The 144,179-nt window shown below is 42.1% G+C and overlaps 1 protein-coding gene and 1 long non-coding RNA gene across 3 annotated transcripts; one reads left to right on the top strand and one right to left on the bottom strand.

Annotated features, from left to right (window-relative positions):
• Positions 1–14,569: 14,569 nt before the first annotated feature.
• Positions 14,570–17,233, top strand: LOC310835386. The gene is made up of 3 exons (XR_014559624.1): positions 14,570–15,121; positions 15,368–15,516; positions 16,235–17,233. It is a non-coding gene; the product is annotated as an uncharacterized lncRNA (long non-coding RNA).
• Positions 17,234–79,519: 62,286 nt separating this feature from the next.
• On the bottom strand, positions 79,520–140,197 carry GABRG2 (gamma-aminobutyric acid type A receptor subunit gamma2). 2 transcript variants are annotated; one of them, XM_083719401.1, is made up of 10 exons: positions 139,817–140,197; positions 115,385–115,533; positions 113,670–113,737; positions 112,274–112,494; positions 110,461–110,543; positions 109,127–109,264; positions 85,775–85,927; positions 84,567–84,772; positions 82,802–82,825; positions 79,520–81,357 (listed from the first exon to the last, which is right to left on the bottom strand). In XM_083719401.1, the coding sequence occupies exons 1-10, from the start codon at positions 139,921–139,923 to the stop codon at positions 81,082–81,084; spliced, it is 1,425 nt and encodes a 474-aa protein (XP_083575527.1). In that variant the 5' UTR covers positions 139,924–140,197; the 3' UTR covers positions 79,520–81,081. The 2 variants fall into 2 exon arrangements, with proteins under 2 accessions (XP_083575527.1, XP_083575528.1); XM_083719402.1 differs by lacking the exon at positions 82,802–82,825 and having other exon boundaries at positions 139,817–140,196.
• Between the last annotated feature and the right edge of the window lie 3,982 nt (positions 140,198–144,179).

Here is a 144,179-nt window from a genome sequence, read left to right as displayed (position 1 = left end):
TACTTTTTAAGATGCTGTCTAGGTTTGGCATCACTTTTCCCCCCAAGAAGCAGACATCTTTTAATTTCGTGACTGCTGTCACCATCTGCAGTGATCATGGAGCCCAAGAAAGTAAAATCTCTCACTGCCTCCATTTCCCCCCCTTCTATTTGTCAGGAGGTAATGGGACCAGTGGCCATGATCTCGGCTTAGGACAACATTACTCTGGGTCAAATCTGACCACAGCTTTATTGATTACAAATGTAGAGGTTTTACATAGGCATTGGGTATAACCATTGAACCAATAGCCCACCTGCTGAGGTATCCCTTTTCAGGGTCAGCCCAGGGCAAAAGGGTGCTAGGACAAGTAGGAAAGCCTTCACGGGACTGCTGCCTTGAGGAATGCTATGGCCTTCGCCCGTGCCTGGGTATCTGGACAGGAGCAGCTTTAATGGGATACTCCTGCAGTCTGGAAGGGCAAGCAGAAACTCCACCAAGGACTAAAATTTATCCAAAGCCTAAATTGCAAAAGTTGTGACAATTGCTATGAGGTAGGCAAAACCAAGGGACAAAACCAATTAGTCTGGCTATATTAGGCATTCACTATTAGATTAAATTCCTTGCTTCCAAGAAGCTCATTATGGCACTCGTGCCTCTTCCTCTCACCATGTTCTCTTTACATCAACACTCTAGTTAGGCTGAGAGACAGCGATTGACCCAGGATCTCTCTATGAGTTTCATGGCAAATTATCCTGGTCTCCTGGGTCCTAATCCACTTAAAAGCTCTCCACCTTATTGCACATTCTATAAAAAATATGTAGAAGTCAACAAGCTGGGGGAGGGGGACAATATCTTCCCATTGGTCTGGAAATTTATGTTAGCACCTTTAAATCTAACTAAGGAAGGAAGCATATGAGCAATAGTAAATAATTTCTGAAGTGCCCCATCTTCCACACAGGAGTGATTTAGAATGTGCATCTTTGCCAGCTGTTGCTCATAATTTCTGGCACAGTGCAAAAACTTATGGCAGCAGTCGCAGTTCTCTCACCACACTGGTTGCAAACTGAAAGAACTGTGTCTCTACATAAACTTATAGTGGGTGACACATGAACCAGTACAACAGCACAAACTGTTAAAAACAGCTAAACATCTGAGCACCTAAAGGCAGGACTTAAGTTCTGTCCCAGCGAACACATGGTGACTTGGTAATACAAGCCATCTTGACTATGAGTCCTGGAAGACCTGCTCACAGCCTTGAAGGCCTTTTTCTGTCTGGCTTGGAAGGACAGCAACAGAAGCTGAGGCTGCTGAAGGGGCCAGAGGCCATCTTGGCTGTCGCTTACTGCAGGTCCAGGTTGTTTAGCCTGAATTTCCATAGTCACCACCCAACACAAACCACCATTGGCAGGATTAGCAGCAGCAGATATGTTCTATGGTTTTGATAATATTTTATTTTCTTGTTAAGTTCGTTACTTGAATGCATACTTATTTGACTCCTTTCAATAATATTGTGTTCTGGATTGTTTTATTTGATGTTTTAATGTGTTGTAAACCACTTGGAGATTTTTTTTGGTAAAAATATAAAGTGGTATAGAAAGATAGATAAGATAAGATAAGATAAGATGATAAGATAAGATAGCCCTGAATGGGATTGGTGCAGCCTATTATGATCCCTGGCCTGCCATTGTCCCCATTCTTTTAGACATGGACAGGGGACAATGCCAGCCTGTTGCAGAGATTTATGCTGATTGGAATTTTGTAAAAGGGGGGGGGGATGTCATGGACATTTTTAATTACATGTTAAATGACAGGTGTTTTAAGATACACATAATTTACTATTAAAATACATTTCAATGTGCTATTTATTTATTTAAATAAATAAAATGAAGATTAACAACACCAGTTTGCATGGTTAAAGTGCCCTTTTGAATACACATACAGTCGGAGTGAAAAAAGCCCTGGCCTACTCTTGAGTAAAACTTGGTGGATACCAACCTTACAACCAGTCTAGGGGGTGAATTGGCTGTCAGCTTCCTCCTGCTCCTCAGCCTCAGCACTGCCCCTTGTAGAACTCAGCAGGGAAGAGGTAGGGAGCAAGACTAGAATTTGTTTTTTTTTTATAATATTTTTTTATTGAGTTTAAGAAATACAGAAAAAAGAATAAAGGATAGATGTAAGAAAATAGAATAGAAGAATAACAAATTTCCATGTTCTTTTTTCATCAAATCTAAAGGACTTCCCCGCATCCTCCAAACCCTGCATTCTCTGTAATATAAAACATCAGCAATTTGTTAACTTATTTCAAAGCTTATTGTATCTTCCATTTTATCATGTTCCCTGATTTCAAATATACTGTAACTCAATTCTTGTGCGTTTTATATTAAACACAATAAATTGTTTCATTATTTTACCTCTAAATTCTTGTGTCTTAATTTTCATTTCATTAACTTACATTTGCTGAAGCTAGAGTTTCCTAAAAGGTGCATTTTTTTTTTTTTTACATTCATACAGCTTATAGTGTTTTTTCAAATAGTCCTTAAACTTTTTCCAGTCCTCCTCGATTGTTTCTTCTCCCAAGTCTCGGATTCTGCCAGTCATTTCGGCCAATTCCATGTAGTCCATCAACTGCAATTGCCATTCCTCCAGCGTGGGTAGATCTTGTGTCTTCCAATGCCTTGCAATCAAGATCCTAGCTGCCGTGGTAGCATACATAAAGAAAATTCTATCTTTCTTAAGTACTCTCTGGTCTACGATGCCCAAAAGAAAGGCCTCCGGTTTCTTATGTAAGGTAAATCTAAGTACCTTTTTTAGTTCATTATGAATCATCTCCCAAAAGGCCTTCACTTTCGGGCAAGTCCACCAGAGATGAAAGAATGTCCCTTCCGCCTCTCTGCATTTCCAACATTTATTGTCAGACAGATGGTATATCTTAGCTAGCTTGACTGGGGTCATGTACCACCGGTATACCATTTTCATAATATTTTCCTTCAAGGCAGTGCATGCCGTGAATTTCAAACCGGTGTTCCATAACCTTTCCCAGTCTACAAACATAATGTTGTGCCCCACATCCTGCGCCCATTTTATCATGGCGGATTTGACTGTCTCATCCTGTGTATTCCACTTAAGCAGCAAGTTATACATTCTCGAAAGTAGTTTATTTTTTGGCTCTAACAATTCGGTCTCTAGTTTCGATTTTTCCACCTGGAATCCAACCTTTTTATCTATTTTAAAGACCTCCTGAATTTGCGCATAGTGCAACCAATCTCGCACCTTGGTTTTCAGTTTTTCCAAGCTCAGCAACCTCCAATTGTCTCCAATTTTTTCAATTATTTCCCAATATTTAGGCCAATGGGCCTCCATGTTAAGTCTCTTACGTGCCTTGGCCTCCACCGGTGAGAGCCACCTCGGAGTCTTACTCTCCAATAAGTCTTTATATTTTGTCCAGACCATCAAAATTGCTCTTCTGACAATATGGTTTTTAAACAATTTGTGCACTTTAACCTTGTCATACCACAAATATGCATGCCACCCAAACGCATTATCAAACCCTTCCAGATCTAGGACATCAGTATTCTCCAATAAAATCCAATCTTTCAACCAGCAGAAGGCTGCAGATTCATAATATAACCTCAAGTCTGGCAGGGCAAATCCCCCTCTTTCTTTCACATCAGTTAATATTTTAAACTTTATTCGGGGCTTTTTGCCCTGCCAAACAAACTTAGATATATCCTTCTGCCACTTTCCAAAACATTCCACCTTGTCCACGATCTGTAGGGCCTGAAACAAAAATAACATTTTCAGCAATACATTCATCTTTACAGCAGCTATTCGGCCTAACAAGGAAAGTTTCAATCTTGACCATGTTTCCAAATCTCTTTTGATTTCTGGCCAACATTTCTCGTAGTTATCTTTAAACAAATTCAAATTTTTGGAGGTCAGATACACCCCTAGGTATTTTACTTTTTTAACCACATTTAGTTCTGTTTCTTTAGAGAACTCATCTGTTTCTGTAACTGTCAAATTTTTTGCTAAAACTTTAGTTTTTTGCTTATTTAACTTAAACCCCGCCACCCAACCAAAGTTAGAAATTAATTCTAACACTCTTTTAGTGCTAGAGACTGGTTCCTGTAATGTTAATACCAGGTCATCTGCAAATGCTTTCAATTTATATTGTTTCACTCCGACCTCAATTCCTTGGACCAACCGGTCCTTTCTAATCATGTTTAGCAACACCTCCAGAACTGAGATGAACAATAGGGGGGATAGGGGGCACCCCTGACGTGTCCCTTTTTCAATTTTAAACTTCTCTGTCACCACATTGTTTACTATCAATTTAGCTTTTTGTTCTGAATAGATTGCTTCTATACCATTTTCAAACCCCCGCCCCACTCCCATCCCTTCCAAATTTTTCTTCATGAACATCCAAGAAATATTATCAAAGGCCTTCTCTGCATCAATAAAGATTAAGACCGCTCTAGTGTTAAGATTTGTTTGTAGAAGCTCCAAAATATCAATAATGTTTCTTGTATTGTCAAACAAATGCCTACCAGGGAGAAAGCCAGCCTGGTCCTTATGGATCACTTCATTTAATACTTTTTTAAATCTACTTGCCAGGATATCTGCAAAAATTTTGTAATCCACATTTAGGAGTGAGATGGGGCGGTAGTTCTTAAGCTGAGTCTTTTCAGTTTCTAGTTTAGGTATCAATGTGATGAAAGCTTCTTTCCACGTTTCCGGTGCCTTCCTTCCCTCCATGATCAGGTTACAAACCTCCATCAAGGGTTGTATCAAATAATCCTTTAAAACTTTGTAATATTTGGAGGTTAGACCATCAGGGCCTGGAGACTTGCCCAATTGAAGATTCTGAATGGCACTTTCAATTTAAGACTAGAATTTGTTGCCTCTGCCTGTCATTGGCTTTGGCTCCCCCTACTGTTGGGCTCCCTGTCTCCCTCCCTACTAGTTCCAATGGGCACCAACCTCCACTGGGTTTAGAGAGCATGTCCAAAATGCCAAGAGCATGATGTTTGCTGTTATTGTCCCCCTTCTTACAAACATTTCCACTCTGACAAAGTTGAGCAAACACAGAGCTTGCTTTTTATATGCCTGGGGATGTTTCGCCGTCACACTATTATTTTCTGTCTCCTCTTCATTTTGTCTGTATAAAAGATACATATTTAGGGAAGTCATTGAAAGTCTTTCCCTATTAAGTTTACCCCTCGTTGTCAGTGTTGCCAATATGCTTGGTGCCAGCCCATGTCCAAAATGATCTGCTGAGTTCAGTTTGTATTTCAGCCAGGAATGTCACATCGTGTGAAATGTGGGGGAGGAAAAGACCACAAAATGCTGGTGTCAGAAAAGTGGGGGGGGGGACTGTGAAACTCCAGAAAACTCTGAGAGGGGGGGACTTTCCTGTTCTATAAAGGGGGGGACTAGACAGTCATTATGAATACCCAAGGAAGTACCATGCAAAACTAAAATTACTCAGAGCTTTGCCTCATTATGAAAATCAGATTTTGAATAGGCATGAATAGGCCATTTTCAGTGACAGATGATGTAGAAATGAGTTTGATGGTGCAGGCACTATTTTACTCAAGTGGTACATTTGTTTGCAAAAATAATCAATAATAGTTGGATGTAGTGGAGCAAGCAAGCCAGGTGATACATAAGTAACTAATCTTTAACTCCTTGTTTTGCACAAATCTCATTGATTGCCCTTGACTAGGGAATATCTAACCAAGCAACCTTTTGTTTCAACCTTCTTCAGTTGGACCAGTTCTGCTTTAGAACAGAATCATTGCTTTTGAATGCATAACGAGTACTGCTGGATCAGACCAGAGGCTCACCCACTCTACGTCCAGCATCCCATTTTCACAGTGGCCAACCAGATGCCCATAGGAAGCCCACAAGCTGGACATGAGTGCGAAACCACTCTCCCCACTTTCATTCTCCAGAAACTGATATTCAGAGACACAGTAGTAGCTAATGCCCATTGGAACTGGTAGCATGGAAGAATGGAAGCCATTAGGAGCTGAAGGCTGAGCCAATGACAGGCAGAGACAGGCAGAGCTTCTGAAGTTAGTTCCTGAGTCTTACATAGATGTAGATAGATTTGTAGAATTTGAGGGGGAAAGGGTACCAGAATGAGTTGTGCCTAAAACATACACAGCATGAGAAAAATACATTGTGTGGTTTCTGGCCCATGCTTTGAGTAAATGGCTACAGCAGATCCAATATACCAATCATTGCTCCATATATATTGCTTGCAAAGATTTCAGTTCATAAACCCTGCAATGTTTTTGCCATAGGCAATGATGGAAGAAAGTTTATGTTCTTAATTCTTAGCCTTGAAAAGTCATTCAAGCAAAAAATAAAGTTTTTGCTGATTAGTGGGCAGGATAAACTGAAGAAATTGAATTCTAGTATCACACTAACTTGGTATCATTGCTTTTTAATTTTGTTAACTTTTGAGATCAGGCAGAATCAATATGTGCCTTTGAACCTGAAGAATGGCTAGGAACAAGAATCAAGAGTTTCAGACAATGTACCCAATTAGCTTTATCTTGGGTTTAATACATTTATGAAGGATTTGGAATGGAGTTATATCCAATGTTTCAGTGGCACTCTACCAAGCTTAGGAAAGGACTTTCCTTTAGGATCTGCTCTGCATCAGCAATAGCCCAAGTTGGAAATAGGACAAGAGAAAGGTCACATCCATACCATTCATTTAAAGCAGTATCATAGTCCCCCCCCCCCCGAATTATAGGAAGTGAAGTTTGTCAGCGGTGCTGAGAGCTGTTAGGAGACCCATATTCCCTCAAACTGAAAGTCTCTGTGAGGGTCTAGTAAAAAGAGATGGTTCAATTTCATATCATTTATTAATAAAGATGGATATTTTATCCAGCTTATGCTGAAGTATAAGCTACAGGAAAATACAGTCAAGAAGATACAGCACACCCATGCTCTTTTATTATATCTTAAATTATATTCTTCTTATATCTCTATTTATATGGTCTTCACATAATAAGAAAGCAAGGGAATTAAGATTAATATTTTTGTTTGACCCACCTTGCATTCAGCATATTGGTAATTACTATGGTATTTTCTTTTCCAAAAATCTACAAGTATTTGTTCAACCTCAATAAAATTCTGCTGTACTCATGTTCCATGTCTGCATTGGTGCTGCAGTGTGCTCCCCCACCCCTGGTATCTTATCTCTGTTTTCTCTTTCTTATTTTCCTTCTGCAATTTTTTTTTCATTTTCTTGTAATTTTAAAACTTCAATAGAAATTATATGGAAAATAAGAGTAATAGTGTTTTAAATGTATGGTGTGTATGTGGCCAAAGAGGAGTCATGTCAACTATCCCTATTTATAAGGGGCAATCTCTGTTTCATAGTGTAGTTCACCTAATCCCATCCATGCAATGAAAGAAGGAATAAATGGTTTGTACTGGCAGCCAAACTCCTCTGACATTTGTGTGTTCTGAGAGAGCAAGGAGGAGTTAAGCCTGTGTGTGCATAGAACATAGATGAAGAGGGATCCCGGCCCAATCAAATTTCTTCCTGATGTGGAAGAACTCTATGCATGTGCATTGAAACATGCATAGAACTCTACCCCATGTGCTTTGAGCAGGCAGGTGTCTGAGGATGTGGGGACTGCCCACGTTGCCTCACAACTCACTCTATACCACCTTTCAAATACTGTATGTGGAAGTGACCTTGTGTTTGGCAAATCGGTATCCTCGTTTTGCACCCAATTTCTTTCCTTTCCTTTTGGAAAGTGCTTGATTTAAAAGAAAATGTAAATGTAAGTTGCTAGAGTTGCCATTCTTGGGAGTTCAGCCCCTTTTTAGCAATTAGATCTCCGAAGACAACACAACTTGTCTTTACTGCACCTGTGAATGCACTTGCAAAACCTGTAATTTTGCACTCTAAAGCTGAGGCAGTTGATACTGATATGATAATAATGTAGTATGCTTTCTTTCCTAACAGACATTTAACCCAAAGAACACCTTCTTGGCTTTTAAATCAGTGGAGGACAGGCTTTTGGAGTAAATGAATACAAAAAACGGGTACAGTGTATCCTTCAAGAAAGCGTAGTCATGGCAGTAAGAGTTATAGGGCATTCACAGTGATTTCTAGTATGAGGTTGGAGGGCCATCTGTCATGGATGCTTTAGTTCAGATTCCTGCATTGCAGGGGGTTGGACCAGGTGATCCTTGGATCCCTTCATGGGACATGATTCCAGAAAATTGCAACACAGATCTTCTCAGCCAATTATTTCAAAAGATGTGCAGTCCATTCACATGCATACATACTGAGAAGTAAACCCAGCTGAATCCAATGGGATATACAGTATGGCCCTACTGAAATGGACGGAACTTGAAAGTGCTTAATATTTGCTTGATCCCGTCTACAAATTCTCATCCAATGCACCAACAGAAGAGCAGATCCAGTCTTTGAACACTCAGTTTGAGGGGATAGAAAACCTGTGCACAATCCGATACTGAAATGCCAAGTCTCTACTTCTCTGGCATCTCATTCATTCTCCAGGAGATTCTGAGAGCACATCAGCAAATTATTTTAGTACCACAGAATTCATTTCGGCCTCAAAGACTTTTCAGGTAGTTAGCTATTTCCTGACCAATTCCTTACCAGTCTGAACTCCAATCCCAATTCACCACCAATCACATGACATATACAAGCTGGGACACAGGCCACATCCACACCAGGCATTTAAAGCACTATTATACCATGGCTTCCCTCAAAGAAACTGCTTTAACTGTTTAGTGTGGATTTGACCACAGTTCCCTTTTCAGGAGAAGGGGCAAAAACAGGAATTAAGCAGTTCTGCCTTTCTTTGTCATACATTAAAATTTCACATTAATTACCAAACAGTGAGCCTATCATTTCCTTCCTCTTCTTTTGAACATATCTGAAAAAGATGCTTTTGTTGCTCTCAGCATGATCCTGATTAGCTTTCCTGACATGGTCCCAGAAGTCTGCGCTGCTCATCTATATTGGACTTTGGCAAGTTCTCCTTCCTTCCTTTTCTTAAGTGTGTGTGTGTTTGTAGTTCCTTGTTACGCCTGTTGTGCAGTCATACTGGCTTTTAACAATGTCTCCTATTTTTCTCTCTCCTTGGAATTGTTTGCAGTTGTGCCTTTACTAACTTTAGAATTGCCAAACTATTGCTAAGACAATAGCTACAGATACATTGTTCTTTCCATAATTGCAGGCCAATACAAGTTCATCGATTCAGGAGGACTGCAGTACAGTACACTAACTCAGCACAAAGCTTGATATCTGGCAGAAAAGAGTTTCAATTTCCACTCAGTCATTTTCAGAAATATAGTGTTTCAACAGTACAGACTGACAGCCCTTTCTGGGCTGCAGGTAATCTGTGGATTTTAACCAACAAATATGCCAGTTCCTAATTTTATCTTCCCACTGAAGACTCATCTAAGTTCACCCCATTTGATCGGCCCTCTTTGTGTGTGTCTTTAAATAATCTAATGGAGACTTTCTACACTTATCAGGAGGGTATCTGAGGAGCCTACTTTGGCCTTTGGCCTTGCCAGCCACTGTCATGTGGCCCCTGGAAGGTTACCTAGGAAACAATGTGGCCCTCAGGTTGCAAAAGTTTCCCCACTCCTATGTAAGGACTATACTTGTCTGCTTTTAGTAAGTACAGGGATTTTTTTTTATCTCATTGCATTGTTCTTGTAGTGGGTGGGGAGAAGAATGTAGAATATAAAAATTTATAGCACAAATGAATATTATTTTCAAAACAGCAACAACACTAAAACAGGATGGAGATGCAGAAGATTTTCCCCTCATGGGGTGAGCTAGCATTTCTTCCATCTTCACACCATAGTTGAAAGACATACAATAATGATTCACTCATCAGTCTTGCCATCTGGGATGACGTTTGTCCCCATATAGATACACATAAATCTCAGTGTGAATGCACATAGACACCATAACCAGCAACCTCTCTGATGCTGAGCTGGACAAATGTATACACAGAATGGAAGATGGCAGGATCCCTAAGGATGTGATTTACAGGGAGCTGGCTTCATGTACCAGGCCTGTTAGTGCACTAACTCTGTGTTATAAAGATGTCTGCAAGCATGACATGAAGATGCTGGAAGAGTTGTAGAAACATGCAAAAAGTTTCAAGGAGTCCATTTACAGTTCAAGTTCTAATCTATTTCCAAAGAGTGTAATACCAAGCTGGTATTTCTACCATATGCTATTTGTGTTAATCGTTTTTTGTTTGTAAAATTTGGTATAACTATGTGTGTTTATGTGTTTTTCTTATACTTTTCTTCTTGACTCCAGTTTTGGCTGCAAGAAAGATCTTTTTTTCAGTTTTCTCTGGTTTCAGAAGGCCATTTTCTATTTTATCAAGTGAAGCTTATGGGAACACCAATTAGAGCCAATTATAACGTCATTTACCTTTAACCCACAGTGCAGTGACCTTTGTATTTAACCCAATTGGAATGCTGCCATGCTAGAGTTAATTGTTAAATTTGCTGATCCATGGTAGGAAAGGGTCGAAGTAATGCCCATTTAGAGAACAGTGGATTGTAATTGAACACCTCCCTTCCCAAGGGGCAAAAGCCGATGATCCTTTCAAAATTTTGCAGTTCAAGCTGCCTTGTTAAAGAAAAACAAATGTGAACCTTTATCTCCAGTATATACCTTTCCCCCTTATATTTGTGCAGTTGTACATTATCACTGAAGCTTCCTTGGCAAATAGAGCATCTGCAAATTGAGTTCCTGAAAACAGTGCAATCCTATGCTCCTAGAAGTGACTTTAAGTGTGCATAGGATTGCAACCAAAGAGTCCCAACAGGCAAAGGTAGAACTGCTCATGAATGGGCAACTTTCCAGCTTTTCTTTAAATATTTCCTATTGGATTCACTAGGCTGCAGAACAAAGATACCAAGTAGAACCACTAGTGCTATATATTGGCCTCTAAACATCCATAGAGTTCATATTTCCTTACTGCTGTAAAGCTGCATGTATCAGGATATGTGGATGACTTGCACTTCCACTGCAAAGTGCAAAGTGAGAACCAACGGATATTACCCATGGAAAGATGTGTGAGCCTTAGACTACAACTAGATTTCAAACATATCCTCAATGTAGAATTTTTTTATTTCACCATTACAGAAGAAGCACTTTTGCCAGTTCTTATAACTGTTATAAATTAGACATATAACACATATGCAAGTCCTATGAGTAAAATCAGTGAAGAAATAAAATATGATATTTTTTATTTATATTCTGTGCAGTACTCATGTTGCATGTATGGTGTTCATTTACACAGATACTGCTCTGAGGCCTTTTACAATCATTCAGTGTATAAATTTTAGGAAATAACGGAAAAGTTACTGAAGTTTGAGTATATTAGCTTGTTGGTTGCTTACACTATACGGGCTGTTATGACCTTCCAATGACATTGTTAGTAGCTGGCAGGCTGCCAGTCCCTGCTGAGATAGGGCCAGTGTTGTGATTCGCTAATTGCAGCATTAAGGCAGCCTATTGCAGACAGTGTGTGTGTTTTGCCTGGGCCGGCTTAAGGTATATAAACTGCGCCAAGTGCCCGTTTGTTTTCCTTGTTCTTCTTGTTCCTGATGTTCCAATAAATCCTTTATGAGCTGAATCTTGGTCTTGGGTCATGCCTGAACTATAGCTGTCAAGTGTCCCTTATTTGAAGGGACAGTCCCTTATTCCAGTGCCATGTCCCGCTGCTGTCCCTTATTGATGGATGTCCCTTAAATGTCCCTTAAATGATGTCCCTTAAATTTCAAAGGAAGCAGCTCCTCTCCCTCCCTCCCTGCCAGCCAGGGAGGCTCCAACTGTGTTGCTTGACTGTGTTGCTCACCCAATAAGAAGTCTAAGAAAGACTGGGGGGTGGAGCTTCCATGCCTTGTGTGTGGCTAGTTAATGCAAGCAGAGGAGTTTTTTGAATGCTGGACGCCATTTTGTTGCATGTGCTGCTGCAAACTTTGTTTTTTTTTAATAGATATTTATTAAAGTTTCAAAAATTATATAAAAACAAAACAAAACAACAATACAAACAAACACAAACAAAAACAAGTATAATTTCATTCCCTTATTTTCTTATAACTTACTTCCCCGACTTCCTCATACCTCCCCTTTCTGTATTCCAATTTCTAATTATTAATTCAGCAAATCCTCTCCCTTATTTTTCATTTAGTTTTTAACCTTTCTTTTCTTTTTACTTAACCATTACAGCTAGGAACCACATAATTTCTAAACCATTCTAACATTCATTAATTTTGCAATGTTTCCTAAGATAGTCCTTGAATTTCTTCCAATCTTCTTCCGTTGTCTCTCTTCCCTGGTCTCGGATTCTGCCAGTCATTTCTGCCAGTCCCATATAGTCTATCACCTTCATCTGCCATTCTTCCAAGGTGGGTAGATCTTGTGTCTTCCAATACTTTGCGATGAGTATTCTTGCTGCTGTTGTAGCATACATAAAGAATGTTCTATCCTTCTTTGGCACCAATTGTTAATCATATAAACTTCAGGAGTTTGGTGTGGAGATCACCTTCCTGTCTTCTCTGTACACATTTCCCCATTCTCTCTGTTTACATTCCCACCCTTCCACCTTTATCTTCATCAATCTACCATGATCTCACACCCGCCCCTCCCCAAGATTCTCTCGCTTTTCCATTATAATTTGCATGGTTGCACCCCAGAAGTTTAAAATGGCTCCTGAATGGAAATGCACACAGAGTCTCTCTTTAAAATGCCTCTTGAGTATTTTTAAACATTCACTGAATTGCAGTGCACCTGCTAGATAATGATGGCACTTGCTGCATTGGTCTATTTATAAATATTGGTGGCGGCAATGAATTAAGCTACTCCTGACTATTTCCACAGGAGGACTGAGTGGCAGAAAAATTACATTGGAGAAATGTTTCCAACATTGCTACAACATTTTCTGAGCAGCCTACCATTTTAAGCAATTTTTAAGACCCTCTCTATTTATAGAGTTAAGGAGAAAACGATAGCACCCATGCCAGTTAGGCAATTAAAAGGTGTTGCGGGTAGAGCAAAATTGACACAGTTACCAAGGGAACAGGTTTTTATTGTCACATGCTTATGTCTGGATAAGCATTTGGAAAAGGGATTCCACACAAGCAGGAAGCTAGGTAGGAACTTTGCTGAGCGGGTGAACGGGAAACAATACTTAACTCAGGAAGCAGTCATAGACTCATGGAATTGTATCTCTCATATAATAATCACCCCAGTAAAAGTAAGATAGTGCTATATAAACAAGGCTTCAGATTGTGATGTTGTTGTTGTTTAGTCGTTTAGTTGGGTCCGACTCTTCATGACCCCATGGACCAGAGCTCGCCAGGCACTCCTGTCTTCCACTTCCTCCTGCAGTTTGGTCAAACTCATGCTGGTAGCTTCGAGAACACTGTCCAACCATCTCGTCCTCTGTCGTCCCCTTCTCCTTGTACCCTCACTCTTTCCCAACACCAGGACCTTTTCCAGGGAGTCTTCTCTTCTCATGAGGTGGCCAAAGTATTGGAGCCTCAGCTTCAGGATCTGTCCTTCCAGTGAGCACTCAGGGCTGATTTCCTTAAGAATGGACATGTTTGATCTTCTTGCAGTCCATGGGACTCTCAAGAGTCTCCTCCAGCACCATATGCCTGTTGTCTTTGTCCATGGAGTTTTCTTGGCAGGGATACTGGAGTGGCTTGCCGGTTCCTGCTCCAGGTGGATCACGTTTGGTCCACTATGACCTGTCCATCTTGGGTGGCCCTGCACGGCATAGCTCATAGCTTCTCTGAGTTATTCAAGCCCCTTTGCCACGGCAAGGCAGTGATCCATGAAGGGGCAGATTGTGATAGTACTAGGCTAAAACAAAACAAAACAAAAAAAGATTAGAGACCACACTTGGAAACTTATCACACATTTTCAAGTTGCAAAGCATCATATGTATGTACAAAAAATAGTTGCTGGCTTAGACTCCATCTGCACTATACACTTGAAGCAGTATTATACCACTTTAAACAGTCATGGCTTCCTGCAAAGAATCATGGGAGCAGTAGTTTGTTCTGCAAGTTGTTCTGCAAGTTGTTAAAAGACCCCCATTATCCCCACAGACCTACAATTTCCAGAGTTTCCTGGGAAGAGGGACTTATTGTTAAACCATTCTGAGAACTGCAGCTCTGTGAGGAGAATAGATGCCTTGTCTCCTCTACTCATCTCTGCAAAGAACCTGCTCCACAGAGATTGTTCCTTCCCTATTTCACTTCGTTGTTGGGGCTTGATTCAGGGAACCTAAGGCCAAAGTACATGAAGACAGTCCTCTATTTGAAAGTCTAGTTGACAGGCTGCCTGGTCTAACTAGCAGGAGCCTTAAAGTTGTCCCCCAACACTTAGCACCAGGGCAGCAGATTTCCATTGACTCTAATAACGGAAAGTAACTGCATCCTATCTGAACAACAATCATTTTGCTGGTTATAGAATAAAAGTCCAGTATGAGCAATATAAGGCCTACGTTCATTTTAACCAACAAAATATCCTTATCTCTACAAAATCACTGGCCCATATGTTCTGGATGGAATCACCAGTTTAGAATGGGAAACAGTAATACAGCGACTTGTTATTTTGTTGTAAGGTTCTGGTATCACTTGTCATCCCCGACAGCAGCAAAGGAGAAAAGATCAGAGTAATATTGGACTATATCCAGCACTGTCCTTTCACCGCTCTTTGATCCAGTGAAGGGTTTTGTGAATGCAGCAGGATGAGAGGAAAACTTCCACCAATTTCTTCCTTTCCTCTGCAACTCCTATGTGGAAACAGATGAGGGAGGAGAATAGGGTTGCTGCAGAAGGAAGGGGAACCATCACAAATCATCAAACCTCGCCTCCAAACATTGAGCATTACCAAGACGCAGAGGGATGAAGAGTGCAGAGTTCAGTGTGGTGCTGGCACAAAAGAGACAATGTACCGCTCCTTTGTCCCACTCAGCTCCCTGCACCTTGCACCTTCCCCTCTCCATAAACAGCAGTGGCAATCGCCAACAGGAAAAGAGACACACAACCCTGCCTTGCCTGTGCCACCCCATTGGCACGTCTGTTAAAGGTAAGAGCCATACAGAGGGAGAACAGGGGCCTTAAAGTTTCCTGCTAACAGCACCTGGACCGCAGACTGAACTGGCTCGCAGGTCACCAGGCTACAGCCTCTGCCAGTATGGTGAGATGCATTGTATTTCTTCTCTTTTTAAATTATAGCGGTTATTTGTAAATTTGCATCCATCTGGATAAATCAGCACATACGAGCTGTCATTCTGTGCCCTCTTTTGTTCTCTCTCTTTTTTTTTTTTGACAGCGTGCAAGTGGCCACCCTAACAACTGTTGATTAGGGACTCTGAAGTATAGTCCCCACAAATAAGCGGTGGATTTGCTGCAAAGTCACAATACAGAAACGTTTGGAAATTCTCCAATTACCTGTGGAAGACTCCTACACAAGATAAAAAAGTACGATGCTTTTTTCTTCAAACAGCTGTCATTGTTTCATAGATGTGGGTGTGAAGCCTGCAAACAAACACTGTGTAAGGAGCTGGTTTAAAGGGTTTTTTCGTTTCTTTTTAACATACAGAGCATGATTAAAAGATAAATGTTATTCCTCATTATAAGGAAGAGGTAAACTGTAAAGTCCTTCAAAAGCCTAGAAGCAACCAAAAAGCTGTTTTACATAGCACGACCCACAAAGTTAATAAACTATAACATCAATACATTTTTATGTTATGTTATGTAAGGAGAAGGATGAAACAGTTGCATGCTCATAGTGCAGGCAGATCAGGAGAAATTGGATGCTTGCTCAGTTATTAATTCCTCATTCAGGAAAGTCAGGTTGCTGGAATGCCTTAAAACTGTAGCAGCTAGTTACCAATTGCTCTCTTCCCAACCTTCCATTCCTGGAAAAGATGCTTGAACAAGCTTGTACTAACGTCAGGCACTCTAAAATACGCATCAGCTTTCTAGGCTACTGTCACTCTGGGCTCTAGCCTGAGTATGTATGTATTAATTAATTAATTAATTAATTAATGCCCAACACTTCTTTGTAAAGGAGCCCAGCAACTAACAAGTGGAAAAGCAATAAAAACAATCCCAGAGACTGTGCTTGTGGTATTTGTATGCGATTGTCAACCAGACTTCTGCAGTAAAAATAATCCCTCCTGTTTTCAATCTGCAGGGAGAGAATTGCTGTTGTAACCAAAATAGCACCGCCCATGAGCAAGAGAGAAGTATCAGCAGATTCGGGGGAATATTAAGGTCAGCTGGAATTCATAATATTATAAAAACCTCTTCCAAGTTCAGCAAGAATGCCTTCCCTATAATGGACACCTGAAATAGATACCTCACTCTGCTTCCCAAAGTGAAACTCCCCCAATTTCAATACCTGAAGTGGGACCTCAGTTTGTTGCAGGATCATGATCTAGGCCCATGGGGCAGGGCTGTGGTTATGTTCCATTCAGCCTTGGTAGAGGCATAGTGAGATACAGAGCATGTCAGGGGGAAGTGATGAAAGCAGCTTTTCTGTTTTGCACTGACAATGCTGGATTCCCATTGACCATGGATCGTTCTCTCCTGGGAACCTCAATGTTGCTGTGGGAAACACACCAGAGGGAAACAGAATGGTGGCATCTCAACAGGGCAGCAGGTGAGCATCACTTGGCTGCCCTGCATGCACAGGCCACATGGATGTGAGCTGCAGGAGGACCATGGGTAGCCAGGCTGCCTCCCTTGTCCCAGGAAGAAGGCACTTGTCCTGGACAGGCATGGGTAGAAATGTGGCTTGAGAAGATAAGTCTTGACAGATGATATGGCACACCCAACGCATTACATTGAATTGTGGATTGTCACAACATTAAGCACTCAGGCCAAGAGTAAATGAAACAAACACACAGCAACAGCAGCAACAACACCAGTCAATATGAGGTATCCTGAAGTCTACTGTAGCAATGGTGTTTCTGTGTGTGTAATTTTTTTGAATAAAATAAAAAGAAATTGAAAGTTGATTTCCTAAAAATGAAATAAAGGTCTGCCGCTTTTTGTTATCCTAACCCAGGCTTCCTCAAACTCAGCCCTCCAGATGTTTTTGGCCTACAACTCCCATGATCCCTAGCTAGCAGGACCAGTGGTCAGGGATGATGGGAATTATAGTCTCAAAACATCTGGAGGGCCGAGTCTGTGGAAGCTTCTCCTAACACAAAAAATTAAATATTGTAACCCTAAGTTAATACCTAGGTTGGGTGCCCCAGAGTCCCCTGATTTCCACACCTATGCGCAGGTGGCAAATAAATGTTAAAATAAGGAGAAAGAGAAGAAGATGAGAGCCTGTTCATGGACCCAGCCAATCATAGGCATGGTTACTTGGCTGTATGTTTCTTTGTGTGCAGCTTAGGTCTAGAGATATCATTCACTTTAACAACATAGGCACATGGGCACAGTTTGGTGTGAAACATTTTGCTGTAGGCCTCACATGTTGACTGGGAACATGCTACTGGATCTTGTGATTTCATTACCCTCCTCCTTTTCCTTTGAAATCAATAATCCTGATTATGATTAATCAGAGGAAGTTAGACACATATAGGTACTCAGGGACTACACAAGTGATTCTGTTTTTTCTTGATGAGGTGATCTGAAAAGTATAGTAAAGGGCAGTTTGTAATCATACATCTTTTTTCTGGAAGTTTTTATGTTCCTTTCTGTTCCCTTTGATCTTGAGAAAACTATCTTTTACAAATGCCTAGCAAAACTGTAAATGCATGGCAAACAAACCTAGGATCACTGCAAAAGACATAGATGCACACAAATGTGCTCACTTGTGCATTATTTAATTTCTAAAATATACTGAAGAGCAAATTGCCCAGTTGGTCCATATTATTTAGACCCCTGCTCAGTATGAATGTCACATAGTGTGTTTGTGGCACATCAGAAGAGACAAGAGAAAGAAAAATGAAAAATGAAAATATGCCTAGTGAGGTGTGAAAGTGAGGCAAAGGCCAGCTCAAACTAATGGATTAATCACAGGATTTATTAAAGTTTTGAAGAGAATAAATAAATATTCATCAGGAATGTTGATTTGCAGCATTAAAAAGGAGCAAATCAAGCCTATTATATTATTGAACTCAAAATATAAATGACATGAATGATTTGTAAGAGGAGTGCTATATCATACTTTGGTGAAGTTTGTTTGTTTGATTTTAGCACATCGGAATGCCAACAGGGTAGAGTGAAGGTGTAATAAATATCTGTGGAAAGAATGCTGCAAACCACTTGGGAGATGCAAATTCATTCTCTGCTAAATTTGTGCTTAAGCCTTCTCAGCACGGCTGATTTGTGTCAACTCTGGAGATTTTCAGGATTCCAGATTCATTTGGATCTTTCCTTCAGATCTGAGGGTCTTTTATATTTCCCCCTTTCTCATATTATGTGTAAAATCTGCACATCCAAAAAAGAGTCCCTAAATATCTCCTTGAGCATTCTACTCCTCTGAGATCAAACAAAGTCTTCTCCCTCTTCCTTGCTGCACATGGACCAGCCAAGAAGGGCCAATCTGTTCTGCGAAGGGCGTCTGTTTAGGATGGCCACATGCTGTATATCACAGATGACAGGCTTCTGATTTGAAGGGCTGTCAGTCCTCTGTCCGAATGAGTCTTCTGTTTGATGGGCTACCTAGTCTAAGTCCAGTTTGAAGAAAAAGATTCCTCAGAAAGGAGAACAGGGGCTTTAAAGCTGACAATGAACGTTATCAGACTGATCAAGCACCCAGGCTGAGCTAGTGAGATGTATTGTGGCTATATGTAAATTATAGCAATTATTTCTAAATTTGCACCTCTAGTAGATAAAAGTTACCACATGCAAATGTGTCTTTTGCCCTTTTTGTTGATGTTTAAGTAGCCACCCTACTTCAGATGCTCCTGTACACGTTTGGCAAATCCCACACATCCAAGATGCTTAGGCTTTGTAGGAAGTCCAATGGCCACATGGGATGCTCAAGTATTCAGGATGCATACACAGCAGCATCCAAGACCTTGGTGGGCTTTGCATCAATCCCTCTCCCTGTTTGTTCCCCATTCCCAATCAGCAGGGCCATTCAGAGGGTGGACATGCATAGTACTTGATGCTAGGTGGAACAAAACTAAACATCTAAGTCTTTCATCTGTAACCTGCATACAAGGAATGCCAGAATTCTTAAAAGCATCTTCACGTGGAACATTACAAGATTGATATAAGAATTCCACCTCGTGGATATTGCTAACATAAGAACTAAGTAGATTGTATCTCCTGGTCAATCTGCTAGACTCTAATTTCTTATAATATGTTTTGTTTATATGATAAGTTGGTCTACAGAACCACATATTTTTAAAAAAGAATTTAAAAGAATTCTTAAAAAAGAATTTATATAGTTACATACAGCCTGTCACATTGTTTAGTTTTGTATTTACATGACATAAAGTTTGGTAGTGTTTTGGATGGAACAAAATGACTGCAGTTCCTGCAAATCATGGATGCAGAATGAGTTTGCACAAGAACCTCTTCAACCATCAAGGGATATGCAAATCATGAAAGTTTGTCTCATTCCATGTATGGATCTCTCTTGCTGGCTCAGTATGCATTGACTTTTGTCTTACACACACAAACACACCTAATGCCACAAAAGTAGCAAATACTGTGTTGAAAGAACAAATAAGGGACAACTACATCGTGGTCATGCAATGTTTTTCTTGTTGGGAGAATAATTACCAAGGCCACAATTATGAAAATGCACCTGATAAATGCTTACATTCTATTTGGTCAAAGACCCTGTGGGTGAGCCCTCTCTTGTAAGATCTACACCCCACCCCCAACTGCCTTCCTCCACATTGCCTAGGCACTGGCCACAAAAGAAGAACAGATGTACTAGAAGGGAAAGTTGACTGTGGAGCAGCTGGCTCATCTCATGCTCAGGGTTCCACATATTTTATGACCTTAGACTCAGTTGCCACCTGTCAAATATTTTCACAGGTCTCTTTCAACTAGAGTCAGTGCTACCAATTTCTCAAAGATCAGGGCACTATCTGGACGAACATTGAGGCTACATTACTCACCATGAGTTTGATTTATATTTTGATGGCAAAACAACTATTGGCCCAATCTAGAGTAATTGATCTTTAAAGTGCATCATTTGTCATCGTCATTCCTTTGGCAAAAGTAGTGTCAAGTATAAAGAATAGTGTCGCACCCTTTGAAAGTCTGCAAGCCTATATCCATTTTCCTGGGAATAAGTCCCACTGAATATAGTGGGGCTTACTTCTGAGTTGACATGCACAGAATTGTGCTATAAATTGCACAAAATGCCTCCATGCAGGAGGCATTAAAAATAACCAAGGCCATGGTACCAAAATTAAGGGGAATAGTCATTAATTATAGAGAAATTTGGAACCTTCTATTTGGTTAGAGAGATTGGTTTTTTCTTCAGGGCATTATGCTATCATTGCTTTGCTTTGTTTTTGAGCCGAAGTCTCCAAAATGCTGTTGACTGTGACTGCTGCTAGGGAGAGTAGCAGTCATAGTCATCAATATTCTACAGACTAGTATTCTACAGAACATCAATATTCTACAGACTAGTATTTTCACATGAAAGTACTTTTATGCCATTCTGATGATTGGACTTTGATGCAAGAAGCTACTACCATAATAAATTTGTTAGTTCTTAAGGTGCTGCAAAACTGTTTCTGCCGTGAAAGCTGGGGACTCTCTACAGCAATCTGCAATATGTTGAGTAAACACATGGGGAGAAGCAGCAGTGAACATGCTAGCTCTGTCCCCCATTGTTGTTGCTTCCAACTTGTAAAGTGGGAGACTTCTGGCCCCACAGAGGCTCCCCATGTGTTTTAAAACCCAGATTGTTGCAAACTTCTAAAATTTGTGGAGAGCACCCACAATTCAGAAGGCTCCCTACTTCAGAAGTTCACCTTCCAGAATTTGGAGGGTGATTGGAACTGCAGTGGGTAGCCAAGGTGATCCTTCTGTCTTCTACTATTTGAACTTCTGACCAAAACCATTCTCTGCTGGTTGAGCTTAGTGTTGTAAGCAGTCTCTTGACTTGGGTCTCCAGGTCTTAAAGCTCTAGCTGGTTGATATTGGGGAAGCTGCTCCTCTCAGTACTTGGATTCTGAGCCATTAATATCCATCACACAAATACCAAACCCTCAGCTGGGCCTAGTAGCAGATGGGCAGCCAGTGGACAATGGATATGGCAAGGATACACTTGTGTTACGATTGGATTGTTGTTGCAAATGGCCAAGCTGTTCTGCTTTAACTAGAACAGTCCTTATTTCTTCCCTCAATATCCTGGTTTAATCCCAGCAGATGAAAGAAAAGCCTGGTTTTGTTCACAGTAAAGGTCGAACGGAAACTGAAGAGCTGGTGACAGATTTCTAGATTCTAGTCTAGTTTGGTTTTGAAAATAAAAAATGGCTCATTTTACTCTCAGGGCCAAATTAGACCAGAAGCTAGTAATTCATGGTCAGAACTCCAAAGTCTCATCCCATTGGACTTTCATTCTGAAGCAGACTCTGTATTTACCTCATTAGCACATTAGAGCCATTTAGTGTGATTGCATGAATAGCTCAATAGATCTACAGGGGAATTCCCCCGCCACACACACACATGTGGCATAAAACAGAGGCAATGAAAAACTGCTACCTTCCTCCATTGCTTCCACAGCAAAAATGGCCCCCTATTTACCATATCTCCCTCAACTCTCAAACTCAGTGGGTGGAGGCAGATAAAGATCCGACTCACTGATTAGATTCATTTCCCCACCTTTATTTCATTTGGAGAGCTGGTTCAAATACAATTAAAATATAAAAACTGAGAGCACAAGCAGGCTGAGCAGGTCATTGTCTCTTCCCCCACTATATCATAGAATCATAGAATTGGAAGGGGCCATGTGGGTCATGTAGTCCAACCACCTGCAATGCAGGGATCTTTTGATTAACATGGGGCTCGAACCCATGACCTTGATATTAAGAGTCTCATGCTCCACCAACTGAGCTATCTTGGGAGTATGTGTTAGCGTATGCAAATCAGTGCCCTCTTTCTTGGGTGATGTGTTTCCTCTATCTCGGTAATGCCTAAGTAGCCACCCTGAGTACCTGAAGAGAAACTAAATAAATAAACATCAAACAAACAAACTAACAAATAAAACCCTCCCTCCTCCTATGATCCCAAATGTATGGAAGTTGGTTGTAGTTACCCAGAGATGAATATGAAGGGGAAGCACTCTCTACATATTCAGACACTAGAGCAACAAATTGCAGAACGAACTGGCACCTGAGAATTTCATATGTCATTTTTTCAAGAAATCAGCTCTTTCTGGTGATAAGGGAATCAGCCCCTCCCAATGGTTCAGTTTAGTTATTCTGACAGCTCTCAGCAGAAATCACCTCTTCTGGCAGACACTTAAGGAGGTTCCCTGCAGAAAATGGCAATGTTGCTGGCACCCTGTATTTGCTGCTGGTTTTTCTTTTGTTTTTGAGGCATACACTGCTCAACTCACTGCTTTAATTCCCTCACATTTCTTTTTTTGAAAAAATATTTTTCTTTTCTTTTCTTTTTGATATTCTTCCTCTCCTGGGCTGGTGTCTCTTTTCTTGTCTTGCTAACAGTATAAAGTGTGCTTTGTTTTTGCAGATCAATATGTTTTTGCTTTGGATGATAAAAGTGCCATCTCATTTGATTACATTTCCTTTGTAAAATCTTCCTCCAGTCTGGGAATAATGCCCATATGCTATTTGCAAAGCAGAGCTGTGCCACAATGCTCATTTTAGGGAGAAGGCGGCAGAAATGGTGCCAGAAGAAAGCCACACTGATATGCTCAGAGTAGCCAAATGGTTGCCCATTCATCCTTGGTCTACTGTGCCCCTTCCCATGACACACAAACAGGAGGACCACTCATTGTAGTCGCAATTTGTTCAGCACTTTGAGACAAGGGATGCTGAAGCTATCCAGTGCCAGATGTGGAAAAGAGCTTCAGGAACTCATAACAGCCTGCCTTAAAGGAAAGGTGAGGATTTAATCCCCCATATTCTTCTATTCCATGGATTGAAGTTCATGTGGGAGAGAAATTGCTGGTTTCCCCGGCTGACAAATGGTTTCCATGGCCTGAGCAAAACTTTTGTCAGCCCAGGATCATGGGGCTTTGACAGCTAAAGCCACATCATTTGGGCTGCCAAAGTCCCCCAAAGCCTCTTAAAATTGGCCCTGTGGAATAGAATAGGCCTAGGTAACTCCATTACACTATACACGGCCTATTTCAAAGGATGCACGGGTGAAATTCCTTTCGATCTACTTGATAATGAAGAATCCAATCCTACCTATGTTCCTACTGTTCTCTTGCTTTTCCCCTGAGGACTATTTTCTGCATAGGAAAAAGATACTGTAGATGTTCAGTGGGAGGATAAGGCCAAAGGCTGACCCCTTGGGTTCATCCATGTCAGGGGTGGCCTTTGACGTCTACCTCCTGATTTGGTCCCTGCAGCATATTTTTCTCACCTCTGTGGACACTAATGGCTCAATCAGTTGCTATCTGGGATAGAAAAAGGATTCTGAGACTGTCATTAATTTTTTGAAACCTCTTACTAGCTTAGAAATATTCCCCAAATTCTTTCACTTTTTCAAAGAAGAGCTTAGGTAATTGCAAAGTAAGTCCAAGGAGAACTTGTGGATGCTGACCCATCTCTGTTTAAGGTTATTCATAATGATGATTCCTGCCAATATTTATCTCTCATCTACTGATGCTTTCATACTCACAGTGTCACAGTGAACACCTTTCTTTGTGTGATTCTGTTACTTATTAATGCTCTAACCTCTTGCTTTTTGTTTGCATGAAAACGATAAAAAAAAAAAAAACGAAGAACCAAACTCTATTGTATGTGGAACGCTCTGTCACAAGAGACTAGGGCCCTGCAGGACCTGACATCTTTCCGCAGGGCCTGCAAGACAGAGCTGTTCCACCAGGCCTTTGGTCAGGGCGCAGCCTGACCCCCTCCTCTGGCAATCTGCACAGAATTTTGCTTAATGGTTGCCATCAATTTGATTTTAATTAATTTTATAATGAATGTATTTAGAATGTTGGATTATTTTGATTGTTGTTAGCCGCCCTGAGAACAGCTTCGGCTGGGGAGGGCGTAATATAAATAATAATAATTATTATTATTATTATTATTATTATTATTATTATTATTATTATGTTCCATCCCTACCAGAATCAGCTTCAGTTTTTGGATGGCATGTTTTGCTGCTGAGTGAGGTTTAGCAGAAGCTGCAGCAGCATCTTGAGCATGTCTTGGAATGTGCAACAGTTCTAGTTGGGGCCAAATTATAAGGTGAATTTAAATTATAAGGTGAATTTGCTTGATTTTACACCTCCCTGATTTGAACCACACTGCCAGCAGAGCACAACTAGTTAGATCAGGACCCTCAGAAAAATCTCAGATCACTCTTTTTCTGTATTACTTTTCCATACACTATAGATCTATATATTTTTAGTGTTTCTCAAAGGCTGTTCACACATTACACTGGACATGGGTACAACTTGTGTGAACGAGTGCACACTTGTTCATCTGTGTACACAGGTACACTGACTGTACACTTCTTGACTATTACATGTGAATTTCAGTGTGGATATTTGTGTACACGAGTACAGGGAATGTACACCCACTGAATGTAATGTATGGATACCCCTTTCTCTACTCTAGTCCGTGGTATCTGCAAGAAGGACTACGCACATTGGTTTTGCTGTTGCTGTTCAAATAGAGCATGCCTTCAGAAAGGTGGAGAATAGCACCCAGGTGATCCAATCCTTGCTATATGAGCCATATTCTTAGCCAAGGTCCACACACTGAATGAAGAAGCCTTTTCCAGAGCAGAGTTGCTAAGTTTCACCAATTTCTAAATGATGCAGTTTGCACCATAATTCTGTATCAGAGAGACTGGACTTAATTATACGTTATGCTCTCAGCAGGCAGACAAGTTCCATGGGATCAGTGCCATCATTTTATGAGCTGGGGTTCACATTCTTGGATGACGCTTCACACAGCTGAGCCTAGCAAATGGTGTGTTTTCAACAAATAACTCTTTCACGAGGAATGACACACTGCTGTTTTTCTCTGCATATCAAGCCTTCACAACTTATGACCCACCCAGATCAACACAACACATTGGGCTATTGTTTTGAAGAAGAAAACGTTTTGCAAATGGCTTCTCTTCACTCTCACATGCTACTAACCAAGGTTTCTTGGCCTTGGAAATTTATGCTATGGTGGCAAATGGTGGGAGAAGATCAACGATTCTAGGAATTCAGTTATTGACAGCACTTACTTACCTAGCAACCACAGCATATGTCTAAATCCAGATCTTGTTTTCCTCTGTGATCTTTGTGTGCATATCCTGTCATTTGAGAGTCATAAATCTACTTGATTCCAAGGACATATATCTGGGTAACCTCTGACAGCTTGTCACCTAGAACAATCATGCCACTTTTTATCACAAGGCTTCAGACAAGCGACTTTGCCTGGTTGACCTTGACTTCTGTTTGCACTTAGGAAAGGTTTAGAGAAAGTGCAGCGGTTGGTTATTATATATAAAGTAGCATGAAATGGAAGAAAATCAAGCTTGGTATGAATTTTATGGCAGCATTGTCAAAGCTGTTTAAGCAAGTTATATGGTTGGCCTGTCCTGGAGCATTTTTCCTCCTCAGTTATCATCAGGCTTCTCCAAATAAATATATATTCATAGTATAAGTGTTATTAGTTCCACCAGTTTGAAAAGTAGAAAATATGAACGTTGTAGGTTATGACAGAAAATAATTCCCTAGTACCGTGATTAGGGTAATAAGAGGGAAATGGCAGAGAGGACATGAGAGCAATACTACCCAATAACCCTCAGTTCAGGGGAATTTGAAATACACACACACACACACACATGTATGTATGTATGTATGTATGTATGTATATGTATATATGTATATATTCATAAAACTAGGATACCCATTGTGGCCTAACTGGAGTGAGGGGATGGAGTGGGGAGTGAAGCCCAGAAAAAGAAAGGGAAGGGGAAATAGGCTGTAAATTTAAATATGAACACTGCTTATTAAAGTCAGAGAGAGATTATTCATTCATCTCCCTGTTAAATGTGAACTGTAAAATTCTCATTGGCTTTAGTATACTGTACTAGGCCTTTTTTATTTAAAAAAAAAATGGATAGATATTTGTTCTGGAAGAAATACTGACATGCAGTAATTAGGTTCTGTGCCAGGTTGTAATTTGACATCCAAATATTGTGGCATTTCATAGAAAGGAAAAAATCTGAAACTTTGAATTGGCAGAGAAAAAGACAATCCCACACTCCCCATTGAAGCAGTTCACTTTTTTAATTAAATTGGATGACTGATCTGAAAACAATAAGGTACATTCCAGTACAAACCATAGCAGCCAACTCCTAGTGGCTGATGTCCTTCCTGCCCCCCCCCCCCCAGGTTGATGGGCATTGCCATTCAAATGGTGTGTGTGTGCTGTGTCTTGGGCTTACCAATATTTTATTCAAGTTGGCGCCCCTGATGCAAACAAATGTCAAGCATTACACACATAGCAAAGAGAAATGAAATGCACAAGTATAAGAGGAGTGATAACTGGCAAGGCAAAAGGATGAAACTCAAAGAGTATGCGTGAGACTTTTTTCTTTCTTTCAAAAGCCCTTAATGCAAAGCTGAATTTGAGCCAGGCTTCAGAAGAGCTTAGCTCCAGCACCCATTTTCAATGCTAGTACTCAACCCCCAAAGACATGGCCTGGGATGTTAAGGCATGTATATTTTCTGATAAGCAGAATAATCTCACAACTCCTTCTAGCATCTTTTCCTTCCAGGCTTCTATTTTTAAAATGTACAAACGCCAGCAAAATTCTCCAGAGCCTGGCTTGGATGTGAACTTTGGGGGCTTGTGAAAGCCCAGCTCAAATGAGAAGTAAGCTTTTAAAGCCTCCTAAATTCTTAGTCAATGAAGATCAAAGCAATTCCTCCCCATCATCATTCATCCCTCCTAGCCTTCATTGTCCCCATCCCAGCTATTCCGGCCCAAAACATTTGCTCTCTTCCCTTCAGGTAGCTCTCAAGGGAGGTAAGTGGAAGCACAATCAGCATTTGCGTGGGAAAGGGGGAGGATTTCCCCCTATTTCTCTCCTTTTCTGGGTAGCAACATGGAACGATAAGGGGCCCTAGTTATGTACTTCTTTTGAGGGTTTCTTCACCGTGCAATTTGCATGTGATGAAAAGGGGGGAAATATATTGGGGCATGGGCTAGGAAGGTTTTGGGGGATGGGAAGGTCTGGTAGAATGTGTTTTTCTCCTAGCCCTAGACTAGCTCAGAAAAACAACAACACTGGACTTTTCTGATTTTATCAGGGGCATATCTGTGCTGATCTGAACACAGCTGTGGAAAACTCACCCATCTCTCTCTCTCTCTCTCTCTCTCTCTCTCTCTGGTCTAACCAGTGCTTTTTTTCTTAAAAAATGTTTAGGGGTACACTCATTTTGACTCAAGAATATCACCATTTTGTAGTTCAAATTGGGAAAAAGAAATACAGTAAATGGACAAAAGTACAAAGATTCACAAAATGTTTTGGAGTATGCGTATCCCTGCATACCCCCAGAAAAAAGCACTGGGTCTAATCTTGTTCCAGCTTGTGGTTTGTGAGAAGAGAACTTAATCACAAACCTTGGCTTAGGTCAACTGGGAAGAAGCAAAGTGGCTAAGAAATCCTTTCTGGCTGCTTGCACATTCTCAGAGTTTTATGAGCCAAGCCTGCATGTGGCTTCTAAAAGGCTTCAGCTCCAATACATTTTTCTTGCCCGCTTTTCCAAAACCGCATACTACATTCAAATATATTTAAGATAGCAACATCCATTTCACATGCTTTCATCTAGCTGTTAACATACCTGTAACTTCCCTACTTCAGTGCCTACTTGACAGCAGCTTTTATAGACAAAATCCAACACTAAATGTCAGTGAGCACACTGAAGATAACTGCTGGGAACAGTCTGGTAAAAGGCTATTGCCCTCCTTGTTTCTGAATCAATTGACCGTAGCAATTCAGCAGCAGTCAAGGACAGTTAGAGGTCACAATGACATAAGGCAGGCAGTTCTTCAATACTGCTAACAAAAGTTTAATTTTAACTTCTTTGAACTCTGATTGCAAAGGTGAAATTTTATTGGCATTTCACACTAAATAAAGAAGTATGACTAATCTCTCACCTACTTCCAGTGTGTCTTCCTTAATTTATACTTACTGAAACAGAAAACAGCCTTTTAAACTATAGAAAATTTGGTGACTAGAAGCATGAGGTCTGCATCATTGAAAATGGACCTACTTCTTCATCAAAAATAAATCCCATGCCTCTGCTGATGACCCAAATGTGCTCCACAAACAGGTCATTATCCTTACAAAAACAAGTTATGATTACCTTGTATTCTGAAAACATGCATTCTTTTTCCTGTCAAATAGAGATCCTTTTCAGATCAATTTGCAGAATCATTTAGGTACTAGATATAAATCCATACCAATAAGTAATGTTAGCTAATGTAGTTAGCTAATTTAGTCAACAGTAGATTTCGTTCCCCCTTCCCCACCCTTTGTTCCTCTAATGCATTAGCACCACATTTTAAAGGAAATGTATAAGAATTAAAATGTAATTATCCAATGAAAAGAACAGCATTAACAAATTATCTGAATAAACAAAGCTTGTAGCCAACTATGTTCTGTTCAGAGTTGACTCACTGAAGAAGAAGAAGAAGAAGAAGAAGAAGAGGAGGAGGAGGAGGAGGAGGAGGAGGAGGAGGAGGAGGAGTTTGGATTTGATATCCTGCTTTATCACTACCCTGAGGAGTCTCAAAGCGGCTAACATTCTCCTTTCCTTTCCTCCCCCACAACAAACACTCTGTAAGGTGAGTGAGGCTGAGAGACTTCAGAGAAGTGTGACTGGCCCAAGGTCACCCAGCAGCTGCATGTGGAGGAGCGGAGGGGCGAACCCGGTTCACCAGATTACAAGTCTACCGCTCTTAACCACTACTCTACGCTGGCTCACTATTGAAGTGAATGGTGCTAAATTAGTTGTGTCCATTCAATATGATGGGTTTGCTCTAACATTGGATACAACCAAAATGTTGGATATAGCTCCAAATCCCCAGAATGGCTACCATCTTGGACATCATAGGTTAAAGAAAAATGTGAAAGAGGAGAGAAAAAGAAAAGGAAGAAAGAAAAGGAGGAGTGGGGAGTGGGAATATGTTGCATATGAGTGAACTGGATGTGGAAATAACATGGTTGCCAAACATATTTTCCCCCTGTATATCCCTTTCTATTATAGCATTTTTTATATTAAAAAAGATGCAATTAGAACAGTTTAAAACTTGCAAAACATCACAATTTGTGTATAAGGATGACATAGAGAAATGTATCATCACATATTATCCTTGATAATGTTATAAAACACAACCCCCTTTCCCCTTTTCTCTCTCTTCTTTCCCGTGCTCCTTTCCTCCTAATTACATTTCAGCTTATGCCCTTCTAAACTGTCCATAACATTAGATTTATCATTTAAATAAAAACAGTAAAAAAATATTTGGCAAACAAATACCATCCAATGCATTTCTGTCTTCCAGTAATAAATGGCTGCCATCTTTATACAAAGTGCCATGCAGCATTAACTTTTGCAGAATGAATATCTGGCCAAAGCAGCAATATTGCTCTTCAACATTACCTTCCATAATTGGAAAGTTATTCCTTTATAGATGTTATGTTTTTAATTTTTCTGTTCCCAACAATAAGCATCTTGCACAGTACCCAATATTTGCTTAGTATCTGTGTATTTTTTTTAAAAAATGTATCTATTTCTAAGTCAAGTACATGCTCGTTCTGAGCCACTGTTTATAAAATGAGAGTCTGTGTTCCACATTCTCTAAAATAGGGAATTTTTCAAAAAGAAACATTCCTCAAATCACCCTGATTCACCTCTTTATTTGACCTCCATGCAGAGCTAATCCACACCCCTATTAAATGTTTCTGCTGGTTCTGTATTATTATTTTCAGCACAGCTCTGAGTTCCATTTAATAATACAAATACCATTATAAAAGTAAACTCCCCACCCCATGGACGATGGCATCAGCCCTTCATACATTAATTTGAAACTAATAAATGATAACCCTCTGAGCCCATCCACTAGCAGAATGGACTTCCACTCACGCAATAGGACTTCTTCCTTACCTTGCCCTGTAGCCTCCTACTTGCCCACCAAATCTGTTTTGTTAAGGTTGGGGGACTCTATGAAAGAGATCTGAAGGGTGGGACAGTGGTCTGCCGATGGAGGAGAGGAAGTGGAAATTCACTTGCAAAACATTGGCTACCATCCACTGTGTCTATCTAGGTACTCAATGGCTGCTGATATCTATCACAATGATATAAGTATAATTCTCTAGAGCAATAGCTTTTGGGAACTTGCAATCCTCTTCCAACAACAAGAGCTAATGAGGTTAGCACCAAAGACAGGTATATTTTGTCCCAAATATTCTAGCACCAAATTCACTGGCTGAAACTGGGTGTTAATGGTGAGGGTAGTTTCCTGAGGAAAGGTGCTGAAGGCTTTAGAGTTTCTCTTTCTTTCATATATTATTTGTTACGAGAGCACAGTTTTTGTCTCTCTCCCCCCCCCCCCCCCCGAGAGTGAGGCAAAATACAGCTAAGCATATTTGGAGGATAAAGGAGGATGGGCAATTTTATGAGATAAAAGGAAGGCAGAGAGAGAAAGATAGTTAATAAGAGAGGGTGAAGGAGATAAAATACAGAAAGTCACCTTACAGATAAAAGATTTGAATATATTACTCTTCTTGCTCTGAATTCAGCCATGTTTATAAGAAAGGCATCAATCCCCTGCTCCCTATGTTATTCATCACAATTCTTGAATTATATTAGAGATGTAGTTTTCTCATTGCTATATTTTAGAGGTGTACTTACAGCATTAGACGGTGGTTGAACACATAAGAATGGAGTCTAATGAAATGAATGAACTCAAACAGGGCAAAGGATAGACTATAGATTTAGGAACTATAATGTGATATCGTAAGGATTGGTTCCATAACATAAGGATGATATGGTTAACATATGCCATGTTCACATCCCACCCCTCTTTGGTAGCATTAAGACTGGGCTGATCACATGTAGCAGAATGAGGTGAGATGCAAGTGATAGAATTATGGGATGCCAAATGTACTAGACTAAAGAAGTGTGGGGTGCCACATTTAGATGATCTTTGGCATTGACCAAATAACCCACCAGCTAGGTAGATTTTTACACAAGGATAATTAAAAATGGCTTTCCTTCCACAAGAAGCAGTACAATGCCTTTTCTGTTCTCAGAATTCTTCAGCCTTATTCTGCAGACCAGGCCACCCTGAGATGACCTAGGAGGCACCTGCTTTGTTGTTCTAATGATACTTGGGGTGAGCAAGAACTGAATAACAATCTCTAAAAGTGATCTGGTGGGTTCAAGGAAGGTTCTGGAGGGGTTGTTGTGGGAGTTAGTGGTACACTAGTTCTCAGTTGCTTGGCAAGAGGAACAGGAGTCATTGAAGAGTGTCACATCTGAAGGAATGGTCTTGTGAAGGAGGAATTCAACATTTTTCTGTCTCTGCTGTTGAGTGTCCAACCTTTCTCAATCAATGGATTTAATCTGCCTTGTGACTTTAAGTTGTCATTGGTAGAATACCTGTTGTTTTCTAATTATATTTTGAGAAAATCATTATTGATATTCCCAGAGCCTGTGAACTCTGCTCATAGTGCACAGTTATAACTCTTATTCTCGGGGAGCTAATCCTATGAGGCTTGATTAACTCTCGCATAGCTTTCCTCATGGAAAGTCTTTTTGCAGCATGCAAGGGCTTAGGAGTAGAAAGCAGATTCACAATATGATAAAGGAAGGGATTTAAAAAGAAGGGTCTCTGACTTCTTTGGTTTGCTTGGCTTGTACCACTCTGTTACTCAGCATAAATGGGGGATGGCCATAGCTCAATGGTAGAGCAGTTGCTTTGCATACAGACTGTCCCAGGCTTAATTCCTGGCATCTTCAGGGAGGTCTGGAAGATTTGTCTGAAATCCTGGAGATTCAGTGTCAGTCAGTGTGGACAATATTGAATTAGGTGGACAAGTGATGGGACACAGTCTGAGGCAGCTTCTTATGTTCCCATGTACATGGATGGTAGTGGTAATAAAGCCAAACTATTTGTGTTGTTGTCTTTGATCTCTTTCTGAGCCTAGTCTTACAAATTGGGCCTAAGGGTATATTTGTTCTTTCAGCAGCTCTTGTGGAAAACATCATCAAAGTAGTTTTGTGTTTGAAGAACTTTGAAAAGAACTGTAGGGATCTTGGAATCTCTAGGGAAAGCAAAAGAAAAGAAGTGGGTTAGTGTCAAGGAGCTGTTAGGCAAGCACAGGTTATCCACAGGGCAGGAAAGACCATGAGGCAATTCACTTTTATTCACAGAAAGTAACAACACAGCAAGAGGTCCTCCAGGTTGTCCCATCTAGCTGGAGACATTGCTGAATCTGACCACTGGCCCTGCCTTTTCCCTCTAGCCTCTCACTCCCTTCCAAGCCTATCTGGGCCTGTCTGGCCCATTGCTCAGCAACGTGCAGGACTCACCTGAAGTGGGGTGTCAGGGGAAGAGAAGAGCCAGCAGGATTGGGACTGTCCTGCTGCTGGGTAGAGGGGCCACCTCTGACTCCTCTCTGTCTTAGTCTGGGCTAAGCCTCAAGGCCTGTCCTGGGTGGGTCTCCTTCTTCTGACCCCCCCCCCCCCATTGATCACTCAAACCTCCTGCTTCTAGAACCTCCCAGCTCATCCTTTCCTGAGACTGCAGTGTCACACTGCCATGATCCAGGGTCTAAATCTTCTTCTTCTGTGTCCTCCCTGGGGGGCTCTTGGGCAAGTGGTGCCCACCACTCTTCCTCATCCAGCCAGTTCCTGACAGGTGGTGACTTGACTGCTGCCAAAAATAATCCTGCAGCTCTGACGCGTTGCAGCCAGAGCATGTGAAAGTAGCAACCACAAGGAACAGCCTATTGATGTGTGGTGCTGGTATGTGAACTAACCATGCAATCCCATGGGTCTACTTGGTTGTGACTTAGGTGCATTATGGTTGTGACGCAAAACCCAGACCAAATGGAATTGGGGTTTGGTGGCAGACATATTGCCAAACTACCATAAACTGAACCTTTGATGCATCCTCCTTAACACTGATTACGCCAGCTTCCTCCCACTATTCCTCGATCTGTGCCATGAAATCAAAGCTAATAAATCCAGGGGTACTGTTTCACTAAATGCATTCATTCGGGGTGATTTCAGAATCTACACACCCAAAGCAAATCTGTTGAAACGTCCCATATTCTAATCTGTTAAAATCTCAATTAATGGCACCACTGAGGCATGTCTCTGCTCCAGAAAGCAAGTGTATAAGCCCCCGCCCCCACCATGGTATCATACTCTGTGCCTCTGTGCAGCAGGGGTTGTTGTTGTTTTTAACCTTATCAGCAAAGGAGCTCAATTGAAGCAGAATGTTTCATTTGGAAGAAAATAAATAAATAAATAAATAAATAAACAAACGTGCACCTACCTTCTTTACAGTCTAAGCAACACCTCCGTTCAATTTTCAGACTCGTTTTCAAGGTGACTATTCCCTGTATCTTTCTTTCATAGGCTACTGCTCTTTTTTTGCGTCGATGCCAAAGAATTTATTTTGTCTAGAAGACAACACTGGAATTTTAAAGCTGTAATGAGACTGCAGAGGTTTTTCTAATCGGACTCATTAACTACATTTCAAATTGAAAGGAAATTCTTTTGCTTTTGGGGGAAGGTCACTTGTACACTTATTTCACACACACACACATCAGATATCTCGTTATCCAGTGGAAAGTCTTGTGGTGAAATGCAACTGCAATTTACAACTGGGCTATTTGCACTAGGACAGTTAAAGCAGTGTTAATGTTTCATTAGCTAGCTCTTACATTCCAGACTGAGATGGGTTGTAATTTAGCTTAAGCAACATGGGAAGTAGAAATTGGTGCTCAGAGCACCATTTCCAAGGCATGAGTTTTCAGTCATTTCTTCCTTTCTTCCTTGGCTGAAATGCCGTGACTTTCTACAACAGGGGTGGAACTTTATCAAACACATTGTGTATCAAGGATAACTAACGTGGTGCCCTCTAAATGTCAGTGGGACTGCAGTTCCCTTCAGGCCCAGTCAGCATCGCCAGTGGTCCAGGATGATGGCAGTTGTAGTTTGAAAACATCTGAAGGGCACTGTATTGGCTTCTGCTGCTTTACAGCATGATTACACCATATTTTCCCACATAGTTTCCCTGCTAGACATTTTAGCAGAGCAGCTAAACCTGAAATGGTGTACTTTGGGCTAGAAGTATGATGTATGGCACACGTATTGGGCCAAACACACACAGAGCGAGAACCCAACAAGCAATGTCTCCTTGGAGCAGGAGAGTGAAAACTGTGTACACCTGTCTTTAAGTTGTCTGCCCATTCTATGGTTCATTGTTTCAAGGAACCTGCAATGAGCCTTCCAACCTGCAGAGCCACTGCTATCTTCACACTACAGTCTCCAAGTCACCAAGAGTCATCCCTTTACAGAGCTGGACTGGGGGGTTGGCAGGGACCAGCTGTTTTTTTGTTTGAATCTACAGTGGCACCTCAGGTCAAGTACTTAATTCGTTCTGGAGGTCTGTTCTTAACCTGAAACTGTTCTTAACCTGAAGCACCACTTTAGCTAATGGGGCCTCCTGATGCTGCCGCGCTGCCGGAGCACGATTTCTGTTCTCATCCTGAAGAAAAGTTCTTAACCTGAAGAAATATTTCTGGGTTAATGGAGTCTGTAACCTGAAGCATATGTAACCTGAAGCGTATGTAACCCGAGGTACCACTGCATAACTTTATTCAAACTATTGTCCCAGGTCTCAGAAAGCTCTGCCTGGGCCTGCCCCCCTGCTTCTTTCAAGATCTTGTGTTCTCCTTAAGTAAACCTTCTTGTTTCACTTCATTACTGATTTCTACTTTTTACATTTTATTTTTATAAGTAGAAAGAAAAACAATGAGAACCAACGCAGCATTAAAAAGTCTCTCTCCCACACACAAAGAGGCACATGAATTCACATTCCCTGTCAAAATGCAGAGTTGGGAACTGGGATTTACTCTAACTGGGCCACTGCATCTGAGAAAGGAAAGTCATCATCTTACCCAGTTCATTGCTAGCCTTGTTTTCCCTGAAGGAGGCATTTATTGAGCTAATGCATGTTTCCAAACATGCCTTTCCTTGGTTGCTTTCTGTTGGGACTTTTCTCCCCCCACCCACCCACTTTAGCATCTTGGCCACCAGTCTAAGTTGCCGAAACAAAATGCATGAAGCTTTGTTTTCCCTTTTCCCTCAGTTAAAGGCGTAGCTGCTTCATAGAGACCTCAGTTATCTATTTTGGGTAAGACTTTGCTCGTCTTTGGGCAGAGGGAAGAATCTCAGAAGCAAAGCTAGATACTGCTCAAGCCAATGAGGATTCCAGGTACTTTCTGTGTGAGTCTTTCCAGAAGTCAGCTCCACTTCACTGTGGGGAGGAGTTGCGGTGGACCACGTGGCCACCCACTCTCCCCCGGGGGGTGGGGGGCGAAGTCCCACATTGCTCGGCGGATCCCAGCCACGTCAGTGACTGGCCAGCCAATCCGCTGGCTGGTGAGGGCGTGGCCGGGACCATTTAAGCAGAGGTGTGAGCCAGAGGGCTTCCACTTGGCTTGCTTCCTCAATCTCCCACCCCCCGTCCCTATTTTGCAGGTTTTCTTGGTCTTGCTATGGACCGTGGTTGGTTGCCATTGAGGGGCCTGGTAGGAATTTTTCCACTTGGCAAAATTGGCACAGGCCATTTGGTTTTCGCCTACCTCATAGCAATTGTCACAACTTTGTTAGGTTGGCGGTTAGGCATTGTTTGACCTTATGAGGGGGGAGAGGAGGTGTGGCCATCACCTGCCCCTCTAAGCTTAAGGGTATTCCGTTAAAGGAATCCAGGGGTGTGGATCTTGTCCGAAGCCCGGGAAGGGGCTGGGGCCATGACACAACCCTGAGGGAAACACCTGGGGGAGCTCGAGTTGGTATGCATCGACGGGGCTCCCCCTTCTGGTGGTTTACTCTTACCGGACTCTCTGCACAACGGGCAGGAGTCAGATATAGTCGGGTCCATTCAGTGCCTAAGCCAATACCGCTCACATATTGTAATCAATAAAGCTGTGGCCAAAATTTGCCCAATAACATTAATCAAATAGCTGTGTCCTTGTGTGTGTTATTTCTTAACAAGGGGCTGGTTTCGGGGTCTCAACAAAAAACTAGTTTTCGCCAGGCTCTTCAAAGAGGCTACAAGGAAAGAATGAAACAAAGGTGCACTGGACCTTCCCATTTATTTCTTAGACCTGAGCCAAATGCCAGCAGAAAGCCCATTGCATGATGGGGTGGGGTGGGGAGGGAGAGGTGCCTTTCACTTCCTGCAACCTATATTGCATAATTTGTGTAATGCTCATTACCATGAGTACCCTAGAAAACATTTCCCATTTGATGGGAACAGTAGGAAGCTGGCTGAAAGCTAGCAATTAATTAGTGAAACACCATATGCTAATAGACATACAGCAGATGTGTGTACATGGGAGACCTCAATATAAAATTCCGCAATTGCAATTCAGGCAAGCAGAGAAACAAATTGTTGTGTCCAGAGAGTCTTTAGAAGGTAACGTGACTGCTTTTGCTCTCAGTTCTCAGGTGTGTTAAACCTTGGCGCTACATGCCAAAGTCAAACTAGATACTATGATGGCAGATTGGCAGCTGAGGGTTATATATTTGTATATTATTACTTGCAGTTCATCCATTAATAAACTGTGTTTGTTTATTTATCAGTTACACTCATATCCCACAACTCTTTCCTAAGAAGTAACGAAAAGGAAGATGTGAAACTGAAATGGGTCAAAGTACACCAAAGGAGAAGGCCTTTCTCCCCCTCCTTCTGAAGAGAAATAAGAGGGGAGAGCCCAGAAACTATAGGGTCAAGGCAACCCATGGAATGACTCCTCTGGTATGTCAAACTGTTTATGATGAACACAAACTTACCACATTCATGCTTTCCAAAACAATATGGCAACCTTCAAAAATTGCACTACTTTTAATTTTGCAGTGTAGTTTTCCAGCCATGTGGTGCTTTTCTTTTTCATAGTGGGCCAAGGAGAAGCTCCCCCCCTTTTTTTTTTACACAAGAGTTTCCTTACCAGGCTGTGGCCAATTGAGTTTCTCTCCTATTAGGTTCAGTGGATCTTAAACCCTGGGAAGCTAACACTTTTGTGGACTACAACTTCCATCACCTCTGTCTGGGGCATATGGGCAGGGAGCTGGAGCCCACAACATTTGGAAAGCAGTATGCTCACTACCTATGCCTTGCACTGATAAGAAATGAAAACCTCTAATCACATTTGCATCTTTAAAGCTGTAAGTTAACCCAAGAGTTGTATATATTATAATTAGCTGCATGTACATAAGGGGAAAAGAAGTGGAAATGTTATGAAAATGTTCATAATTCTGGATTTGATAGTGTAGTTCTTCAAAATATAATCTGTCTGTCTGTCTCTATCTCTCTGTTAATCCATAGCACATTTTGCTACAGATTTTGCCATTGGAAATGGTATTATGCTGGAAATTGCTGGGCAACCCATGTGAATTTTGGTGAATTTCCTTAAAAATAGCTTAACAACTTTTGGCAAAAAAGCTCAACCACTGGATTTTCACTTTTTGAAATATGGCAACCATAATACATTGTGCTGTGTGTTGATGACAAAATTTCCTTACCTGTGCTTTGTCAAGGCATGAATTTTATTCTTTATTTAACACATGAACATTGACTTTATAAAGCTATGGTGGGGAGTAATGGATTTGGCACAGTAATGTAGGACTGAAATTATTTATTTCTAAAATTAATACGCCATCAGTAAAGTCAATAGTATCTTCTTTTAGCAGCTTGCAAATACAGTAGAAAATAAAAAGCACACATGCAACACAAAACAAATCAAGACAACAATAAGAAAACACTAAAAAATTAAAATACTAATAATAGCCTTTTCACCAAGCTGCCTATAAAAAGTACAAACAGAACTATTTATTAAAACTATGTTTGCTGCATACCTCCTTAATAAATTACCCACATAGATTTTTAATGCACAAATTGACTGAGCATAAACTTTTGCAATTTTAAAACTGTTTATAATATATAAAAAGAACCAGCCCTCCTGCTGGAGCAATCTGTCATAGAAAGGAAAGAGAATGAACCTGTAACTGCTTGTGATATAAGATTCAGAGAAGTGCATAGTAAGTAGTGTAATACCAAGAACAAACCAGCAGAGGTCATCAAATCAGGAATAAATGAATGTAGGCAATGGGAGGAAAGAGAAAGTGGCAGGCAGGCAGACAGACCAACAGACAGAGTGGGTTAGACAGGGAGACAGAGAATTAAAAAAAAATAGCTGGGCATTCAGAAAGATGTTACTGTAAAGTCAGAGTCAAGAGAGCACCAAAGCCAATCAACAATTTGCACGCGGCCAACTCAAGTCTAGCTAAATGGGACTGCAAGTCTCCGAGAGGTCAAAAATAAAAGGCAAACAATACAAAATTACATCAGCTGCAGTGGCCAAAATCATCCATTAATAAGATCTGATTAATTGATTTGCCAGACTGGAGAACAATTCTGCTAGAACCTCCTGAAAATCAAACAACCAGACAACATCAAAGTGAGTTTTACAAATAGAGTAATGATATGGGTCAAATAAGCCCTTTCTTTGCATTAAGGAAAAGAATTGCTTACGCATTCATTATTTAATTGAGCATCTACTGGAAACTGTTCAATTAACTCTGGCTTTTATCCTAAATGGAAACATTAATGAACAAGGGGGTTTGTTTTTGTTTTTGTCTGGTAGCCAATGCAGGTTGTTCTAGGAAGACCTGATCACCCACCATTAGGCAGAGGGAGGTAGCTGCCTCAGGCAGGACATGCTGTGAGGGCAGTGGCAGCTTCCAGTGACACACCCACTCCACAAAAAGTATTTTAATGTTAAGAGGGGGATTGGCCTAATGAAGCCTTTCAGCGGAATCCCTGTATCTTCCACTCTAAATGTTGTTCAAAGTAATTTAGCACTTTCTAAAACAGAAAGTTATCCAAGTGAGCAATTAGTACCGCTTTTACCTTATTGGATCCTTAACATTTCCACTGGCATTCACAGTTCCCATCTGGGCCTTCAGCTGGGTCATAAGGTCGCCTTGTTTTCAGGGGGCATGCTTGCCATTTGCTTTAGTCTCTTTGGTACGCCGAACAATACATTTTGGAGAGGGCAATGTGAGTGGCACTCGGGTAGCTTACTGGTAGAAGCAGAGGAGCAAAGGGACCCATGTCCTCATGCTGAAGAAACGAGCTAAGTGAAGTGAAAATGGTACCTTTAGTTGTCAGGAAGTTTGGGGTTTAACTAGTGAGGGTTTTGCCATTACTTTAGATTTGTGTTTTTTAAGTGCCCTGGCATTGCCTATTTTGAACTAAGATTCCACAGGCAGTACACTGAGCCTCCAAACCAGGAAGGGGCAGACAGGAGTGCCATGTTAGCCTTTACCTCAGGCAACAAAATGTATTGAGCTGGCCCAGTGCCAGGTTTATGTATAATCTAAACAAGCTATGGGACGCGGGTGGTGCTGTGGGTTAAACCACAGAGCCTAGGACTTGCCGATCAGAAGGTCGGTGGTTCGAATCCCCGCGACGGGGTGAGCTCCCGTTGCTCGGTCCCAGCTCCTGCCAACCTAGCAGTTTGAAAGCACGTCAAAGTTCAAGTAGATAAATAGGTACCGCTCCGGCGGGAAGGTAAATGGCGTTTCCGTGTGCTGCTCTGGTTTGCCAGAAGCGGCTTAGTCATGCTGGCCACATGACCCGGAAGCATGACCCGGACCCACTCTCTTGGCGCCCCCCCCCCAATTGAAGGGGGAAAAACTGGGTGTACATTTCCAAAATGTAAGATAAAAAACAAATAAAATAAAACCTACATACCCTACATACAGCAACAGTGTTTGTGGAGGCTCCTATGATGTAAATAATGGTCTGCTATCCTGCTTCCTAAAATATCACTGGTTTGCTCATTTCTATATCTAGGGTGCCTACATTCTGCATGGACTGGTTGCATGGCAACATGTGCAAATGGCTTTAGCTATCTGTTAGGTCCATATATTACCACATAGCATATATTCAACATAAAAAAACAGCGACAATTTGTTGTTGACAAAGGACAGCTGGACATATAAAGGGCTCCATTACCTTCAGTAGCTTAGGGCCTCATCAAACCTAAATCCGCCCCTGAGCTGGCCCTATAAACACCTCTTACTGCCACATGTATGACAAGCAATAGTAGAATACAAAGCAGTTCCTTAGTCCTGAAAGGATGTGCTGTACCATCATGCACCAAAGAGGTCTGTTATTCAGTCATGCTTGGTGGGGCAGTGAAGGCAGGTTGTTTTGGGCTCCTGGCTGCCAAAGGGTCAAGCACTGCTGCTACTTACAGGGGCGGGGCACGACACAGGGAGCTCCGTGTGGTGCAAGCATAGGTGGTGGCATCAGATCAGTGCTCCTGATGTTGCAATGGTGATGCACTGCTTTGCACTCTCCCGTGCCACCACCCAGGAAGTGGTACTGCCTGTTCAGAAGCCAGGTGCACAACACCATCCCTCCTTTGCTGACCCCACAACCACTGCTGCTATTAATAATCACCAAAGTGATAATGTTATATTGGAGCTATAGCCACAGCTACTGTTGTGAAACTATCATGAGGTGGCACCCTGTTCTCTGTCAGAGAAGGAGATCTAAAAGAGGCCTTTGATTTGTATATTGGAAGTGCAGCCATGTTAACAAGAACACAAGCTTAAGCTCTTTGTTTGGTGTTGCTCATAAAAGTTTTGACAGTGTTTTACATAAATGTTTTGTCCTACTTTGCCAGAAGGCTGATGACTGAATGAGGCACTTGCCAATTAGAGAGAACCACAAGGCAGGCAGATTTTCTTGTGAAGACTTGTGCTATTCCCTTTCATTAAGGGGGGGGGGACCCCTGACAAGATGTACAAGTGAAACCTTTTTTAAAAATACCAACAGGCTGATGTGGGAGAAAGTGGTTTACTTATAAGGTTATATGAGGGATGTTTTCATACATGATACAAAGGCTTGATTTTACACATTATTATTTCCCTGAAGAAACAGGAATTACTTCCTCATTGCGTGCTGAGGTCCCCAAGACACCCCAAACCCAATAACTCAAACTTCACACATTATTTTTGTTTAAGGTTTTTGGCATAATTTTGGCCACAACTTTATTATCAATACAAATTGTGAGTGGTTGCTTAGGCATTGGTTAGACTATCTGTCCTCCCCGCCTTGGGGACAGCCCTGACTCCGTAGTCAGTGCGGAAGAGCAAGATCAGGGTCAACTGGAGCTGCGAAACAGACCCTCAGCTAATCCCCGCATGCTCCTTGGAACTTACACGGCCCGCACCCTGCACCAAGGGTTTGGACGAAGGGGATGGTAAGTTCCAGAATTCCTTTAACGGAATACCCGTGCAGCATTGGAGGGGCAGGCCCAGCCTATCCATACCCCTCCACCAACCAATTTTAACCAATGCCTAACCGCCACCCGAGCCCTTTACGCTCGCCGCCAACCACTCACAGACTAAACCACACCCTCAACTTGGACACCACTGCATCCAACCAGACATCATTCCCCAACGGGGAAAGATGCACCCCATCATCCCTGAATAATTCAGAGGCCTTGAACGAAATCAGAGGGTGAGGAATCACAAATCCGCCCAAACCAACCACCAATTTGCTTGCCGCGGAATTAATCCGCTTCCTAACTCTTTCGGTGGCCGCCGGGCAAGGGCTACCCCTCCAAATGCGGCGTTTCAGCAGCTGCGACCAAATTAGTGTGGTTGAAGGCACCAAGGCCGCCAAATCCCTCAAGTCCAGTAATATGGCAGCACGCAGCCCAAAGCAGGAAGAGGAAACCATATCATTCTCCCCCAGCTGCACCACTATCGCTGTAGGGGGGCCAGCGTGGAGGACCCGTCTGTGCATGAGAGGCAATAATTCTCTCCACTGCATCCCTCGTCTGGAAATCCAGGACACCTGCACGTGCTGCGGAAGGCCCAAGCCAGCTCCCAGACCAGATTGACGAGCTCTGACAGCGGCCCAGTGCACAATGCTGTGTCCCACTATCCAAATACGGATAGCGGCCAGACCTAGGGTTAAAACACAAAAATGTCAGTACACACACCACCATTATTTCCTCACATATACTTTGAATGCATCCGATCTCCAACGACCCAGGTCCTTTATCCTCCTTGCAGACAAACCCCAATGGGCAGCTGTCGTTGCGGCACCAATACGGAAGGAGTGAGGAGCAAATTCCGATGCTTTGCGGCCGCAGGCCACTACCACCTTGCGCATCACCTTAGTGAACTGATGCCGGACTAAAGGGTGCCCATTTTCATGAATAAACAAAGGCCCCTCGCCTGCCGGCCGCAAGGACAAGTATCTCTTAAGATCCTTTACGGGGCAAGGACCCTTCTCTCCCGTTGCCGAGAGCCGAATGACGGCTCCCCTACCCACCTGGTCGGTCTTCGAATTCCTGATATGCACCCTCAGGTCCGACTGTGACATGCTCACGTCCTGCAACAGCAAACCCCTGGAACCTCCATCCCGTTTTTGCTCCAGGACCACCTCGCCTACCCTCAGTGCCCCAAAGAATGCCAAGGAAAAGGCTGCTGAAAATAGATGGGCCTCAAACTTGGACCAACAGATGCTCCGCAGTTTACTGCGCATCTGTATCAGCAACTCAAAAGTGATGGGACTTCTGGGAACAGTCCTCGATGGGGTGAGCCGTCCCCATCCCTCCAATGCCCGGCGCACCACAAACTTCCTACATGGGTCCTTGTCAAAAGTGGCCCTGCTAAAGAAAGAAATTGCTGCCGAGTGAAGTCGCAGGGTCCTAGCCGCCCGGCGCATCTGGAACAAATGTGCCAGATACTTAAGCACCTGGGCAGTAGAATGAGGGGTGATGACCGCCCCCGCCGATTGGCCATTAAAGGACAGAAAATCAGCCCAGGCCTTCTTATAGGACCTTAGCGTGGAAGGGGCGACTGATGCTGCTACTCCCTGTGAAACTAAGTGTTGCCAAGGTTCCAGAGATGATCCGGGAAAATCTCCGGACGGTCTCGAGCCTCTGGCGCCAATGACCTGAATCGTTCCATCTGAAAACGGGACAGAGCATCAGCAATCTCGTTAGAAATACCCGGAACGAAGCGAGCAGAAAATACAATATTAAAACGCAGACAGTGCAAAACAAACACCCGAAGCAAGGCCGAAACCCTAGACGACCGGGATGACTGCTTAGCTAAAACAGTCACTACTGCCTGGTTATCGGACCAAAAACAAACCCGATGGTCCTTAAAATGCTCGACCCACAAGTGTACCGCAACAACTATGGGGAAAAACTCAAGAAATGTCAGGTCTCGAGTTATCGCTTCCCCACACCAAGCCTGGGGCCAAGGTTCAGCACACCACCTGCCGTCCCAAAACAAACCAAACCCCAGTGACCCTGCCGCGTCCGAATGCACTTGAAAATCATTGTGGAGGTTCAAAGTGTCCTGCCACAGTGATACGCCATTAAATTCTTCCAGGAATTCCAGCCACACACGGAGGTCGGCTTGCACTTGGGCGGACAAACGAACCCTATGATGCGGTGCCTGCAGCCCCGAGGTAAGTTTGGCCAGGCGAGAGCAGAACGGGCGCCCCGGCGCCACCACCCTGCAAGCAAAGTTTAAATGACCTAGCAACGACTGAAGCTGTCGCAAGGTAACCTTCCTCAATGGGAGCAGTTCTTCAATGACCTTCCTTAAAGCAACTAACTTATCTGGCGGCAAACTAGAGGTTTGGGCCACGGTATCCAACAAGATACCCAAATAGGTAAGTTGCGTAGTGGGACCCTCAGTTTTCTCTGCCGCTAATGGAACCCCCAGGTCTTCAGCCAGGGACGCAAAGGCACGCAGCAGAACCACGCAATTCCCCGTGTCCCTCGCGGAGGCCAGTAAAAAGTCATCCAAATAATGCGTAACCCCGCCCAAACCGGTTCTATCGCGCAAGGCCCATTCCAGGAATGAGCTGAAACACTCAAAAGCCGCACAAGCTACCGAGCAGCCCATGGGCATAGCCTTATCAAAATAGAATCCCCCGTCAAACTGAAAACCCAGCAGCCAGAAATCCTCAGGATGAATTGGCAACAAACGAAAAGCCGACTCAATGTCGCACTTGGCCAATAGGGCACCAGGCCCAAACTTCCTTATCATCTTGATCGCATGATCAAGAGAGGCATACTTCACCGAACAGAGCTCCGGGGGAATTACGTCGTTAACCGACGTACCATTAGGATGAGAGAGGTTATGAATTAGGCGAAACTCCCCCGGGGCCTTCTTGGGAACTATTCCCAAGGGTGAAATGTGCAAATTAGGAAAGGGGGGGTGGCGAAAGGACCAGCCATACGACGTAAAGCCAGCTCCTTTTCAATTTTCTTACGCGCCACACCAGGCATGTCCTTAACGGATTTCTGGTTCCTAGGATTCTGGGCTACAGGGGCCACGACCACTGGGATCCTAAATCCCAGCGAAAAACCATTACTCAAATACGACGCTGACTCTCTGTCTGGGTAAGATTCCAGTAACGCCAGTAACGGCTGTAGCCGAACCGGAGTATAGGCCAAAGAAAAGATATCACTTTCCTGCTCCGGGAACAGGAGGCTGGGCAGGGACCTTGGGGGGCTGCTGGGAGCCCCCTCCCCTGCGAAAGGGCCGCCTGGCCGCGGAGCAAGCAGAAGCCGAGTGGCTCCCAGAGCATTTGTCACAAAGGTGTGCGAATTTACAGGCTTGACGTTGGCAAATGCCCTTATTAAAGTCCCAGCAGAACCACTTGCGCCCAACTTTTTGGGTGGCAGGCTTGAATTTTTGCAACTCAGAAGCCTTCTTCTCAATACGTGGTGCCACATAAGTGGTCCACACATCCAAGTCCTTCCTGTCCCAGCGGGCCGTCGGTATCTTGGCCGCCCTACGCCTAAAGTTCTGGTCATATGATAATGCAGCAGTCTCGCCAGCCATCGTAAAAGCTGAACGGACAATAGACAGATAAACCCAGAGGTGCAGAGACCTCTTGGGATACGCTGCAGAAATCACACCAGCAAAAACCTGGAAACTATCCATCCAACGTTCAAAAGTCCTGTCAGCCTTTGCTACAATTGTCCGTCTTTTGGGAACGGAAAGGCCCTTGTCCAGCGGCTCCCGACCATCAAGCGGAGGAGCCAAGCTGAAAATATCCACGTAGCGGCCATCCAGAATCCTAGACCGCAATTTGGAAGACAAGTGGGCACCAGGAATAATATCCCTAGCAGAATTGGTGGAGACTCTTACGTCAGGCACCAGGACCCCTTCTCGACACTCCTGTACGGCGCCATACCTGGCCCTATGAGAATTTGCCCTACGCTCCCAAACCCACTTTGGCAGCCCCGACGACTCCCCGTAGCCCCAGTAAAGCTTAAGGGGGGGCCCCCTCATCACTGCTAGAGCTGATGGAGGAAGTACCTGAAGTGGAGGACGATGTGTCCCTCCGTCTCTTCTTAGAGTGCCTCCTGGAGCCCCTTTTTCGGCGACGATGCCCACCGGAAGAGGACCTTGGAGGAAGAGGAAGACTGTCTTCAATCGAAGAATCTGACGCTTCACCCTGTTGCACTGCACCTGGGGCTGACTGAACAGAGACAACTTGTGAATGAACTGGATTAGAATGCCCCAGCGCTGGGGGCCGTACAGGTGAGCCCCGTACAGCGCGGCCCCGGGTCGATGCGCTTCTTCTGGCGCCGACCCTGGCACGACCACGGCCCCTAGGCACTGCATCCTGCGATACAGGCAGCACCGAAGGTTGGACCTGCGGAGCATCAGGTAAGCCAACTCCGGCTAACAGTGGCTCCCCTTCTTCACTAGATGATGATGCAGGAGAGGAAACATCCACCGGGGGAGGCGGGAATGCTGATGACGTTGACGGGGTCGAGCAACGGTGTAGCAGGCCATCCATCTCCGCCTCTACCCTTGCCAGTGTCACCGGGTCGCCAGACAAACTTGAAACCATAGCCTGGATGCGTTTCAAGGACTGACCAGGCTGCGGAGATCGCAAGGCCTGGGATGGGCCTTTTATAGGCCGCTTCGAGGAGCGGGCAGGAACAGGCCTTCCTGCTGCCTTCTTAGGAGCCATTCCTACTACTGGTGAGAAAAGAAAAGAAAATAAAATTAAGTAGGAAAAAAAAAAAAAAAAAAACCAACTAAGTTCTTTAAGACGCTAGAATCTGCAAGAAAATGAAGCAGAATGAATTAAATAGTTAATTAAAACTAAGACCTAGACTATAAAATGATGCACCAGTAGACAGGAGGCAACCCCTTGCTTACAGATTATGCAACAGATCGGTAACCCAGGAGCAGCTGGGAAGAGCACCAGCCACCAAATCAGAAGCTGTCCAATACGGAAACAAACCACAACCTTGTGCTCTTTACCAGCACACACACCTACACTAGCCGTCCAGGCTGCGTGCAATTGAAGAAATTAATTGCCTGCAAACATATCAACTGCCACAAGAGGTCGCAGTAGTACCAATTATACTCAGCCTAGGATAAAGCAACCACCAGGCCCTGCAATTACTAGGCCTGAACGCTAGAGGCCGCCACGTGGCCGAGAGGAATCAAAATGGCGCTCCCGCCTAATGAGGCTGCAAAATGGAGGCCTCACAGCTCTCCGCTCAAATCAATGCACCTCTGGGGACAACCAGCGGCACCCAGCCCCCCAGCAACACCAGGCCGGCCTCCCAGGGCCTGCTACAGGGCAAGGTAAGCCACCCCTAGCCAGGCAGCCAGCCGCAGGGAAGCAAAGGCCCTGAATAGCGTTTTCGCGGGGGGGGGGAGGGGGGGAGGAAAAAAGGCCCGAAAACACAGGCCGCGGCACGTCGCGGCGCGAGCGCGCCCACCCCCCCACAAAGCGCGCACCCCCGGCTCTTGAAAGCCGCCCAGGAGGCCTACTCCGGCACCAACAGAAGCCTGTGGGGAAGGGAGAAGCAAGGACAAACTGAGAAGAAATGTTCCCTTGACTGGGGATCGACCCTGCAAGAGGGCAGGGGAATTGAGGGAAGCCCTCCCCACACGGCCCCTGGGCCCAGGCCGAGCACCCCCCCCCGACTAAATTAAAGGGAATTAAAACAAACAGGAAAATTAAATAAAGTGGGGAAGGATCTTTCAGCAACAAATTAAAGAAAGAGGAGAAAATGGAGGAAGAAAAACAAAGGGAAAAGGTATACGACCCAAACTTCTGCTGTAGTCACTCAGAGATCCGATGAGATCCGATGTCCACAGCAAAAGAGAAAGAGAAAGCTGTGGACCTTGCTTAAATAGCCACTGACCCCACCCCTAAGTTTGCAACATCAACTTTCCCCAGATAACCAGATCCTCCCATCTAAACAAGCCCTGGCTTTAACTTGCCTAGCAATCATGGGGTGCCTTGTATAGCCCCATCCGCAACCCGTGCTCTCCTTTTAGTGAGAACACGCTTTACCACTACTGTCTAACCTTGGCCCAACACTTGGAGCCTAAAAACCAAACAAACATAATAATAGGAGAAGTCGGGATACTCCTTGTGGCAGGGAAACTGTGGATTCTGTTTTCCTAAGGTCTAGGAAATACAGTCACTCCTGTAAGGTCTGTGAAATTTAAAAGTGATTATATGTAGCTTGTCAAATGTGTTTGATGCTGCATCTCTTTTCCCTTCTATTAAAGGTTATGCTATATTAATTTATTTTTTAAAAACAGCAACACCACCAACTTTGAGTTTGGCTGTGCTGCAGGAAGGATGGCACAAGGTTTTTGTTTTGTTTTTTACATTTCTCCTTCCTCTCTTTAAATTTCTGTGTTCCCTGAAAAGCAGTTCCTGGGGATTGAGAGATGTCCCAGAAAAACACACCCACATGTCCACAAATGGAAAAGCCATGGCAGGACAAGGGTCCAAAATGCATCTAATCCTCAATATAACGCATAGCACAAGCTGACAGGAAGTTTAAAGATGGAAACATGGAAACTGTATCATGTCGGTGCAAATACTGGTTTATATGGTCCTCCTTAAGCCATAACCAGTCTGCTCCAGTCTTGATTGAACATGGTGGTTGTAGATGTACCCTGTGCTATTCTTCTAGAAAAAGAGGTGCCAGAACTTAGTTCTGGTGAGTTCTGGCTTTAAAAAAGGCCTTGGACTTACCTGCTTGCTTTCCAGGTTCCTTTTTTAATAGAGGGACCTCTTGCTCTGAAGTGGTGCTTAAATTTTGTTTACTTGTTCCCAACAGTGTATTTAACTTTGTGACTATGCTGCTGGTTATGTTCTGCTTATTTAAATTGTGTTTTTAACTAATTATCAGAGATGCCTATAGGGCCAGTTTATCACCCCTTGTGGTTTTATAATTCCAAACAAATAAATAAGAAGAAGCCCTGCTGCTTCCCAGGCTGCACAGCACACATTTCAGTTGGTTGTCCCACAGCAGATGCAGCACTGCTTCAGGCCCACGGCTAAGTGCACCAATAGCAAACTACTTGGTTAATAGCAAGAAGTGGGAAGGGTACTGCGCCTCCTCCCTGTTCTTTCCCTTACTGTTTAATTTAATGCCAGCACTGGTCTCCAAACTAGTGCCAAACTGGTGTGCTGGTTTTGTGCCATTTTTTGTCACAACCCCCACTTAATCCAAAAGCACTTCTCTACCTTACTAACCCCAATGCTGAGCATTTATGGTCCAGAACTGGCACTGAAAACCAGCCACATTGTAGGTACATGTGCTCTTTAATATTACCCCTTCACTCTTGATTGCTGTGAACTTTGTGATCAACCCACCTGAACTGTGAGCCTTTGTCTATTTGGCCATTCAATTCTCTTGACTGTTTCTTGTATATACAGTCATACCTCTGCTTACATATCCCTCTGGATACATAAACTTCAGGTTGTGAACGTGGCAAACCCAGAAGTGTATACCTCTGGGTTTCGCCGCACGAACATGCACAGAAGCACGCAATCGCGCTGCGTGCGTGTGCAGAAGGGCGCCTCCAGTTATGAAGTTTTCAGGATGCGGCCGGGTCTCCGGAATGGATTCCGTTCATAACTGGATGTACCACTGTATTTTACATGAAAATTGTTACCTCTCCATAACTAAAATATTCTCTTACATATTTATGGAGATTTGAAGTTACAGATAGCTCTGTGCTATACCTAGCATTTGGAGTTGGTGCAAGGCAATTGGAACAAATCCACAGTTCCCAGGGAGCAGTGAATAATGTGCAGAGGTGCGAAACTCTGTGCTTGGGCCAACATTACAAATCTGGGGAGAACTCTCAGAAAGGTGACACAAGTGCTTGTGTTTGTGTGAAAGCTTGCTGGGAAAGCTTTCCATCAAATCACTTCCAAACCGAGTCAAGAAGGGCTGGCTCATTACGCATCTAGACAGGTGGCCTGACATCAAGATCTTACACCATGCTCTCTCCGCATGACTTCATAGACAGCTCCCTCCTGTCTATTAACTGTCGACTGTAGGTTTCGACTCCCCCTGGTGGCAAACATTCTCCATGATAGCATGATTATTTCTGCAACTTTCATTGCCAACTTGAATCACTAGAAACATGGGCTAAAGGTTTTGTTGTTTTAAGAACATTTGAATGGTTGTCACAATTTTAGATTTCGTTCTGAAGTGCATAATGTTGTTATAAAAAGGGGAAATTTGTTTTTCCTTCCTAAGTTGTGTTTCCTTTTTCCAAGTGGAACAGATTTGTTGGATACAGTTTGTTAGGCTAGGCTACTGTCATATTTGCTGGGCAGCGATGTACCCAGTTAATAGGAAGAATCAGCTGTACTAGAGAGTATAGTGAGGTAAATGAGGACCCAGGGAAAGTCATATTCCCCTTGGTGTGTGAAGCAGCATTGATGCAGTCAATTTGTGCAGCTGGCAAAGGAGATGATTGGATGTAGACAAACATTATGTAGGCTGGGGGTAACATGGTTCAAGATGACAATTGCAACAATGAACCTTTCCCTTGGTCCTTAGGTTGAAAAAATTATCCTCCACCCCTGGCTTAAATGGAGCTTCCACAGCAGCATGCCAGGGAATTCTAGTTGTCAGGGAACAGCAACAGAGCACGGGCTATTGCCTTTGAGCATGGCTTAGGGGCTTCCCAGAGGCATCTGAATGGCTACTGGATATCTTCGTGGAAGCTTGATGATGAAGCAGATGAAGCTTGCATCTATACTTCCGCTGACCCAAGTCACTGCAGGCCACAGAAGATGATACTCACATATCACATAGGGTTCTTATCAAACAATAGATTAATAAAACCTATTGGCTCCTGCTGCACTTTACTGTTTCCAGGTAGATCTGTGGTTGGCCTGACACAATGTGGGCCAGCCATAACTGTCATGCCAGATGTGTGCCTTCAGGCATTTTAAAGAGATGTCTAAAAATATCTAACATAAGCTGCAGAGTGATTATACAGGTTCAGTGTCATCGTTTGTCCACCGGCATGAATATTAATAGCTAGATTCTTGTAACCTGGTTTCACGTAAGCATGGAAACAACTCACAGTGTCCCTGATACCTGCCAATTGAGCAATAACTGTTGTTAGAGCATTGCTGCAAAACCATCAGATACTTAACTTGGAAAAGTGCTAGGAACATCTGTCTCTGAGATTGCAGCTTTAGGAAGGAGGGATTTATGAGTCCATTGACGTCCAGTCCATCCCAGTTCTGCATATGGGGCCAGGGCTAAGTCAGTCTCAGCCCATTTCCATGCTAATTTTAAAGGAAAGGTAGTTAAAAATCTGCATGGAAACATGAAGGGGGAAAAAAGGACTTGAGACGTAGTCTGAGGGCAGCAGTGCCTCTTCTGTTCATCTAAAAATACTTCATTTCGTTAAATTGTTAAAATTGGTAAAACAGGCACCAAGGCCTACATGGGGCTCCTTGAGTACTATGTAGCAGCCTCCCTCCACCCTCAGAGAAAGATAGACTTGTTGTTCTATAACTCTTGGGGAGAAATGGTACCCAGAAAACGTCACTGTCCTCATATAAAACCTGTGAATCAGGGACCATTTTTGTCATATGCTTTATGTAAGTACATCAGCAATGAGCACCACCACAAATCACTACTGTACCAGGTATTTCCACTAGATGCAGAAGAATTAATTGAATGTGCCCACGCACTCATAAAGTTCAGCAATGAGTAAATTCAAGCTGCCCAGCATATGAACTTATTGAATCTCTATAGATGATAGATAGATAGATAGATAGATATAGATAGATAGATCACATACTGTTCATATAAAGAAAGCGTACAAGAGAAAGAAAATAGTGTTCCTTTATACAGGACAGCTTAACGGTGTATATTTACATGGCAAAGAAAAGAACAACATTCAGAAGCAGAACAACCATGAAGCAAAATGAGTCAGCATTAGCCAAAGGGAGAAAGACGTAGCTCTGTTGATGAGAATAAAATTATTGATGACTCAGAAATGCCTGAGAAAAGTAAATTCTTGCTGAAAATGTTCTTTCAATAGGAAAAGGGAGCAATTAAAATAACAGTATTAATAAATAGGGGTTTGAATGCAGATCTAGATAAAGCTTAATATAATTTCATTTAGCTCAGAAGACTACAGTTTCAAAATGAATTAAAAGACTACATTTAAAACTGAAGTCTAATAATAGCTCTAATAATTAGGCTGTGAAATTCTCACTGATCAAAAATGAATGCAGGGAGGGCAGCCTATTTATATACGGAACCTTTGCAAATAGTTTGAATGTTTATCTGTATTTAGTAAATGCAGTTTGAGCATCATTTGCATGAGCATGTTAGCTGGGCTGCTTCCACAGCAATTGTATATCTCAATATATTATTTATTATTCTCAACACAAAGCATATTGGATTCCTACATTGCAGGCAGTTACTTCCGGTGGTTTAAATGAGAGATTTGATTTAACAGTGGTTCTGTAATAATAAGGTTAATTCTTTTAACATTAATTTCCACTTTGAATATGATAGTTTGATGGCCATTGGTGTTATTCAAAACTTACGTGGCACAAATGTATCACTGCCCCTTTAAGGAAGTGGGTGAAGGTTGACCCAGCTGATATAAATAGTGACCTAGGTTGAGTTTTCCCCCCTCCTCTGGTCAAGGAAGATAGAATTTTGGGCCTTTTGTGAGTACACTGCAGTTCAGTTGGAAACCAGTAAGTGTAAGTAACTTTGTTTTGATATTTTAATGTCATGTAGTATGCGATAAAGCTGGGATTATGTGTATTTTATAGGAAGTAATTTTCCTAAAAAAGATTAATCAAGTTGGAAAATTTGCAACATCCTTAAGGCTAGTAAATGTTACAATTCAAGGTTGAATCTGTTCAGAATAACACCCCACTATACACATACTCTTGAGAGTCCCATGGACTGCAAGAAGATCAAACACATCCATTCTGAAGGAAATCAGCCCTGAGTGCTCACTGGAAGGACAGATTGTGAAGCTGAGGCTCCAATACTTTGGCCACCTCATGAGAAAAGAAGACTCCCTGGAAAAGACCCTGGTGCTGGGAAAGATGGAGGGCACAAGGAGAAGAGGACGACAGAGGATAAGATCGTTGGATAGTGTTCTTGAAGCTACTAGTATGAGTTTGACTAAACTGTGGGAGGCAGTAGAAGACAGGAGTGCCTGGCATGCTCTGGTCCATGGGGTCACGAAGAGTCGGACACGACTAAACGACTAAACAACAACAACAACACACATACCAAGGAATTAGAAGTTATCAGTTATCCTGGGAACTTGAGAAAATGCCCTTTGTAGAAACAGGTGTTTTACTGGTAATCTATAATGTTTATTTATTTTTGTATGTGGGTGACATTTGAATATAATTTGGGTCTTCTATTTGTTGTGCAGACTGTATTTGTCTAGTGCACCAGATTTGAAAAAGCTTGCAGTCAGGAAGTCTTGGATATAAAATTTGCTCCACTTCTTGCCTCTGTTTGGATTTTGAATCTCAGGTTTTCAGGTTTAACGCTACCATCATGAGGGCTGGAAGCCTACTTTTGTGAGGGAGAAATACGTGTGTTTTTTAATAAGAGAAAATGGGCTAGATCCAGAAATGCATTATATTTGGAAAAACTGCTATGCAAAAATGTGGTGTATTAGGAGACTGAGGAGTTCCTTTGTTAAAAAAGGCATTTCAAACTGATGTTAAAATGTGGAGAACTGGAAAAATGAGGAACTAAATTTGACATATTATTTGGTAGCTTAACTGGCACTGGATAAACCTGTTTTTGCTACATACCTGGTAGGCCAAAATACAAATATGGGTGACAGCATTTTATTTGCCTTGGTGGACTGCAAGTGAGGAATGTCTGGCTCTGGGAATTTGTGAAACTATAACGGATGAAAAATTAAAATGGAATAGTGTTGTGATAACGATAACACCGTTTGGAGACTACAGTTTTAAAAAAATCAGAATGCACTGACAGAATTAGCATTGCTCTACTTAGCACTGAGTAAATAATATATATGTTACAGTAAGAATACTGACATGTGATGGCTGTTACCCATTCGTCCAGAATGTACTAGTCTCACTTTGTCAGGAAAAGATCCTGAATTTTGACTTTATATTTTTGAAGTTTCATCTGTAAAGTAGCAAGAATTGATAAGTGCTACATTTAATACTGTTCAATAAAGCACTGCAGTCGCTTTACAGAGACACTTAACGATAATCTCAGTATTGCACAGTGCACTGTAGGAAGAGTTTAAGGTACATTGTGGCACTTTATCCTCCAAATGGTAGATTTCTGATGAAGGTCTGTCCTCATTAATCACTGAGGACTTCAAAGAGGCAATGACTACGCAGAAAAAACTCTTCCAAATGAAACGGGTTAGATGGGAGGAAAACACAAATATGTTGACTGAGAAACTTTATCTACAAAGGAGTTTTCTAATGAATATTAAAATGGCTTTAACAGTCAGTGGAGTGACTTTTTACAATCTCCTGATGGAGTGAAACTGGGCGAGGGATCAACCAGGAATTGGAACTGCAAGCTAGCAGAGCTTTTTAGCAAAAACCAGTAGGTCAGATTTGATTAATCTGCCTTGTATATCTTCAGCTTCACAACATGCTGAACCTTTCTGCAACCTACCATAATTCCAAACAACAGCACTGCCAACCCGCCTCCCCTCTCCTGTCCCTGATCAGCTGCTGGGCTCAAAGCGATCTGGCAGCAATGGGTCTTCATGGTCATGGCTTCAACCATGCAGGGTACTGATGCACACTGTGCCAATGTATACTGCACCAGTGCAGAGGGACGGAGCTAAGCAATGGCTATTTAAGCTCACTCCACCTCCCAGGCTGACCTCTTTAGTTCTTCTTGGTGCCTGTCCACTCTACCTTGCATACAGTGCAGGGTCATCTGACCACCTCTGGGAGCCAAGAATTTGCCCATTCTTTTTGGGTGGTTGGCTTCACACACTCACACACCCTAGGCCTCCTCTGCACTGTTTCTCTCAGTGTTGATTTGACTATTTGACATTGTTAATTTGGTTTCTAGTCTGTCGGATTGGCTTTGCTTCCCAGGTTAATTTGGCCATGCTTTAAAGTGACACCTGAGGCATACCTTTTGGGTTTGTGGGTCCTGTTGTCAGAGTAAGGCTCAGCTATGGGGCTGACTTGTGGCTCAGTTGTGGAACCCCAACAGGGGGTGAGTCAGGAAGGTGATGGGACTGACAGAAGAGTGTGGAGATTGAGCCATGCCCTTTTACGTGGCAAGGTGGGTCTCGTCCGATTTGTTAACAGGTTTCCACACAGTCACACTGCAGTTAATTTACATGAATTTAAATAAACATGGCCCTATGTGTTACCTAACAAATGTGTCACACCTCTTTATTTCATGGCTGTGGTTACAAAAATTATTTATCTCCTCTGCAAAATAAAAGAGAAGCTACAGTTCTGAAAAAATTGCTTCTGGATGTATGGCGATAGTCAAGAACTTTAAAAGGGAAAAAGCCAGTGATTTTTGAATTGGTATCTCTCCACAATTACTACTTCTCCTTCAAGTTGTTTTGTTCCACACAGTTGTACTTTCTATTGCCTCTGACAATAATTAATGCTTCTCAAATGGTGGCATTTATTAGCCCTATGTTATACCAAATCCATTCTCACTACCTGGGATTGGAGATGCCTGGCTGCCTGGCACTCTGACAAATATCAATGTTCATGGATGGTTAAATAGCCAATGAACTATTTGTACATTCCATGTGGAACATACTGTATTTGTGAGTGCTTATCTAAATAAATGCATTTGCCTTTCATGTAAAACAGATTGTAGGCTGGCACAGCAACAGGGAAAGAAGAGTCTGTAGCTGTTCTCTTTGTATCCAAATTCACAAAGTCCGAATTTCTTGTGCATCCCTAAATCGGATCTCTGGAAAGAAGCAACAGGGAAGCAACTGCCTCCTCCCGCTTTGTGATAATATGTGGAAAGGGGTCAGCATTTAGCACCTCTAAGGTTGCAGGGGCACGAGCCATAGTTAAATCTGTGTTAGCACCACACTTGTCGATTCTTACTCCAGTACTGTTTTGCAAGTCAATGCAGTGGCAGTTCGAAAGCATACTTGTGAGAGTAGATAAATAGGTACCGCTGTGGCAGGAAGGCAAACAGTGTTTCCATGTGCTCTGGCACTTATCACGGTGTCCCGTTGCACCAGAAGCGGTTTAGTGATGCTGGCCACACAACCTGGAAAGCTGCCTGCAGACAAATGCCAGATCCTTTGGACTGAAGCGAGATGAGCTCCGCACCCCATTGTTGCCTTTGACTGGACTCAACCATCCAGGGCTCCTTTACCTTTACCTAGTAGTTAATTATTCCTGCTTGCCAACAAAGAAGGACTTCTTGCTTTCACTTTTCCCTCCTCACAGCTGCCTGTGCTGGCCTTTGGGGAAAGGCAAGCACGACATGCTTACACACTGTGGAAAGAGAAGGGTAGGATGCCAGCGTTGTCATGCAGGATAGGCAGCTCTGGGGATTAGCCTTGGTATTCTTCTCTCTTGTGCGATTTAACTGAAGCACAGAAGCGCCTCCCAGGAGAATGCAGGGAGAGATCACAGTGGTAACCTGTCTTAGCAGCTGGAAGCCGAAGATAGCCTGCTTCCTTCCACCAGCAAAGCTCGATTCCCTTTCAATACGCAGCGCTGGTCCCAGCCAGCAATACGTTATCTGAGCCAGCGATTTGCCTCTCTTTTCATCCTTGAATGTAGCATTCAAGAGGGAGGCCATTCTCCTGTTTTTGCTAAAAGATACCATTATGATTTTGCTACAAGGGCAGACAACTACAAGTGATCTGTCAGGGCACACGCTTCCCTCCACCTGTAGAGGAGGTTCACGCCTCTCATTCATAGCATCACTTTATATCATTTTCTTCATATGTGCACAGGTGTCCATGCACACGTGGATCCATCGCATTTTGGGGTCTGGAGCTCAGAGTCACAGTGCACAAGTTGCACTCGTACCAAGGAGAATTAGGCAGCAAACCAAAGCTAAGAATAAAATGCCTTACAAAACCAGAAAATATTATCAATGGACAAGTCGCTGTAAAAGCAAACTATTAACAATATAAGCAGTATTTAAATCAGACCAGGAGCAATGAATTAACGTCAGGAGGCCATAGACAAAAGAAGACGCTTATTCCAAATAGGTTTGAGAGGAGAGATAGAACACAAAGAGCTCTGGCAAGCAACAACATGCCTAGCTTGCTTGAGAATTAGAGAGACAGAAAGAGAAATGGAGTAGAAAAGAGGGAAACAAGAGTGTGGGTATTATACTTCCTAGAGCAATGAGGATCCATCTGATTTGGTTCAGACCGATTTGAAGTTTCTTTGATCCGATTCAGTTCAGGCCTTTGTCAAATTGCTTGCACAGCCCTAGTATATATCCATTAGGAATGAGCTGACACCCTGCTCCCAATTGGATTTGGGGGACGAATCTGACCCAGATCTGTGGCCCAAACTGTATGGAGGGACTTGCACAGTGTTTAATGAGGATTTTAAATCTTAGTTAAATATATGTTTGGAAAGGGAGAAAGGAGGAGATGTAGGCAGGTTGCCTGTGTCTCTTTCTCTCTCCTCCACTCCTTGCTAATGGACAGTCACCATCACCCCTGTCGCTTGACAGTTCTGGATAGTGCTGGGTGGACTTGATCCAACTCAGAGCTGCCTGAATTTGCTCCAGCCAAATCCTGGGTCAACCCAATGATGTTTGAGATTTGGCCTCAGCCTGGAATTGGCCTCAGTGCCCCATACCCTGAGATTCTGCAGTTCTGTTTCTCTTTGTATGCTACTTTATAGGGGGTTTGGCCAACTACTAAACAATTGGACAGGTATATTCCCAGCTCTCAGCTGAAGGGTCTGCAATGAAGGATTGTGAGCATGTTTTTAGCAGATTTGTGCTTGGTGCAGAGTTTGTAAGTGAATAAAGCTATTTCCCATTTATAGCATGCTCTCAGTGGTGGAAGAAAGCCCGGGTCTGCCTTGTGATGCTATCCAGAACCTGAGGTATGAGATCTGTTCTGGATGGCATTGTATAGTGATCAGCACAATAGCATCCGAACTGATTTGTAGCTAGGAGAGATTGCTGCCAAATAGTCACTGCTAGTTTTGCTGTGGGAAGTGCTTTGGCTTGTGTTTCACAGTAAATTGATCTCTACAGAACCATGAACTGCTGGAGCAGCAGTTTAAAATGCACCTGGGGATTATTTACTTGTGAACGCAGCCAAAAACTGGGGTGCTCCCTGCCTTAAATCTGGCATTAGTTGCCAGTGTCAACTCTTCTTCCTAACTGTTCCCCATGATTCTGGTATTATTGTGATAATTAAATAGAATATTTCTTATTCAAATGATTTATATACCACTTCACTGTAATAGTCTCTAAGCAGTTTATAAAGATACAGTTCAAAAACTAAAAAATAATAATAAAACTATAAAATCAAACTTCAATTAAAATGCCAGCTGGAATTTTTTTAAAAAAGTCTATAGTAAGTGCTGGATCGGGTTGGAATGGGACTCCACAAAATTAGGTCCACCATACTAAATGCATGGCACCTGGTGAACATAAGTCATGGGAGACCACTAATAGCAACTCCTCTGAAGTCGCAGGGCAGGGCTTTAAAGGGCAGGGCTTTAAAGGATCATAGGAGCCAACTCCTAGGGGCTGAAGGGTCTTCATTCCCCAAATAAAATATTTGAGGGGGCCACCCCAGATAATGGGCATTGCTATTCAAATGGTGTGCATGAACTCCGTAATGTGATTGATTATGTGGGAGGGGCTTTTCTGTCCTTCCCCCTCCAACAATTGTTCATGTTGGCACCCCTGCAAAGGATTTGGCAGTCCTTGAGGTACCCTTGATCCAAACTGTGAAGGACATTGTAAAGTAATACAAGAACCTTGGATGTGGCCCAGTAGCATATGAGTAGCCTGTGCAGGTTTTTGAGCGCCAGCAGGTGATAGGCTGTCCCCACCAACCACCTAGCTACAGCATTTTGAACCACCTGGAGCCTCCAGACCAGGCCCAAGTGTAGCCCCACATGGAGCTCCTTGCAATAACTTACTCTTGATGATCCCAATGCATGGATCATTGTGGGAAAGCATTTGTGTGTGTGTTAGGGGGGAGGAACTGATTAACATATGGGTCATTAACCATGGGTGCATTTTTCAAGAGATAGCCACCCTCACCAACTGATGACCAAGGAGGCACCGAGTGGAGGGACTCACAGGTGGGCCAGGGAAAGACCTCTGTGGCGCTGTGGCAATCGCAGGTGTCACATTGGAAAGCCCTGGGCCAACCCGTTCTCCTGCTCTGCTCCACACATTAGAGGCAAACACAGAACTTTGAACCCCGTGTTTGCTGATGAACATCAAATTCCTGCCTTATATGTTAAGACACTCTTCCTAAGATTAGGGCAGCTACAGTACTATTATTTTTAAATATCCCCACTTGTTGAATTATTTGCTAGTAGACAAATATACTGATGCTGCATTCCTTACCAGAGGGTAAGTCCTGCTGAACTTAGTAGACTGAATAAACATGCTTAGCCTTACACCAGCTTCCTCCTCAGGCTGCAGGATCCAGTACTTGCGCCGCTGGCAGAAGCAGGCAACAGTTTGTGGAAGCTAATGTTGTTCTAAATTAATTTTTAATGTTTCTGAGATGCTGATGTAGAGACTGTTTATGTTTTTTATTGTGTATTTTTGTACGGTTTGATGGATAGGACTGAAGCTAGTTATGTTTTATGTATACATTTTTATCTACTATAATTTTGCATTGTTTAATTTTCTTTTTGACATCGGAGATGGATTTGTAATGGTGTATGGCTAAAGTCTATTATTAACTGTCCAAGGATTCAACAACTCTGGCAAAGTCACATTTGCAATAGTAGGAACAGATTATATGGCAGAATATATTAACATATAAATTAGTATATCTTCATAATTGACTGTATCATGGCTGCGTTATATAGGAAAGAACCCTCTTTCTGCCAAGTGAGGGTATGTGTTGCACAGGAATCGCCCACCCTGTACAACATTTGCAAAATGTTTTAACCTAAAATTTCCTGTTGGATTGTGCACTGAGCTGCCTATGTACAAACAAAAGGAGGAAGCAATTTTTTTTGCCTTTTTGCCCCCCTTCCGCACTCTGCTCACAATTATCCAGAGCAGATATTCATTTGGCACAGGTAGGAGGAATCAGGAAAAAAATGAGCACTTTTTTCAGTGAGAGCATCCTGAGTAATGGGAACACTGGATCTAATCCAGTAACATATGGGAAAGTGTCCGTTATAAGGACCACTGGAGACTGGCTCCTTTAATTGGCAACTAATGTGAAGCCAGTGTAGTGTTCACAGCAATGGCAGAGTATGATTCAATCTCTGTGCCCCAACCAGGAAGTAGCAATCAGAAACCAGGCCCAGCTAAATTTCACAAGCCGTATTGAAAAGTATCAAAGACTGACCACATCAATCAATCCCATTGGTTTAGCTCAGTTGGAAGAGCTCAAGATTCTCAATCTCAGGGTTGTGAGTTTGAGCACATTGGGCAAAAGATTCCTGCATTGCAGGGAGTTGGACTAGATGACCCTTGTGGTCTCTTCCAGCTCTGTAATTTTATTATGGGCTCTGCTTTTATGATGCTTTATAAATTTAGTCTGACTTATTGCACACCTAACCTGCATTTCTTTTTATTTGTGCAAGGAACTCAAAGTAGAATAACTATGCTCTCCATTCTTGACCTCTCAACAACCCAGGTGTCTGTGTTAGGCTGAAAGATCATGACAGGCCCAAGGTCATTTATTTCAATAACAGTGGTTTCCCTGATCCTAATCTGGTAGTCTCCTACATCACACTGGCTCAGCACAAACTGGGCGGGGTATAAATAAATTATTATTATTATTATTATTAAACTGCTTAGCTGGACAATGGCAACATTGACCCCACCCCAAACACCTTTTTTCTCAAGCAGCATAGTCAGATCAAGAAGCATGTCCAGATTGCACACCTAATCCAATAGTCACATTTACTTCATAAATCACTTGTCCCAAAACAGTTGGATTCCCCACAAAACTCATTTCTGTCTTGTCTGGATTCAGCTTCAGCCTAATGATTCTCATCTATTTTAAATGAAATAATTACCTTCTATTGGCTGGACATGAATGTATTAGCAGTGCATCCTTAGCTGTTACATTTATTGTACAGTGTGGAAGTTATGTTGTGCCAAAGAGGACTTAGTCCCTGCTGAAATGTTGCTGGTGGAAACTAGAGTCCAACAGCAACTTAGGCTGGTACATGAACTGGGCATCCATTCAGTTAGCTCTTTGTAAGGCGAAGGTAGCACGAGAACATAGGAAGCCATCTTATATAGTGGGGGTGTTCCAGGGGCCAAATGTATCTCCTTGAGCTCCTCTCTCTCTCTTTCTGGTACTTGAGACTCTGTCTGGTTCACATCCCCTCTCCTGATCACAGCTCTCTACCCAGACCACATGTCTCACTGACCCCACTCCATGCCCTCAAGGGCTTATGTCTGGCTGGAACATGTCTTTGAATTGTGATAATCTCTCTTGCTTGTTTGGAAGGCTGTAGGATGGTAAAATGTTTGTGCATGTAGAAACCTCTGGTTTTTGCATAGCTGGAATGTAGTCTACTATACAAACGTAAAAGCTACATCCATTTCTCTGCCCACTTTCACTTCTGGTCCCACCCATCACTGGTATACAACCCTTGGAAGGTTTCCAAGCAGGAATGCAGCACTACAGAAGAAAAGGGTTCCTCATCCCTGTTATACAGTCAAATAACTAGTCCATCTAGCTCAGTATTATCTACCCCAGAGCATATCTTTCTTGTGTTAAGAGTTGCTGCAAGCAGAATCCCTGATCTGGACCTTGCACAGATTAGATATGAATTTGCTCCCCATCACAAGAACGAGTTTCAAAGCTTTGCAGGAAACAGTCTTAAATTAGTTACAAATAAACTACAAAAATACGAAGTTAACACATTGCTCTTAAACAAGGAAGCAATGCAGTCCTGTCTTATTTAAGTCCTTAAAATGTTTCAGTATCTTTCCTCTCTCTGATCCCAGAGAGATCCTATGAAAGCATCTTGCTTGATACTCAACATGGAGCCTAGTCTCTCCTCCAGCGTGCTGGAAGTTCTTTCTGCCAACACTCTGAGCTAGGTCTGTTCCCTGCTTAATGCAAACTTCTCTCCCTTTGTAAATGCTACCCTTTACAAAGTTTTTTTCCCCAAACTTCAGTGTGTACAAACATTACATTTTATGCATATTAAACTTATGTCTTTAACACAAGGCAGTAGGTTTGGCTTAGGAATCAAGTTATTCTCTTTGTCTGCCAGACAGAAGATGTAGTGGAATTTAGGGAACATAGCTTTTTGTTAACTCTAAATGAAGACATTAAATACAAGCGTGGGCCATACACTTTCTTTGGATTTCTGGATATAGGACAGAGGTGAAGCTAATGGCAACCAATGGGTGCAATGTGAACCTTTGCTCCTCGTGGCGGGGCGTGGGGAGACAGACAGAAGTAATGTGTAAAACAAAGAGACATGCAAGAATCCATAACTTTTTCATGTTTTCCTGTGGGTTGCTTTTTTCACATTTGTTTTCTACCAATCATCAATTCTACAATTCTGTGGCCACTGTAATGGTGGCAGTGATGCTGAAAAGATGAAGGAAGCAAATCTCCAGGTGTACTTACGGAGATCCAAGTTGAAGAAAGCTCTTAAGCTTGAACATGCAGAGACTATTCAAAAGCCTGGAAACATTAAATCCACAACTCTTGCTGAGGTACAGAGTTGTTAACTGAATGAATCTGATTTTAATTCAATAGCAAACACTGCTTCATTTGCATAATCTAGTCACAGTAAGCATGAGAGAGGTAGGGGATTTGGTGCCAACAGGCCCTGACCTGGCAGGTGGACTCACACGCTGAATAAGTTTTCATTTTACAGCTTACTGCTCGGAAAAAATAGATATTTCACAAACATTAATAAAGGGCTGAGATTGGTCAATGGCTCTTCATTTGTAATCCAATTTTGAGCTGTATAACGAGAAAGATAAAAAATGCTTTGTGATCCTGAAAAGAACCCAACCTGCACCTGAATGAAGGAACAAAACACTGCGGAATGCCTGAATGAGCATGAATAAATTACATTGAATGTAATGTCTCATATTGTTATGCACCTGGTTGAATAGGAATCAACACCCCCTCCAAAAAAACCTAAACTAAACTAAGTTGGTAGAAATTAGAAAAGGTTCTCTAAAATAAGGGTAGAACCATATGTCTGTAGCTTTTCTATGATGCCTTTTGATGCCAGGATAGCAGAAGCTCAGTGTCAATGACAATTCGTAAGCAGCTGTTCTGGAGTGGGCTGGTAATATACAATTGATAACCCTGGCCATCCACAGTACATCTGTATGGAAAACATATTACAGTGGTACCTCGTGTTAAGTACTTAATTCGTTCCAGAGGTCCGTTCTTAACCTGAAACTGTTCTTAACCTGAAGCACCACTTTAGCTAATGGGGCCTCCTGCTGCCGCCGCGCCGCCGGAGCATGATTTCTGTTCTCATCCCGAAGCAAAGTTCTTAACCCGAGATACTATTTCTGGGTTAGTGGAGTCTGTAACCTGCAGTGTATGTAACCTGAAGCGCATGTAACCCAAGGTACCACTGTATGGCTTTATTTCCCTGTGTGATAGAAGTATTTGAGGACCAATTAGACTCACAATCTCTACTGTTCACTTGAAACATTTTCATTTCATAGGGAGCAAGCTCTCAGGATGACCGTGAATACGCTACTGCCATCCTCATGGGTCATAGGTCTCCTTCAGAGGCTGGATAAAGGAGATCGGAAGAATCTTTCAGCTTTTCCATGTTGGTTAGGAGTAAGGGATGGTGGCGGCCAGCGCTGTGGATTATTAATTGGAGAATTTTTGTTCTAGAACATTCTATGGGCAGTTCCTGAATGAAGGCCATTTTGGCCACAGCCAGATGACCAAATGTGCAGTGATGTATTGCATGCAAAAAGGTGCAGGGAACAAAAAGGGGTCATGTGCATCTTTTGAGTGCGGTTTCCTAACCTTAATGTGCATTTCCCAAACTAACAGAGTCTGGATACCTAGGATGTGTGAAGAGCAGCTATATGGGGAATGCCAGTAAGATTTCTTAAAAAGATCCTCAGTATATGTTCCCCAAAGGAACATGTGAAAGTCTTAATGATGTGCAGCCCTAGCTTGTTTCTAGCATTAGGAGAGCTGGAGCGTCCCCCACCTCCACCCCCCCCAAACACCCCAAAGGCTTTTTCCACACAGCTACACACTGACAAGAGGATACACAGGCAAACTGAAACCCCAAGCGTGTATCTCTAGCTCCACACTTTCTGAAGGAATAACTGACAAGCTGGCATCACCTGCCTGAATTTCTCCTTGCCCTCTGAATGGCAATAGTCAAGGAGTATTAATTTATATTTCATTTGACACATTCTGAGATTTAGCCTGGCAGACTGTCAGAATCTGCTGAGGGGGTATGAAGAGAAAATATGACAAATATTTGATGATGGGTTTTGTTTGGTTTCGAGACGGTGTCACTTGAAGTTGCAGTCCATATGAGATTCTTCCAAGCCATTCTTCCCAAAAGCTTTGGTGAATGGCATCAAGAACGCAGCATATAGAGGGAGGTGTGAAGTTGAATTGAAAGGTGAGAAGATTCATCCCTGACCAAGAAAAGCATTCTTTACAGACGTGAATTTAGATTACTGAACATGCTGTAGGAGAGCATGACACTGAATTTTTGTGAGAATCAGACTAGGCATGTCTGTACTCCGTAGGCTGGATTTAATTTTCAAAATAGGAGGTTCCAGAATGCGAGCTGACCAAAAAGGAAGCAGGAAGTGAAAGCCATTAATGTCAAATCCATGGGCTCAATGACATTCCAGCCATGGGGAAGGTCAAATCCCAAAGTGGGTGTGGGCAGACCCATACACAATCTTATATCTCAACCTCTATTTTCTTCAACCTCTGTTTTATCTGTTCTGACTGTGGGGGGGAAAGGCGAAAAGAGCTCAGTAGTCACAGCAGAAGCACCCAGACTTAAGTCAATGCACAGCTGAAATGCAGAGCCTGCGTTACGGCTATTTAATTCTCAGACTTCAAAATGCAATTGCACCCTGAAACTTGCATGCATTTAATTGCAAAATGCATGAATTAGTTTTTGCAAATTTGCAAGGAACGCAAGCCTGCCGAGACAATTACCTTTCTGCTTTTAGCTGATTGTCTTACACAGGAAGTAGATGCAATGGATGTTTAACAAGATCAAAGCCCCTTTTCTTTCCCATGGAATAGTTGGGAAAGAATCCAGAGGGTTGCATGAAATTTGGATGTGCATCTGACTGGAAAACTGAGGTTTCTCCACCTCAGAGTTAAACCAACTATTATCTAAGATACAAGACATACGGTATTTATTCCTCTCTCACTCCAATGGCCTTTGGGGTGATTTGAGTTGGGCAACATGCCTCGTTTTGCTATTTAGAATTGTGACCCATTTTTTTGTGCATAGTCGCCTACTATTTACCAGTGCTTTCTTTTTTCCTAGAAAAAATAGGTGATGGTACTCACCGAGAAGTTGTTACAGTAAGTGTCACATTTCCCCCCTCCCCCCAAAGGTGCTGGCACTGTGTACCCTTGGGTACCCCCTGAAAAAATCACTACTATTTACAGACCTGTTTAATTGAATATTGCTATGGTAAGAGAGAGCTATGTTTTCTCACCTACTTCACCAGAAATTTCCTTTGTGGCTATGACTACAAAGTACAAATGGAAAGAGACAGAGGCATTTTTAAAAGGTAAAGGTAAAGGGACCCCTGGCCATTAGGTCCAGTTGTGACCGACTCTGGGGTTGCGGTGCTCATCTCGTTTTACTGGCTGAGGGAGCCGGTGTACAGCTTCCGGGTCATGTGGCCAGCATGACTAAGCTGCTTCTGGTGAACCAGAGCAGCGCACGGAAACGCGTTTACTTTCCCGCTGGAGTGGTACCTATTTATCTACTTGCACTTTGGCATGCTTTTGAACTGCTAGGTTGGCTGGAGCTGGGACAGAGTAACGGGAGCTCACCCCGTTTTGGGGATTCGAACCACTGACCTTCTGACTGGCAAGCCCTAGGCTCAGTGGCTTAGACCACAGCGCCACCCGCGTCCCGAGGCATTTTTAGTGGAGCGCAACTGGTTCACCCACACTGGGCACCATGTCAAGAGGGTGCCAAAACAACCATGTAGAGCAGAAGGCGAAAGGTAGGGGAGTGTCAAATTTTGGCTGGCACAGGGTGCCACTGAAATTTGAGAGCACTAAGTCTGCTACTGGAAGAGGCAGAGGCAGCTGTGAGCTACACTGGTGGTGTCCCAAAGAACCTTGCTTAGGGTTAAGGAAACTAGAGAACAACAGGTTTTGTTTTTTTACTTGAGCAGCTCAGACTTTTCCATCACACTCCTTTGCAGGCTGTGTAACACTTGACAATAACAAGTGACATCATAGCTACTATTCCATTTTTTGCCATTGAAGGGCCCTTCTACTCAGCAGATATACCTTGTGCTCGGTAAGCCAGGCTTGGCATGCATGGTTTAGCTGCAGTGACATAATATAAAGCAAGCATCCCCAAACTCGGCCCTCCAGATGTTTTGGGACTACAGTTCCCATCATCCCTGACCACTGGTCCTGTTAGCTAGGGATGATGGGAGTTGTAGTCCCGAAACATGTGGAGGGCCGAGTTTGCCTATGCCTGATATAAAGGAATCTGGCATAGAGATGGAAAGGTGTCTGTCTCCTACCCATTGAAAAGGGGAGATTGCATTGCCATTTTCATACAATAACCATTGTACAAAACTGAACCTATTCCTTCCAGACTGCTTCCCCCTCCCCTCCCCACACACTTCATTTTGGTCTTAATAGGATCATCTTCTTTTCTGAGGGTAGCAGAGTTCATTCATGGGCATCCGACAAGCTGCTTTAAATCATCCTGACACTATGAAAAAGGGCATTCTTTCAACTGAAGCCAGTCATTTGATTTATTAAGAATGTGAGGTATCTAGTGACTGTCCTTTCTCTCAGAAAGAATAGGTTCCACGTTGATATAGAAACAAAGGTCTGGTAGCAATAAAATAATGAGGCTATGTGGTAGATGCCATTACATTGAGCAAATGAACCCTCTGCTCAGCAGAGATAGATGACTAATGAGAACAAACATATTTGTGTGAAATATTTCTGGTGACTTTGCAATCTACAAGGACTGCATTTCACAACACAATTGGACATTAGCAGAGTCACAGAGTCTGCTTCAAATCGTGTATTAGATGAACCTTGGTGGCAACCTTAGGCGATGGGGAACTTCAGGCCCTGACCAGAGGCCAAATATGGTACTCAATGTCTCTCTATCTGGCCCTTTGAACTCTCCACAGATTGCCACATGCCCTCTGCCCAGGGGCACATCCCTCACTGGCCATGCTTTGCATCCAGAGTGTTTTTGCCTGACTGGAATGTGGCCTTGACATCTGACAATGCTTCTTGGTTGTGTGAATGGAAAAGAGGGTTTTGTGTCAAAACTAGCCTGCTGTACAAAGATGAAATATATGTTTAATGTTCTGCCTGCTTTTGCCTCTACCTCCCCCCCACCCCCAAAATGGCATGTGGCTCTCAGAAAGTTGCTCAGGTGGGAATAAAGACCTCAAACTGTAAAAGGTTTCTAGGTGGAGCTCTTCTCATCTTCCCAGCTTAAAAAACTTTCCAGTGGTCCCTCACTCTCCTTTTAACTTTTAGTATTGGTTCCCAGGGGCACAATCCTGTACCAATGAGCCAGGTTGGATGCACCAGAACCATCATTACCCAACCCTTCTTCCTAGGCTCCATTTATACAACTAAAGCAGTGTCATGCCTCCTGAAACCGTCATGGCTTCCCCTAAAGAATTGTGGGAACTGTAGAGTGTTTAGGAGGCTGAGAGTTAAGAGACCCCTGCTCACACCACTGATCTACAATTTCCAGAGTTCCTGTTTTTCTAAAGCAGCAATGCTGCAGCAAGCAAAGGCTCTAGCAGCTCAGTCTGCTGCTTGTGGCTGGAAAGCCAAACAGGAAGTATGTGACTATTGCCATGAAAACGAAGGGGCAGTCCATTCTCCTTATTGAGCACAGGATGTGAGCTCAGGATGTGTCATATGACCTGTACAGGATGTACGTGGGTGGAGTTTGGAGTTTCTCTCTGTTTGTTGAAGAGAGCAGACATCTTTTACTGTATGACTGCTAAAGACAGGAATAAAAGCATTTAGTTACATTTCTGTCTGTGTCTGATTCCCCTCCCTGGGGATATGCAGGGAGCAGGGAGGAGGAGAAGCAGTTGGTGTGTTTTTCTCACAGCCTGAGAAAAATCGCCGGAACGGACCTCGTATGTTTATCCTGCCGGGAGTCGCCGGAGGGAGGTCTAAGGAGTTCAGCCGGTGCCTGAACAGATAGGCACATACCTCTGACCGGGCTAGAATTCCAACAGTTCCCTCACAGAGGGAATGATTTTTAAAGCACTCTGGGAATTGTAGCTCTGAAGGGAAATAGGGGCGTCCTAATGACGCTCAGCACCCTCAACAAACGACAGGCCCCAAGATTCTTTTATGGAAGCCATGTTGGAAATGCTCTGAAAGTATAGTTCAGATGGGGCTCTAGTATATACTCTGACACAGCTAGAATTTTCATCAAGGCCAGGCTTTCTTGGGCCTCACACTGAAATATTCAGCACTTGCCACTTGTGAGTCTACTCCTATTTAGCCTTGGTATGAAGCATGGACCATAAAGCTGGACCATAAAGAAGGCTGATTGCCAAAGAATTGATGCTTTTGAATTATGGTGCTGGGGGAGACTCTTGATAGTCCCATGGACTGCAAGAAGATCAAACCTCTCCATTCTGAAGGAAATCAGCCCTGAGCGCTCACTGGAAGGGCAGATCGTGAAGCTGAGGCTCCAATACTTTGGCCACCTCATGAGAAGAGAAGACTCCCTGGAAAAGACCCTGATGTTGGGACCCTGATGGAGGGCACAAGGAGAAGGGGACGACAGAGGATGAGATGGTTGGACAGTGTTCTCAAAGGTACCAGCACAACTAAATGACTAAACAACAACAACATGAAGCATGAGGAGGCTTCACTTGGAATTCAGTACTCATCTGTACAAAGGATAGTTCAGTTGGTAGAACTCAGAGTCATGGGATCGAGCCCCACATTGGGCAAAACCATTCCTGCATTGCAGCGGGTTGGACTAGATAACCCTTGTGGTCCTTTCCAGCTCTGTGATTCTGTGGTCTCAGAGAGATTGCCTGATGCTTATGGTAACATGGTGTTTGTGGATAATTCATTGGTTTTAAATGGACTGAAGCCATTCCACACCTTGCTGTCTGCTGTGGTCTTAATATCTATTGTTTGATTTGTAAGGGTAGCTCTAATTGAAGACGCTGCTGCTGCTTTTGTTGCTTTGTAGTGATAACTTTACTGAGGTTTTCTGAGTGTTTCTTCAGCAGATGTGTTAATAAAACAAACAAACTTTAAACCCTGGTTAAGACTAATTCATTTAATTAGGGCATAAGAGCCAACTGAAAGGATCTAGTTGTGGAAGGAAATGAGCCTTGAGGACATTACATTATTTTTTAAAAAAATTAAGTCCCTGTCTATATTGCCATAATGCCTGTTCTTTATTCTCCATTAAAGAACACATCTTTGGGTCTGCACATTGAGCTGTTTTCATTAAGAAATCAAATTATGTCATTTCTGTCAAGAATGGAGATTGAACAAAAATGACTCAGCTTCAGCTTATTAAATTGTTATAGAAGTTTGATCAAAATGTACCAAGCAACCCACAATCAAGGGTATCATATGGTGCGAGGGAGCAATGCATGCAACGTGAAATAAACAAACATGTCAAATAGACCCTGGTTATTCTGGAAAGTCAAGTAATGAATGGCACATTCCTGATGCATCAGTGGGCAACGTGGAACCTATATTCTTTATTTTGTACTTGTGCTGGGTGTTTGTTTGTTTATTTATTTATTTCATTTATATCTTAGCATTCCTCCAAGGAGCTCAAGGTGGTGTGCATAGTTCTCTTTCTCACCATTTTATCCTCACAAAACCCCTGTGAAGTAGGTTAGGCTGAGAATGATTGGCTGTCCCAAGGTCACCTAGTGAGTTGCATTGCTGAGCAGGGATTGGAACCCTGGTCTCCCAGGTCCTAGTCAAACACTGTAACCATTACACCACAAAGGTTCTATACAGATGGTTCAAGAAAGGCTCTCAAGTGGCAGGACTGGAGACCCTTGACAGCTGTTGTCAGCGTAAGTGGACGGTATGGCACTAGTTCGGTTGTGCTATATCTTGGCATAATTGCAAAGCTTTTCTCACGATAAATACTCTCAAAGCTCTTAATCAACTGATAAGCATGGACACAAGTATGCATGCACACAAACATGTTTGTGTGTGTATTTGTTTGTACTTGCGCATGCACACACACACAAAAAACCTGCAACAAGCAACATTTTTATAGTGCATGTCCACCCAGTATGAATAATTCTTCTAGCTAGCTGGAAGCCTTGTTCAGGCCGTGTGTGTGTGTGTGTGTGTGTGTGTGTGTGTTTGTGTTTGTGTGTGTCAAAAAAAAGAAAAGAAAGTGTGGGCCAGGCCACTTTCAGACCCTCCAAGTGCCCCTATTTTCCAGGGACATCCCTGATTTAGAGAAGCCGTCCCAGTTTCTGATTTGATGCCGGAATGTCCCGCTTTTCCTTAGGATGTCCCTATTTTCATTGAAGAAAGGTAGGAGGTTATGGAGATATCTGACCCCCCCCCCCCCAGTTGTCTGAAGGCAATCCTGTATAGGGAAGTTTTTCAAATGTTTAATGTTTTATTATGTTTTTATATATGTTGGAAGCTGCCCAGAGTGCTGGGGCAACCCAATAAAATATGTGGGCTATAAATAGTAAAACTATCATTATGAAATGGGAAGTCCCCGTTTTCATTGGAGAAATCTTGGAGGGTATGCACTATTTTGTTCTTTCCACCCATGAGGCATTTCTCTGTTGTGAGGTCTGGCTCTACCATTAGGCAGCGTGCCTCAGGTAACTGACTTTGGTTGTATAATCTATGCAAGGTGTAAACTATTTCTTACCTCAACTGCCTTCAAGTTTTTTTTAAATCCTGGCTTTTCGTCAAGGTCTTTCTTATGAGGGTTTTTTTTTGTTTTGTTATTAAAACAACCTAGCAATTCTTTTCCTTCTAATTTACAAATGTCTGTATTTCTGCATTTGTGGGGAGATGCCTATTTTCTAAATAGTAGATGGAAGGGGGGTGGAATAGAGACTGCTATCTTATTTTAGGATGGTTCCATTTCAATACTAAAATGGTAGGCAGCAGACCCACCTAAGTTTGCTATAAGAAGAAATGACCCGACATCTATACAGAAAAGAGGTGCCTTCTGTAACGTATTAAAAGAAGGGTTCTATAAGGAGCCTTCATAGTCTGCCTTGCAAATAAGGTTTAACTAAATAGAGCAAGCTAGTTGCTCCCTTCAGCAATCCACCCTCTATTTTTAGACTTTTCTCATCATCTTCTCCTAAATAAGAATGCTGCAGAGGACTGAAGAAACCTCACTGATGAGAATAACACTGGATTGTGTTGATATTTGTTCATGTCCTAGTCAATTTAGAAATACCAGTGTGTATGTGTGTGTGTACAACAGAGCATCCCAACATTCTTCACCTCTGTCTGTCACAAAAGATTCCTTTCTCTTTATTTAACAAGACATTGCAACAGTAGAGGTCAGGTAGGCAGATAACCAAGAAAAAGAAATCAAAATAACCCGAAGGAAGAGGACAGGAGGGAGAAAACAGGGATTGCAGGAGAATTCACCTGAATTCACAATCTATTTCATTTGATGCCCTCTTTTATTTTCAACTTCATAATGGAGGGAAGTAAGTGTCTCCCAAGGATGATTTATTAATAAGTGATTTGGAGTCAGGGATGAGCACTAAGTTAGCCAACTTTGTGGAGGAACGCTATGTTTTTCAGAATGGTAAAAACCCAAGCAGACCATAAAGAGGACCCCTCTCAACTAGCTGAATGAGAAACACAATAGCAAATGAGATTCAATCTATATCGTGCATTTTGTTTATATAGTACAGTTATTTATGGCATTCTTGTGTTAATGTTGCCTCATAACTCAAGCATAATTCAGCTGCCCATGAATTCTGATTTATCATTATGAACAGAATAGCTGCTATATACTAGCAGTATTGTCTCATAAACTAGTAAATAGCCCTATAAATGTTTATAGTACTTTTTTTATTTGACATAACTGAAAAATAGTAAGAATCTGAATGGGTTCTGCAAAGTGTTATGGAAGAACATATATTTTCTAAGCCATACAACTATAAGCTGCCAATCTATGTGAACAAGCTTGATAAATCATACATAATATTGCTATCGGAGTGGAGATAATACTGTAATGGGGTTTCCTACAATCATTTATGCTAAGAGGTTTTTCAAGACCTCAAGCACCGCAGTGTTGCCAAATGACTTTGAACTGTCCTGCTCCTTTGCCTTTTAGAGCACATTGAACTTCAAGAATCAACTGGGGAAATTTTTTTGTGGCATGTTACATGTAGATGACAATCATTACCCACTAGTGTAGACTTTCCCAACCCGTGACCTCCAATCCCATCAGCTGCAGCCAGAATGGCCAACTATTAGAGTTTTCATTCAAAATGTATGGATGGCACCAAGATGGTGAGGGTTGTGTTAATGTGTGTCAAATAAGCTGTTGTCAAAGGCACATGAACAGCAGTTTGTAAGAAGTTGGCAACTCTTAGTAAGAATCTAAAGCTTTTGTGTTCAGATGCAAATGCCTCTGAATCAAAGTAAATACACATAAGAATGCAGCCTTATTAAAATGGATTTTTTTTAAAGTACTTGAGCTATTAATTTTTACCACCCTGCCAGTTGTTATTCTTGTTTTGCCCTTTTATAGAATTGCTCTTTTGATGTGTGGAGTTCATTCCTACTTGATGCAATTTTTAAAATAAAGGCATATAAAATAATAATAATAATAATAATAATAATAATAATAATAATAATAATAATTTATTTATACCCAGCCCATCTGGCTAGGTTTCCCCAGCCACTCTGGGCGGCTCCCAACAGAATTAAAAGCATAATAAAGCACCAAACATTAAAAACCTCCCTAAATAGGGCTGCCTTCAGATGTCTTCTAAAAGTCAGATAGTTGTTTATTTCCTTGACATCTGACGGGAGGATGTGCCACAGGGCAGGTGCCACTACTGAGAAGGCCCTCTGCCTGTTTCCCTGCAACCTCACTTCTCACAAAGAGGGAACTGCCAGAAGGCCCTCGGCACTGGATGTCAGTGTCCGGGCTGAATGATGGAGGTGGAGACACTCCTTCAGGTATACTGGGCCAAGGCCATTTAGGGCTTTAAAAGTCAGCACCAACACTTTGAATTGTGCTCGGAAACATACTGGGAGCTAATGTAGGTCTTTCAGGATCAGTGTTATATGGTCTCAGCGGCCACTCCCCATCACCAGTCTAGCTGCCGCATTCTGGATTAGTTGCATTTTCTGGGTCACCTTCAAAGGTAGCCCCACATAGAGCGCATTGCAGTAATCCAAGTGGGAGATAACTAGAGCATGTATCACTCTGAGGGCAGGTGGGGTCTCAGCCTTCATACGAGATGGAGCTGGTAGACAGCTGCCCTGGACACAGAATTGACCTGCGCCTCCATGGACAGCTGTGAGTCCAAAATGACTCCAGGCTGCACACCTGGTCCTTCAGGGGGCACAGTTGCCCTATTCAGGACCAGGGAGTATAAACTAGGGATGCATGTTGGATTTGGATGCATTCTGAGGTAAAACAAGGTTCTTCAGATGGAATTTGGACATGTCTCAGGCAAAGCAGGATCTGTGTACCCATGACTTTTGAAGTGTTCTGCTGCTCCTTGGCAATCCACACATTTCAAAAAATGCTGCAGTCAAGTGTCTATTAAAAGTAAGTAATGTCTCTAAGATCACTTTTATAAGGAATAATGCCAGGTGGGGATGCTAAAGAAGGCAGAGCGGGAGAGGGCAGGGGGGAGGGCAGAGAAAGAGATCCATTGTAGCCTTATAGGGAATGGTTTCAACTGGAAAGCAAAGCCCTTTTAGTTCTTCCTCCCCAAATAATTTTAAAGCTGTCTAGCCAATCAGCTCTGGACTTTTTGCCTATAATTTGGCAGGTTTCTTATCCAGGGGCCCCCATCTAATGTCTGCAGTCTTAAGGCCAATTGTCCACAAAACACTGCAGGAGATTACCGGTAAGTGATTCATTTTCTTATCCATCTTAAAATTCTAATAGCTACTCTTGTGCGCAAAACTACAGCAGCTATCCTTCTGGAATTTGACATGATTCATGTCCTAAGAAGGAGAGATGCCTGCAAATTTCATTCAGTCATGCCCCCAAATAAAATAAAGCCATGGACTTTTACTTTAAAATAACAAAGCCTACATTTTAAATGTCACCAGCAAAAAAATCCTGTAATTTGGCAGGCTTCATCAATGTATTTTGCCTATACATTTCGTTCACATCTGTCAAAAGGTGGGGGGAATTGTTGACATTTTTTTTAATTATTTCCAATAGTGAATGGAGGGATGAAATAGAGTAGGATGGTCTGAAGTTGAAATGGGCTGCACCACAGACTGAGACAGCCTTTTTCCAAAGCCCAAATCCTGATCCAAACTAAACCTTGTTTACCCCTAATACAAACTTGGTAAAAAAGTGGGGGAAAGTACCACTTTGCTGAGCAATGTATGATTGTGTGCCCATTAATAAGATTCATTTTGTATCCTGAGGGTTTTGTCACAAATCCACATTTTAAGCAAACCCTCATTACCTTAGGCTGAGTGGAAGGCCAGTTTAGCAAAGGTTTTGTTACTTACATTGCTTTCTATTACCTGTCAGATGACTGAACTACCATTTAACGATATGCTAACAAACTAAAGTCCCTAGAGAGTCTTGGAAGTACAGTCTGTTCTAATGAATGCCTACCAAAGAACCCCTGCCGCCTCCTAAGAGACTTTGTGGTGTGAACAGCCTACTTAAATGAGAGAAGATGACAAAATGTTGTTGACAGTGGGTTTCCTACATTGGAAGACAAATATTACCTTAGAGGCCACTTCCAGCTCATGATTCTAATCCTATTTCAAGATGAGTTTACTGCATGCTGACCTGGGTATCATGTGTGCTTTATTAACGAAACAACAAATATTGTAGAAAGTTGTCTTCAACAGAGTCATGTCTCCATCAACCTCTCTATTGTTACTGACACTGGTGCTCTGGGGTTTAGGATAGGGAGTCTCTCCCAGCCCCATAACAAGAAATGAGTTTAGGATTTTTGGCATATAAACACGTGCTGTTCCTCTGTAGAAAGAAACACATTCTCACAAGACCGAGCTAGAGGGGCACATCTGAAGCCATGTTATGGCATTTGCAAACCTAGGAGGAAGAGCAGATTTCACATCTATCTGTGCCAGACATTGTAGCATCTGAGCCTAGTATGGTTTTATAGCTGTACATGCTCCTACAAAGGTATAGAAACCTGCAACTCTGAAAGCCCACTTGTTCCTTTAAGTTTCTCCACAATATTTTCTTTCCCCCTCAGAACGGGAACAATAAAAAGATTCTGAATTCTAGTCAGGGTAGTGATTTTCAAAAGAGCTGGTTTTGCTAGCAGACAATGGGCAGATATGAAAAAGGACAGATAAGGATAACAAGCTGAGCAATGGGCTTCCATGAGTGAGAGGGGAAAGGAAAAGAATGGGAAAATGGCACAATGAAAATTCCATTGCCATAGAAAAGGTTGTTCCAGTAACAAATTAGGCTACATGTGGTAGGTAGTTGAGCCTTAGGGTCAGTATATACTGTCAGATGCAACAGGAATTTCTGTTGTCATAATCCAGCCTCAACTAGGGTAGATAGCTGAGAATATTCCTGTTTCATTTCAGTTTTACGTGTGTCTAATCATAAGTCTGTTCTGGCCCATTTTCTGAAGATTTTTGTTTTATTTTTTAAAATACACACACAAAGCAAATTCATTTAAATGATATGCATTTTTTTCATTTAAAATGCACATTTTGTATATTTTTCTATCAATTCCCCCCTAAAACACAATTTTGTATGCATTCTGCACTCATTTTCCCTGTACAATATGCACACTTGCATTCACTTTTTAACCAAAACTGCACTGCAGTTTCAACAGTCCCATTGTTAACTGTGTTCTAATCCACACTTGGAAAATTAGTCTGGACCACTTTATAATGTGGACTAAATGAAATTCTCCTCCATCAAAGCATAGGGTCATAGAATTCGAGAGTTGGAAGGGATCATGAGGGTCATCACTGTGCAATGAAGGAATCTTTTGCCCAATGTGGGCCTCAAACCCATGGCTTTGAGATTAAAAGTCCCTTGCTCTACCAACTGAGCTATGTATGACAATGAAAATCCAGAAGCCCCCATACAATCTAGCAACAAACATAGATGGATTGTCATGCTGCCCATTTGCCCTGTGCCACACATTTATTCAAACCTCTGCACGTAGCCTACATCTATATAGGTGGAACTCATATCAGCACTCTCTATGCAGTCTCTTGAAATAATGGAGGGTGGAGGGACTAGAACATGCATTTGTAGAAGTACCCTCTGTACAGAAGGTCAGATCAGTGTGCAAAGACCATATGCAAGGCCAGAAAGTCCATGTTCTCCTAGATAGTTCATCATCCCTAGATTACTTTCTGCACAGAGTTAGAGAGCAGGCTGTGTGCAACAGCAGGAACAAAAGAATAGGAGCTCTGCAAAAGTGTGGGATCACAACCATACCTTGTACTTTGTCTACAGATTAAAATAACAAATAACCTACTTTCAGCCCCAAGTGGAGCTGTACTAGAGGGAAGAAAGAAAATTGAATCTGGAGTGGTAGGGAGCATGCTTTGCATGTAGGAAGACCCATATTCAGTCATATTATGAAGGGCCAGTGGGTGTGCTGGGAAGTCTTAGAAACAGCTGCCTACAAGTTTTGATAGAATGAGCTATAGGAATAATTGATCTGACACATAATAGATCATACTTGTCAGCAGGAAAAGCACATTAAAGTTCCAGATTTGAGCACTGGGGTTTCTAAAAACAGGGGATGTCTCAGAGGAAAGACATCTGAAATCCAGGTGAACCACTGGAAAAGTGGAATATTTAATGTTGGATGCCTCTACAGATTATGTTCAATTCTGCTGGGTGTCTTGAAGGAACTCAGTCTAGGTTCAGCCTTCTGTCATATTAATAACATCCACTGGAATCTCCTCTGAGTGGCAGTTTCTGGTGGGCTAGGCACATTCAAAAGGCTCTGGAACTCAAGATGCCCAAAAAGTATCTGTCTCCAAACGCTGTGGACTCTGTTCTTCCATAATCCATGCTTTTGACTGTTCTACATGCACACATTACTTCTCTTTCATTCACTTGCCCTTCTTTGACCTTGCCTTGGATTTTCTGAAACTTGCAGCATTTTCTGATTATACAGCTACGTTTTCCAGATCTCCCTGATAGTTCTTAGTTCCTTGATGGTTCCCTGTTCCAAATTTTGCTGTTGTAGAGAACATGTAAGTGTTGCAACTTGTTGACACCACAGACATGGTAACACCTTGAGATGATCTTTCTCTCTTTCTAAATGTGAAGATTGTTGTTGTGTTACATCCCATTCAACAAATTGGTGTGAACCCATTTGTGGCTAATCATAGTTCTAACACATAGATTGTGTTAAATAAGAAAATGGTTGTGGCTGTTAAGTTAGTCTAAGGGTCTTGCAGATTTTAGAAATTCATTGGAAGGGGACTGGCTTTTCCCCTTCATATAATTGTATATGTAGGCTGCCATCAATATATTACATAAATGCAACAGGAGGGGACTCAATGGTGAATGTGTGTTGGCCAGCAATGAGATGTATCGCAGTCAGATTCTTTCCAGAAGGGAGTTATCAAAGAAAGTACTGCACCATACTCATAAATGCACCTGGATTATGTAGTTATTAGGAAATGTTGTTAGGAAGGCAAGTGTTGCAGATTCCTTTTTAAATGGACTGAAGTGTGCTGGTATGGTTAGTTCCAAACATTTCCTTCCCCCCAATGGAGAAGCTGAACTGTCATGGTGGAAATTCACCTTTCCAGGTTTCCCATTGGTTTGCTGCCCATCAAACTTCTGACCTTCAGTGAGCTCTCCCTCTTGATATGCCTGCACCAGTGTGAGTTGGCCATTAAACTTCTGTGCATTGCACAGAAGACTTTGAGGGAGCATTCTCTGGTACCTTGAGGAAATAGCAAAATCTGTTGGGTTCTGGTGTTGCCTTTCACAAACTGAGAATACAGTCTAGGATATGACATTGCCATTTCCTGTGCACATTGCAGGGGAAGATTTGGTAATTTCCCTTAGGGAAGCTGTCCAGCATTAATGATCTTGTTAAGAATCACTGTTAGGTTTCCAAGAAGCACTGTTGCTTTGAAAAAAAAAAGTCTGAAAATCATTCTTCTGAGGCAGGGAGAGCACAAGGGATTCAACGAAACATAGGAGAGAGAGGAATGACAATGCATTTGTATGCCATACATGATATTAGAGCACTAGCTAAGGTGTCCATTTATCTTTAGTGGCTATGAAACCATCAACCATATGTAAATAGTGGCATGTGATGGAGATAATGTAAAACCACATACTGAAGTCACTTCACACTCATTCCCTTTAGAACTTGGTTGGGTTCTTCCATATTTCCTTTACAGACACTACCTGTTATGACAAGCACTCTGTTTTCACTATGACCCTCCACTGGACAATGGCGTTTGTAGGACATTTAGTCTCACAAACACTCCTGCACCTAAAGAGCTCTGCTGTGAATTAAATGGCAATTTGTGCATGCACAAGTTTTGGTATGTGCTTAACAAAAGTGGATATACATAACTTAATGGGGGAGTTGCCTAACTAAAAAAATATAGCTTTTTACAAGTACTTTGAATTCAGAAACACCATTGCTCGCTCTCTCTCTCTCACACACACACACACACACTAAAACACTTTTAATGAAGTCAGGAACTAAAAACTACTGTGAGGTTGAGTGCAGCCATTTTATTGGAAAAAAAAACTATGGGTATGTGCGTTTCTTTCTTTAAAACACATTAGACAAGGAGCAATTGATGATCAGGAGTTAGTTATAGCTTTCTATACATGTTTATTTCCAAAACTATACAGACATTGGAAAATTGTCCTTAGGTCTCTGTATTGGTTATTGTTAATTCTGCAGTGATAATATATATATATATATATATCTTATATATATATATATAATTCCTCATTCCCAGTTGCAAACCTATTTGATATGAACTGGTGTTTTCAGTTTGTGACAATAAAAAAAAGTTGGTTATATTTACATGTGCTTAACGTTGCATAATTGACCATTGTACAGGTGTTTTAAAAACATTAGCTACTGCTAAATGAACTTCAATATTGACCCAAGTGGGTTTGGTTGTTATTTGAATACACATGTGCTACACAGATACGGTTTATTAAAGACACCCTCTCTCTCACTCCCACCATCACCACTTTTGTGTTTTTGCTGTTCATTTACCTCTAAATCATGTTTTAGCTGTGGATATACTCTATATCATCATCAACCAACTGGGGTAGAGGAATACCACTGACCCCACACAAATGCATGGTGAACAGTGGGACTATATACTGGCAAAAATGAAAATGTCCCAACATCTCCTTGGAAAACAAATGTTTGCTGCATTTGTGAAAAAGCAAATATAGCAAGAGCTATATTTGGCTCTGGTTTCTTCAGATGGATCATGCATCTCAGCAAAATATTCTAGGTGCAAATGATCGGCATTCAGAGTAGGGAATGATCAGTTGACTGCAAACAAATGCTTCAGAATACCGCAGCCAATCTTGTAGTACATAATAATTGTAGTTTCAGTTGCTATGGAGAAATGAGGAATAAAACAGCAGCAAACACCTGGAGCTAATCTATAGACTAAGGTATTATTTATATTGGTCTTACTGATGTGCTCTGTCTATGGATCATGTTCTGTTCAACGTCTTAAGGCTTGTCTAACTTCTTACAGAAAGTGCTGTCTGTTCAAATCTTCCATGCATGAGGGAGAAGGCATTTCTGCCAGGAAAGAAAAGGATGATTTTAATCCATGTTTTTTTCTGCTATAACAGCAAAGCCAGGGATATGAAATAAAATACAATATTGTATATGGTATCTTCGCTCCATTTATTCCCCCCCCCAAAAAAAAATAATTCTCCATGCACTAGACCCAAGTACTACAAGGTAGTGAAATATTTACAACATTTGTACATGTGCTTTTAGGGAGGTCACCCAAAAGTTCTATTTTTATTTGGATGTAAAGAAAAGCTATTTTCCCCTAGACTAGTTACATCGATCTGAAGTGAGAGATGACTCTTCCAAAAGGAAAAGCCCACAGAGGACAAAGATATCACATATTTATAGTGAATGCTCACAAACTGAATGGTATTTTTACCTTTGAACTGCTGCCACTGCATAATGCCCAAAATCTAATGGTCTGTGGGTCCTCTCCCTACGGTGCCTCTCAGATTCATTGGTATCGTATGTAATACTTGTTTCTTTTTTTGCTTATCGAATTTCTTAAAACGTTGACTGATAGCATTAAAACTACAACAATTTCATGGTAGCCTTAGACAATATATATGATATGATATTTACTGGGCTATGGCACTAAAGAATTCAGACCACTTTAGAAGTTCAGAGTTCCATGATGTGCAATGGATTCCTAAGTGACGCAGGGCTGATCCACCTCCTGCACATGTCAGGGAATGCTCTGTGTGCATAAAGGAGCATGCGTAGAGTATTCCCAGGCACTGAAGAGAATGGGATGCTTCTACTTGCAGGAAAGCCCACGAGTATGTTAAAAATTCCCCTCAAGTGCTCTACAGCCATTGGAGCGGGGCGTCAGCTTGGATTTATACAGGTTACCCATCTCTCTAATAAATTCCAGGAGTAAGGCTCTTCTCACCCAATTTCTTTTCTACTTGTTTAAAGGTAAAGGTAGGACACCCAGTAGACCAGATTAAACAAACAGAATGCAGTTGGGAAAAATATACGGGCGTATGAGTCCATTTTGGCAATGCGGATGTGTATCCTTCCATGCCGCCAGGCTCCCGTTCGGCAATCCTCAAAGCAGCAGAAGAAACTTGCGCAGTCCTTGCCATCGAGACATTCATATCCATATTCTTCATCCCGTTCTTGGAGGTGTGTGGCATTGTTCATTTGGATAGTAGCTGACCTGGGGCGGATATCGATTGTAGGTGCCTAGGACAAACGAGCAGCAAGAAAGGGCAGAGAGGAGAATGAGTGATTTGCTCGTTGCTACAATGTTCTGTTTCAACTAACATTTGATCCATCAAAATCGGTTGCTCTACATAATGTCAGAATGAGGGAGCCATGATACTTAGATATGTTACAATGATGAACCTTTAATCTGGAACTTTCTCAAAGCAACAATTCAACACTTAGTCTTTAAATTCCCATTTTACTTAACAGCATTGGTTTGGTAGGGTTTAATTCCAAATAGGAATGCAGAATAAAAAGTGCTGAGATTTGTTTAAGTGACTGCTTCATATAAGAAGGCAATCACAATTCTCCCTCCCCCACCCCATATCACTATTAAGTTGGGGGGGGGATGAGAGATAATTTAAATGCAGAATTCTTGAAAAAGAATGCTTTATGTTCCTGCATGGCTAGGTAACTTAATTTGGTTCAGGGGAAGAGGATGCCACATAAGAATTAGTTGAATATAGGTTAGGTGGGGCTCTATAATGATCTCTGCTATGAAGCACTCCTGACAACATGCAGCTCTTGATTAACAATGGTCCATTGACTAAAAGCTTTATAATGTCAACACAGTATACAGCAGCTGTACATGTAGAATCATTTGAATCATGTTTTACTGACAATCTCTTTTGATCCTTTGGTGAACATACTGCACAAAAAACAGCAGCTGGCACACAAATGATCAAAAAGAATGAATTGTTAAAATTAAGGCTGGAGTCAGAAAAATTGTTTGAAACAAAGTAAAATTATAATTTTAATAAAGCTCTGATTTTGGCTCCCACCTGCTTTTTTTTGAGGGGGGGAAATCACCCAGAAGAACTAAGTATCTGCATTTCAGAATGAGGGATATTTGAAGTTGTTATACAGCTACCTGTATTTGCCATTTTGGATAGCAAATGATCTGAAGAGCTGGGGACAGCATCGAATGTAAGCAATTTATACCCTTTCAAAACTCTGAGAGTTTGTGTAAGAACAATATTGGCACCATTCCAATAGCATCTGATTGTTCATTGCAGATCTTTGAGAGATTTGAAGCTTGCATATCTTTAAATGAGATCATTAAGAGTCAGAACTGAGTTCTAAAAGGGTTTTGGTGGATTCTTGGTGTAGCTAGTGGATTGGATCCCATGGATAACTAAAAAGAGAGCAGCACAAATGCTTTGGTTTTACTACTAGGCTCTCTTCATGCATGCGATCCAAACATGTTAAAATCCATTGAACTTATCGTAAGTTCAAAACAGTAGTGAATTAGTGTTTGGGCTGCTGAATCAACTTCATGTTAATATCTACATATTAGCCATTCTACTTCACTGCAAGGTTGCTTCAAGTAGAATGCATAAATATCTAACAAGCCTTTACTGAAGCTATAGTTGTTCAATTCAGCAGTCACATGCAGTGGATTTCTATACCAAAAATATTATACCTTGAATGAAAACATCCGAAGAAGCTTTGGTTTTGTAGACAGAAAAAGAAAGAATCAGAGGTTTTTAAATTAAAGAAAGGTAGAGAGGGGGGAAAGGAGACAAAAAGTAGCATAAATTAAAGTTACTTTTCTAAACTATAGCAAGTCAAAAGAAATAGAAATAGAAAAAGGATTTAAGATAGAATTTTCTATAAGAACTTTAAAAGCGATTAACATGTAAAGAAGGATCTGAGTTAACAAAACTTGGAAATCCAATTTAAAATAGATTGACAGTTCAGGGTTCTGTGGCTTGTTCTGAGTTATTTCCATGGATAGGCAAACATACTGTGAGTAAGACAGTCAAATACTACCATTTTCTTTTCTGCTCCTCTAACTAAGGGGAAAGACCCACTAGTCGTGAGTAGATAATGTTCTTCCTCAAGGTCCATAGGCATTAGTTTCTACCCTTTTACCTTCCTTGTTCACAATATGGTGAACAAGGATTACAGATTGTAGCAGTATCTCTTGGTTCTTAAACTATTTGTTTAAGAGATTTATATATTGCCTTTTCTCAATGATTTCAATGCAGATTACACAAATTAAGACAACAGCATTAAAAGGGAGGAGGGACAGCATTGTGCCAATAGAACACCCTATAAAATAAATAACTTATAATAGTAAGTGGTAGTAAAGAGAGAAGGGAGAAAATACAGGCAGTGAAAAGAAAAGAGATGGGAATAAAGTGGCAGGGGGAAGCGATACAAGAAGAAATCATTCATATTTTGAAATTCAGATTAGTAATGTCCATACTCTCGACCTTCCTTCTGTCCTTAATACAATGCTTCTAGGACTCAACAGGTTTATAGGATCAGCTAGGAGACTTCTATGGGTACAGGTAGATCATCTTGAGGTAACTTCCCCACTGCCATCTTTCAATATTAGCAAGGAGTCCAAGGACACCCATAAAGGCAGTGGGTCACATTCCTCAGATGCCCCACGTTACAAGCCTGCCTTCTAACCTCCACCACCGATATATCTGTAGACACAATTCCAAAAGGCTACTCCTATCAGAAACTGTGGTGTGCCTTGGTGGGAACTGGAACAATGCAATCACACATCTATAGTCTTGATTTGCCCTGTTATTTTCAATCAACCAGAACCGTTCTCTGTGCCTGGGCTACAAAGCAGTTTGACCACAGCCTCAGAGTTCATAAGCCATCACCAAATGAGCTAGTTGATGAAAATACATGCTCCAAAAGAGAGGGACCATAATTCCAGGCAGATTAATTTTAAATGTTACATGCAGCCCAATCCTGTGCTGGAATTCAATGCAGCTTGCTCCCACAAAGTGTACCTAGGATTTAGTTTGTTCCCGTGGTTACAGCAATTAAATACAATAGAAGATATGCATATGAACAGAAAATGGACCAAATAAAAGTGGTCAATTTTCCTGTCACTAACAGTTAAGTTTCCTTTAACTGTGAGATTTGATGTATAGCTATTTGTCAGATTTTGTCACTCAGTCTTGATACTCTTCTGGAATCTGGTACTCTGGTACTCTGGTATTCTGGTACTCTTCTGGAATCTGGCTATCAAAGCCAACCCCGGTATAAAAAAGGATCATGTGAACCTGATCAGCCATTTCCTTTCTTTCCCTTCCCTGGTCATCAAGCAAACCTTCTATGGTTTCCACTTCTAATACAGCTACAGGACAACAAAATGCTCATTTCTGGGAAACATAATTAAAATGTGGGTTATCAGTTGGTGTAGTAATAAAAATACATACAGGGTTTTTCTTCTTTTTGTCTTTATCCTTGCTTGGCTTTCTGTTACTGACAAAATAGTGAAGAGTCCCATACTCCACCAGGGCAGAAAAAACAAAAATAAAGCAAACTGATACAAAAAGATCCATTGCTGTCACATAAGAGACCTTGGGGAGGGATTTGCGAGCGATCGTGCTGAGGGTGGTCATTGTCAGGACAGTTGTGATACCTAGGAAGGGAACAGAAAATACAGTACTACTTCAGGGTTCTCCCTTGCATAGAGGAGCTGTGCGGCATATGCTGGCATGAGCAGAAGGCCCTTTCACACTGCTGCTGAATGCACAACACCACAATCCTCTCCCATATGCTTCAACACATGAGGCATTCCTTGAACTGCTTAATTCCACATTAACATTCAGCTCCCTCATTGTGAGTCCCTATGGAATGCTCCTGGTTTCTGTGGGATTAGAACAATCAGCTTGCCTCGATATGGTCAGAAATGTGCTTATATAAACCAATAAACTGTGAGGTTCCCCTGAGAAATGCAAGCAAAGGTCTCAGTGCCTCAGGATGAGGTGAGCAATGCATCATAATAATACCCTTGGGTTGCATGCTGCCTCTCTCCTTGGGCATCTCCAAAGTGTTTACAGATATTGATTAACTGAGCTTACAAATAGGCCTCTTTCACTTAAGATCTATGTAGGACCACTGGTCCATGTAAACATCTCACTCGAGTGTGCTTCAAGGGATAAGGAGTGTCACAATATTGTAAATGGCAATGTTTATCACACTGGGCAGCATTTGTGCATAGCAGTGATTGAACTAAAAGTGCTGGATTTTCCATTTCAGTTGCACAGAAGGATGTAGTTACATCAGCTTCAACTGTTCCATTACTCCTGCTAAGTATCAAATGTTGGCTGTGTTTTCATGACACGGAGCTACTGTATCCATAGACAAAGCAGGGGGCCAATTTCATGAATTGGAAAAACTAGGCCTAGAAACACTCTGGGATTCTCGAAAGGTCATTTTAATTCTACTGAAACACCATGGAAATAATTTTGTTCACTACAAGAACATGAAATAAAGCAGGCATTCCAGTCACACAGTGGGATGCCCAGTTTATGTATGAATTGGCCCCAGATCCTGACAGTTTGGATCCATGTGCACAGGGAATGGTCATAATTCAGTATAGGAACACAAACAATCAGAATAAAGAGAAGCCATGACCTACCCAAAGATGTTCTGGCTGGGACGGCATCCTTATTAATCCAGAACGAGACCCAAGATAGCACTACAATGAGTGTGCAAGGGATGTAAGTCTGAATGGTGAAGTAGCCCATCCTTCTGCTTAGATCAAAGTAGACTGCCATGACCACATAATCTCCTGTAAAATATATGTTATGCAAGGTGATAGGGCTTCAGGTGTAATAGTCATTCCTCAGTCATGATTTTTCTGTAATTTTCACTGGATGGTATTCAATTAAGTTTTATTCAGAGTAAACATATCGAAATTGATGAACCTAATTAATCATGTTCATTAAATCCAATGGAGTATAGCCTGGTTTAATGTCACCCATTGTGTTCAGTGAGGGTTATTCCCAATTAAATCTGCAAAGATGTTCAACCTTAATCTGCCGTCTAAAGGTCAGTAAATAAGGCACTAGACTGTTCCTCTGCTCACCCCAGGAAAGGCCCTACTGTTGAACGCCACAGAAAAGATTCACAACTCATGCTTTCTTCAAGGCAAAGAATTGAACAAGTGTCTCTTTAAAACTAAAGGTAGTGCTTTATTGACTGGAAGGAATGCAGTGAAACTTCTTTGAGGTTACTGTGCTGTGCTTGGTACGATACAACACAGCACAATAAAGCAACATGCTTGCCTCATGTCAGAACACACAGCAAATGTTAATTCATTAGAATTATTTTAATAATAAACTTCCCGGCTTTGAGCACTGACATTTGGCATGCCTATTGTTCGACTATAGAAACAACCCAGATAATTGCATACCACCATAAGCAATCATAGTCCAAATTTACTACAACAAAATATTTGCATTTAACTTTGTTCAGTGCATGTCACTGCTTGATTTTTGTTTACTTAAAAATGTTCTGCCGTTGCTTTCCACCACTGGGCTTTTTCCAAAGGACTCTGAGGATGTCTACTAAACCTATATTTAAGCCAACATTTAGAGGATTACACAGTTAATTCATGGATATATGAGTGAAAGGGAGAGAGACTGAATAGGGGGTTGCCCAAAGGTTGATTGGGATCTACTAATAGCTTTCTGGGTGGTCTGAAGTAGATTGACGGGAATTTCTGACTCTAAGTGGATGAAATGTTTAAATGAAGAAAATGGAGATAGGTAGGGAATAGATATAAAGAAAGGCACAAAGAAATGCAGGATGGGGAGAGTAACCAGGACTAAACAAAAATATGTGGGAGCCATGTAAACTCAAATTATTTTTTGGTACTCAGAAAGTTCAGAACCCAGGGATTCATTCTAAGTCTGTGTATCTTTCTTCTCCCCCCTCCCCAACCTGGCTGCCATTGGTGGATCTTAAGGCTCTAGTAAAACATGAAGTAGATCCCACAAGCCTGAAATCTGCCAACCCCCAAGACAGAGCATAGTGCAATACAGAGAATGTGAGTCACACTTAAGGTTAATTAAATTAACTCACAATAATTTTTCTTGTGGATTTCAATGGGACTTAGTTACCACTTTATATGTTGATACTGAGACCTATTTCAGAATGCTATCTCTAAATGTCTATCCTCAGCCCTTTGGCCACCTCATGTGCTATTAGTTCCAGGCTGTAACCCCTTTCAGTACTTGTGCTAAAGTGGTTCTATGGATATATAATAAACGGCTCCCAAAGCTTCCCTCAGAAACACTGCACCCTGAAATTAACAACACAAGCTCCCATGGGAAATTGAGTTTTCCTGCTCCGTGAATTAGTCACACTGAGCCTTAGCCTTATATGCCCCCTTTCTCTCTTCTCTTCTCTTGCATACCAGAGGTGATTGGAAGCTCTCCTTTTAACTTCCATCTTTTATATCAGAAGTAGCTGCTTGTGGACTCGATATGTCCCCAAGGTTTTTAATGCCCCCCCAAGACCCCCCATAATTTGGCAGTGCTGGCATACTTCTTAACAAACTGCTGTGCCTTCTTCACTTCAGACTTCTTTGCTTTTTAGTTAAAGGTCCCTCCCCCAGACTGATTTTGTATGTGTGTGGGGATGTGTGTGTGCTTTCTTCTACTCATATACATTACGGCACAGGTATATGACATCCGAAGATGTGTCATTAGCACATGCAGACTAGGTAAAAAATCTGGGATATTCTGCAGAACCCAAGATGGGAGAGTCACAGGACATTGTGGTCCCAGTGCCATCCATGGAGTGGCTATAGCTATGGTGTTATTGAACAAACTCAAGCGGACAACAATCTGGATTAAAAATGGCCACAACCTTATTGATTCCAATTGTAGGTGGATTTTTGCTCAGGCATTGGGTGAATATCCATTCCAGCCTCCTGCCAGAGGGCTGAAGCTTTTAACAGTGTTGTGCCGAGGATTATGGGCTCCCCAAAATAGCAGTCTATGGGCGTGGCCATCCTCAGGCTGCCACTGGAAGCTCTATGGCCCATCTACCCCACATTTGGCTTCTGGACAGGGATTTGCATCAAGACTCCTCTAATGGGGTACACTGAATACGCCACTGGATAAGGTCTGGTGATGCACCACTTCACCCAAAAGCTTGATGACTAGGATTCCAGCCAATGCCTTAACCACCAAAAGTTGTGACATTTTGCTTTGGAGAAGGCAAAACCTCCAGACAGGCCAATCTCTCTGCAGGCAAATTCCTTCCTGGCTCCAGATATGGCAACCATTAGCAACCAGAGCAAGGTCAGATGGTACAAGGAGGCAAAAACATGGTTAAACCAGAAACCTAGGAAACAAATATGGTTAAACCAGAAACCTGAGAAGCAAGTTATAGTGAATATACATGATAAAACAAATGACCTAGAATGTAACAAAAAGGGTAAAAGGGCAAAATTACAGGAGCATGGGAGGGTTTGCTCTTCTGATGATTGTGCTGAAGGAGTCAGTGTCACTGGTGGACCAGAGCAGGAGAAACCAACTCACAAGGCTCTGCCCACTAGTGGGATGATCCTGACTGGCTCATTTAAATACAGAATTTTGGCAGGCAGTCCTGCCCTGCAGTTCAGCCAGCTGAGGAAATTCCCAACGGCTGGTTGAGGTTGTGTGTGACAGCTGCCAGGGACAGTGGCCAATCCACGAGGGGCTGCAACAGTCTGAGAGAGAAACATTCCCAGGAGCTCCTACCAGAAGCTCCCACTATCTAAAGGGGGCTTTGTGGTGGAAGGCTGAGTGTAGTACAGATGTAGCCCTGAGAGGCTGCTGCACAGCAATGCCCATATATCTGCAACCCTGGAAGAAAAATACACATCAAAAATTTCTGGGCATCAAACCACCACCTCCACTGTTAAAAGAAAATAACCAATTAGAGTCAACCAATGAATTTTGCTTCTAATAGCAAGACTAGCATCTTAAATGTTAATTTAGCTAATGTGTACAAACATGAATAACAATCTGGAATCAAGCTATTTAGATGGGCTCTGTTCAAAGGCAACAGGAGTTTGCGCAGCACAAACTGCTTTTCATGGGTTAGGAGTTTCCCTTGTTTGCTTCAGGAATAAATGGTGCCAGGACAACAGATGGATGGGGAAAGGAATGAAGAGAAATCTGTGATGCATGACCTAAATTGGTTCAAAGTTTCCCGTGTGGTTTATCAACTGTTCCTTAAGGACTGATCAAATGTTTAACAGCTGGAGTAAACATGGGTCACTGTTTAGATGATAACTAGTAGACACAATGTTATTGGCACAGTTGACAATGGCCACATGGCATGTAGAAACCCAGATATACACCAGCTGTCCTAACAAACCATGCTCTTTACAGGGAGGAAAAGGGAATGATTTAGAGTGGACATTCTGCTTAAATTCAGGATTGGCTGAATTAAATGTGTTGTGGCAAAATATTCTTATTTAGGGGGGTGCAGGATTAGTATCCTTTCCTCTTTCATTACTGTATCTTACAGTATCTGCTAAGAATTTGAGCAAGTCTTTATTTCAAATGATGCATCTTCAGCATTTGAACCTGCTGTGGTGCTTTATATAAACACTTGATAATAGTAAGGCACCCCGCACCTCTGAAATTGTACAACTGGCAAGTGATGGCACATCTTGTCAGCTGTATAAGTAAGAAATCTGCCCACAATTAGTACAGGCCCCATGTATAGCATCATGAATTAGCTCTATCTACTCTGTCCTTTCCAAACATTCATTTCCATGCCACAATTAGAGTTTCACTACATAATGAAGTCAAGCACAATTGCATCTTTAACAATGCTTGCTCCAGAGTTCATTTATGTCAGATTCTCTTTGGGATGAAGCTACCTGCTAGGAACCAGAAATCCCAACTATATTTTATGACTAATTCTGTATGTGTATCGTGCTAGTGAATGAGTCAGAGATGATCAAACATGTTCAATTCATGAGTGGGAAACGCATGTATGTCCCAATCTTGGTTCATCCTATGGTCACAGAATCACAAATCAAATTGCTGTGGAATCCAATGGGAGCAGTGCAATGCTTTGTACATAAGACTTGGTGGGCAGGGGTTATTCCAGAGAATCACCCTGATATGAAATGACATTTCATTTTTTAAAATTAGTGTGACTTTTACTGCTTAAGTGCAATTAAGCATTTGGCATTTCACCATTGTTTGTAGCTCCATCCTATTGAAATTAAGGAGCAATGTATGTCTGTGCATTTTATTCCAAAAGTAAATGCTATCTGTTCTGACATTCTGCTGGTACCATTCTTTAGCAAGTTATAACTCACCTCTAGTTACCCTTTAGACGTAAGCTAACAGCTAGAAACCTGCAGTTAAAATGCAACCTTACATCTATTACCAAAGGGTACAATACAGGCAGCAGCTCTTTACATGCTCACAAGGTCTAGGACATCTCAGCATATCTTCTAAATCCACTTCAATGAGTGAATTAATGTTTTCTCTTTGCACATGATCCTTGGAAGGGAATATATGGAAGTGTACTGGGAGACTTGCTCACTTTAGCTTTCTATATATGCCTATGTAAGACACCACTTGTGAATCTTTGGAATGTAAATGTGAACAGTAAACATACATACACACAATTCCCAAGAGTAGGTGTAAGGGTGTAAGGGTGTAAGGGTGTGTGGGTGTGCATGTGGGTGCATGCACTCTTTAAATGTTTTTGTCATTTTAGTTCTGAAAGGCTTATAAAATGGCTGCTATGCAAAATACAGCTTTTATATTTTACCAAAACTTTTAGCATATAATGTAGTTAACTGGGACATAATTAAAATAAGTAAGCCATTGTCATTTAGAAAAGTAGCACAGTGCCTATCTGGGGATTAGCAGAGACTTGTCAGGAAGATGTTTGGTATTTGGGATTAGCATCTATGTGAAGAAAAAGCACTGATGGAGTAGACTGCAGTACCTCAGGAGGTACCATTACACACCAAAGTGTAAATAATCTGCAAATGAAGATGCATCTGCTTCCTTTTCCTTTTATTTCCTCCTCAGTAAGCTACCACTGTGGAGGAGAGCAATATGTTTTTTCATTTGAGCTGTTCAGACTGGTTGAAAGATTGGCTTTCCAATTAACCTGCAGAGTTCACTATTATACCAATAATATTCAAGGAAATTGCTCTGCGGTTGTGAATAAATGAGATTTTAGAACAGAAGCATTTCCTCTGCATGCAACCTAGGATGCAAAAAACGTCTTCCAAAACTGGAGCCAAAGTTCTGACAGTTCAAACTCTCAGTTCTTGTATCTTGTAAATGCTCTGGAAAAAAATGTACTCCATCTCACTCCCACACCCTCCATATCCTCTCATGGGACTTTCAGTTCTGTGGTCCATTAGGATTAGTACCATGGGATGCATCTTGGAAAGAGTAATCCAAAATCAGATTCCACCTCTCCACCACTGTAGAAAATTTATGGCCCTTGTCCTACTGATGCTGCAGCATAAACCCTGGTAAGGCTGAAAATGGATCATTCTGGCAAATGAACCTGAAAGATCCAATGCCTTAAAAACACACACACACACACACAGAGAGAGAGAGAGAGAGAGAGAGAGAGAGAGAGAGAGAGAACTACAAGAGCTGCTGTAGCTTATTCCCTTTGTGCCCAGTGGGAGGCAGATTTGTTGCTGCTTGAGAAAGAAAGAAAGAAAGAAAGAAAGAAAGAAAGAAAGAAAGAAAGAGCGAGCGAGCAAAGGGGTAAAGGGAGGGAAATATCCAGTGTGTTTTTGGCCTCTCAGATCCTCCATCAGAGAATTTCAAATACAGAAGTTAAGTCTCTTGTACTCAGTGGAAGCAAAGAGGAAACAGTAGAATAAGAGGTTGAACATTCTGTATTGAAACTCCCTGATGGAAGACCTGAGAGGTCCCAAGTGCCTTGGATGTTAAGCTCTTACTCTGTCACGTTGCTCCTTGCTCCCACTCCTACCCCCATTGCCTGGGGTTTCCCCCTTTTTGTTACATTCCTCCACCTTTTCCTCTTTTCTTAATAGTGTAAGAGCTCCCCGCCACCTGCTGTTCCACCCTGGCAGCTCTGAATGAGGTGGAAGAACTGCCTTTGGTTTTTCAGCTCTCCTTCAATCCTAAGAGTACCATGCCTGCTTATCAGGGAGGCAGTGTAAGTTTGTCCCCATTTCTTTTTCATTCTTCATGTCAATTTGCTAATTGTGGGATACACAGAGTACAGAAGACCTATTTGACCAAACACACTTTTGAACTCCCTGGCAAAATGGAGTGTCAAATCAAATGTACTAAAGATATTTGATGAAGATTTTATTGGCAAGACTGGTGGGAGAAACCCATGAGCTCCAGCTTCTGCCCAACTCACAGCTTGTGGCAGCAAAGATCCCTAGAATTAATGTCACCACAGAGTGAGAAGAGCCATGTAAAAGGCCAATGGCACAGACACAAATTACACAAGCAGGTTAATGCTTAGGATTCTACTTCGTCAACTCTCTTTCAAGTCTCTTTAGATTGCCAGAGGTAGGATAAGCCAGCTCAACACTCCTCTAAAAGCCTTCCATTCCCAGGGAGTTGGGAAAGGCAAGGCTCCTATGCATTTAATCTTTGATGCGTATATTTCCAGCTACTTTCAAAGTCAAGGGACAGTACTGCATAATAAAACTGGAACAAAACCCTTCTAGCTCAGGGCACTGATCCTCGTAGAGGCTACAGATGTTAACAGATTCATTCTGCCTGAACCCACACCAGGAGAAATACTTCTACAAGGAAGTGCCATTAGAAAGTACACTGCCATCAAGCTGGTAAGAAGGTCTCATAAGGAAAAAGCCAGAGGGATTCTGGGATGCAGACAAGATGAAAAGCTGTTCTTCCCCCTCCCAAACACACACACACACACACACCCATGTTTTTTCAACTTCCATCCTTTAAATATTTCAGAGGACTGCATCACCATTTTTGCTGGAACATTTTGTTTTAAATTCCCCTTAGGAAAGTAATCTAAGCAAGTAAGCAACGAGAAAAACTTATCTCACTACAAGATTCTGGAGGGCAAAACAAAAGCAGTGCAGATCAAAAGCAGACTCTCTTGGAAGCTCAGTGTGATCAGTCAGGCTAATGGCATATGTATTTCAGGGCCAGCTTCAAAAGAAGTGGAATTTCAGACCAACTATAGAGAGCTGGGGTGTTTGGGTGGGTGGAGGCTGGAAAGGAGGTAACTATGCACAATGTCCCTTCAAGGGAAAAGCACAAATGCAGCAAGATACAGCTTTGCTGAACTGGAGTAATTCCAGGCAAGCCATTTGCAGCCCCTTTAAGGTCTAGCAGATGCTTGCTGGTGTGCAGCTGGAGGAAAGCAGCTATAATTGGGTACCACAGCCTTACATTGCATGGTGCATGTTATACTAATAAAAGAAAATACACGAACTTTCGGAACCTAAACTAGACCCAATCTAACTGCAGAATGAAAGGCTATAAATGGAAAGCAGGCAAACCCAATGACTGTGCAAAAATAAGCCTCCCTATGGTCTCCCAGTCCCATTCTGGTGTTCAGGATACAGAGACATGTCTTGATTATTTTACTAATTATATACACAGGTAGGTAGGGGAAGCACCCCATACACATGGTAAAAATTATTGGAGAACATTTTCCCTCTTGCTTATTTCAGGTACGGCTAACATTTGGGCCACCAAATAAACTTGCATCTTGCTTCATGCACAAATAAGCAACTATCCTGTACTGCCTGATGTGGCTGAGCCCCTGGGCAGCAGTCCAAGCAAACAACAAGGGCCGGCAGTGACTGTTTAGCAAATTAACAAGTCAGAGAATGAGAGCAGTCAGCGATAGATATTTCAGGACCCTGGACAGGTCTTAGAGAAATACAAGGGCTCTGCAACAAAAAGCTTAAAAAACGAACAAACATGTTTTGGAGACTTAATACATTTCTTTTTGCGAATTTTAAAAACCCATGAAATGTATCTTTACTGTATCGTGTTTCTTATCACATTAGAAGAAGCAATCTCTTTTGTAATCTGTAGACTTTATCAGTGCTCCTCCATTAAAGTCCAAGGCTCTTGGGGGAGAAAGGAGAGAGAAACATCTGAATTTGACTGCTCAGTTTTCACCATCCACCCCCTGAATATTTGCTTTAAAAGTTTTGCCCCATTCCCAGCCAAATCTTCACATTTGAAACACACATTTGCTTGAGTATTATGTTTCAGTAGACATATACAGATGTCTATTTTTTTGTATGAAATATGCATTTATGAAATAAAATGTTACAATAAAAAGGACTTATATGTGGTTAAGTAGCATTACAGCTGAGTGAAGGAGTAAGCAATACAATCCAGGAAACAAAGAACAAAGTATCTTCAGGGTCCTAAATTGTCCCACCCTGATGCCTAAGGCAGGATGACAAGTTTATACTAAACTGTGAAATCAAGCTTGGCTGCAAGTCTAACACCACTTACATGGGACTTACTTCTGAGTAGGTATGGTTAGAATTGCAGCCATAGATGGCTTTGAGTTGGGCTGTTTTGCCGTTTAATTGCCACAATATAGAATCATAGAATCATAGAGTTGGAGGAGACCACAAGGGCCATCGAGTCCAACCCCCTGCCAAGCAGGAAACAATATTCTTTGTTGCTTTTACTGCAAAAGACTACCAAGGCTGTCTGGAAAAGCATTAACTTTAATTATAAAAAACTTTGTTTGTTTAAAAATGAAAAACGCAGAGAAGTCACCACAGCTGACTCCATTACTCTCCCACTTCCCACAGTTAAAACCATTACTCTCCCACCCCACAAAGTGCCCCTGAAAGTCCTATGAATTTCTTCCTCCTGCACCAGATTGTGTAGAAAGTGGATGCTAGTCAGCTAACTTTTATTCAGAGTCGACCCATTGAAATGAATGAACCTTGACTAAGCTAGGTCCATTAATTTCAGTAGTTATACACCAGGTAAAACAAAGCTGACTATTGCCCACTGTCTTCTGATCATCACAGGAATGGGCTTGTGAGATTGGGAAGGTACTTTCTAACTATCCCTAGATAACATAATTTGCTGTGCAAATCGCTGCAACAGAAACACAACTTTCAGGGCAGCTCCCTGGATTCTCTGCAGTAAGTAAGTAAGTAAGTAAGTAAGTAAGTAAGTAAGTAAAGCTGCATATTTCTCCTCTACAAACTGCCTGCATTGATTATGGGTTCCATTTGGGTTATGATGTACCAAACTTGATACTTAGCCTATATGTTCACTCTGTTTTGAAGCCGCATTCCCTAACCATCTCCATTCTCATAATAACTCTGCCAATAACCAGCCTAATAATAGTTTTCACATAATAGCTTACAAATATAGGGCACAGCCCATAGAGATTTTCTGGGATGCATCTGGTGAACTAGTTAGTTAATCTCACAGAGCTCTAATGAAGCTAGAAAACATCTTGCATTTTACAAAAGCGTAATCCCAGCTCATTCCAAAATACCATTTCAGACAGTAAATGATTACATATTGTCTGTACTCTCAGCTGCAAATCATAGTTAATGCTTACATTTTACATTATTTTGTTCATTTTGTCAAACTAGCAAATGGCCTTATGAATGCAGAGCACCATTTTTCATTCTCTATTACAGAAGATAGAGTTGCACAAAACAGCCAACTATTTTGTGGAATTCCAAATATCCAGAATATTCTGTTAACTAGAAGGTAATGGAACAACATTTTGACTCAAAGGGAAACTTTGAGGAGAAGACACCTGATTTAGAGTAGTTTAACAGGAGGGATGTCCTGCCAAGAGATGAGCAGATTTTCCCAGTTCTATCCCTTTACTATGTGTGGTCTCTGCCATGTGCTCCACTGCTCCTGAATTCTTATTCCATTAAGATAATATATATAACTAATTTCAGAATGGAAGCATGAACAATTCATCCAAGTTATTTCAGGCATTTGCATTCCCCACTGTTACTAATATGCACATAGACGTTCATTTTTTGAAAGCTACCCTGCAATGCTCATGTGGTCATACACACAACTATGAAGTTTGTGTTTTGTTTTAGGAATGCACACAAGTGCTCAAACAAAATCCATATTGACTCAACTATACATACAAACACATCAGGACTGGATTTGGCGTTGTTTTATCAATGCAAGCCTGCACATATATCTTAAAGATGTGTACTGGGGAAAATGATTGTTTTCCTTTTGTGATTTTGGCTTTAAAAATTTTTTTTTTAATTTGTTCCTTTTGTAAAACTTTCACTTGTATTTATCTAATTTGAAATTCATTTTTTGGACATCATTATTTTCAAGGGAACACACACACAGCATTTTTTTTTATTATTCATGGCATTTCAAAGCTGACTAGAACTACATTTGAAGGATTTAGATTACTTCAGGGCATCACACCTGCAATTCTTTAAAGAGAGATTAGATAAAGAGTCTCCATTTGAGATGCAATTTAAAATGGGGAGACTTCCAATAAGCTTTCTATTACATTCAATGGAGTCTAAACCAGATTAATGCTGCCTGTAACTTTGGAGTTCTGTGCTCAACTACCATGAAAATTGAGCACATTATATTACTCCATAGGGGCATAACACTTGCCATGTTTCAAGAAGATCAGACAAGAGTCATCCATGTCAAAGACTAGGAAAAAAATAACACCTTTAAAATTATCCGAACTAGGATTCTGGGGTCCAAAGATCATTAATTAGTCTGCTTATAATCCTTTGAAATGTTCTTTGAACTTACAACATGTGTAACTTTGGAGTTTCGCATTCAAATGCATGACAATTTTAGGGATTCTAGTACTTCCTTTGGGTATCTGACCTGCCATGTTTTGAAAAGACTAAAAATAGGGAACCAATCTTAGGTCTCTTGTTAAATATAGTGCTTTTTTGCTTTTAAAAAGAAAACTCTTCTTCATTGTGTTCCTTTGCTCATAAGATTGGTACCCTATTTCCAAGAAAGTTGATATAGGGGTAAGGAACAGGGAGAAAGGTTCTGAGGTGGGGGTGTAGAAGAGCACTAATCAGATGATGGGAGACTTATGGGTATAAATGAGACAAATGCATTGCTGGTGCAAAGTGGAGGACAACTTCCCTGTCAGTTTTAGAGCTGACCAAATGTCTTCCCCATTCCCACGCGAACTTTGATGCAGTGTTTCAGCTTTCAAAAACTGCCAAGAAATACAGTGCAGTGCAAATCTTAAAACAGAAACAAAATAATTCCGAAAGAAATAATTTTATAATTTCAGTAATATTAATACTATGTTATCTGAATTAATAGAAATAGAAATTACTTTTAATTAATTTTATTTGTATTTCTTACGTCTGAATTAAATACAAACGAGGCTCTTTTATATCCTCTACCCGTAATAAGCAAATACAGCCCTGGTGTACACCAGTAAAACATTGCAAAAAGAGAATATTGATGGAAATCATGTGTACAATCACATCAAGCCTTTTATACATAGTTTATCAGTAGATATTTAATGTAGATGTGATAAAGACACAAATGAAAAGAAGAAACGGAATGCTTCAACCAAATGTGTAGAGGTACCAGGTTGCCCCCAAAACTGAGGGGGCCCAGCACATGTCGTGTGTGTATGATGTCAAGCATGCAAGATATCATGTGATCTGGAGGAAGTCGAGCATTCTGGAGGAGCTGGCCACTGAAACTGTGACACGCATTGCATCATGGGCTTCCCCCACCTGTCTTGTCAATATCACCACTATCTTCATCATCATTGAGGGGGGCAGGCCCCTTCCAACAAATATTGAGGAGGCCAAAAATACCTGTTGTGAAGTAGCGTAGCAGTTCTATCCTCCATCCCATCCAACTAATTTCTCTAGACTAGACAGCATAAGACAGCTTCTTATGCTCCCTTTGTGACACAGGCTGTAGTATTTCAGCTTAACTCAAACAGGTAAAATGTTATTAATATGTAAAACCCCTCAAGGACTTTATAACAATCCTATATGGCTGCCATTTGACTCTAACTGTGATGCTCTTTGCCTGGAATGATAAGAAAACACATTATCTAATGGTTCACATCTTATATAGCAGATTTAAAGATATCAAAATATGAAAAAGCCTTTTTACGATCACTTTAGGGAAAGTGCCATGTGCTGCAAATAATTCATTTAACCAAAGCAAAAAGAACCATCTCTTAAATGCAAATTGAGAATAGAGCACACAAAAATCTTATTGCAAGGGGTGTCTACTGCATGGCATTCTTTTTTTTAAGTCTGGAAATTAAAATGTTCCAAAAGCAAAGCCAGCTGCTGTGCGGAATTTTGCAACACATCTCCCAAGAATGGAAGGTAACAGCATGAGCAGGGGCAGACCTAAAGGGAAAGCAAGCACCTGGGGATATAGTCTGTCTGCACACTACATACCTATTTGGGTTTCAATTAACCCTTCTGCAGCCCCCCCCCCCCTTATGAAGCCCATTTAACATTCAGTAATTTATAGTCTAGGTCTTTCAATAGCCCTAGTTCACCTGGCAACAGATTTTTCACAGCATTCTGTTTCATCCAGTCATACACGTGACCTGAACTAGTAATAATGATGATAATATTAATAGTGACAGCTCAACCTGCAACCTAGTTATGTCAGTGTAAAAGTACTGAAAACGTTTTGGTTCTAGTCCCTTAAATAAACTGAATCTCGGATAGCTCAGTTGGTAGAGCATAATCCTCTTAATCTCTGAGTTATGGGTTCATGTACTATGTTGGGCTAAAGATTACAATGGTACCTCGGGTTACATACACTTCAAGTTACATACACATCAGGTTACAGACTCCACTAACCCAGAAATAGTACCTCGGGTTAAGAACTTTGCTTCAGGATGAGAACAGAAATCGTTCTCCGGCGGCACAGCGGCAGCAGGAGGCCACATTAGCTAAAGTGGTGCTTCAGGTTAAGAACAGTTTCAGGTTAAGAACGGACCTCCGGAATGAATTAAGTACTTAACCCGAGGGACCACTGTACTGCATTGCAGGGTCTTGGACTAGATCACCCTTGCGCGCGCACACACACGCACACACCATTGATTTAACTAGATTGTAGACTAGGTTGTTCATGTAACTGAGGATCCTATTCCTCTGCTTCCCATTCAGCCTTGTTCTCAATTAAAGCTCCTCATTACAGTTGATGGGCAGCAAGAAGGGCCTTGGCGTATTAGCTAAGTAGGTTACCCAAATGCTATGTAACAACATGAAGTTGAGAAGCCGGCAACTGCAGTTACATTGTGAAAGGATTTAATTGGGCAAGAACAGCCTTGGAGGCATCTGTGTTTATTATTGAGGACATATATATGCCAGAAGCCAATCTCTCTCTCTTTCTCTCCCCCTCCCCACCTTCATTCCAGCAGTATCTCTTCACCCTGAACTGCCTAGAAGTATTCCAGCTGATTTTCTGTTCCAAATCAAAATGTAACATTTTGGTTACGACCTGAGCCCTGTCCAGCTGTTCAAACCATATTCAATTAATGCACACAGGAAAACCCAATTCTCCTCAGAAACTTTTAATGTCTGGACAGATTCCCTGTGTTCAGATGTACAAATGGTGGAGGGGTTGCTCCATCCAGGCTGTCAAGTAATGGGGTAGGGGCGCACTGTGGCTTGCCCCCACCTCTCACATGAGTTGGTTACACACTGTGTTACCCAAAAAAAGGAAAGATTTGAAAAGGAAGAAAAACAGAAGACTTATTTAGATGCTCTCTTTCTTGGGGCAATCAAAATCACATGAGGGAGCTGGTAAGGCCTGTCCCATCTGCTGCGTAATCTTCAGTTCCCTTTTTTTAATCCCTCCATGAGTTCGAGTGAAGTCCTCTAAAATAGAGAATCTGCTCACTTAAGCTCCCTTTGCAATAGAGAACCCGCATGGTCAAAGTTTTAGATCATGTAGGGACTCTCCATAAATACACCCTTCAGTCCTACACTTCTGTGATTCTAGGTAAAGGTAAAGGGACCCCTGACCATTAGGTCCAGTCATGACCAACTCTGGGGTTGCAGCACTCACTCGCTTTATTGGCCGAGGGAGCCAGCGTACAGCTTCCAGGTCATGTAGCCAGCATAACTAGGCTGCTTCTGGCGAACCAGAGCAGCACACGGAAACGCCATTTACCTTCCCACCGGAGCGGTACCTATTTATCTACTTGTACTATGACATGCTTTCGAACTGCAACAGGAGAGTTGACATACCAAGGGCAGAAGAGCTTGCCAGCCCTACTCTCCCTCACATGCACAGCAGTGGGGAACCTCTGGTCCATTAAAATAAAGTATGCACGCTGGTCCTCCCCATTTGGCCTGTGGGGCCATTTTGGCCAAGCTATGTCCACCTGCCCTATATGAGATCCAATGAGGGACAGGCCAAGACCTGTCTCAGCTGAAAGGAGGTTTGCAGGCACCATCAATCAGCTGATCGGTGGTGCCAGCAAAGCCCTGAGCACTGGGCTACATGAGACCAAATGGTCAGCTGATTGATGGGTCTTGCAGAGGCTGTGAAATAGCACTTTTAAAGTCAAACCCTTACCTGGGAATAAGTCTCACTGATCTCCATCAGTGGATTGTAGCATTAGTGTTGTAGATGTGCATGTTTTAACTTTCTAATCTTTTTAGGACAAATATTTTTTTATCAAAATTTGTTTTTATTACATCTATCTCCGGTTGCAGACTTTGGTAAAGAAATTACAATGTATTTCTTTCCTGATATCACAACAGTTTAATGAAAATAGATCATTAGATTCAGTGATTTCAATAAGAACAGGAGTGTGGGCCGTGAGAAATGCAATTTGCACAACATGTAATTTGATGAATGTGTCACATAGTGTCATTAGTACTTACAGCAGTTGCTTGCTTTAGGGTAAGATATTCTTAATGCATACTCAGCTTGAAAATTTGCTTTAAAAATACAAATTAAAGGATAAAGCAGTCAATACAGAAATGCTTATTTTGTTATAGCTCAAATGTCTTCTTTTTGTTTGTGTGACACTAAATTATATTTTGACTGTAAATTTTCCCACCCCAGCCATGAAGTCCTTTTCTGTACTGCAGAAAAGTGCATTAACTAGGGAGAAACATTGGTGGTCTTCACTAACTGTATTTCATAAATATACTTGCACTGGAAAGAAAAGAAATGTTTACAAAATCTGACAGCTTCATCATCATGACTGTGTATCTGACTGTATTATATTCTCACTTGACCTTAGTAGAGCCCATGTTAAACTATGGCCACCAAAGCTTTCTGAGCAATTCCCCAAGTAGTAGAGATGGACAAATATGTCAATTTCAGCTTCTCATTCTCCCTGTCCTAAGTACAGTTGGCTATATTTCAGGATTCATTTTAAATAAAATTAATACATTTTAATACTTCCCTAAAAAATCCATCAGTATTTTAGTGAACCTTTCTCCCAATAGGCACATATTTGCAGGCAATTTTGCATCATTGCATAATATAATGCAGCTTTGTATGTTATTTTTATTATTTATGCATTTTCATGAACACTATGCCTAATACGTGTATTTTGTACAGTTTTTCGGTGGAAAACCGACAACACAAAATTAAGAGAAGTTGGGTTTCAATTTGCATACAAATTTCTCCCGTATCCCTACTAAGTGAACTTTACCACTGTCTGTACCAGCCTGCCAGGGAAATGGTACTATGTGTGGGTGTTTTAGCCTTAGGAGAAGCCCTCACTTCATTTGGAGGCAGGTATTAGGCATTATTACAATCTGGTAATTGAACAACTAATCTTGTAATTTAATTGTCAAGGTAGCTAGCATGAATATAGCTTGGCCATGGAGTCTTAGTAGATAAATAATCCAGCTACAGGATACTTTATTTTCATGGATTTTGGAACTGTTATTATATACTAGAGATATTGGATCCCCTCTCCACCCCTACCCCACACTCTACTCAAGTTGCTGGTTGATTAGGAGGGGATTTATGCAGAGGGAAGAAAGAAAGAAAGAAAGAAAGAAAGAAAAAGAAAGAAAGAAAGAAAGAAAGAAAGAAAGAAAGAAAGAAAGAAAGAAAGAAGTTACTGAGGAGTAATTCCCCCCCCCCCAAACACAGCAAGACCTGCTGTGCATTAGTTTGCACTTTCAATTTATCATTGTGATATATGTGAATAAGATATGTTTAACAGTGTTTGGATTAAAAATAGGGACTGTAGGAAGAGAACTTGCAATGGCAGGACCAATCCCTGACCTTGGTGTGTTCTGCAGAAGGTCAAAACAGATCAGAGTCCCTGATCATGTGAAAAGAAAAGAAGGCTGTGCACATTCAAGTTGTTAATGTGGAGACTTTCTTTGGACCTTCCACCAAGGACATGGAGGCCAGCAGGGCAGGGATGGGGATTTGTCACCACAAACCTCTCCCTTCCACTCATTCACTGTACCCTGTTCATTCCCTGAAAGGAACTAAAAGAGAAATAAGAGCAAGAAGTGGCAGTGGAACCCATTCAGAATAGTTAGCTGAACAAAGGGGAGTTAATTCTTATTTTATGACTGGAAGCACAGCCCACTGATTTGCGGATACCTGGTTTGATGGCTGTTCCACTTATAGCTACCTATATTACTTTCAATAATGCATTCCTTCATGCCTCACCTTCCTATATGACAAATGCAGATAATAATAGTTACCCAGACACGTTTCTGTCCCTGTGACATTAACTTCATTAAGAACATTCGTAGAGTCACCTTCTCTGTTTTGTTAGCAAAATATAGAAAGTTATTGACTCATTTGGTAGAATACGTGCAGTGGACTGCAGTGGATAGGTAAAATTAACTGCTCCTCTAGATATAACTATTCCCATAATTCAAGTTCTTCCAATTTATTTCTCTCATGATGGCTCACAGAGTAAGAATCACGTTAAACCAAATTCAAAATGCAAATTCACAAAAGCAATAGTATCAAACAATTCAGTCTGTTGCTATCACTCAGTAGTATTAAAATGCAATATGTCATATTTCTTTGGATGTCATGATTCGGCACCTATCCTCCCCTCTGTTCTGAATGGAAGAGGTACAAAGAGCTTATTTCTGTGAGTTGGCTTAGTGGTGGCTGACGTAGATCCTTTTTTCTTCATTGGTGGGAGTGACTGAAACAGCAGGGCATGCCTGCACCATTTTGTGGTCCCATCTCTCTTCTGCTCTTTCAATTGTGTCAGCCATTTTGCATTATGCCCATATAGCAACCATTTTGTGAGAAAGACTCTCATTCCACTAATAAATGCTTTCTCTCCGTGGAAGAATACCTATTGGGTCCTACCCAGGATTTACTGGGTTTTATTCCATTATTCCATTTCAATATTATGTGTGGAATTCAACAAAGTTTCACTCAGAGCAGATCCACTGAAATTAATGAACATGACTAAGTTAGGGTCATTCATTTCAAGGGTAAAACTTAGTTGACTAACACCCTGTATTTTGACTACATGGATACACATACTGGTATGTGATCAATTATCAGAATACTCCCTACAAAAGACCACAAGATGCAAAGAATCCACATACTCTCCAGGAAATAAATAAACTGTTCATAATGTGACATTGGTGAACATTTTATTGCAAGGAATGAAAATGACCAAACTAAAGCAACATTTGTGACAGAAAGCTTCATATGATGTTTTTTCTCCTGTCAAATGTTTCTTACTCTAATACATTAACCTTCTTACCACACTATATTTCCATGCAGCTTTAAATATGGGATTGAATTCCTGGACCCTCTAAGTATGTCAGGAGCATCCAAAATGAGGGCATGGTCATGCTTTTTTCAGCATGCACTATAAATATCTTTACAATTTCCTAGAGAAGTGACCCACAAACTCACGTGGCAATCCTCTGCATATTTAGTCAGAAGTTCAGTCTCATTATGTTCAGTGGAGTTGACCTCCACGTCAAGTATGCATAGGATAGCAGCCTTGTGTGTGTGTGTGTTTTTGGTTTTCTTTTAAACTGCAGCCTGTTTACCTTTTCAGCTATAATGCTCTCCCTGGTCAATGCAGTCATTTATCAATTCAGCTAACTGGAGGGAGGACGCAAAGATGGGTCAACTAACCCATCATTGCAGACTCATTAACTACTGAACCAATCAGGTGAATCTCTAGTTGATTGTTGGGCTATACGAATTAGCAGTGGCATAGAGTGGGGGGTGCAGGGGGGGCCGGCCACACCGGGCACAACATCTGGGGGTTAGGGTTAGGGGGCGCAAATCCACGGGTTAGGGGGCGCAAATTACTTGCCTTGCCCCGGGTGCTGACAATGTGTACTATCATGCAAACATCTTGAGGATCTCAGCAGTAGGAGCTTGGCCACAAAATGGAAGCTAAATATACATTCAAAGGAGAATCATGTGCAGATTTGATACACTCTACATACATGAAAGGGGACGCAGGTGGCGCTGTGGGTTAAAGCCTCAGCGCCTAGGACTTGCCGATCGAAAGGTCGGCGGTTCGAATCCCTGCGGCGGGGTGCGCTCCCGCTGCTCGGTCCCAGCGCCTGCCAACCTAGCAGTTCGAAAGCACCTCCGGGTGTAAGTAGATAAATAGGGACCGCTTTCTAGCGGGAAGGTAAACGGCGTTTCCGTGTGCAGCTCTGGCTCGCCAGAGCAGCGATGTCACGCTGGCCACGTGACCCGGAAGTGTCTCCGGACAGCGCTGGCCCCTGGCCTCTTGAGTGAGATGGGCGCACAACCCCAGAGTCTGTCAAGACTGGCCCGTACGGGCAGGGGTACCTTTACCTTTACCTTTACATACATGAAAACAGAAGATGAGGCAGAATGAAAGCAATCATAGAACTGTAGAGTTGGAAGGGACCAGGAGGGTTATCTAGTCCAACCCCCTGCAATGCAGGAATATTTTGCCCAACGTGGGGCTCAAACCCACAATCCTGCTGACCCTGTGGCTCTTGCCACTTGAGACAGTTGCCTCACCTGAGTTTGCTTTTTTCTCCCCTCCTCCCTCCAAAGACTTTCCCTTTTATTTCAGGCATGGGCAAACTCTGCCCTCCAGACTTTTTGGGACTACAGCTCCCAACATCCATAGCTAACAGGACCAGTGGTCAGTGATGATGGGAGTTGTAGTTCCAAAACATCTGGAGGGCCGAGTTTGCCAATGCCTGTTTTATTTCATGTCTTCCCATTGTAAGCCTGAAGGCAATGTTATTGGCATTTGTGAGCCACTCGGGGAGCATTTTTTGGCAGGATAAAAATGTATGTAATTAATGCCTTTCAAGCGTATAGCTATATTTCACACATACCAAATATTCTGATACAGTTCTCTGCTTAAAAACAACAACCAAACACATTCAAATACATTGAAAATGGATATTCAGTTTAAGCTATGGAATAAATATGGAAACAGGATTGGCTGGACTTACGGGTGAAAACATACAAATGCTATATGGACCAGAAACAGACCCGTTTGTGAGGATCCCTAGGAAAATTGAATGTGGGATGAAATATCCCCCGTTAGCTATTTTATAAAAGTTGCAGTATTAGGGAGTGACACAGACCAGTTCAGTCCATAAAGCAATGCAGTCGGAGTGCTTGTATTTAAGTCAGTTCAGTGCTCATACGGCAGTCTGCAGAGCTACTCATTTCAGGGCACATTTGCAGCACCAAACTGAGCCAATTCTAGACCCTCTGGCTCCTCAGATTTGTAAAGTGCCACCTGAAATAGTTCCAAGTTATGACGACAGAACACTTGTTCCCTCTATGTTCTCTTTGACCACAGAGAGTACTTGAGTTGCACAGAGAGCTAAGAAGTGACTACCCTTTGCACTTGGTGATATGCATTTCAAGTTTATATGCAAGGTCCTTTGAGCCTGCGCAAAGCTGAAGTTACATTTTCACACACACACACACACACAGAGAGAGAGAGAGAGAGAGAGAGAGAGAGAGAGAGAGAGATGTGCACTCTGTACAGTTCTTCTGAGGCTTCAAGTACATCCCTAGCAGGCTAAATTCATCAGGACTAAATTGTCTCTGGAAAGCATATTATATATATAAATATATATTCTAGGCTAAAGCGAGCTTTTACTGTGTACGAAGGCACAATTAATATTGATCAATTTATTTGTTTAAGTAATGGACAGGGACAGTGTGCATGAGTGCATTAATAGCAAATATGATCTTTCAATTAGATGGCACTGCTTAGACCACTACTGAGGGTTCTGAAATGAGATTAATGGTCCCTTAGGAGGATGGTGTTAGCTTAATGTGAATGGATTGTTTCCTTCAAGGAACACTCTCTTTTAATATTGCACAGAACTTCATAAAATTGATTCACTAAATATAACAGTAGAACTGAAGCTCATAGCGCTGATTTTGTTCCTATCTGACTTAAAAACAAAAAACTGTTAGCAAAGAGAGAGAAAGGAAGCCAATAACTACAAGAAATACAAATTGTGTTCCAGGTGGAATACAGCTCTTACTGATGTGAGATTTTCCATTAACCTTCCTGGAATGGAAGCAAAACCAAGAAGGCCTTTTCATGCACAGATGTATATTTGTCCATGGTAGAAACTAGGCTGGAAGCTTGAATTTCTTTCTTTTGTTGAGGAGTCACTGGCACCCTGATGCATTACTGGGTTAAGGGGCACTCTTGAGTCATCACCTGCAGTCTGAGGCTTAGAGGTATTTGTGGATATCTATAGAGCCTGGTGTCTGCACGTTACTAAGGCTCACTTAGTATGGAGGAAGTAGATTATATTTAAATAAATATAAACTTTTTGCTCCAATATTGTGTGCTGGCAATGCATATATATATTATAGATTCAGGTGGATAACCATGTTGATCATAGTCATAATCAATAACAAGAGGAAAGATGAAAAAATCTTTTTAAATAATTCCAGTGGCACCTTTAAGATCAACTAAATATAAGCTTTCAAGGTATGAGCTTTCATGTGTAATACACACTTCGTCAGATACATTTTTTCCATCTTTCATCTTGTTATTTATTGAGATTATTATATTATGTGATGCTGGTGGCACTGTGGTCTAAACTGGGCCTCTTGGGCTTGCTGATCAGAAGATCAGCAGTTTAAATCTGTGCCACAGGGCGAGCTCCCGTTGCTCTGTCCCAGTTTCTGCCAACCTAGCAGTTTGAAAGCCCACCAGAACAAGTAGATAAATAAATACTGCTGCAGCGGGAAGGTAAACGGCGTTTCAGTGCACTCTGGTTTCTGTCATGGTGTTCCATCGCACCAGAAGCGGTTTAGTCATCCTGGCAACACGACCCTGAAAGCTATCTGTGGACAAACGCCAGCTCCCTCGGCCTGAAAGCGAGATGTGAGCTGCAACCCCACAGTCGCCTTTGACTGGACTTAACTATCCAGGCGTCCTTTACCTTTACCTTTTACCATTTTACAGGGATGTGGGGAACCACAAGAAGTGCCCAATCAGAGGATCTGAGGTAGTTCACAAGGGATCAAAAGGTCCTTAATGTGCTTTGAACTCAGGTTGTTTAGGGCTTTCTGAATTAGCAGAAGGACCTTGAAGCTAGACCAGTAGCAAACTGGTAGTGAGAGCAAAAAAATGGCTTTTTGCTGCATTGGCCCATTTCCCTAGTCATTGCCCTATCCCTACATGTGCTTCAGATAAAGACAGTAGAATTTAAAGGGAAGTTTTGCCAACAATGCCCTTTTTTATACAGTAAGACACTACAACATCAGAAGTGTGAATCCATTTCAAGACAATTAATCTACAAAATTCAAATCGAATTAATTATGCAATGTATTTATCTACACTAAGCTCCACTCGGGATCCAATCCGTCTGTGTGACCCACAATTGTGTGCTCCATCCCAAGCTCAGTAATGAGGTAACGCTCATTGCTCTGAGTCACTAATCTTTTGTCGTTATTACAGATCCTGTTACATGTGTGCTCTGAGGGTGACACAAACAGGCAAAAGGAAAGAGGTTTAGCTCCCTGACATGCAGTCCATCCAGCACAAAGAAGCAACCCCAATTTAGGACTAGATTGTTCCATTTACTGCTGACCCTGAGGCAAAGGCAAAATGAAGCACTGCATCTCCAGAAGCCTATTAGAAAAGTTGTGATACTGAGTTACCAAAAATTCTCTGTGAAACCCCTTTTATATTGCAGTTCTGATGACAGAGCAGGCACAGTCAAGAATTTACCTCACATTAATCCTGCTCACGCATCCTCCAGCTAGCTGTATTCAAGAGACTAGAAGAGTTACACAGGTTATATTTGGTTTGATTTTGGTGTTTGCAGTGAGAATCTAAAGCTATAATTCCACACATGCTTACTTGGGGAGTAAGCCCCATAGAATTCACCAAGACTTGCTTCTGAGCAGACATGCATAGGATTCTGCTGTAAGCAATTATATAGAGTTCTCTCTTGCCAGATGGTTTCCTTCCAAAATGAAGGTGGAATAATAAATGTTTAAATGTTCTCTAATATAAAACATTCTCCATTTATACAAAATTACAATGTCAAAGGGTCAAGGGGGCAATAGTTCCACCTAGCAAGTAGAAATGTTTGCTCCCTATTTAATTAACATTTTGCTGCCCTTTCATGTCCCCTCACATCTGCTACCCACGTTGGCCACCTTGCCTAATGGCAGGACTGGCCCTGCAGAGCTAAGGCAGAGCCTTCCACCTAACATGCTATTTTTGTTCATTATATATATGGCAGCATCTAAGCCACAAAAGGGTAACATTCCAGATGTTGTGGGACAACACCTCCCATCATCACTGACCACTGGCTTTCCTGGCCAGGGCTAATGGGGACTGGAGTCCAACATCTAGAGGGCCGCCACTTTCCCACGCCTGATTTCATGTTTTGATCCCACACTGGTAGTCTAAAATGGCACAGCTTGTCAACAGAAATATCCCATGAAACTGATAATTTCAGCTACACAGTAAGCATAGTATTGCCCTTTCCCCACTTCAGCGTCAAGTAGGAGCAAATGTTCAATTAAAGTAGAGCAGCTTCACCTACCTGAAGTTGTCGGCACGACTTCAGTTGTATTTCTGAGCCCAATAAATGAAAACTGATACAGCCTCCAGGATCTAGTGTCTCCTACTTCTACTGAGCTGCGCTTCCACATGTAGATAATCTCTTCCTTTGGGTAGCCATCTTCAAAACAATGAAGATCATCATTCCATCACAATTTTCATTTACATGTTGCTTTCCTTCATGGTCACATGACCATAAATGGCACTTGCCACAAATGCATTCACATCATTTTCCCTCTCACTGCCACACACACACACACACACACACACACACACACACCAAAGTGGTCATGATGCTTATATTCAGAAAGGGACCTTGCAGTTCCAAACAAATACAGAAAGGCATGCTTACGTTATGTCTCTTTTTGCTCCCCCAAATAATGAATTGTCACAATTATTTTGTTTCTATTTATGACAGCCTCTAAACTGCCATGAATAAATTCTGTAATGCTTCTCTGCACTTATAATGACTTAAATGTGATGGGTTGTATGTAGATCACTTAAAACGGTAATGTCTTTGCTGACGCCCCATTTCTCCACCTACCAGCATTAAATTCCCCACTGTTGTATCCAGTATATCCTGTACATAGGAAAACACATAGGTTGCTTTCAGGCAATCTGTTTCTTGAATATTCATCCTGATTTGTTTGTGGGGACGTTAAGACAACATTACATCAAGCAAATGTTATCCTACATTTTCCGGTGCATTTTGCCGTCTCTTTTCTTAACTCCTTGTGCAAGAGTTCCAAATCAATCTTAATTTTGCAACCTGAATAAGCCAACATGTGATTTAATCCCGCCTGAAAATAACAGTTGCCTGGAAGCTTATGTTTGTATTACTTTGGGGGGGGGACTAATGTGGTGTAGTGGATGTAATATTGACGTTTGGACCTTCTTGTGTTTAAGGAGCAGGCATGAAACACAGGACAACAGAAGTCTAGTCTGAACTGTATGTTAAAAATGCCCACGTAACATAAGGATTATTTACAATCACCCTCTCAAAATATGTAAGATGGCAACTCTGGACTAGTTCATCAGCTACTGTAAATAGTTACAAGTGATCCATGTTAATTATCTGTCCATAAATGTGTTGTCTCCAGCACCAACACACTTATCATGCAATTCTGTACACATTGATTCAGCAGCAAGCGTATTGAGTTCCATGAGACTTCCTCCCAGGTAAATGTGTTTTAGACTGCAGCCTTCTTTGGACTAAGTACAGTAGATTTACTGAGCAATGCATTTTTAAAAATTTAGATTCTTCTTTACTTTCCAAATGAATCAATTATTTATTTATTTTTTTAGATTACTACTTACAGCTTGAAAATGCCAGTGGACAAGAATGTTCATCCATTGGAAAGTTGTGCAGCTGCAACTGACACTCAGCATCTATCGTCAATCTAAGAAGAAACATATATTAATATTAATCAATTGTTCATAGTTCTAGAAGTTCAAGGTCTACAGCAGTGAACAGGTTGAGAGAAGACACAAACCACTCTTTCTTTTAATGTATTATTGATTAGGATGTAAAGTAAAATGCTTTCTTATGTCACAGTGTTCCGTGGCAAGGTCCTGAACCCTCCCCCATTGTAGAATAAAGACACTTGACACCAGGATTTAGGTTATGGGCTGAAAAAGGCCACAATGTTATTGATTACAGAATGTGAGTGGTATTGGCTTAGGCATTGGAACCAATGACTATATCTGACTCCTGCCCCCCTGCCAGGAGTCTAGTAAGGGTTAACCACCGATAGGGGGAGCCCTGTTGATGCACATCAACTAGGAATTCCCCCAGGGTCACCGATAGGGGTCATACTATGGCTCTGCCCCCCATCTGGGCATCAGACAGAGGACACCCCCCCCCCCGGATTCCTTTAACAGAATACCCTTGAAATAGGAGGGATAGGTGATGAACGCCCTGTGACACAGAGCTACCTAAGCCCCGTGTGCACAGGTTGGGCTCGTGACCTGCCTGCAAAGTTGACTCCCTGTGAGGGGAATCAGCTTTAAGGATCAACAATAACTTTTCCTACCCATTTCTGAGGTCTTCCCAATGGAGGGAGGTTTCTAAAGCAGGCTGTGTTTTGAATGATCTTGCCCCTTTTTATAAAGCCTTCAAGAGTGGTCATACCAGCTAAACTGACTTGATTATCTCCTGGAGCCATCTTGGAAAATGTAGTTCTCAGAACAGGCTTCAACAGAAATGTTAACTCTCTCAGTGGAAGCCATTATAGTTAAACTGGTTCAAAACTATTCTCATTTGGGGTGCAAGGCCCCAGTTCAAAACTGTGCTGTGCAGGGAGTTATGTGTAGGCACTTCCACAGCCACTGCAAGCACATTCTGGGATTGAGAGATTATGGTCTCAATCCTAAACCCCAAACTGCACATGTGGGGGGAAAGGGGCAGAGCTGTTCACTTGGTTCTTCCATGCTCTATAATAAAAGTTTAGCTGCTGTTGAAGCCCCCACCAACCCACAAATATACATTATACACACTGAAGGTACAGCCTGTTTGAGAACGACTTGTGATAACAGGTGCAAAATCCTTCAATGGGGCATTTCAGGGGCAGAGGTGTAGCTTATCTGGGCAAGGATTTGCTGGATCCTAACCCAGCCCATTTACAGGCTGGTGGGTGTCTTAATTTGGGTCCCACTCCTATGCTTAGACTGAAGAAGAAGAAGAAGAAGAGTTTGGATTTGATATCCCGCCTTTCACTCCCTTTAAGGAGTCTCAAAGCAGCTAACATTCTCCTTTCCCTTCCTCCCCCACAACAAACACTCTGTGAGGTGAGTGGGGCTGAGAGACTTCAAAGAAGTGTGACTGGCCCAAGATCACCCAGCAGCTGCATGTGTAGGAGCGGAAACACGAACCCGGTTCCCCAGATTACGAGACTACCGCTCTTAACCACTATACCACACTAAGAGGTAGTGACTGGCCCAAGGTCATTCACTAACCTCTAACCAAGACACCACATGAGCTCTATGGGGCATTTAGCTTTATTATTGTTTCATCTTGTCTAAAATATTTAAGGCATCGTACTTCTTTTCATTAAGTGGAGATACCATTTTCACTCATATTAGAAACATGTAACAGGTATACTGGATAAAATTAAAAAAGCGGTAAGATTACCTCAGTGTATATAGTACTCTGCCATCATTCCAGATCCGGAGCATCCGATTGGGAGTTGTTATCCAATGAGCATCAGCCTTTTTTGAGTTTCGGAAGAATGTGTCAGGGATCCAGATCTTCCCCACCATGTTGCTGTTCAACCTCAGCACTTTAATGGTGCTGTTGAATCTTAGCCGTCTGTCATACCAGGTTTGAGCAAAAAAAATGTCTATTGTATATTCCTGCAATGTTGAAACACATCAAACAAAGTAAGTTTCCATGTCCATTCAGTCCTGCTTTTCAAAGCTTTCATGGCCAGTTCACAGAGAACACACACATCACATCAGTAGCCTGACCCACAATAGAACAGAGCTCCTGGTTTTAATATGATGTTTCTGCATCAGATGCTATTGCCCCATTGACACAATTCCGATATATGTCCACTCAGATGTAAAACCCACTGAGCTCATTACAACTCCCAGGTAAGTGTTCATTAAAACTGCATTCCTAATGAACTGCTTTAGCTATTTCCCCACCATTTCCCCAAATCTATGTTTTCATACAGTAAAACATAAATCTCAATTTTGGGTTGTTGTAAATGAAAACAATTTATTATTAATCAATTATATTTGTACACCCTTCTTTATCCATAGATCTCAGAGTCGTCCACAGCATCAAATTACAATATAAAAATTTAGGTTAGTTGCTGGTGTGGTGTTTCCATCATTCTTATTTGGCCCACTCAAACTTAAATAGAGAGAGAGATTGTGTATAATATCTACTAAAAAGAATATTACTGAAGGAAGATTTCAGTATGAAATGCAGAATTAAGAATTTAGTATGAACAGCTCTTGCGTATTTATTTAGCAACCATAATTCTTTGGACACAAATATTCATGTTAGCTACAGAAATAAGTTGATCTTGGATGGAATTAAAGAACCACATCTCTACTAACAGCACAATCCTGAACAAGTTTACTCAGAACTAGTAAGGTCCCCTGACTCCGAAAGGGATTATTCCCATGTAAATGTGCATAGGATTGCAGCCTTATGGCAAACCTATGTGCAACCATTCAGAAGTCTGATTGAATCATGTGACCCAGTTTTAGATACATGTGTATAGTCTTCATCATCCGAGTATTGTCCCTTTGCTCTGTCTGATACATGGGGTAGAATACAGGCGTGTTGGTTGGTGTGTACAGCAATGTTTATTGGCATTCAGGAATAACATAATTTACAATTCAAACATAGCAAAATGCAGGGCATTTTTTAAGCCGGAACTCATGTGAGTTCCGGCACCTCTCATGTGGGTGCCATTGCCATTATAAGAGAACAAGGGTGGCATTCATAGTGAGTTCCAACACCTCTTTTTCTAGAAAAATAACCCTGGTAAAATGTATTAATATATGCTACTTACCATATTGATGGCATTCACTGGGCCAATGCTATTGATATACATATCAGTATGAATTACCGTTGGCTGCACTGTAACAAAAACAGTAACAACTGCTAATATCACATCAGGTAAAACATCCAGAACATAAAGGAAAATCCTAGACACAAAATATAGTATTTAAAGAAAGAATCTGATTGTGTTCTAGAAAGAAAGAACATAAAAGGACTTGGGTATGTGAGATTTTCCATATCAATAAATGCAGGATGAATAAAACTGCATTCTTACTTGATGACCGTAGTGAAGAAGGGAGTGGATTTCAACCCCATTTATACTATTGTGTTATTAATGTGATTGTAATCAAATCAGTATTTTTGCAAGGGGTGGGGATAGTTATAACGCTTATTTCCTTTTTTGATAGGAAACTGTATTGTATTTCTGAAGTCTCTTAATGATACATCACATCAGACATTTCACATTGTACGAATGAACACAAAATGACTAATTTAGCCAGAAGAGGGTTCTGCAGATACAGAAAAAGTCCAAGAAACAAAACAGCAGGAGCAGCTACAACAGTAACCATAACATCATGAAAAAGAAATCAACATCAACTATAACAATAATAATGCTTGGAGGATTGCAATGCATAAATCAAACCGTGATCAGCATAGCTGCTTTCGAATTATATTTTCTCTCCTCCTTATGAGCCATCATAATGCAGTCATAGATAAAAACCCCCATGGAAGAAGTACTCATTGTCTTTCATTTTTATGCCTATCAATTTTGCTGCCTCAGCCCTTGTCCATCCTGGCCCAGCCCCACTCTGAGTTTCCCAGTTCCTCCAAATCTGAATATCATTGGATGGGTTGGTGGTTGCAACCCCAGGCCACTCATTGACCACTTTATGACTTCTTTTGATGCCTGTTATTTGGACTGGATTAAAATAGTACCTAGTTATCCGTCATCATGCTCTTGCTGGCATTTCCACTGATGATTTCTTTGGAACAACATGACTTGTTATGACCACACTAGCTCTCCAGGACTTGTATCTGACAGGATTGTATTAGTTTACTGACAATACCTGAAAGCTTGTCTACTAAAGTACAAATAATTTCATTAATGCACATTGATTAAGGATCAAAAAATTACCTTTGCCATATTCTCTTCTAGCCATGCCACTATATATTACTGTAGCTTAATACCTTTCTGATCATGCTGTTAAATGACTTAAAATATTTACTGACCATGTTAATCTTTCACACACAACGACAGCATGACCCTATGCCTTGAACCACTTAATTAATCTTAATTGAAATTGTTCAATGAACGTTATAGTAGAGTGGTGCAATACAAATTCTGAAACAGTCTTTGCCATTGACTTCAGGCACCACTTCGCTCATAGATTCCTGAACATTTCGTCAAATTAATTTGAACAGCAATATGTTTATAATGAGATGCCATTACTATTCTTTAAATAACTACGAGCTTTGACGTGTGTGTCTCTCTCTGTGTGTGTGTGTGTGTGTGTGTGTGTGTGTGTGTGTGTGTGTGTAATACCAGTTAGAGGTCTAAACACTTGTTTCAGAAAGCTTTGGTTACAGATTCTTTAATGGAAACACTAATTGTCAGCAGCTAAGTATATTATATTTTCTTTATTGTCATTTCCACTTCGTTAAGTGATCACCATCACTTCCCCTTCCAACTCACTGCTATTAACAAATGAAGGAAAATACCCTCACCTCCTATATCTGGCCTTAGTTTGTTATCATATCCCTCCAGCAGGCCATTTAAAATAAGGGTAACATCACTTTCATGAACTTTGGGAGTCAAAACCCAGGTTTTGTTGGTTGTATAATCTTCATAATCATCATCACTCTTTTGGCTAGAACTGTTTGAAAAAGAAAGGGAAGAAAGCACTGAAGTCATATAACAGCTGAACACAGCAATTACATTCATAGACAGCTCCATTAGAAACCATCAAGACTAGATTTAGGCCCCTTTTAAATAATGACAGTTCTGCACAAAACACTGAAATGGCTTTACAGAAAGAAATGAAAGAGGGAACACCATTTACAGACTGATGTTTACAGCTCAATTTATTGAGAATGCCAAGATAGCTGAGTAGACATTTTCTCTCTTCTAACTTAATGCATCTTTCAAAGGTATCCATTACTTCTACTGGTTCAGATTTAAAGAAAAAAAAGTTTTTAAAGGCAGCGTATCACCTAAACATTAGTGTGCATGAACAGAAAGATGTATGGCACAGTCTTTGTCTTAGAATTATCTTACTATAAGTTATATTTACACCCAAATCATGTCAACCTTAGCTTGTTGTACTATTCGACATTAAGCCTGCTGGGAAGTTCAGTATTAAGTATGATTATTTGCCCAAAGTGGAACATAGGAAGCAGCCATACACCAAGTCAGACCACTGGTCCAGCTCAGGGGTCAGCAAACTTTTTCAGCTGGGGGCCGGTCCACTGTCCCTCAGACCTTGTGGGGGGGGCGGACTATATTTTGGAAAAAAAATAATGAACGAATTCCTATGCCCCACAAATAACCCAGAGATGCATTTTAAATAAAAGCACACATTCTACTCATGTAAAAACATCAGGCAGGCCCTACAAATAACCCAGAGATGCATGTTAAATAAAAGGACACATTCTACTTATGTAAAAACACACTGGTTCCCGGACCGTCCGTGGGCCAGATTTAGAAGGTGATTGGGCCAGATCCGGCCCCCAGGCCTTGGTTTGCCTATCCATGGTCCACCTATTCCTTCACTGGTAGCAGCTCTCTGGGGCTTGATCACGAGTCTTTTCCAGCCCTGCCTAGATATACTAGGGATTGAACCTGACACCTTTTAAGTGTAACATGTATGCTTCACCACTGAGCTATGGCCCTTCCCTAGCCTCCTTTATAATGCTCATTCATCTTCACAATGGCCAATAATATTACCATTTGACAGATGGAGAACCGAAAGAGATATAGTAATTTGCCTGTGAGTGGAAGACTAATTCCTCTACATTTCTTAATATATTACTTTACCAATGACTTCTCACTATCTCTACTTGCAGTTAGGGTTACTACTTCCAAATCACAAAAACAGAGTGCAAAAAGAGGACACATTTGTGTGAAATATATGCAGATCCCCACTTGAAAATCAGAAGGCAAGTCACCAAATATGGGCTTTATCTGGAAGCAATTGGCCTGTAGTAATGCTACCTTTAAAAAAAACAAACCCTAAATCATTACAAAATGTACATTTCTGGATGGTGTATGAAAAACTAAAAAGGGTGTCCTTTTTCTTTTCTTTTTCAGGATTCTGTATTGATGCAGCCAGAAGCGTACAGAATGTAGGGCAAAGTGCTGCTATAAATCTGCTTTTGCTGGGGCAGCGGAAACAGCATTTGTACAGCCACCGTTTAAGAAGCGCCATAGGCTTGGCAGTGGGAAACTCCATTAAGCTACGCCTGATTTGCGGATGAAGCTCACTCTTCAGATAAAGTTATTACGATTTTTTATTTTATTTTTTAATGCATGGGTCTTCACTTATAGCCCTTTGGGTGCCGTATGAAGGTTTGCCCATGATGATAGTGCTGGAAACCTGCTTCCCAGCCCTATAAAATTGGTATCTTCAAATGTTAGGCTGGCTACTAGATAGAGGAAGTCCTCTGTCTGAAGAAGTATGCTGAACAGCTGCCCACTTGCCAAGCCTGGTTTGAATATAAAGAACTCTAAGGAGGAAGAGCACAGAGCAGAGGTCTTGAAACTGCCAATCAACAGTTAGTACCTGAATAGCAGGCTGCTCACCTGGACACAGTCTCCCCTACTATGGTGAAATGGATTTTATTTATATTTACATTAAACAAGTTATGTTTACAACTGAATCTAGATACATATCCAAATTTTCTTCAAAATCGTCCCTCTTTGGGGATGGTGGATTTCCACTTTTTTGGTGACAGATAAGAGGGCCACCCTGCCAGAAGTGGGGCAAGGGATTAAGGCCAAATTCATAAGATAATTGAAGAGTGTAGAAGCTGCTTCTTGGAGTTTGGCTCTATCTGTGCCATTCCAATAACGTCCGTAAGCAGCAACTTACATAAATGGCAAGACAAATCTGATCAGAACAAAGTGACCAGCAATGTATGAAGTTTCTGTTGACTTCCAATATTCTCTCTTCCATATTTATTCGTGGGTGGAGTTGAAACCCAAATCAGTCTGGGTCAGCAAATGAATGGAAAAGAGGCAGAAATGCCTCTTTTCAAAATCACCCTCTCCCTTGTTGCTTTTTCTCACATCATAGAATCATGGAAGGGAACCCAAGGGTTATCTTACTCCATCCCCTTCAATCTTTTGCCCAACATGGGGCTCAAACTTATGACCCTGAGATTAAGAGTCTTATGCTGTACTGACTGAGCTGTTGTATGAGTCATCATCACCTACTTATACCTCGGGTTACAGACGCTTCAGGTTACAGACTCCGCTAACCCAGAAATAGTACCTTGGGTTAAGAACTTTGCTTCAGGATGAGAACAGAAATCGTGTGGTGGCGGCAGGAGGCGCCATTAGCTAAAGTGGTATCTCAGGTTAAGAACAGTTTCAGGTTAAGAACTGACCTCCAGAACGAATTAAGTTCTTAACCTGAGGTACCACTGTATGCTACTTTCTCCTCAGAAGCATGTGCCCAAAGTGTCTCACAAGGTATAAGAGGAACAAGAAGCATCACCATTAAACATTAAAAACAATTATGGATAAACCATACAGTCAAAACAATCAATCTATGCAGCATTGTACACAAATACCAAATAAGCTAAGCCAATTTAACAGCTGAAATGAAACACTGTTGTATAAAACAATATTAATAAGCAAACATAACTAAAATAACTGAAACTAAGCTGAAGAAGTGGGGAAGTGGCAGAAAGATACGGTGACCCTGTATCTTTTCTCCCACAGGTGAAAATGCAGCTTGGGGATGAGGGTGATTTTGAGCTGGAATAAGTTATTAGAGAGGAACATTTTTAGGCAACATCTTCCCTTCTGCCCTTCTTCCATTTAGAAATAGGCTGTCCCAAACTGCTTTGTGGAAAGGGGAAAAAACATGCAAGGAAAACATACTGGGACTCTAAATAGCATGTAGTTGATGCCTAAAGCAAGGCCACCATCAGTCATTTTCACGAGGAGTCCAAAGGAATCTCTGCGCAGAGAGATATAAAAAGAGGGGGATGTCCAATGATGTCACATTACTAGCACAGAAGCCATTCCAATAACAGAAGCCTTATGTTGAATCTTGTGCCCTGCTTAAATCTAGTGGGTCACTTGCACCAGTAGAATATAGTGCACAACAGCTAGTGCAACCATTACCATTATTTCTATACTGAGTGACAGTTATACTAGTACTTCAATGTTCACTACCGCTTCAAAAACTGCAAATCAAATGCCACACTAATATTGTGTTGGATATTCCTCAGAGTGCCTCTGTACGACCCTCCATTCTGCACAGCAACAAATCCCAAGAATCTCGCACTAAAACTGTGTATCTTTAAAAATTGGTTAGCAAGCAACGTATGCTAAGCTCCGTCTTCGAGATATCCCTTGGTTGCCACTTTGTCATTAACTGCCATGTTTCCCCAGCACCATTGCTTATGTCCTTTGCAGCCAAAGCACAGCTTGTAATGAGCCCTCCTTGTTTTATTGAGTCTCAAAAATGAGGATTTTTAATTGCTATTGCGTTACACAGCATTCCTCCATGTACAGAAAAACAGGGCATGGACAATTAAACTGGTGATGTAAGCAGGTTTATGAAGCTGCCTGCAATTCTAACAAACTAATTGCATTTCAGGGAGACAAATCTCACACAGTCTCTGAAGCTCGAGCCCACATATCATTTGAACGTGGTTCGGCAGAATGCTATATTTGCGCTCCAGAGAAAATGTACAGGAAATCACTTCAGTTTGTCAGCCTCCTTACATTTTCCCAGAAATTATTTATTAGCCTCCTTTCTGCAAAAACAGCCCAAGGCAATGTAGGGTCTCAAACCAAGGTTACCACAGAAATAAAACATTAATAGAAAGTATACACAGGTGTCTCCAACAATGTACACTAGTGCTTGTTCCCGTCAGCCCCTGGAGTGGATTTTTTTCCTATGCAATTTGCAATCGAATCTGGAAATAACACCCTGCTCTCATGCTTAGGAATTAAAAGCCCTATTCAGGTTTTATACCTGCACCACAAGAAGGGACCATGCATACCAGCCCTGTTCCCCACATTGCAATCCTCATGGAGGGTGATGAGAATGGTGACAGGGGAGAGCATTAGCTTGTCCCTTTCACAGGCTTACTTAACGCTGGATATGAATGCTTGAAGGGGGCCTATGTCTCAATATAATGCTGCCTTTGCTGGCTGTGGCTGGTGAGATGTGTCATCCAAAACATCTGGAAGATACCAGGTTGGCAAGGGCCAAATGTGTAACTGGAAATGTGTAAACCTTGCTTGGAATGCTCTTCTGCTGTGGTCATGCTAGCTCTGTCAATTGTCCCTACAGCCTGTGTGCATACAAATGAACTGAATATTCTGGCTTGTATAACCAACAAGCACCAAAGGCAGGCATCCCCAAACTCAGCCCTCCAAGGTGTTTTGGGACTACAGCTCCCATCATCCCTAGCTAACAGGACCAGTGGTCAGGGAAGTTGGGAGTTGTAGACCCAAAACATCTGGAGGGCCAAGTTTGGGGATGCCTGACCAAAGGTATAGCACAGATGCTTCTCACATCCAAAGCAAGCATTGTAACAGCACTTTAACAAATGGTGAAAGTATTTAAAGAACCCATCTCCTAATGGGAGATTCCCTTCTGGTATTCTTGGAAGCCCAAATTCACACATAAACTAATCCAGGGGGTGGCCTGGGAAGAGTGATTGAAGAAAGCAAGTTCACTGTTATCCATGTATAGGGCAATAAATTACAGAAGGAAGAAGCTATGCATTCCTTTGGGTATGTCAACCCAAAAGCTAGCAATTATATTTTATAAACAGATGTGTAAATAAGAGATGAGCAATAGTCCAGTATTTAGAGAATGTATTATACTTCCATGTGCAAGTACAGGGCATTATCTGGGCAAAAGTCTCATTTATGCCAATAAGAGTTATGTGACTACAGCCCACACATATCCTTAAGACTCTTTAAGCTCATATTATTAGTAACAGGCTGTTCTGCCTTCAGAATGTTTTTTTCAAGTTATGAAACAAATCTAACGAAACCCACAGTCAGAATTATAGTGGGCAGACTATGGATCTTATGAGAATGCCAGACAACCTCAGATAGACAAGGAATGGAAAGCATAAGAGCTTTAAACTATGCAAGTACAATTGCCCACTGTTTCATTGATTACTATATCAGTTGGCCCACAGTCGCATTTTTTCCTCCAGTTAAACATGTTTAAACCCATTGATTTCAATGAGGGAAACTATGCATTGAACACTGGATGCATTAGTGAAGCCTAACATTCTTCTCTGCTTAGCAGCACAGAGATTTGTGTGCTGACCATCCTGTCCTCATTGGACCTGAAGGAAGGGAGACTTTTCTAACCTAAAGCCCTAGGCCAGGGGTCTGCAACCCGCGGCTCCGGAGCCGCATGTGGCTCTTTTACACCTTTGCTGCGGCTCCGGGGTGGATACTAGCGAGGGGAGGAGGCGCATTGTGCGCCCCGACACTTCCCACTGTGGCGGGCACTGTACTGGCTGTGACGTCGCATGGGGGCGGTGCGTGCGTTAGTCACGCACCGTCCCGACGTCACCTTCCCGGTTTTGCGGCTTCCAGGTTTTTTTTCTTCGGAAACGGGTCCAAGTGGCTCTTTTTGTCTTAAAGGTTGCAGACCCCTGCCCTAGGCAATTCCTACTTAGAATATTATCAGCACCAGTCATCCTCATCCTCATCACCACATCACCATCAAAAGCAACAACATCACCAGTCCAATAAGCACCTCCTTTACTAAAGCTTCATGCTTTAGCAAAAGCCTCAATGCAACAATGCCTAATCTTTTTTTAGAAGAAAGCAGGCATCCTTCTGTCTCGAGAGACAATGGAAGGCGTGTCTTTTTTAAGAAGGCATGCAGCGCCACATGAATGTTAACATATGGCTTATAGTAAATTGTATGTATCTGTTTAATTTAGAGCTGACACCATTAAAGTTGCAGCTACAACTTGTACTCTTTGCTTAAGAGAACAGAATGTGCATGGGTGGAGCCCTTCTCCTCCTCCACTTGCAAGGTTTAGCTGACACTAAAAAGGGAATGAATGGCACGTTAAGTGGCTTTGTGCCATCTGACTGAGAAATGTGCTTTACTAGGCAAGAGCTGACATGGGTGCTATTACATTACCATAACATAATACAGTGGTACCTCGGGTTACAAACACTTTGGGTTACAGGCTCTGCTAACCCAGAAATAGTACCTCGGGTTAATAACTTTACCTGAGGATGAGAACAGAAATCACGTGGCAGTGGTGCAGCAGCAGCAGGAGGCCTGATTAGCTAAAGTGGTACCTCAGGTGAAGAACAGTTTCAGGTTAAGAACGGACCTCCAGAACGAATTAAGTTCTTAACCGGAGGTACCACTGTACAATAGTTGCTTGACTTTCAGCTAGAATTAGCAATGTATATAACTGACCAGGAAAAATGCCAATTAAGGTGGAATCATGGCTGGACATTTGGGAAGGATAAGTCAACATCCATTTTCTTTGCTGTGATGCAGACTTAGGTTCTCAGAAATGTTTGCAATGCTCTTTATCCTGACTGATAAAGAATTATATTAATAGTTTGTTAAATCTTGATGAAAGATACAATTCTAAAGAAAAATAAAATGGAACCTGTTCACACATAAAGCTTACTGATCGGCTTGCTTTTATTTTGCTGGACTGCGTCAAACAGAATTTCAATTTGTTTACTCAAGGCACAGCAAGAGACCTAATCCAATTTTTATTTGAACTTTTCCTCTAAAGGCCCCTATCAGCTACATGTTCCCTTCACCTCTACTGCCTCTGCATATTATTTCGCTACCGCCTGTGAAATTTTGTGTCTCTTCTTATTTGCTGTGCAGAGTTTGTGTACTCCCAGCCTCTTCTAGTTCTGATCCTGCATTAAATAAGAGTTTAGCTCCACAAATAGAGGAATTGTTACACAGTTTAATCAGATATTTTCTCCTCCTTTTTTCTCTCTCAATATTTATTTAATTGAAGCAAATAGCAGTTCCATGCTTCGTTAATTCTCAGAAAAAGGTTAGAAAAATATAGTCATCTAGTCCAATCCTTTCCAGTTCTAAATGCAGGACAGCCTCATATCTCATTAGATATGAAAGGTTGACAGAATTGTAAAATGCAGGATAAATATCAATTATTTGATATAAGCTACTGAAACATCAGGGACGCAGGTGGCGCTGTGGGTTAAAGCCTCAGTGCCTAGGACTTGCCGATCGAAAGGTCGGCGGTTCGAATCCCTGCGGCGGGGTGCGCTCCCGCTGCTCGGTCCCAGCGCCTGCCAACCTAGCAGTTCGAAAGCACATCCCAGTGCAAGTAGATAAATAGGGACCGCTTACTAGCGGGAAGGTAAACGGCGTTTCCGTGTGCGGCTCTGGCTCGCCAGAGCAGCGATGTCACGCTGGCCACGTGACCCAGAAGTGTCTCCGGACAGCGCTGGCCCCTGGCCTCTTAAGTGAGATGGGCGCACAACCCCAGAGTCTGTCAAGACTGGCCCGTACGGGCAGGGGTACCTTTACCTTTACCTTTTACTGAAACATCAAGGGATGTGGGTGGTGCTGTGGTCTAAACCACTGAGCCCCGGGCTTGCCGATCAGAAGGTGGCAGTTCGAATCCCCACGACGGGGTGAGTTCCTGTTGCTTGGTCCCTGCTCCTGCCAACCTAGCAGTTCTAAAGCACATCAAATCGCAAGTATATAAATAGGTACCACTCCAGTGGGAAGGTAAATGGCGTTTCTGTGTGCTGCTCTGGTTTCGCCAGAAGCAGCTTAGTCATGCTGGCTACACGACCCAGAAAAACTGTCTGCAAACAAACGTCAGCTCCCTCAGCCAGTAAAGCGAGATGAGCGCCGCAAGCCCAGAGTTGTTCACGACTGGACTTAACTGTCAGGGGTCCTTTACCTTTTTTTACTGAACCATCAACAATAGCCCTGGGAGACCAAGGCCACAATCCAACAAAGTAGTAGGTCTGGTTAATAAAACTCTTCTCTTTACTATGATTTTTTTATATTCCTCATTGGGAGGGAAACCCTTTTATAACCTTCAAAAATGTTGTTATGGGTAGTTTACCCCAAACTACATTCCAATGTTAGAAGAAGGGCGTTTTTAAAAAACTATTTTTTTGTTTATCTGGGTCAGATGGGGGGGGGGTTGGTGGGGACTCTAGTAACATGAGTGAGACAAAAAACAAACAAAACATTCTGGTGGTAAAACAAAATCTATAGATTTCTTGGGGTATTTTTTGGCACTGATTCTACAGCACTACATGCATCCCATCATGTTACCATGCAAACAGCCTATGTACAACAGTCAGTTGATTTTCTTGAGACATATTTAGAGTTTTTGTGTACAGAAATAAACCTGTAAATTGTAAGTAACTGAAACTTGGGGGCATTTTTAACCATTGTGACGTGGCAATGCCCTAGAAGGACTATGTTACAGGTCTACCTCTATGTAAATTCTGCAGTGAAAAGTGTACTGGGGTTGTAATTTAAGTCCTGAAGGTCAGGGTTAGTGTTCAGAACAGGAAACAGTGATCCTGCATCACACCCACCATCTGGCATGGGCAAGTTGGGAAAAACCATGGGCTGCTGATTCCTTTCCATCAGTAAATGAGGGCTCATGCAAGATGCCTTTGCAGACCTTTGCTCAAGGTCAAGAAAGGGCATGTGCTTTTTAGTTCTGCTGGTACCCAGGGAATTATCTGCTGAAGCTTGGCAGATGAAGTGTCTTCTACCACAACACTTCCAGGGAAGGGAGCAAGAATGTCTTGGCATGTCCACAGCAGATCCTGCTTTGAGTGGTGTGACAAGACTGGCCCTACCATTATGCAGAGTGAGGAGCCCAACTCAGGAAGCCACTTTAGGGTGTCACCAAGAGCAAAAAAACTGTTAGATGTATCATTGTTATATTTTTACTCTCAGGGACTCTTGTGGGATTTTCTGCCTCAGGTGCCAAAATAACTTGGCCAGCTTTGACTAAGAGTGGGGAGTACCATTTGTTGTTCCACTTTGGGCAGAAAAATAGAGTGGATGTGTCTGGTCCAAGGTCCAGTTTAAAGTTATAGAACCATAAGAAAAGAAAGCATGAGGAGACTTGAAGTTGCCCAATAACAGTTTGCAGCACTTGGCCAACACAGGTCACCTGGTAACTATGGTGAGATGCATTTTTACTTAATTCTGCATCTATACATATAAATTAGGGACGCGGGTGGCACTGTGGGTTAAACCACTGAGCTTAGGGCTTGCCAATCAAAAGGTCGCGGTTTGAATCCCCGCAATGGGGTGAGCTCCCGTTGCTCGGTCCCTGCTCCTGCCAACCTAGCAGTTCGAAAGCACGTCAAGTGCAAGTAGATAAATAGGTACCGCTCCAGAGGGAAGGTAAACAGTGTTTCTGTGCTCTGCTCTTGTTTGCCAGAAGCGGCTTAGTCATGCTGACCACATGACCCGGAAGCTGTACGCCGGCTCCCTTGGCCAATAAAGCGCCGCAACCCCAGAGTCGGCCACAACTGGACCTAATGGTCAGGGGTCCCTTTACCTTTACATATAAATTAGTCATTTATTTTTTGGTGCTGCACTTCTTTTCTGGTTATGTATAAGTAGCCACCCTACAGAAGAATGTATTGATGCCTCAAAGCACTGTATAAGCCACTGGTGAGGAAAAAGTAAGGAAAAAAATGTATGCATTCTGAGAGGTAAGAGCAATTAATCTGTTGCTCTATTGATTGTTAGAGGACAACTACAGAAGCTATCAGAGCAAATTTGTATGCCATACTTAGTAGGGAGTAAGTATTACATACATACTGCAAGTACTAGACTGTGATTTATGTTTAGTACAATATGGTGGGGAAACATACACTCAGTTTACATACCCCAATATAAGCTAGAGGCAGTTTCATTATGTAGCAAAATAAAATTGCAAAAAGATGCTTGAACCAACAGTGAAAACAACCGCCGCCACACACCAGTTAATCTAGATATTGTATTTTTGCAACATACATTCATGCAAGAGAGATGCAATGGTAGCATGCAATCTAATATTCAGGCTATGAACATTGGATTTAAAAGAAAAAGCATTGCATAAATCTCCATCACATACTAAAAGGTGACCTTAGAGCCAGTCTAAGATAACAACAGCAACAACAACAAACTTTATTACGGTCACAGGCCAGCATAAGATACAAACATGTGAATAAAAGAGGAGAAGGATAAAAGCAAATAGTTAAAAGTGGTTATAGTTCACATAAACTTAATGCAGATAGAGACAAAGGACAAGTGGTTAAAAGAAACTACGGTCATACCTTGGTTCTCAAATGCCTTGTGACTCAAATGTTTTGGCTCCTGAACGCCGTGAACCCAGAAGTAAGTGCTCTGGTTTGTGAACTTTTTTTGGAAGCCAAACTTCTAATGTGGCTTCCGATTGAGTGAAGGAACCTCCTGCAGCCAACCGGTAGCCACACCTTGGTTTTCGAACATTTTTGGAAATCAAACGGACTTCCAGAACAGATTCTGTTCAAGAACCAAGGTAAGACTGTATAAGAGAGGGAGGGTGAAACAGCACAGGTCTTGCATTATAGGCCTTCAGTTTAGGCCTGGTTTGTGACACAAACCATCCTTCTATGTGTAAGATCAAGTAGCTAGCATTTCTGTACTTCTTTTAGTGTGCTAAGTACCTTACAATCCTTATCTCATGTGACCTCATTGCTCCACCAGGCTCCTCCCTCAACTGGAATCTGTCAGCAAACATTCCATCAGCCTACTGAAGAGAACTGAATTCCAAGTCCTCTCCATCAAGTCCAGCAACTTTTGGCTGCTCCTCCCCTTGAATTGTTTCCATTCCAGCTGCTCATTACAAGCACACTTTAACAAAGAAACAGCGCTTGAGCTTTTGTTTTAACTCCTCCCTTCCAATTTCATTTCCCTTCATGCCATGTGTTTTAGCTCGTAAGCCTGAGGGCAGGACTTGTCTTATTCAAGGGCATAGCATGTGGGGGAACTGCCGGGGTGATGGCCCCAGGCACATTTTTCTGGGGGGCTCTGCTCACACCACCCTGCCAGCCCTGTGAGGCTGGGATCTGATCTGAAGGATTTGTTGGGCTTGAAATATTCCTAACATTGCAAAGGAGCTGGCAGGACGGCTTGAGAAGGATGCAACAGCCATGTGCCCTTCGATCCCAGCTGAGGAAAAAGGAAAAGGAAAATATGCCTTCAAAGAGGAAAGAGCAATTGTTAGGGGACAACTAGAGAAACCATGACAAAATGTGTGAGGGGGGATGTGTGGCTCCTTAGGCTAGCCCAGCCAGTGCTGCAAGTAGAACCAGCAGCCTCAGCATCCATGCATTGGGAGATTTGGGGTGGGTCAGAAGAAGAGTTTGGATTTGATATCCCGCTTTATCCCTTAAAGAATCTCAAAGCGGCTCACAATCTCCTTTCCCTTCCTCCCCCACAACAGACACCCTGTGAAGTGGGTGGGGCTGAGAGACTTCAGAGAAGTGTGACTAGCCCAATGTCACCCAGCAGCTGCATGTGGAGGAGTAGGGACGCAAACCCGGTTCACCAGATTACGAGTCTACTGCTCCTAACCACTACACCACACTGGCTCTCAGTGTGTACTGATGTAAGCATGTACAGTTCTTCCATGCTAAAGGGACAAATTAGAACATTCTATGAGGAGTCTTACAAACGAATGCTGCTATGAACATAAAAGTCTTCTAGACACATGGATAGTGAGGGCATGGCTGCCAAGCATTTGGCAGTGAGGGCAGGGTTAGCCCCAGGCATAGGCCAACTTGGCCCTCCAGATGTTTTGGGACTACAACTCCCATAATCTCTGACCACTGGTCCTGTTAGCTAGGGATGATGGGAATTGTAGTCGCAAAACATCTGGAGGGCCAAATTTGCCTATTCCTATGCACCCATATAATTTTCACACACACACCACAGATACATATTCTTTTACAATGTGGATTAAGTCACCTGAACCCCCTTATTGCCACCGGGCAAAGCATATAATGACTTTCTGTTCAAGCAGCAGAAATATGTTTCCTACTTTACATCTGAATTATGCACACTCCTATTCCAGGAGCTACTACTAATGCTCCCAGCTTTTGTCCACACTCCACTTCTGTATTAGAAAATGTGCGGAGGTGACTGCATGCAAAATTATTTAATGACTTCCAAGAAAAGAAATGGAGAATTGTGTTTATCGTATTTTCATTAACTGTGCAGCCACTGTAATGTCTTTTACATTTTGAAGTGGAAACTTGCATCTAGTGCTAAAAAGAGAGAGAAAACTCTTAATTCCAAATGTCTAAGAAAATGAATGAGTTTCAATAATATTAATATCAACTGAAAAGAAACCAATGACAAAAATAATAATCAATACTGGCCATGCATTCATGAGGATGATTTTTTAAAAAAGAGTTTTTATTACAGATTTTCTTTGGTTTGTCTCTTTTTTCAAGTCATAGAGTCTTTTCTACAGATCAGTTACATTAGATGTGAGACATTAATATTGTATACAGTATATGGTTGGGAAAGAAGAGAGGGGGGGTCATAAAACTTACATTCTTTTACTTAGCATATGTGGGGGGTTTTGGTGTCAGCATCACTTGAGTAGGTTCTCTTTTTATTCATTTATTATATGACTTATTATATGATTTTTAAATATTATATATATATATATATAATCCTTTTTCCTTTCTTTAAAAATAAACATTTGCTCCACCGAACAATTTCTTCTTTAAAACAGCAGTATTATGTTTTTGAATGCTATGAATTTTTTTGCAACATTTCTTATAATCTGCTTCCCAAGGGTAATCAGTCTGAATAAACAGGATTCAATTCAGAGAAACCCTAAAAGCATTTGTTTCTCTCTACTTTCCCCAAAATCTCCTCATCGTGCATCTGGAGGATACTGTTGAAAGTTCCTTCTGGGAGACTTGCTGATTGTTGGGAGAACAAGGTGCTTTTGAAAGGGGAGCACTTAGAAGCTTTGCTGTACATTTGAAGTATGTCTCCATCTGGATCGATACATCAGAGAAAGAAAAAAACTTCATTTGAACCAAAATATGCTTACTTTATAGATCTAACTCTTCCCTTCTCCCTCTCAGGAATGGCTGGAAACCAAAGTTTCCCCCCAGATGAATGTGCATATGGTGTGGGCGAGTTGGTGCTGCCGGGGGGGGGGGTATGCGAGAGAACTATCTATAGCAAAGATGAAAGAAGGAATGAGTAAATATGATCAAACATTGTGATATTGTATGATGTTGAGGGCAAAGAGTGAAGACTAAATGCAGAAAGAAGGTGAAATATGAAAAGAATGAAGAGAAAATGGGGGAGAAAGGGCTAGGAAAAGGGGAACAATAATAATGCGTTGTCCCCTGTTTTTTTACCAGGATCCTACAGGAAATTGCTATTTTCTGGAAGCAAGCAAATGCAAATTTTTATCATCCATGGTTTATTAGCATTTTCACAGTATTACAATAGAACAGTACAATCCCTTATTCCCCCTCCCTCCAACCTCATGCTCTCTCTCTAGCTACAGTATTGCCATCTCTGATGTTCAGGGTTTTTTTAGCATGCTACACATGTTCCTGGTTTGCATGTCCAATAAGGTTGAGGATAAATGAGTGCCACTGTTCTGCACTAGTCTTAGATCAGGCATGGGCCAACCCAGCCCTCCAGATGTTTTGGGACTACAACTCCCATTATCCCTGACCACTGGCGCTGTTAGCTAGGGATGATGGGAGTTGTAGTCCTGGAGTTTGCCTATGCCTGTCTTAGATTAACATCCATTAAGTTGGGGAAGTTTCCATTCCTGCATTGTGCCTCCCACTGCTTCCTCCCACTGTGGGTACTACTTGGTGAAGGATTCCAAAAATGCCCTCCAAATCTTTTGGAAGATTGATTTTTCATGTACTTTGTAGAGTAGAATGTTATCACTGGCTGCTAGTTGCAAGAGGTCTTGTATCCAGTGTTCTGTACATGCCGTGGTTCAGGCTTTCCAGGGTTGAAGGATTATTCATTTTGCTGCTAGTGTGTTTAAGTGGAACCATACTTCCTGTCCTTTTGATAACCTCCACTTGGCATGCATGTAGCCAATTATTGTGTTGACCCATCCACCCATAGCTTAGGTACCAACTCCTGAAAAAAGACTGGTTGCTTCCACACTAGCAATTGAGACTGCAATTGTCATCCATTCTTCACTCACTTTTTAGTTAGGAATCAGATGATGTCATTGTCAACTAGTTGCAGTTCAGTTTTTTCTGTTGCCCTGTGTTTCATAGCCCTGATTTTCGAAGGGTGTGTGAATGTTTAAAATGCACATGCAGTGGTACCCTGCCCAAAGAAAACTGGAAACATTGAATGGAGGCTTTTCAGGTCTACAATGACTTTAAATCAAAGCTTCCTCCTTTGGAAGGAATATCTTCCTCTGCTCCTAACTGCTTCTTGTTCTGTGTAGGCCAGCATTACTGATTACGCAGGTGGCACTGTGGCCTAACCACTGAGCCTCTTGGGTTTGCTGATCAGAAGGTTGGCGGTTCGAATCCCCTGATGGGGTGAACTCCTGTTGCTCTGTCCCAGCTTCTGTCAACCTAGTAGTTCGAAAGCACACCAGTGCAGGTAGATAAACAGGTACCACTGCGGCAGAAAGATGATGAGTGCCGCACCCCAGGGATCCTTTACCTTTACCTTTTACTAATGAATTACTGATAATTAGGGGGCAATTAAGGAGCAAGTTCCTGTTCTTCATCAGGATGGGAGCTTTCAATTACAGCTCCTGGTTTCCTTTCATTAATAGTGAATAGCTCTAAAATACTTTACTAGTTTAGCCTATTTTCTCTTCACTACAGCCTCCTTATCCTATATACTTTTGGTTGAGAATTCAAAAGTCTTTTGCAGGATAGATTGAATGAAAATTCTGTACCAATAAAATATATAAGAATCTGCTGTACTGATTGGCCATTAGGTTAAGACATTAAATTACCCTTGGGGTGTACTGTATTGTAAGTGTCAGAAATTCTTGTGTTAGAAGTTTTATTGATATGTATCCATAAATGGCAAGGCACAAGGTTGAAGGTGGTCAATGTGCTTGATTGTTCTTGGAATGTAAATATCAGAATGTTCTAATATTTTCTATTGGCCTTCTGCAATTTAAGAATTACAAGTGAATTGCAAGCTGGCATGCACTATGACAAATACTCTTCATAGATAATTTCAGATATTCAAGTGTTTATTAATAAGGGATTAGGATTAATGATAATGTTGGATATTTTTCATCTTGGGGGAAGGGATCTAGCAACATCTTTCAAAGGGATGCTTCAAACATGCACAGTACAAGGGACTGCAAATGCCACTGAAGCTTTAAAGTTAGTCACTCCTCTCTCCAGCTGCCATTGTCCTCACCCTTGTCCAGTCTCTCTGCTCTCACTCTCTTGGTGCCATTGTCTCATCAGCCTCAACATCACAGTCGGCAAGAGCCCTGCCTATGGTGACATCCATTTTGATGGTGTCACTGAGGAAATGCCCAGCTTTGCCAATGCAGCTAATGCTAAGGAAGGCTGTGGAGACAGTGGAATGTAATAGAAACATTTCAATGAATGATACGTATATATCATGGCTATCTGAGTACTTTAAAAATGACAAGAGATGAAAGGAATGCAGGGGGTGTGGGAACAGACATATATTCTTTTGCCTGGGTATCTCTCCATTTTATTTTCAGACACTGTCAAACAAGACCATTCTGAACAAGGATGAATGTGTCATTCTCATTAATTCTCCTACCAGACACTTTTATATTTAGCAAGACTTGTCAAGTTCACATTATGCTAAAAGACTGGGCAACTGGAACAGCAATTTAGTTGTTAATCCTCAATCTGCCAGAGAGTACAGACTTTTGCTTATATCTGAAGATATTCTGATGCAGCTTAGTAAAAGCCTCATATGACCAGAATACACTATTTATATTGTAAAAACTATGGCGTGCATACATGTGCCTATACACTACAAAAACAAAGTCTCATCTGCCTCCTGCCTCTTAAAATGTTCCCTGAAAATAGTAGCTAGTGGGCCCTGTTTCGTTCTCTTACACCCTCTTTCTCTCACTGAATTGTTTGGGAGGGAGGAGAGAACAAAAATAAGGAAGACCAAGATATACACAGCAGGGGCTTTGGTGCAGGCAAAAGGCCTCAGATTCAATCCCTACCATCTCTGGGTAGGGCTGGGAAAGTCTCCTGTCTGAAACCTTAGAGAGCCACTGCCAGTCAGTTTGCTATATCCAGGGTTGTGTGAGTGGCTTTCACACTGGGACAATGGGACTTCCCTTCTCTTCTTCCCCCTATCCCCAAATCTGCTCTGTAGGACCCCCAACCCTCTGGAGCAGATTTTGAGGATGCCTGAGGGGGTATAATGGAGAGAAAGGGGAAGTTCTGCTGCAGGAGTGGAACAGCAGTGTTGCATACAACCCCCCCTCTCTCTGTGTAGATATAGATAGATATATAGATATAGATATAGATATAGATATAGATATAGATATAGATATAGATATATAGATATAGATATAGATATAGATATGAAGCACTGATATCCTACCCTACATAATGTCTATCCCAGAGCAGTTTTCAGTACTACTCAAACAGAACCAAGCAACCAAACATGTGCCATCTAAATTAAAATTAATAGCACAATTTATCATCATCATCACCACTGAAAGGTAAAAATTAAGGCAAAGCCTATCCATTGTTCTCCAAACACAATGAACAAAGAACAGGATGAGGAAGGTGTGGGGCAATAAGTAACTGAATAGATAAAATTAAATGCTGCCTTACACCTTACTAGTAAATGGCAGGTACATTGAAAGGAACATAGAAAGCTGCCTTATATAAGCCAGACCATTGGTCCATCTGTTGGCAGGAGCATTTGCTATCCCTACCTGGAGATGCCAGAGAGAGAAAGTGAGACCTTCATTTAAAGCAGATGCTCTTTGTGACTGTTTAATTCTCTCAGTGAAGGTCCCCTCTCACTGAAACTGTGGCAACTGGGATGTCATTCATGAGCTTGCCCCTGCCTGTTATCCATCACTGCTTATTAACGGGCAGGAGGTGAGGTTGAGCAACCACATAGAGTAAGAACTTGAAAATATACATGCAAAAGCAGATATGGTTAGAAAGCATTATATTCTTGTGACCAGGTGTACCTGTATATTTCTTCAAAATGAATAACACTGAATATAGTTTCCAGACATGTAGAGAATACTGAGCTAGCTGAGTCAATGGCCAACTCAGTTTAAGGCAGTTTTTGCTGTTACAGGAGTGTCTTCCCTACTGCAAGTGTGCACAGTCATTCTCACATCCATTACCGGAATATAGGCCTGCGCCAAGCTGTCTTCTTGCTTAAGAAACACACGTCTTTACCTTAAAAGTCCTAAACTGCCTGAGACCTTGTTACTTTCTTCTGTATGTAACCTTCAGTGCACAAAGATCAGCCCAAGAGAACCTGGACCATAACTAACATTTGGCAGATGAATGCAAGAGGCAAGGCCTTTTCTATCCTGGCACTATACAATTCCCTCCATGGAGAAACCCACCTGACTTAACCATAGCTCACTTTTTTGCATGCTGAAGAACTGGACCTTTTGGAGATGTTGGTTTGCTTTTGTGACTGCTGCTATAAAGAAAGACAATGTATCATTAAAAAAGAACTTCTGTGCACAAATCCTTTCAATCTTCTCTTTAAAACACCCAGGGAGGAGTGAGATGGAGTCAATGTTACCTGTGTTCCCATTCAGAAATAGACGTAGGAAAAGGAAAATGTCTAGAAAATGTCTAGAAATGGAGGGTGTCTTAGACCTACCCATAGATGTAGAATTTGTGTAAATCATAGTTCTTCCAATGAGCTTACATCTTATCATGTCACTTCAGAAATAAGTTCCATCCCAGCCAGCCCCATGGGCATAGCCAATATTTATTTATTGGGGGGGGGGCAGGCTTTAATGCAAAAAGTAGGAAACAAAAAAGGTAGGAAACAAATGAAAGCAGGGCTCTTTAATTCATCACCTCAGATAATCACATTCCAAAGAAACCCTTCAGAAATATTTCTTAACAATAGGATCATTTATGTGAACAATGGTAAGAAGTACAATTGGTATAATTTTCTCAAATCCTATTTGGTTCTTTGTTAATATGACACATGAATCTGATCTTCAGTGAGCAGTTGCTAAATTTCAAACCCCAAAAGCTTGAATGTCAGATTCCTCATAACTCTGACAAGTTTGGTCAAGTGGTGAGGTGCTGTCAAGTGATGCTAATGCTTGAACTGGGAGGCTTTGTGGTGAGCCACCGAACTGGATGTTGAAACCTCTGCATTGACAGTTTAGCATTCCTGGGCTGAGACTGCCCACCCATATTGCCTCTTGGATGGGAACAAGTATAAGAGGACTTCCTTGCCTGAACAACAATGGTGTTTTGTTTTGTTTTCAAACTCTGGCACATCCCTGTATTCTTTGGTTGTCCTGGTCCTGACTTCTGGCTTCCTTCTCAATCCTGGCTCATTTGTCCTTCGGTTCTAACGACTGGCTTGTTCCATGGCTCCAGGTTCCCATTTTCTGGACACCCCAGGCTGCTTCCCATAGGCCAACCCTGACAGGTGCCAAAGTGAGACATAGTGTCATCTACACATAGCACATAAGATTTTAAAGCCTATGCATACATATTATTTATGCAAGTACGACTTGCTCCAGTGATCCATTCATTTCTGTTTCTGGTTAAGATTGTGGTGTAACTGACCAACTATCATTTTCATGATATTGCTTCAATTCTGATTATATGAGACTATTTTAGTTATATGCAAATTGGTGTATGCTATTATAATAATGGCTTGTATCAGAGCCAGACCCTTTCTTTAAATCTCACCACATTGACACTGAAGAATATCCCTCATGTTGCGTAGAGTTTAGTTCAACTTACAGAACTGCCACAGAAATTTAACCAATGTAAAAAAAGGCAGTTGCGCCGAGTATAGGATCACAGTCTTACATTCTGTTCTACGACCTGTGTATTAGGAGCAAATTTTGGTTGCTATCCTCCACACATTTAGATCTGATTAATAGGTTGCCACTGTGGCATGCAAACCACTTGCAAGAAGATTGTACCCATGCTGCAACATCACACACATACACATAAATCACATGGAACAGGTGAAAAGGGCAGGCTGGTGACTCTGGCATAGGAAGTAATCACATCATATGTCAGTCCCATGTGATTCTCGTATAATTCACACTCGTGTGGCATGAGTAAGACAAAGGACCCACAACTGTGGTTGCCAGGTGGACAGCAGTGACTACAATCCCTTTTTGCCAACTATCTGCCCCTGTTAGCCCAGTGCAAACCTTCCTTACATCCTTTGTGCATCTCAGAGAAATTGGGGGTGAGGAAAAGCACCAAGCATCATGATGGAAGCAACACAGTGGCTCTCCCATCCTTTCTGGTACTAGTAGAGAACTTTGGGTTGAGAAGGGGCTCAACCTTCTTGCCACGATTTGGAGACACTTTGAAGCAAAGAAACAAATGCCCCTGTTTCCCACTACGTACAGCACACGGTGTGAAGTGAGACAATGACTCCTCTACACATGTGAGAGGGATCCGGAGGTGGCCATGGAGCAGGAGGACCATGGCTTCAGGGGAGGAATAGCCTTGCCAGTGTATGCCACCTTTTGCTTTGTCTAAACAGTTGGATGAATGCTCCTTCAGATGAGTGGCACAGCAGGTGAGTGGCTTGGCTTTCAAAAATAAATTTAGAAATTAAACATTTAAAAGGTACTTGAAGCAGTACTGACATCAATGGAAGAGTCATGTCGCTTATAGTTACCAATGTCACATGCAGTTTTAGTGGTGCCCATGGCACTAATCCAGTCCATTACAATAGAGGTTTTCAACAAGGTGGGCAGAAATCAAATTTTCCTAGGCACAAAACATTACCATTTTGAGTTTAAGAGGTAAGCTCTGCAACCGAAACACTAACTTAAGGAAAGGCAATTATAACTCTACCTCAAAAATCACACACACACACACACACACACACACACACCATGCCCCCACAAAACTAAAAAAAAAATTGCATTACTTTCACAAAAGATACATAGAACTTTTGAATACTAAAGCTGCAATTCAAGTGGCGCTGGCTGGATATCTTTAGGATTTGGTGCAAGTTCCCTACACTAGTGGATTGTAGCAATATGCCACCACCTGGGGATCTGACACCATAGCAAAGTCAAGGGTATTCTGCTGTAATGTTATGTTGAAGCATCCCCATCACTGGAGGGGCTGAAGATGGAGTACACAGGGACATGTTGAGGGAGGAGCAGGCTTAGCTTGAATGCTAAAGGCCAGAATCTGTTCCCAGACCCTGTGCAAGTCTAAAATTATGTAGACAAAAGCACAGTATAATATGAATGAAAAAACTTCCATTGAACTCAGTGGAGAGTCGAAACACATAGCCCCCAACACCAGTTCCCCACACCCTGATACCAACAGAGGCTATGATCCTTCCTGGCTAACTGCACTCAATCACAGCAACCCCTGGTAGGGAGCCGATCACTCAGATGAGAGGGTGCATGACCTAAGCCTCATATTCTGCACACTTAAAGTACACAGGGGAAACTTTAAAGAGGATGGGCAGTTTGCATAAACATCCTGACCTCAAAACAAAGGTAGAAAGAGTGAATTACCAACACTACTTTTCTCATGGTCCCTATACTTCACAAGGTTTATTGGAAGACTGCTTCTGTCCTCTACACACAAACATCCAGTAGAATCCTGAGTGCTATCCCTGGAATTGGGGATTGAGGACAAGCACAGACTGAATCCATGCTTTGAATTATGACTGTTGCAACTGTTTGCCATGACTTTCCCCATCACAACCACCAATTTAAAATAATAAAAATCTGTGTTGGCTAACCATTGCTTCCTTCCTTAACAGTAGCTTCCTTCGTGGCAATAGCTTAAAGAGTTGCCAGGCTCCCAATCCATTTCTGAGTGCTGGTGTGTTGACCTCTAAAATTTGAAACTTGGATACCTGAAGTTATGCCTATTCTCATATCAACCTTCCAGTTTACTGAGCTAATCATCTGAGGGCCATTATGTAGGTGCCTTGACTGTGTGAGGTGGGGCAGATGGAGACTGGGGAGGAGAGGAGCCCTTCTCAAGTGCAGGGGACAACTACCTCCCCCGAAAGGCTCGCCTGGCACCTACATTCATGTATTTTAGATCTTTAACAATGAAAAGCAAATCTAGAATGGTAATATAACAAAACTACAGTTTTTTGCTGATTATGTTTGTGTTTTAACACCATTTTTTTATTTAAAAAATGTACCTAACACTGTGCAGACATGCTGTGAAGTTTCAAAGTGAAACTGCATATGGCTACCTCATTTGCCAAGTACAGTGTCAACATAGGAGGTCAACAAGGTGACAGGACCAGGGAGAATAATTTTCATATAAATTTGTGCTGTTTTGTTTTGCTAAAGCATATTTCAAAACACCATGGGGAAGGAATGCTAGCAACCCTTAAGATTTGTACAGTTACATTTCCCCAATGAGCAAAATTGATGGTGGCTTCAGTGTGAGGCCTACAGTTCTCAGATATGGCAGATTTCAGATTTGTTTGGGTCAAAAACAGGGTTCCTTCCAGATGTGGTTGACCTCCCATGATCCCTGGCCAGCATGGGCAATGATAAGGTTGGCAGGAATTGTAGCTTACAAACATCTGGCCATTACACTGACTACCTCTGTGAGGAGGATAAGTTTGAAATGTCTGCAGAAACAGCCATCACACCTTCATTTCATTAATATGTTTCAGTAACAGGCAAGATGGAACTCTTGAGCTCACCCCCCTGCATTTTCAAACATAGAAAAGGGGAGGAAAAAAGAGAGGAAGGAGGGGGAAATAGCACTAGACACCCTAAAGCAGGGTTAGGCAACCTAAGGCCCAGGGGCTGGATGTGGCCCAATCACCTTCTCAATCCGGCCCGCAGACGGTCCAGGAATGAGAGTGTTTTTACATGAGTGGAATGTGTGCTTTTATTTAAAATGCATCTCTGGGTTATTTGTGGGGCATAGGAATTCGTTCATTTTTTACCCCAAAATATAGTCCGGCCCATCACATGGTCTGAGGGACGATGGACCGACCCATGGATGAAAAAGGTTGCTAACCCCTGCCCTAAAGGAAACAAACACAGGCATCCAAACCAAAAGCTAGACCACAGCAGGGGTGCCAACTTGAATAAAATATTGTGGGGGGCCCAGGTAAGCCCTGCCCCACATAATTGATCACATGATGCAGTGCACACACATCATTTGACTGGGAATACTCATCAACTGTGTGGGGACCTGGCCTCCTCTAATATTTTATTGTGGTGGGCAAAGCTTTCATAACCCCTAGGAGTTGGCTCCTATGGACCACAATGTTGGTTTAAGGCCCTGGTACCTGAATATCCCTGCTTGGAATACAATACTTTAGGAAACCAAACACAAGATTATGAACACATCTTGTTTTTACAAAAACATAAGTTCCCCTCCACCAAATCTGTCCCATTGTTGAATTTATTACTAATGTTCCCATTTCTATTTCAGATTTCCCCACCTTTTAAGAGGATGCAAATGAGCAAAGTAAAACACGACTTGTTAAGCATGTTATGTTTAAGACTAATAATATAGGCAAGACTGCACTCCCCACCTTCCCATATCTAGAAGTTGAAATGAAAAAAAAAAATAGTATTGGAGCAGCACGTTGTGAGCTTGGCCATTTCTCCAAGAATCACGCTGGTTCAGTTCTTCAATATGGCAGGTAAAGGGGAAGGGAAGCCAGCCAGAGAAGAACGTAAAGCATTGCCTCTGCTCTCCTGTTGCCAAATATTATAACAAAGGGGAGGAGGTGCCTCTTTGCCTTCATGCACCCATGGAAATCGAGCTTGTGTCACTACCACGGAAAGCAGTCGGGGGCATGAATGGCTGAGCCATGCTTTGCTACTTTGGGATGCAAACCTGCTATAAAACGCACGGTACACAAAATCTCAAAACGCCTGGTTCAGCAGCCCAGTGCTGATGCACCACAGGAACCATCGTTTCCTATTCCATCCCCCACAGCATCCTTTCTCTACAACCTATTTTCTTACGTACCATGACGTTCAGTGCACAGAAAACACACATATGCATATGTAATCACACAGCTCGCATGTATAGTGCAGCTGACGGCGCCCCTGCGAAAGCGATACACCCATTGCAACGTCAGTGTAAATATTTGCCGAAGAGAGCGATAAACTGTCATCGGGCGAGAGGGAGATGCGGGCTTCTGCATGCCATCACTCCCGGCTCCGGGGAACGGGGAGCCTTGCCAGGCAGGGACAGCATTTTTTTGGCGAATGTAGGGGTCTGTGAGCCGTCCTTCGGCCCAGCAGGGGGATGGGGAACCACGCAGCGCAGAGCACTACTCAGAATAATGCCAAAACCCCAAACCACCCAGCCCCGCCGCTATGGCTGCCCATTCGAGAAGCTGTCCGTGCTGTCCTCCCCATTAGGCTCTCCCGTGCCATTCCTTGCGCGGAAGCAGCCGATAAACTGCAGGGAGGGAGGGAGGGGGAACCTTCATGGGAATGACGCCTCTCTCCCCACCCCAGAACTCACCGACCCCCCCCCCCTGCGCCCGCTTAAATCTACGCTGAGGGCCCTGGATTCCCAGCGCAGCAAAGCCGAAAAGAATCTGTTCATCGTGATGGTTGAGGGGGGGGGGGCAAGGGAAAACGCAGGGGTTCCTCTGCAGCCCTGTGCATTTATAATCGGCATCTTCTTCCCCCCTCCCCCTCCATCACCCCCACCCCCCACCCCAACAGCCTACCCCCAGCCCGCGGTAGCAAACAGAAAGCACAGCTTACCCCTGGATGAGCGAAAAGAGGAGCAGCGCCCGCACCATCATTTTGAGAGGAGACGCTGCATCCAGCACTGAAAGGCTGCCTTGGCTGGGCGGATTTCGAGGACTCATCCTCTCCCTCTTTCTCTCTCTCTCCCCTTCTCTCTCTCTCTCTCTCCCTCTCCCCCCCCCCTCAACCCCACACACTTTCCCGCCCCCTTTTTCCTCTCGGTTGCCGACGGATCCGTCCCCTTCTTTATTTAGTGATCTGTAGGGGTGGGGGTGATGGCGAGGCCCCCCCTCCCTCCTGTTACCAGGTCCCGCCAGTAGGATGATACATTGCGCTCGCTCGCTTGCTCTCGCTCTTTCCCAGCTGCTGAATTAATATTCGGTGATTTGCTATCGGGGGAGGGTGGGGGGAGAGAGAGATATAAAAATCAGATCCTCGCGAACCCCTTGACGGATCCAAGCATCTGCTACGGCTAGCGAAACAGCAGCAGCTTCCAAATTTAGAGAATTGGGAGAAAGGGGTCGAGGTGAGGGTGGGGAGGAGGGAGGCGAGGATCACACGTACACACACTACTGGAACAGGCAAAGGGGGAGGAAGGAGAAGAAGAATCCCACACAATCCATCACAGAGAGGGGGCTGGGGAGGTGCGCGCAGAGGGAGGGCAGAGGAAGGATTGCGCGCAATGGGAGGGGGCGCGAGAGCGCAAGAAAAGCTTCTGCCTCGATGCAGATTAAGTCGGAGGTCAAAGTGGAAACGACGCATACGGGGCTGGTGCGGATACTGTTGCTGCCTCCGCCGCTGCTGCAGCGGAGATCAACACATGCGTGGTGCCAAGCGAGCTTTCTTTCTTTCTCCTCCTAAACCCCTTTGGTTGCACGTGCGCGAGGCTGCATCTGGGAGCCGCGAAAGAGTTGCAACCGCGATTCCCAAAGCGAGCACCTTTACCCGCTTCTGCTGACCGCCTTCGGCTGGAAGAGGAGAGAGGGCCGATTTGCCAAGCAAAGACACGCACAGCATGCTACTAAGCATTCTATTGCAAGAAGGAAGGATGGATGGTGCTGATGGTGGCGGTTGCTAAGCAACCCGGGCACTTGGGGAGATGAGGGAAGCATTGGGAAGGGGATTAGGCTATAAGGGGTGGGGGTTTCGGGTGCAGGGCCGAGCCAGCGAGAAACGGTTGACCCAGGGATCTCATCTTCCCCATCCTTCTAATCGTCAGAATCTTAAAAATCACTCGAACGACGTGTTCTGAAATAATGACACGGAACAGGAGCTTTGCGAAGTTGAGGGAACAGGGTCACCTGCCCCAGGTACCACAAAGACAGGACTCCGGGAAAGAAGAAGAAGAAGAAGAAGAAGAAGAAGAAGAAGAAGAAGAAGAAGAAGAAGAAGAAGAGATTTGTGATCTAGTCACATGGTTTTAGACAGGGTCAAACTATGGGATGTCTTCTTTGCAGTTTAGATGAAAAGGGAAGCTGGGAAGATGGGAGCCTGATGCCAACTTGCTGATAGGCTTGGTAAGAGCAGCTGGCCAAGTAGGGTGGCATTTGTTGGTGCTTGCAGCCTTACACAGTGAAGCACATTCAGATACTGGATGCTGGTGGTGGTCCAGAAGAAAATAAGAAACTGAATGCTGGCCAGCCACTCCTGATTGGGCAGGAAGGTGTTGGTGTTGTTGTTGTTGTTGCTGCTGCTGCTGTACTACAGCTTCAGAGCTAACTCCTCCTTGTAAAATAGGAAGAATATAAAGAACTTGGAATGTTAATAGTAATATGCTTAAGTGCTGATTAACTCTAGAAAGCCTCACCTCAAAAGGGCTATGGAAGAGTTGGGCAAGGTTAAGAAAAATGCAACCCAAATGATCCAGGGAATGGAGGAAAGGTGGCAGCATTTGCGACTTTTTAGTTAAGATAAAAGGTGAGTAAGGGGCGACATGGTAGAAATCTATAAAATCATGCAAGGCATGAAAAAAGCTTTCCTCTCTTTCCTCCTCTCAGCACTAGAACATGTGGAATGTTGGAAGATTCAGGACAGATAAGAGAAAGCACTTTAAGAGGGTATAGTTAAACTATGGAACTCCCACAGAAGAAAGTATAGACACCAACTTTGAAAGAGGATGAGAATAAACCTATCAATGGCTACTCGCCAAGAGGACTATGCTTTCCTCCATGGCTGGAGGCAGTAAGCTTTTGAATACCAGTTCTGGAAATTACAGGAGGAGAAAAGTTTCCCACAACCATCTGGCTGGCCACTGTGAGAATAGGTTGTTGCACTAGATGGGCCATCAGCCTGACCAAGCAGGCTCTTCTTACATCTGTATGTTCCCAAAGCTGCAAATTTACCTTCATGCAGCAAGGGTACCTCTGCAATGACTGCTAGTAGTTACCAAACCAGTAGCATGCTAGGTGTTCTGTAGAACACACAAGTGATATTCTTCACTCCTAAGTAGTATTACATATACTCCAACTTAAACATTACCCCAATGTTATATTCTGTAGATGGGAACTAAGGATTAAATCCTTTGACTCACAAACAAACAAAACAGGAAGAGGGGAAACAAAATGAGAAGACGGTGCTAGAAAAAGGAATAGCAAAGCAAAGATGGCCAGTCAGTGGTATACAAGTGGAAATGATTCAAGTATATGCCAGAAAATTTAGGTTTACACATTTAGAACCCTAGTGCAACAAATTCAGTTTTAAAGAGCAAAAGCCTTCCTGCAATTAAGAAAGTAATGGGGAAATTGCAATGAAAGGTGTGGGGTGACTGAATAAATAATGGAATAAATAATCAGGATATATACTTAGAAAAAAGGTCATCTGAAAGAGATCATTGGGAACAGCCTTTGTCAACTCTCTGGGGAGCAACAGGGTCCAGCCACTCTGGAAAACCAACCTGCTCAACAACTTGCCTGAAGGTGAACCAAAAGGATTTCACTTTGCACTGCTCTAAGGGTGTGTTCCCCTTTCACAAGGGGCATCAGCAAGCTTGGGTGGCAATTAAAAAAGAGTCCTTTCGCTAATCCATTTGACTTCAGAGTGGGGAAAAGGAGAGGTCCCAGAGGATGTATATTACAGCTTTTAGTGCTACTGAGGCATTGTTTTTCCTCAATTATCTGGAAGTAGAATTAAAACAGTGGCCCCTAATCACTCTTAATGTAATGCTATATTAACTAGCAGTGTCCTTCCCCATGGCCAAGATCTTTCTACAATGTCTACTACCAAGTAAGTTTCATTTAGCAAAGGTTCTTCCAAAGGCTAATTGAAATCTTCCAGTTTGCAAGTTTAGCCAGTTTTATTGCTTCCCCAGTCAGAGAGGCTGGGAGATTAGTACCAAATTGCACTATTTCACTATAATAGAAGGGAAAGGGGGGCGGGAATCATAGACAGCAACAAGTAATTTAATACCACCCCATGAGGGCCCAAACCTGACTAAATCAGGAACCATTTAGGAGCAATTCAGCACTGATTTCCTACCTGTGCAGACCAGGAAAGCAATGAATGAATCGATTTATTTCAGAAACTGACCAGAGTGAGAAAAGCAATGAAATGGACTGAACTCGCAAAAAAGAACTAGCTTCTCTTAAAAGCCTTAATAGTGTGTTATCAGTTAACACTGGACAGACATTTGCTACAATTCTGTTATATTACAAAGCAGAGTGGGGGTCCTAGCAAAACACAGAACACAGAAAACACTGGCATCAAGCAGTTTGACATGACATTGGTCACTTCCACATTTCAGCTCTTTTGCATAGATCTCTCCCCCATTCAGGTACATGTTTGTTTATGTCCCTGATGCAATAAAGTGCACCTCCATAACCTCCTCTCCTCCTTCAAAGAAAGTGGCTAGATTGCAATAAATAGACATTGTGTGGATTCTCAGTGAAATGTAAGTGAACAAGGGTTGGCAGTTCCAGGGAACAAGGCAAGCGAGGAGACAACCTAGACTGGCAAGCAAGGAAACTACTAAGGAAGGTGTACTTTTGCTCTGGACTGCAAGCTATTTCCTTCTCAAACTACTCCCTATTTCCATAAGAGGCCATGAACTGGATTCGTAATGAAGGAAGGCAACAGATCTCTCTTTTATTACTCAGCAAATCTCTGACAAGATTAGTGGTCCTCAGTAACTATCCTATGTGTAGCACATGCATATGCTACACATGTTTGCATGCAAAAAGCTCCAGATCCTGTCCCTGGCATCTCCAGGTAGGACTGGGAATGTACCTTGTCCGAAACCCTGGAGAGCCAATGTCAACAAGTGAGGACAATACTGAGCTAGATAGACCAATGAACTAACTCCGTATGAGTCAGCTTCCTGTGTTCTTATGTTCTTGCCAGTTCCTCAAGGTCCAAAACATCACCCTCAGGATACAGGCAGCAT

The sequence above is a fragment of the Podarcis gaigeae genome (genome assembly GCF_964106915.1).
Source record: "Podarcis gaigeae genome assembly, chromosome: 2".
Lineage (NCBI taxonomy): Eukaryota > Metazoa > Chordata > Lepidosauria > Squamata > Lacertidae > Podarcis > Podarcis gaigeae.
Note: the sequence above shows the minus strand (reverse complement) of the source record. Positions and strands in the feature narration are given on the sequence as shown.

Bases quoted from the DNA above. Each gene is read 5' to 3' on its own strand.
- GABRG2 (XM_083719401.1), bottom strand. From the start codon at position 139,923: ATGAGTCCTCGAAATCCGCCCAGCCAAGGCAGCCTTTCAGTGCTGGAT. The intron at 115,534-139,816 runs GTAAGCTGTGCT...TTTTTCAAACAG, and splicing joins CTCTTTTCGCTCATCCAGGG to TTCTAGCCAAAAGAGTGATG. The intron at 81,358-82,801 runs GTATAATATTTT...CGTTTGTCCTAG, and splicing joins TTCGGATGTTTTCATTCAAG to GCACCTACAATCGATATCCG.